General features: G+C 46.6%; 1 long non-coding RNA gene across 6 annotated transcripts; it reads right to left on the reverse strand.

Annotated features, from left to right (window-relative positions):
• Nucleotides 1-2,447: 2,447 nt before the first annotated feature.
• LOC146798769 (uncharacterized) lies at nt 2,448-95,830 on the reverse strand. 6 transcript variants are annotated; one of them, XR_014968760.1, is made up of 5 exons: nt 95,251-95,454; nt 60,830-60,943; nt 60,432-60,562; nt 59,328-59,377; nt 2,448-2,761 (listed from the first exon to the last, which is right to left on the reverse strand). It is a non-coding gene; the product is annotated as an uncharacterized LOC146798769 (long non-coding RNA). The 6 variants fall into 6 exon arrangements; XR_014968762.1 differs by lacking the exons at nt 2,448-2,761; nt 95,251-95,454 and adding exons at nt 3,812-8,569; nt 95,697-95,830; XR_014968758.1 differs by lacking the exon at nt 2,448-2,761 and adding an exon at nt 3,812-8,569.
• Nucleotides 95,831-144,179: the final 48,349 nt, after the last annotated feature.

Raw genomic sequence — 144,179 nt, forward strand, 5'->3', positions numbered from 1 at the left:
CCCTGCCCTGCTCACCGCCCACCACGCTTACCTGCAACGGCCGCTGCTGCACATACCACTAAGTGGTTATATCTTTACTTTTCTGACATTTATTTTTCGAATCAAGCTTTTTGGATTGGTTATATCTTATAAAGAGTCCAGGGATTCCCCCAGAAGTTACAGGGCTCAATGTAAACCCAAAGTGCTCTATTTTTGGTAGTGTGGGAAAGCAGCCGTAGGCCTAACACAGAGGAGTGTAAGACATTTGTTGTATACAGTGACTAATAAAAGGCACACAACTCAAAAACAGATCGACACCAATTTCATAAAAATACGCTTCTTTAAAGATTTATTTTAAGACCAAGATGTACGTAAAAGGTAGGTACATTTTTAAATAAAAATAATTTTCTTTCAGATGGTGGGCCCTGAAATATGTGCTTCACTTTGCCCCAGCACCTCAGGGGTGGAGTTGGCAAAGGAGGGCACACTTCCTTTTCACCAAAAGTTTTTCAGCCTACCGTGGGGAGTTGAACCAGGGGCTGCCATCTGCTGCTAGCAGCATAGGCTGGGGCTGCATTACAAAGATGGCAAGGCCTTTGAAGCTTCCCTTTCGAGCACTGCGCTCATCTGGGGGGAGGAGGTGTGACACCTCTGCCCAGGATGGGCTTTGTTTCTGGCCTCAGCGAGCAGGGGCTTTCGACTTAGTGGTTCACAAACATGTCTGGTAGTGGCAGGCCACCTAAAGCCAATAAGTGACCACATCAGGGTTGGTAGGTTTTCAGGGGGCTCCTCTGAGTAAATGTTTTACTAAATCCAACACTGGCATCACTGTGGGTTTATCAAGAGGAGTTGTTTGGTACCAAACACTCCTGGGTTTAGTGAAGCCATCATGGTGCTGGGGTAAGTTGGGATGCTAGGGGACGTAGAAACACTGTTGGTCAAGTTCACCAAGGCCCAGGTAATTTGGATGCAGTGGGGCCCTTTGGCATCGGGAGCAGCTTACCGGGCAGGTCGCGGTCAGGGCGAGTCTTTGGATTGAGGCTGCAGGCGTCGAGGTAGAGTCCACCAGGGGTCAGCCCACGGTGGACTCTGGTTCAGAATCACTGGGGAACCTTCGGAGGATCAGTGGGCCACTTGGACTCGGGCCATTGGCATCGGGTTTGGAGGTGGGGCCGGAGGCGGGTTTGCGGTTCCTCAGGGCAGAGGTCTTTGTTCTTTAACTGCTTCGGCGTTGCGCACATTTTCACCCTGTGCAGGCAATTTAAATAGTGGGCGGGATTCGGACGGCCCCTGGCCGTCCTCCGCAGACGCCCACCGTGATGCATGATGGCCAGGGGCCGTCATGTGCACCGAAGGGGTTAAAGTTGGTTTCTTCTGGACAGGTCCATTGTCCACAGGAATTAGTGATCTTTATTGAAGGCAGGCAGTCCTCCCAGGGCTTTGGTGATCACTGGGCCTGCAGGATGAATCATCTTTTGTAGCAAGGGCGACAGGCAGCAGACAGGCTGGCAGTTCTGGAGCAGAGTCAGTCACTTGTCCTTCTTTGTTCCTGTTGCAGCTCTTCGATGTCTGCGCTTTGTAGGTCATCAGGAATCTGATTTTAGGGTCTGGAGGTTCCACCTAAATACTAGATTTCAGGACGTTACAGAGGAGTGACAGGTAGGGACCAATGGGATCCTTACCTGGGGTGTCTACACCTTCCATTATGCCACTCTCCTGTGGGAGGTGGGCATAATCCTAGCCCAGCCCTGCCAAGTAACACGCATCAGGCATTAGACTAACGCATTTCAGTGCGATGGTCTGCATCACTGCACTGAAATGAAAAGTCACGCATTATTGCGCCTCTCACAGCTGTCAAGCGGATGACCTATGATGTATGCACCATGCTGAGATCAGAAAGAGCATGCACAATGCTCCTGGTATGCTTTAGGGCTGGCTGGGCTCATCTGCGCTTGTGTTGGTAACTGTGCTACAATGTAACACAACCCGACACTGCTGAGCGGCATGCTAACTGCGACCTAAGGAGTCACTGTCAGTGCGCCCAATGGCTACTGTGGAGAAAGCATGAGATTCTCTTACAGTTGTCAGACTCGTTTTAATAGGTGTGTTGTCCTGCTGCCACCCATGCAGAGCAGCCAGCATTTACAAGTTAATCAGCCTGCTGCAGCACTTTGCGATAGCTGCTCCTTGTCCAGAACATTTATCATTAGCCTTGCCTATGAAATAGCCTTTAAAAACCTACTTGCCGCGGCAAATTCCTCAGTTGCCCTCAGCAATAACTCTTTACACTCATGGGTCACTCACCTCAGTGTCTTGAGGTCCGCAAGGTAGAGAGGGAAAAGAGAATCTGCGTAGGCTGTGGCCTTGATAGGCCTTGCCTGTTGAGTGCGCCGGGCGGAAGAAGGTAGACATGCCCTGGCCAGGACTGCAAGCCCTTGCAGGTGCCCCAGAGACTCACTATGGTCTTCAACACTAAAAGAGAGGCGGGGGACTAGTGATCAGCTCCCGTCCTGAAGTAAGTAGGGTGTGCGCAGACAACAGCTGACACCACGCTGCGACTTATGCTTTGCGTAATGCAGCCCAGCTCAGCGGGTCACTCTCACCACCACTGCAGCTACGCCGGTATTTTATTGAGCTGGACTTGATCCCGGCCCCACCACCGCATGCTGACTCGCAGTCGTGATCCAGACCCACCCGGACCAGGCAGATGTCGTTGATTACCCCGCTGGAATCCAAGTTGATGCAGGCTGGCCATGCATTCTTCAACCAAAGAAGTAAGTGCCTGAAAGAGAATAAACATTTGCACGGTCACCCAGTAAATATAATAAAGAATCAAAGTAGCAGTTTGCATTTAAATTTCACAGAATGCTTGTTTCCTGGCTACCTATTTTTTGGGTGCTTTGCAGCCGTTACATTTATAGAGAGATACTCGTTACTTGAAAATAGGTGTAGTTTCTGATATATATATATATATTTCCCTCGTCTTCATTGCTTGATTTAGCTTGCGAGAAAGTGTCACTCATAGTCATTAAAATGTCACTCATTATTACTCTAAAATTATGAAAATATCACACTTAGCAATCTGAAACCTTTGCAGCTATGCTCGCCCTGATTGGATAAGTCCCACCATCTTTAAGATGGTGGGCCCTGAAATATGTTCTTCACTTCGCCCCAGCACCTGAGGGGTGGAGTTGGCAAAGGAGGGCACACCTCCTTTTCACCAAAAGTTTTCCAGCCTACCGTGGGGAGTTGAACCAGGGGCTGCCATCTGCTGCTAGCAGCATAGGCTGGGGCTGCATTACAAAGATGACAAGGCCTTTGAAGCTTCCCTTTCGAGCACTGTGCTCATCTGGGGGGAGGAGGTGTGACACCTCTGCCGAGGATGGGCTTTGTTTCTGGCCTCAGCGAGCAGGGGCTCTCGACTCAGTGGTCCACAAACATGTCTGGTAGTGGCAGGCCACCTAAAGCCAGTAAGTGACCACATCAGGGTTGGTAGGTTTTCAGGGGGCTCCTCTGAGGTGCCCTCTGAGTAAATGTTTTACTAAATCCAAACACTGGCATCATTGTGGGTTTATCAAGAGGAGTTGTTGGTACTAAACACTCCTGGGTTCAGTGAAGCCATCATGGTGCTGGGGAACTAGAGTTGTTGAATTTCCTGCTCATGCACTCTCTATGGCTTCACTGGCACTTACAATATTACAACTAGACTTAAATATTGTAGGGGCATATCTGCTCATGCAGAGATTCCCACACCTGAGATTTATTGCACAGGCCTTAAGGCTTGTAAGGTCTGCTTCAGGTGTAACTTTCCTATACCTTTGGCAGTGCTGCTTTGACTTGGCACACAGGCAGTGTGCCATGTCGACTTTGTTATTGTCTGCACCAAGGCATGCAGGCTGCAGTGACAATTAGCATGGCCTTGGTGAGGGGTCTCTAGGGGATCCTCTTCAGTCCCAACGCCCTAGGTACCAGGGGTACCATTTACTAGGGACTTACAGGGGGATCTGAAGTTGTGCTAATAGTGGTGCAGTTTTAGGGAAGAAGCTCTGGCACAGGGGACCTGGTTGGCAGGGACCCTGTGCACTTTCAATCGAAACCACATCATGTTATAGGCAAAACGTGGGGGGGCCAACCATGCCAAAAAAGGGATTTTCTCACACATGTGCTGGTCCATTTGGCTTGATTAAAATTATCCAATACTACAATTAGTATAGTGCATATTTTGATATGTAAAGTCAAAGTCTAAGAATGGAAAAGTTGTGTCCTGCTGAAATGGCACTTTCTGATTACTGTAACAGTGACCCTTAACCATAACTCCAGCCACTAGTGGTCCTTGTGGGGCAGCCCCTGCAGCCACTGCTGCACTTATTGTTTGAGGCTGGGTGCATCACAGTGTGTTATGGGCGTGCCAGCCAGGGGCCTAACAAACACCCCCAAAGCCTCTGCAGTCAGGGAGGGAGGGGTCTTCTCCACAGCAAGGGGACCCCCACAGCTTATCTGTGCATTGTGTCTCTCTCTGAAGCAGCTGTAGTGTGCTGCCTGCTTTGAGTTGATACAGCGCTAGGCCCAGACTGAAAAGAAGCAAAATAATTTATTTGTTTCTTTTCAGTCCCGCCTTGTACACACCTTACAGGAGTAAGTGGGCGTCCCTCAGAGAGAGCGTCCTCCACAGAGCACTGCAGGTTATTTTTGTTTGTATCTTAATTTTATATAGTTTATTTTAATATGAATCAGGATATAATCAACATATAAGTAAACACATTCTAAAGTGTATTCTTCCTACATTAGCTGTTTAAAGTATGTACTGATAAGGGGAAAAACATAAGGCCAGTAAAGTAAATGCTAGTCATTGCAGGGGATTTAAAAAAAAATGTTTAAATTAAATTTTCCAACTTACGTACAGCAAAGCATACAGTAATATGGCATATCAATGCACGGCACTGTAAATAAACATGTGTACATCTGGATGTCCTGCTAACAATTGATATCAACATCAGAGCGCAAGCACATATTTGCTTCTGAAATCAAGTGAGTACAGACTCCCAATAAATACAAGTACAGTATGAAGGATCCGGCCATATCTCCACCTTGCTCGTGAGGCAGTCTTTGTTAACAGATTGAGTGCATATATCGTTATTTCCTCTCTACCCCAGAGTCTCACAGTCCAAGTGTCCAGCCCGAACAACATGCAGGAGTTCAGTTCGAGTGTTCCCTCAAATATTCCACTAGGGGTTCCCAGATTTCTCTGGGAGCGAGACGAGGCAGGCAGGAGTTCCACATAGTTCCATAGCTGGTCCTTACAGTAGATGATATCTGAGATCCAGTCTTTGAATTTAGGGGCTCGCCCTCTGCCCCATCTGCATGCCACTCTGCGTTTGGCTAATAAAAGACCCAATGCTACAAGCTTTCTATGTGGTGTCTGTATTTCAGCTATGTAGCCAAAAGCGCAAGCACAGGGAACATGGGAAGAGGGAGCCAGCCATCTCGGACAATGCAGCAATTACTTCCTGCCAATGTCCATAAACCTCGCAACATTGCCATGCAAGATGTATAAATCCCGCTCCCTCCCCCCAGCACCTCTCGCAGCGGTCATCATTTCTCAGTTTATATTTGCATAGCCGCGCAAGTGTATAGCAAGTTCTATGTAAAAACTTAAAGTGTATGATCTGCAAGCGGCTACTCGCCGCGATGGCTTCTGTCTGTGTGCAGCAGTATGTCCATTGCTTGTCCGTCAATGGCACATCGAGAGCTTGGTCCCATGCCCCCTAGCCCCCTGTTTCAACAGTGGTTTTTCCAGTAGCGCAGTGCGGTAGATGCTGGATACTGCATGTGTAGGCCCTGCCATTTTCAACACAGTGTGGAGCGCATCCAGTGTGGTGGGTTCTTGTGGGAAACCCGGGATATTGGCCCTCACTTCATGCTTCAATCTTATATATAAGAAAACCTTCAGCGTAGTGGCATTGTCTCCAGTCAGGGGCTCCTGCTGGTCCTTGAATATGCCCTCATGGTAAAGTTCGCCCCAAACATGCAGGTTCCTTTTATTGAGCATTTCTCCGCAAACAACCTCATGAGTGACCGGTGCAAGCGGGAGGTACGGCAAAGGCACCAGCGGGGAGTATAGCACAGGTTTACGCACTATTTTAGCTATGCGCTCTCATGCCTGGTTGGCACAGGTAACCGTGTGGTGGGCGACTCCCTGCCCAGGGACGCGTGTTCCCAGGAAGGATGTTGGAATGCTTTGAATAACTTTGATTAATGTGCCAGGACAAAGTTAAAAGCAATATACAATACATATCGTTTAAAAATAACACAAATATATACAAATAAAAGCACAGCATTAAAAAACGAAAGTGACCAGCTTTACTGCAATATTTTCAAGTGCTTTGTGTATATTTTTTTAAACCAAAGTAATGCCTCTGCGTTACAGAAAAAAAAACAGTGAATTCAATATTTAAGTAACCACATTAAGTTGCAAGATTCTAAAGCAGTCATCTCAACCTCTCTCTTGTCAGATGTGTCTTGTTGTTTAAACCTGGTTCTTGTAATTTTGCTTTCCCCATTATAGACAGGACTACAAGTACCAGAATGCAATGCATGAACTACTCATAGCTGAAATTGAAAAATGCGAGGTCACTGTGTAAGGTCTAGTGGAAAATTTCTTGCACACATTTGGAGCATGAAAGCCTTTTTCTTCATTGTTTCCACAAAGTATGTTTGTCTTTCCATACTGATAGCTCCCATAGCAGGAATGTACAGCAGCACTGGTTATTTTAGTTTCCGAAATAAAATCTTTTCCTTGTGTATAACAAGGCAGTCAGTGATACCAAGGAAGTGTCTAAGAGGCTGCGGGGAAGGGGACCAAGCACATGATTTGTTTGGGCAGGTGAGGATAGTGGCAGGCGGTCGTAAGGTACTTATTGCTGAAACAGGAGGCATATTATTGTGAGAGGGTAAGTTACCTGCAAAAGGTCTTGGAACGTGCATCAGGTAAAAGTTATGTGACATGTGCTCAGAAATTATCTGCTTGGGTCAAAGACAACGTTTTCCCTAAGTTATCAGTCAGAGTGTCACACGTAAGGCCTGAAAATGTTATACATTAGCTGCTGTAACCAATGAAATGTCACACATAAGCTGACAAGCTTGGTAGCCCTGTTTGACATAGTTAAATGTGTCCCTGCATATGCTATACATTAAAGGAAGGAGTTCTGTAGGAACAAGTGATTTATTTCAATCCGAGGAGATGCGAGAAAAGGGGACCACATCACTTACACTGAACGTGAACTCCTCAACAAGTCATTTAATTTGTTTACCAGGGCCATTGGAATTATGCAGCATGGAAGGACCACATTATGTGTCAAGGTTGCTTAAATTATGCGGCAAGAAAATACAAATTACGTGACGTAATGTGTCACATTTTGTGATAGTATTGCATCATAATGTTGTCATTTTTTAACAAGTTAACACTACCTGGGCAAAAGGTTGACCTAATATGTACCAGTTTAACATACAAATGTAGTAGAAAGCAATTGAAAGGTGGCCGCTCAACTTTTGCATAGGGCCTCCTACAGAACGGCCACACGTCACTTAGATTTTAATAACTTTTGATCCGTTTAAGTTCGAAATATTTTATTTTTGCTAAAATGTGTAGCGGATGCAGCAGCTGATGAGTTATGTAGCTTAATGTTCCATACATCTATATTATGTTCTCTATGCGATTTATTAGATGCAATGTTTAAAATACCACTAGCCATACACCCAAAGATGTCCCTAGAAGTGGACTTCAGAGGGGGCACGCATTAAGTCACAGACAGAATGGTGCTACACCTGGGCACTCAGAATAAGGCATTAAATGGCAATGGGAACAAACAGTCTCATAGAATGGGAGCTCCTCACATTTATGCTAGATGAACTTGCTCTGCCAAAATAGAAATAACTTGCATAATCTTCAACGTTTGATGACTAGATTTAATTTGCAACTGCACGTCCCTTACTCACCTACTCCCCTATTTAGGCATCAGTGAGGGGAGCATTCATTCAGCCTATAGTTACATTTTGTTAATAATAATATTATAATTAAAAGTATGAACACAGCTCGGTTTTCAGCGTGCATGTATGTGTAGAGCATGCACATCCCACTAGGATAACCTAGTTCTCTTTGACGCTAAACAAAGTATGGAAACTCCTGCTGATGTCATGTGGATGCAGGTGGCGAAGGTGAAGCTTTTCTACAGGGTGGTTGGCGCCTGGTAGAGATTGGCATTGTAGGTGATCTCCCGCACCATTCCTTGCAGGAAGGCCTGCTAAGGGCTTGTTACGCCACTGGCCCCAGCTAAATCACACACACACCCACCCACTCCCCACCTCCGCACCCTCCCCCACCATGGGTTTGGGAAGATAGGGTGAAAGGTCATTATTTTCCTTTTCTCTGTGTCTAACTTGCTGATGCTCCATTCCTCTTCTAAATAGGTCCTTTTAGGGAGCTGCTTTTCCAAGGTGTGTTAATGTTAGCCCATTAGCAGGAGATGTTGACATTTGCATCTCAAAAGCTATGCTGTGCTTCCGCTCATTGGGCTGTTTAACCCATGATTGCCTACAAGAAAAAAAAAACAGGAAGTACATTTAATTTTGCAATTCTCCGCATTGGCACTACAACATACATAACGTCATCTATTTTAATTTCCCCTCCCAACAGCTTGCTGCATTGTGGGGTTCATAATTTTGATTTTAACAGTTTCATTATAAGATACAAAACCACCATGCAAAGTGCTGTTAGCTAAAATGTTAAATGTTGCAGGAGGTGGAATACATGACATGGAGCCACTTGTCAGCTATCTTTTTAAAATTTACCTAGTCCCCTACTGCATTTCAGAAATGATTGTTTAACACGTAAAACCAAAACGAAACTCTGCTCGCATATTTTGTGATGGTTCACAATTTCACTCACACTATGCATTAAAACAAGCACTGGCAATGTGGATCATTTATTTATTATGTGGAGTGGAAAGTTTTCAGTGGGCAGTCCAGGGTGCAGAGTAGGTCAATGAGAATCTGCACAGGCACTCAGATGGCGGTCCAAGATGGCGGATTGACACCGCCGGAGTGGTGAGCACTGAAACGGGTCCAGGCGGATACCAAACAAAATGATCTGAAAACCGTGATCTTGAAAACGGCAACGCGATTGGAAAACGGCAACGCAATACTGGAGTGACTGCTTTTCTGTTTTTCTGCTTTTTTGCTTTTTTTTCATATGCCAAAAGACTTACGTGAACTGCAGGAACAGAGGGGCGCGTTGAATGTTGCAGCTACGGCTGATCAGTGACCGCATCCTGAGTCAGCTACGGGCTGCTAGCGCTAAGAATACCGCGAAGAATACCGCAGCCTCAACAAGTCAGGAACCTTCACGCGGCTGGCCGAGTTGGCTGAGTCTGACGAGGTGGACGAGACTGACGGTACTCAATTGGTTTGGCCTGCGTTCCCCCGCAGCACCGGCAACAGCACAGCCAGAGGAGACGAGCGGCAGCGGGAGCAGCAGCACGATGGCTCCAAAACCTCCTACGCGCACGACCCGCACAACAGCTGCTAGCGGGAGAGCGACGACCCCCCTGCTACTCTCAATCGCAGCCACAAACGAACTTACAACAAGTAAGAAAATTTCATGTGTTAAGAACGCAACGGATGTAGCCTTAGATGCAGAACAATTGCATTTAGGTAAACTTGGGGAGAAATACCCGACTCAAAAGAAAAATTATGCAGCTGATTGTGCTGCTGCTGATAACACAGTTGATAACCTATTAGTAATTGAGGGCACTCAAGTGAGAACAGAGGAGTTTGAGAATTCTAGTGCCGCAGCACAGATCGATGATACCTTAAACAATGCAACTATGCTATTTACAACAGACACTACTGAGTTGGCTGGCGCAGAGGAAGAGTTAACTAGTCTGTCTAAAACTCTAACCAAAGAAGATAATGAACCGGTAGAACTGGTGAATAAATTGACTAGTTTTGATATTGATGCTGATACTAGTATGAGCACCCCTCACTTTGAAATAACTAATACAACCAGCATGCCTGCAGATAAAGGGAGCACTGAGGGCGTGGGAGAAAGTGAGGGCGCTGAAAATACTGACAATACCGACATCGCAGAGACAGATGAAGAATATGTGGATCTCAACGATGTAGGTAGTAGCACGATGTTAAAAGCGACCAAAGACAAAAATAAAACACTTACCACAAAGAAATTAAAGGGCAAAAATAAGAATAAAGCTACTAAAATTACAAGCAAATCCAAACCAAATGTTATGAAAATGATTGCGGAGAACAGCCCAATTAGACAATGGGTACAGGCTAAGGGCGGTGTTAAATCTATGGCAATGAGATTATCTGGTAACAGCCCCAACGATCAAAACATTATCTCCAAAGACCTAAACCAGATCACTGTACCACTCAGCCCTACCCAGACCAATATTCCTAATGTAGCAAAGGCGACAAAAGCAAAGACCGATAGTTTTGATAAATCTGGCCTGAATAAGGAATCGGCAGAGTCTTTGGGGTCTTTGGGGTCTTTGGGGGAAAGTCTATTGGATCAGCCACACCCTTCAGTACCTTCAGTACCCTCGGTGCCTAACACGATACTTACGGAAGACAACTCTGCTTCTTTGTCAGAGAGCTGCAACAGTAGCATTAACAAGAATAACAGTAGTGGTAGCAGTGGCAGTATAACCCAAGACCTAACTCATGACTTGCCTGACACTCTAATTGGGCCTACAGATGAGGCATTAATTACTCCAACAGAAGAGAACATACAAGAATTACACACGGAAAATGTCGCTTCTTCCTTATCTAACGGGCCAACAGAATGGGATCCACAAGGGGAGGTGTCTGCTTCTTTTCAGACAATCTTACAACTCCTACATGAACAAAAACAAGAAGCTAAAGAACATTATCAGCAAATGAGGGAGGATAATAACAGAACTCAAACCTCTTTGCAAGAGATGGCGAGCAAATTGGGGTCAGTATCTCAAGATATAGAGGAACTACAGCAAAGAGTGGTAGTGACAGAGGAGAAATCACAGCGCTCTGAAATAGAAGTGAATAAACATGCCTCTCAATTAATTCAGATGCAAAATAAACTGGAAGATTTAGAAAATAGACAGAGAAGACAGAATCTCCGTGTTTTTGGTATTGCTGAAGGAGCGGAGGGGGCGGACCCAAGAGCATATGTTACCCAACTATTTCAAAAGGCATTTCCCGACCTTTCAGATTGGGACTGGGACTCTCAGATACAACGGGCTCATCGCTTACCCCTATTTCAAAAAGATAAGAGTGGTAAATTTCCACGGCCGGTTTTGATTTATATAGGCAACTATCTGCTTCGACAAGCTATTTCTCTAAAAGCACGGCCTAACACTCCAGTCACCATTGACTCTACTATCTTTTTTGTGAGATCTGATTTAAGCAAACTCACGTTAGAAAGACGATGGAAACTGAAGCAATTCATTGATCCAATTAAAGAACTTGGATATCAAGCTTATTTGCAGGAACCTGCTAAGTTGAAAGTGATTAAAAACGGCCGACCTTATTTTTTTGGGGAAGTAAATGAGGTTGAAAATGCTATTGCCTCCTGGCGACAGGGGAAATGATTAAGCTAACAACTATGATAGTGTCTAAGGCTAATGCTAATGCTCAGTGCATACGCTTTTAGTTGATTTTTCAGTTATATCTTGGTTAGTTTTAAAAGTTTATATGGTAACTGAGCGATTGCTCCTATGAACATTGGGTAGCACATTGGGTAGCACAGGTTTCTTCCTCTTTCTTTTTGTGTTGCTGTTGTTTTCATATGATTCATATGATTAGTGTTGAAAGCCTGGACCCTAACAGTGTTTTATCCGCTCACCGACTGCCAAGGGAACGGCAGTCAACCGAAATGGGGGGACCAGAGGGGAGCTACTGGGTGGGAAACGGGGGAGGGGAAAAAATAAAAAAATGCATCATGAGTACAAATATATCTATGTTCTTTTGGCTAAGAGAAGCTTATATGGTTTGCAAGAATGCTATGGTTTTTTTTTGGGTAGAAGCTCTGTCAGAATTTATAATAACAATATCAATTAAATGTATCAACTAAAACTTCTAGTTTGGAATGTGGCTGGGCTTAACAATCGGAATAAGAGGAGACTAGTATATGAGGAACTTAGGATGCATAACCCACAGATGGTAGTTATAACTGAGACTCATATTGCATATAAGGATAGACAGTTATTGAATCAGTTAGGCTATGATCTTTTGGTCTGTACAGACTTCAATGCTTCAATTCGAGGGGTGGCCATACTGAAGCATAAACAGCTTAAAATAGAAGTCAACAAAAAAATGACGGATAAAGCGGGCAGGTGGGCCATGGTACAAGTGACTTTGGAAGGCCTCCAATATATAATTTGTGGGGTTTATGCTTCAAATCAGGATGAACCGAGAATAATTGATCAGGTCAATATGGAATTACTTACTTGGGAAGGGGAACGTATAGTGTTGGGTGATTTTAATTGTGTTATGGATTATAATATGGACACAACCAGAAAGGGTGCGTTGCAAAGGATGCGTAAGACGAGGGCTGCCATCTTAGATTTGGCTAATATACATGCAATCAAGGATGCCTGGAGATATCTTCACCCACACTTAGCAGGGTATACTTACTATTCATCCGCCCATAAGCTCTGCTCGCGTATCGATATGGTTTTTGCCTCTAACTCTATACTGTCAACTAGTAAAATGTCAATATGCCCTAGGGTGACATCGGATCATAACCCGATTTCATTCATAATAGAAATTGAAACGGACAGACATCCACCTAGACCCTTCTCTTTTCCCCGGTATCTTTTTTCTGATGCTAAGTTTGTGAGTTTGCTGAAAGGACATATAAAAGATTTTATCGATATCAATGGGTCCACTACATCTCCTCTGATGGTATGGGATGCTTGTAAGGCCAGTATCCGTGGGTTTACACAACAGTTCGTTTGGCAGCAAAATAAAATCAATAGGGTTCATAATAAAAAATTACTAGATGATATATCTAATATCGAAGAGAGGCTATCTAAGATGCTAGTTAATTCCGCCACTACAAGGACTAAAGAAATCGAAGATTTAAATGCAAAATTGATGGAATCAAGATTAGTTTTGAAAAATATTTTTAGGGAGAAAAGCATTTCTAAATTAGCTAAATATAGGCTAAATCAATATGAAAGTGGGGAGAGGATAGGAAAAATTTTGGCATATAAAGTGGCAGAGGATCGAGCCCAAGCGTTGATCAAGGAAATAAAAGGTGACGATGGACAATTATATCAAGATTCTAAATCAATTTTATATCAGTTTGCCACATACTATCAAGAGTTATATACGCCTGAAACAATTCCAATAGGAGATAATATAAAAGTATATCTGACAGAAAATGCTGTACAGAATATAAAGGATGAGCAAGCCGATCACTTGGAGGCAGATATAACAGCTGATGAAATACAGGCAGCTATCAATTCCCTAGCACTGGGAAAAGCTGCAGGCGAAGATTCAATCCCCATAGAACTTTATAAAAAATGCATGGAAGAATTAATTCCTCTTATGATTATGGTTATCAAAGCTATTGGTAAAGGTGAACAAGCTCCAAAGTCCTGGAATCGCACTCAAATTATATTTTTTCTTAAGAAGGGGAAACCCCCACAAGAGAGAGGGTCTTATAGACCTATATCATTAATCAATGCCGATGCAAAGATTTTTGCAAAGATACTAGCAACAAGGCTGGCGTCACTAATGCCACAGATGGTTTCACCATTTCAACACGGGTTTATCCCCAAACGGGATACTACCGCACACATTAATACTGCTATATCGGCATTTGATGTTGCTAGGACGTATCCCACCCCACTCGGAATGATCCTTTTAGATGCGGAGAAAGCTTTCGATCGCGTGGGGTGGGACTTCCTCTGGGCAGCCTTGGTTGCATTCGGCATAAAAGGTCAGTACTTAAAATGGGTTAAATCCCTATATGATCAACCAAGGGGTAAAGTATGCTATTCAGGACTGTGCTCACCTATCTTTCCAATTGAACGCGGCACTCGACAAGGGTGCCCTCTGTCTCCTCTGCTATTTGCTTTAGCAATAGAACCCTTTTTGATTGCATTGCACAAACAAGAGATGATTGTACCGTTCAAAAATGGCCTTAATGCATTAAAAATAACTGCTTACGCAGATGATGTAGCGGTTTTCTCTACAAATGTCCCTGAAGCTATATCAGGTATAGGTATTGAAGCAGATAAATATGGTATGGCATCAGGGTATAGGTTAAATATCAGCAAAACACAAATAATTACAAATTTTACTTCACTAACACCAATAGATGGAATATGTAATGTGGCAACATATCTCGGGGTAAAAATATCTTCTAGTATTGATTCAATAATTGCACTCAACTACGAACCTTTATTAAAAGAAACTTCTCTTCTTCTTAAGAAATGGCACAAACTTCCAATGGGGATTTTGGGGCGAATTAACTTAATTAAAATGAAGATCTTACCCAGATTTCTTTATCTTTTTCGGTCCATACCCTTAAGAGTATGTAACACTTACTTTAGCAGACTGGAGGGCATCATCAGCAGCTTCATATGGGGGTATAAGAAAGCACGGCGGGCGATATCTTTGCTCAAACTCCCCTATGACCAAGGTGGACTCGGGCTACCAGACTTTAAATTATATTATTGGGCTGCTTTTTTAACTCGTTTTCGTAGCCTACTTATTTCTGACAAATGTCTTTATTTTCACAAATTTACATTAGGGGATGACGCTACTATGTTTCTGTACAGACTTAATGACCCCAACTACTTTAAACGAGTACGGTTCAAGACGATTCGGGACACAGTGAGCATCTGGCGATCTATTCTTGTTAGGAATAACATCTCCCTATTTCACACCAAAACACCACTCTGGTATAACCCAGGGTTGCCAGGTGTTTTTCACGATCTAGCTACTTCTATGCTCTCGGATAATGGCATAAATAATTTGGGAGATTTGTATGACCATACTGGATTTTTTGATTTTGAAAAGTTAAAGATGATGAATAAAGTACCAGAAAGGGCGTGGTTTAAATATAATCAGATCAAGGATTATATTACCCATAGAATAGGCCTTGATAGTATATCTGAATCCGAAATCTGGAGCTGTATGTATAGGGATTCTGACAAGGCACTGATCAGGTGTGGTTATAAGACTTTCTCTATCTTAAATAAGGATGATATTAGTAAGGTGGCAGAAAAGTGGAGCACAAAGTTGGGTGTGAATGTAACATCAGACTTAATAACTTCCTCATTAAATAGCCTAAATAATGCAGTTCAATCATCTAGTCTGAAGTTACAGCTGTTTAAAACTGTGTTTCAATTGTATTACTCACCAGACAGGATACTAAAATGGGCTTTTAATAATGATCTGAACGATCCGAATGACCGTACAAAATGTCCTAAATGTGCACTTAAGGGGGCAAACATTGTTCACATGTTTTTTTCATGCCCCGAGCTATCCATTTTCTGGAAGGATGTAGTTGGTGTTATCTCGACTAAATTGGCTAGGCCCATTATACTTACGCCATTGGATATTTTGATCGGAGTTGTTGGGGTAAAAAATAGATCTCGTGATTTGATGAATATACTTTTCACATGTGCTAGATTAACTATTGCCAGGGCCTGGATACAAAGCCATCCCCCCACGGTCATGGAATGGTGGCTTCTGGTTAAAGACATTTACGATATGGAAAACACTTTAGCGATGACTAAGGGACTGAGGCAAAAACGAAAGATACAGGAAATTTGGGGAGTAATTATGTCTTAACAATTTAACGGAAATATTGCTTTTCAGTACTGTTTTTGATTGATGCTTTATCTTATATGAGTTAACTGACATTGTTTATATATGTAGCTGATGTTACTCATGATGCTAATAAAAAATTAAAAAAAAAAAAAAAAAAAAAAAAGGAGTGGAAAGTTTTATACCGAGCTTCACAAACAATAAATGTGAACATGGACTGTCTCGGAATCTTTTCTAACACAAATGATAAGTTGAGGATAGGGGTCAACAGCTGAAAGAACATCACACAATTCTCACATACAGGACAGGTTCAACCCAGGTAGATAACATACTAAAGAGTGAGCGGGAGGCGTTAAAGGACTGTTCTATAATGTTTGTAAACAGAGCTAAACATACAAGAAGAACAAAACTCCTTCTAGAAATAACCAAAACCTATTATAGAATTACCATACATTCATGTACTCATATAGGAGGATGAATACTCACCTACCTAATGAGGTATGCTTTATCAGTGGGTTCCACATCTTGCTTTGGGAAAGCATATAAGAGTATGAATGTTCACAGGTTGTACAATCTCTTAATTATGGGTTCCCTGCCATGGGTGCGGTTATGTCACTTATGTCAACGTTTGTGTAAGCCTTGGTCTGGAAAAGTATTGCAAGGGCATTTAAATTAAGCTTTGTTTTTATTTTATTTAATAAGATGGGGCTACAACAGTGGAAACATCCCTCTTCCCACAACTGCTACACCTTGAGCAGAAATGGTGCAGGGATTCCTGCTTCATAGGACAGGTACAGCTAGGTTAACGCACTATTTATAAAGAGGAGGGACATTAGGAGCAATTGGGAGGTCCAGTGACTCGTGCTCCCAAGTAAATACCTTTTATCAAATGGGAGTCACTGTTCCTATTAGGAAGGAGAGGTAGTAAATATTGAAGTCACTCAAGTCGGTCTACTACTCTGCGAGTGGGGGACAGTGTGTCCTTATCATGATGCCCTCACACACCCAAAGGATCTCAAGCGTCATCATTGGGCTGGTGGTCCTCGTCAGGCCGGCGCTGCAATGCCCTATGGGTCCCCCGAAGTGCCACTTTTTCAGAGATCTTTCGATAAAGCTGTGTGGGTGCGTGGGGGCAAGTGGCCGTGAAGTCCTAGTTTTGTGGTTTAAAAAATGACTGGAGGGAGTATGAGAGATTTGTATTAGAAAAGTGATCCCTCTGTCATTGTTAAAAATGTAAAGAAAGTGGTGCTGCTGTGAGGAATATTATGTCCCTCAGTAGCTAGTTGTGTGGTATACCCCTAATGGATACCCCTAATGGATATACTTCAGATCGACATTCCTGAGAGTAAGGTGGTGGGAACAGGTCGTATTAGTGTTTGCTGAGGGTGTACTGTAGGCTCCTAGTACCTCGATCCAAGGTATCTCATCATTGAGACCTTGTGTGTTAGTCTGAAGGTGGTGGACCCACCTCTGCTCTCTCTGGAATGGTGTCCTTTTATTCCGTTGTGGCTTGGACTCTATAATAGTCCATGTCACCTGTTCTGGTGTGTGTCCCTTCTCTATGTAGTGTGTGCTCATTTTTGTTGTTCCCCGGTTGCAACGGATGTTGCTTCTGTGTTAGTTGATTCTTATTCTCACAGGTCTCGTAGTCATTCCTACATAGAGAAGGTTACAGGGACATTTCACCATGTACACACAGTTTTTCGTATTACAGTTGGTGTATCTTCGTTGCGTTCACTCCAGGTCGTGGAATTGTAGGTTTTTTGCGTGAGTGGTGAGTCTGCATACATTGCAGGTGCCGCAGGGGTAATGCCTTTTGACTGTTGGTAAACCCCATAGTGTTGTTTGGTCCTCTGTCAGTATTGTCTGTGGTCTAGTGTGTACTGCAAGGTCTTTTAGATTTCGCATACGTTTAAAAGCAAGCCATGGGCGCTTTAGTCATGTCACCTGTATTGACAATGTGCCAGTGTTTTAGCAGAATGTTCTTGATTTGGTTGGATTGGGGTGTGAAAGTTGTTACGTATGTGATTACTTCATCCTTGTTTTTTGATGTGTCTTAGAAGGGCCTCACAATGGTTATTGCGTGCCCGTTTTCTTGCCGATTTGATGATTTTCTGTAGATAGTTCCTTCTCTCCAGGTTCATGCTCAGTTGTTCTGCTTGAATTTCATAATCCTGGGTGGTGCTACAATTCCTTCTAAGCCTCAGGAATTGGCCATGGGGGAGATCCTGTCTCAGGGCTTTTGGGTGATGACTGTTGTATGGTAATAAGTTGTTGTGGTCATTGGGTTTTCGGTAAGTTTTTGTAGCAAGTTTCCTATCTTTCAAAGTGATTAACAGATCCAAAAAAGGGCATTTCAGCAGCTGAGGTGGACAGGGTAAAGTGAAGGAATGGATCCCGTTGGTTAATCCATGAGTGAAATTCTTTGCAGCGTTCCTCCGTGCCAGTCCATAGAACCGGTATATCATCTATGTAGCGTTCCCATTCCTTTACCTCCTTTTGGAAGGGGTTTGTCCCAGTCAGGATGAGTAGAGCCTCAAAATGTGCCATATACAGACATGCTAGGCTCGGCGCAAATGTGCTGCCCATGTATGTTATGTGGATTTGGAGGAAGAATCGATTCTGGAACTTAAAGAAGTTGTTTTTCAAAGCTAGTTCTGTACATTCCATGATGAAATTAATTGGTAGGGATGTGGAAGAATCAGTAGTCCTCAGAGTCTCCTCAACCACTCTAATCGTTGCTTCTTGTGGGATGTTTGTATATAAAGCTTCGACATCTAGGGTAACCAGAAGGGTGTTCTCTTTTGGTTCTGGGATATTCTCGATGAGGCAAATGGTTTCCTTGGTGTCCTTAAAAAAAGAAGGTGATTTTTAGACCAGGGGTCCCAGGAAATAGTCACAGTATTGGCTCAAAGGTTCGAGGATTGAGTTAATCCCTGATACTATAGGCCTACCTGGTGATGGCATGATGTTCTTATGTATCTTGGGTAAGACGTAGAAGTAAGGGACAGTAGGATTTGTGTTCACTAGGTAGTCTGCTTCATTCTGTGTTACCCAACCATTTGATAATGCTTCATTCACCATAATGCTGATCCGTCTCGTGAGTGAGTCAGATGGATCTGTGTCCATCTTCTGGTAGTACCTGGTGTTGGCTAGTTGTCTGTTGCATTCATTGTTGTAATCTTCAGTAATAAGGACAACTATTGCTCCACCTTTATCCGCGGGTTTTATCGTGATCCCAGGGTCGTCACTGAGATCTTTCAAGGCTTTTCTTCCTCTTGCTGGGAGGTTATCGACCGTTTTCCTCAGTTGTAGGCGATTGACACTGTGCAGGACAGCTTTCTCGTATGTCAATATTTCACTGGGTGTCATCGCTGTGCTAGGTGTGAATTTTGACGGGTTTCGCAGACCTGTATCTGTTGTTGAGATGTCCACCCGGTTAGTATTTTCTGTTTGAAAGAACAATCTTAATCTCAATTTCCTGAAAAAGGCGTGTAATTCACCCGTGAGTTTGAATGAGTCTTCTTTGGGTGTGGGGAAGAAACCTAGACCTCTCTGTAAAACTGATTCTTCCGTGGCCGTCAGGGTCCTGTTAGACAAGTTGACCACTAATTTCTCTTCGTCTGACTCTGGGTTCTGTGTTGGTCCTCGTTGTCCAACCATTGTACCTGTTTTTGGTCGTTTATTCGCCTGCCTCTTCCTCTGCCCCTGCCTCTGTTCCAAAAAGGAGGGGGTTGTTGATGTCAGTAGAACGGAGGAGGAGGTGGTGGTCTGTGGTAACTGGGGGACCAGGGTGGGGGTACTGTCGGGTATCCTTGCATCGGGTAGTTGAATATTGGTTGCGTCGGTAAGAGTCCGGGTCCCCCCCTGGTTGCTCTTCCAGCTTCCGTTGCTAGAGTTGCTGTAAGTCTCTTCGATCGTGTTGATGTAGTGGAGTCATCATCAGAAGAGGTGCCATTGTTGGTGTTCGTGTAGTCATCCTTTATGTAGGGGTATACTTTTTCCCTCTCAAAGTTTTTAATATATTTTTGTAATTTGTTAATCTTCTTCTGTAATAGGTATTCTTTATGGTCGTTCATTTCAGCATTAAGTTCTGCTAGTCGTGTTTTCCAGGCGGAAATGCTGATAGTTGTTTTCAGAGCATTCTCGGCTACGGTTATTTTTATGATCAGTGCTTCAGACAGACGTTTGGCTGTGCTAATTATAAGCACAAGCCAGTCTTGTGAACACTTCCACGCTATTTGGCTCCATTCCTTCCTGAATACAGTGTCTTCCAGGAAAATGCGTGGAGCTACAGTCACTAAGAAGCCATTGGGTGTGATATTTGCCCGTAAATATTCTGTCATTTTTGCCCCATGCATTGCTATTTTTACCTGCTGTTTTTTTTAGGGTAGCTATGTTGTTCCAGTCACCTTGGGGTGAACTCATAGATGCGTTCCCATCTGCTCCTATTAGACTAGGTGTTCTCAAAATCTCTGACACTATGTCGTCGTCATAGCTCAATCCGGTTTGTTCTGTCATTGTCAACTGAGAAAGTGAAAATGGTAAGTTTGTAATAAGAAACTGACATAGGTCCCTCGGCTGAGCCGCCGTACTTGAATCGCACTATTTATAAAGAGAGGGGACACTAGGAGCAATTCAGAGGTCCAGTGACTCGTGCTCCCAAGTAAATATCTTTTATCAAACAAGAGTCACTGTTCCTATTAGGAAGGACAGTGTGTCCTTATCATGATGCCCTCACACACCCCAAAGGATGTCATGCTTCATCATTGGGCTGGTGCTCCTCATCGGGCCGGCACTGCAATTCTCTACTCGCAGAGTAGTAAAACAACACGAGTGACTTCTATTTTTCCTACCTCTCCTTCCTAATAGGAACAGTGACTCCCTACTTATCCTACCTCTCCTTCCTAATAGGAACAGTGACTCCTGTTTGATAAAATCAAACCAGCTAGGGTAACACCAGCACAAGCAGGTACCAATCGGGCAACAGCAGTGCAAGCTTTAATTCTTCACAGAATAGGGACAGCATGGCAATAGCAAAATACTCTTTAATCTCTCACAGGAAGCAATACGTGCAATTCTCCATTTCCTCAGAACAGATCCAGCATCACAGAGTTGTGAAAGCTTTCCTCGCTCACAGAACATGAATGGTTGAGGCATGAGAAACGTAGGTTCCCAGTAGATGTCTGGAACATGTGCTTAACTTACTGAGAAGAATCAATAGTTAGATGAGTGAATTAATATGCAAGTGCTGGCACGATTCTCGCTTACGTTACATTCAATGTCAGCACCCTGAAAATCCTCCTGCTTTTCCACTGAGACCTGTTCGCATTGATTCTTAGTTTTTTCACATATTGAGAAATTGTGGTAACCTAGTAGGTCCTTGTTTTTTGTAGGAAGGAGGAGTATTATGTGGTGATGCTGGTTAGGCTTTAGCATGTAATACCCTCACAATATCCCAAAGATGGTCCTTGGGTTCACAATAGTAAATCCATCCGTAGCTCAGTCCTGGTTGAGTGGCAAAGAGCCGTCATGTTGTACAAGAGAAACACGTGATAAGGATTTCAGAATACCAACATGGACGATACATAATTGACATGACTAAAAAGAAATCAGACACAAATTTATTAAAATAAAGCAGATTTTTAAATAAATTTAGACACCAAAACAAAGTCAATCGGATAAGTATAAATTGGAGCTAAGGATTTTAGAAGCAAAATTAAATCAATGCAAAACAGTACTGCAAAACATTATCATTGTGGACAATGGTAAATAGCACTAGTGAAAATTGGTCACTTGCAGGTCGAGTTGCGTGGAACCCAAGGAGGGTAAAGGTGATGCGGGTTCAAAGACCAAGCCACGACAGTCAGTTTAACTTTACATGGCTCGAGTAGCCAGGGGGCAGGGTTGCCCTGGATGGTCTTGGTGCTGAAGCAGCAGCAGTGGTGGTGCTGTTTTTACTGCTTACACAGGGCTGGTGGGGAAACGGGCGCCAAAAGTTGACAATGAGGTCAGTGTTGATGTTGGATAAAGGTTTTGCGTTGTTCCCTTGAGGTGCAGCGATAAGGCAAAGGTGGTGGTTGCCGTACTGGCGACCAACACGTCTTGGTAGTGGTAGGCTCAGCAGAAAGTTATTTTGACGTCTGGAGGAAAACAGTAGCTGCCTGAAACTTGCTGGGGGTCAGGACTATGCTTCTAACAATGAACTGGGCCAACTACTTTTGGGCGCTCCCTTGGAGGGTCTAATGGCCAGCAAATCTTTGATTGTGGCACATTGTTTTTACCTGTGGTGTGCAGGGGACTAGTGCCACTAGTCAGGGGGTCTGGAGTTGATTTTGGCTTTCAAAGGGGTCTCTCTGTCTGGGGGAACCAGTCTTTGGTCCAGGACGAGTCGCAGTTGTGCAGTTCCAGGAGGGTTGCCATAGGTGGAGAGTATTACGCCTTTGGTTTGTGCAGCTCCTGTTGTCTCAGACTCGGTCTTCTCTTGTATACTTTGTTACAAGGCAAATCAGAATTGAGGTTCTGAGGTCAGGGGTAGCCCTTAAATCCTAGATTTAGGGGTGTTAGGGGTGTGGTTGCCAGTGGCCAACGGGCTACTAGCTCAATCGGCTAAACCACCTCTAAGGTGACAACATCCAGGGGTGTATGTCAACTTTCCTACCCAGAACCCTCTATTCCACCACTTTTAAAAAATGGCAGACAGCCTTATTATCTGTACAGACCAGGCAGCCCACCTTGAGGTGTGGCTACTATTGTGGCAGTGTACAACTCCTGAATACCTAATTTTCTCACCTGCCTGGGTGCATATGTGCCTGGGGGCAGGGGAAAGGGTGTTTCCTCCTTTGAGAGGCAGCCTGATTGCATATCAGAGGAGGTGAATGCTTTGAAACTCACCAATTAGATGTGCCACTTCACTAGCCATCCTGTCAGGGTGGGAGGTGTGACCTCCTTCCAGTCTTAGCCACTTTGTTCGACTCCTGGGATTCACACCTGCTGGCAGGGATCAGATTCATGTCTTGGCGGAAGCAGCTGCAGACTGTCAGCCAGAGCACAGGAAAGGCTGGAGCAACCGGGCACAGGGTCAAGACTGATTTGCATATGGCTGGGTCCAAACTGGAATGGCATGGTGAGCAAAAAAACGATGGATTTAGGCCCAGATCTCTGTACTGGGGTGAATGTATGACATTGTTCTGCATTCTGTCCTTCAATAGTTCTTTTTTGCAGGAGCAACCAGATAGGCAACCTCTAAGGTAGCCACCTGGGTGCATGCCACATCGTCCTCGCCACAAGAATCATGTCAGGGGTGATGAGGCACGTTGTTTGATACCAAACGTGAGAAATTCTGGCGGTCCTTTTATGGAGCTGACAACCTCAGGTTTGCCCGGGTGCTAGCCCATGTTATCCTATAAACCACTTATCACTTATAGTAGCCTATAATAGAAAAGGCCACTCTAGGGACATCTAAGCTTGTACTTGCATGCCCTCACCTTTAATACAATGCACCCTGCCTCCTGGGCTCAGGAGGCCTTCCTAAGGGGTGACTGAAATATATTAAAAACAGTGCATTGACCTTGCCACACATGGTGAGGGCAACGCAGAGTTTGAGCAGTTTGCACTGCTCCTGCAGTCTGCAATGGCAGGCATGCTGTTATCAGTTTACTTGGGTCACTCAGGGTGGCACAAACAGTGCTTCAGGTCCTGGTGACCCCTTTAACACACATGCCCTGGATACCTCTGTTACCACAGACGAGGGACTTATAAGGAGGTGAAAGTTCTTGCCAATTGAGGTTGCCAATTCACATGTATCAGTTTTAGGGAGGGAGCACTGGCACTGTAGACTGGTTAGCAGGCTTCAGTGCACTGTCGAAAATCAACACCTAGTAGTCCAAATGGGGGCAAAAAGTAGGGGGCATCTGCAAAAAGGCCTGTTTTCTTACATCTTTGGAACAGCCTTACCACAGTTTGAGTAACTATGCTCTAGCCCAGGGCCAGCTTTAGGGCGGTGCGACCGCACTGGGCGCTGACTTTAGGTGGGGGCGTCGTGTTTGCAAGTTAATAATAGTTTTAAAAGCACCTTCTGCCAGCGTTCCGGCCACCAGCAGTTTTCAGCCATCAATAAAAATGTCAAGATAACTCTGTGATTAATTTTCTTTCCACAGAAAGATGGGAGGTTTGTCTAATGGAAGTTTTGAGGGTAGTGCAGATGGTTAATATGCCTACTGCAAAGAACCTGTAACAGCAGATCACAAAAGAACCTGTACCAGCAGATCACAAAGTGCATGTAATTTAAATAAATCAGTAGGTCATTGCTTTTGTCTGATAGATCCTTTTATTACTTGCAGTTAATAAGTTAAAATCCTAGCATAGAACAGTGAGCTATTAACTGTCATCAAAGAGCTGCATGCAACCTGCAAGGTATAGATGAGAGCGTTATGATTTTTCCCCCGTCTTTCATTATTCTTATGTTGGAAAAAGGATTAATTTGGATATAAATCAATTCTGATTATTAAAAAGAACCCTCAACTATGGTGTTATGTTTTGAATTCTGAGTTTGTGCTTCTCCAGACCAAGCGCTATTTAACCATACTGTCTACCAGTGTAGATGACATGACTCCTACACCTTATAATCCTCTGTCTTATGTAACATTTCCTATACACTGATTTGCACTCCTATGATTGATTGTCTCTGTGTTTTGTGCGTGCGATGTAAAGTGGTCTGACACCCTACACTGGTATAAGTGGCGCTATACAACTAATTGAATGCATCTGAGCGATGGAGTGGTTATGGAGACTTGACGGGCATTGTTAAAGGGTGGTAGTGAGGAAATGCATGGCAGAGGTGGTCACTGGGGGAGCGCTAACAACCATTGTCGCACTGGGCGCCACCAGCGCTAAACCCTGCTCTAGCCTATGCAATTATGCTCTAGACAGGCAGACAGGTGTCAACCTCTTTGAAAAGCTTTTAAATGTGCATGCATCAGGCCTGTGCAATCTCAGCCTTGTTGTTGCACCTGTTCAAAAAGTTGAGGGCAGACAGTGACCCCAGCAGTCTTGCCACACCGCCCTCTAGTGATACTATACAGCGAACAACCCAGAATTAACAGAGACCATACGTTTGTTAGTGGAAGATAATTGACAATTTTGTATTACATATTAAGATTAGCAGTTCACATTCAGAATCCAAATAAGTAAAAACGAATCGGGACAAGTATCATCCTTAATAGCATATTGAATAAAACCAATAGCGATAATTGATAACTAGTCAAGACACTCCCTCCCAAACCAGCTGTCAGCCACCTTCCAGTTGGGCTTTGGTCCCCACCTATGCCCTTCCCCGAAAAACTTGGCAACTCCTTCTGATGTCTAATTGCTGCTGTTTCCGAGAAGCTGAGAGGGAAGCCCTGAGTAAAGAGCCCATGGCGCGAGCTCTGTTGGCCGATGACGTCCTTGTCATTTGGGCTCCCTAAGACCCAGGGGAATGGGGCCACTCCTCTCCTCTCATGCTCTGCTGGCTCAGGGCCCTTTCCATCCCCCTAATCACTGGCATCCTCCACCCCATACCAAAGATTAACACCCATGAATCTGTCAGCACTCCCCGTTAGATCACTGGCTCCTGTAGTTTTCTGGAAGAATAAGTCTGTCCATTTCCCAAAGGTGCACTCTGTCCTACTTATACTTCCCGGACAACTCAGTCAACACAAACCATGCCACACTTGTGTAGTCAGGGTACAAGTCCTAAACAATATTGGTGTGGACTAAATACCATAGGAAATGCGCAATGATGACACTTTCAGTGACATGACAGGAAGTGATGTCACAGTCCTTTCAAATCCTTCTTTTTAAAGAGGATGGGCTATTTTTGTGTTCCTCCATCACCATGGCCACCTATGTCTGTTACAGGTATTATTCAACTATTGCCCTAATGATAGGCTGCACAAGATAAACAGTAATCCTTGTAAAGTTGTGGGCACATGGGGCCGGGGCACAACAATAACTACACAGGACACAGTTACTCAGTTACGGGGTAGTTGTGGACTGACTCCCGCCCAGAGCCCTGGGCACTTTATTAGCTTTATCACGTGACCTCATTTTCAGTCAAGACCACTCCTAATCACTCAGTCTACGGGGTCTTCCTTGTTCAACACTCCCCCTCAAGTGGCGCGAGGCGTGGGCTATCCCATCGCCTATCGCAATGCTACATTCCTCCCCCACCCAGTAATAACAAACACAACTGTTATGAAACATTATCAACATTCAATTCTAGTCCAGACCATTGGATTCCAGCCCCACCATAACATAATGAAACAGTCTTACTTGGGGCGTGGCTCCCACCGCTTGTTCCGGCTGCGACCCGACCTATGATCGCCGACTAGCCACTGGTTATGGAGTCCTTGTACCTCTGGGAGAGCTTGGGGCAAGGGCGGAGATGATATCTGCTCTGGCTGTCCCGCGGCTGCGAGCTCGGCAGCCGGTCGGATGATTCGTTGGCGGGTTCTCTCCGTGGTTCTCCCCTCGACTCTTGGGCTGATGGCAGTGGCAGTTGGGGCGACAGGCGGCCGGGGTCCGATGGTTCTTGGTCCGTCGTGCGGGTCTCTGGGCTTCCAGGCGGCCTGTAGGGTGTTCTCCTCTGGACAGGCGAGTTGGCTGGAGTGTCCCCTCCCGCGGGGGGAACCTTCTTGAACAGCGACACGTTCCGGGTGACGGTTTCAGAGCCCTTCTGGCTGGTGACCATTGTACCTTTGACCGCCGTGACAGTCCATGGGTCCTTCTCAAATGGTGTCCGGAACTTGCTGGCGGGGTGTCGGTCTTGCACCAGTACCTGGTCGCCAATAGCGATGGAAGACTCTCTGGCGCCTCTCCTCTGGGACGCTGCTTCATTCGTCCGGGTTCGCCTCAGGTCTGACAGATTCGGAGGGTTTTCCGTCCGTTCCCACGTGGAGTGGTGGGGAATGGTGTCTGTCACTGTCCGGCCGAAACACAGGCGGCTCGGTGATATTCTGGTGGTGCAGTGTGGGGTGAGCCGGTACTCCCGCAGGAATTGATATACCGCTCACTCTACGTTGAGGCCCTCCGACATTGCGATTTGTATGGTCTTGTTTAGTGTCCGCATTATGCGTTCTACCTCGCCGTTGGCTTGAGGCCACCGAGGTGTGATTTTGCGGTGCTTTATTCCGTGTGTTGCAAGGTATGCTGCCATTTCAGAACTGGTGAATGGTGGCCCATTGTCCGTCCGCAGTTCTCCGAACAGTCCGTGGGTGGCTATCACCTTTTCGAGCTTCGGGATGACTTCAGCTGCGGAGGTGGAAGGAACGAACTCTACCTCTGGGTACCTGGAGTAGTCGTCGACTACTACCAGCATATATCGTCCTCCTGGGAGACTCCCGAAGCCCGCGCTGACTCTTTCCCATGGTTTATGAGGGCCTTCTTCTGTAATCACTGGCGCTGGTCTGCTTGGGAGACTGGTAGCGAGGCATGCGGGGCACTGCTGTACGAACGTTTCAATCAGGTGGTCGAGACCTGGGAACCACACCTTGCTCCGAAGTCGATTTTTGGACTTAACTATTCCTTGATGTGCTCCATGGGCTAGGAGTGCTGCCCGTTTGGTGAGGCTAGCCAGTAGGACTAGACGCGGGCCTCGTAGGAGACATCCTTCCTCCGACACCGACAGTTCATGCCTGACTTGGTAAAGCGACTTGAGCGCGGCTTGAGCGGTAGTCGTCTGCATGGGTGACGGGTTCTGGAGGGGCTGCCAGTCACCCGACCTGACTGCCTGTATCGCCATCTGGAGGCAGTCGTCGTCTTGTGTGGCCGCAATCACCTCACGGAGTGACTTCGGGAGTGGTCGGGACCGCTCGACCACCATTCGGACATAGTCTTCCGTTGCCGCCGCTTCCGCAGCTTCTGGCGGTGTGACCGGTCTGGCATGCCGTGACAGGAAGTCTGCTGGGTTTCTCGTGCCGTGCCGATACTCCACCTTCAGTTGGAATTCTTGCAGTTGCAGTATCCATTTTTAGATCCGTGGAGGGGGGCGGGACGAGGATCCTTGAAAAAGCGGCACTAGTGGCTTGTGGTCCGTTATGACTGTAAACGGGTGGCCGTACAAGTAGATGTGAAAGTGGCAGCACCCCCACAGGATTGCTATAGCTTCCCGTTCGATTTGTGAATACCTCTGTTCGGTGGGCGTGAGAGTTCTGTTTGCGTAGGCTACTGGTGCCCAGTCTCCGCAGCTTTGACATTGCGCTAACACCGCTCCTAGGCCAGTGGGGCTGGCGTCCACAACCAGCTGGGACTCGTGGCGAGGATCAAAATACACCAGAGTGGTGTCTGCCGACAACGCAGCTTTGGTTTGCTGGAATGATTGTTCTTGTGTTAGGCCCCAGGTCCAATGGGCCGTCGTCTTGGTGAGCTCTCTCAGTGGGCCCGTCAGATCTGATAGGTTCTTGATAAACCGGCCACAATACGTGACCATCCCCAGAAAGCTTCGGACTCCGGTCACTGATGTGGGGGCTGGTGCTTCCTGAATGTCCTTGACCTTGGCGGGATCCGGTCCGATCCCTTTGTCCGAGAAACGGTACCCAAAGAAGCTTATGTCTCTCCGCAGGAACTCGCACTTTTCTCTGTGGAGCGTTAGTCCACGGTCTCTCAGGCGTGTGAAGACAGCGTTGAGGCGGGCAATGTGTTCGTCCAGAGAGGGGGCATGGACAAGGATGTCATCACTCACGTTGAGTACTCCCTCCAACCCTTGCAGCACCGTCTTGATGATGTTTTGGAACACTTCAGCTGCGCTGGAGATTCCGAAATTGAGGCGCTTATACCGCCATAGGCCGGCATGAGTGGAGAATGTGGTTATCGGGCGCGAGTCGGGATGGAGTGGGACTTGATGGTATCCTGAGCGGAGGTCCATTTTGGAGAACCATTTTGAATCGGCCAACTCGCCTATGATATCATCCACTGTGGGCGTCAAATGGCGCTCTCGTTTGATTGCCAGGTTCGGGATGCGCATATCGTTGCATATGCGAACGGCGTCAGGCTGCTTTGGTTTCTTCGCGACCACGATAGGGGACACCCATGGCGTGGGTCCTGCCACCCGCTCTATGATCCCTGCCGCTTCCAGCATGCAGAGTTCCACCTCTACTTTCGGCCTGAGGTGGAAAGCAATCCTCCTGTGCCTGAGGGCCACCGGGGCTACTGTCTTGTCAATGTGCAGTCGGACGGCTCGGCCTTTGAGGCATCCGATACCCTTGAAGATGGGCGCGAACTCCGCTACGAGTTGGTCTAGGCCATGTGGTTGTATTGCACAAGCGAACTGTATGAGGCGTAGCTCCAGAGCTGTGCGACAGCCAAGTAGGAATCCGGACCCTTCTTTGGACACATACACCTTGGCTGATTGGCAGGACTCATTGTGGGAGAGCTCCGCTTGAAACACTCCGCACATCCGGAGAGGGGTGTGTGTCCCAAATGCATATACCTGGACGTTGGTGTGATGGAGCGCCGGCGGGTTGGGCAGCTGCTTGTACGCACTGACAGCCATGAGGTTTATCTTGGCCCCAGTGTCGATGAGCGTCGTCACTGGGTGTCCTTGCACCTTCACCGTGCACATGGGTGCGGCTGGCGGGGACGCCGACAGGGCATTGAGCATGTGCACCACGTGCACCGTCGCCGCTTCGTCATCGTCCATGTCGCTGTTCGACGACTCCTCAGGTGCAGCCTCCAGTGTATGTACCGGTCGAGCTGGGCCATGCGATCGCCGGGCTGGTTTTCAGCGGCACACCTTGGAGAAGTGGTTGACCTTTCCGCAGGCGCTGCATGTCTTCCCGTGCGCTGGACATGCTCCGTCGTGTGGGAGTGGGACTCCGCACCACCCGCAGGGGCGAGGCTTGGGACTTTGTCCGGACCCTTGAGCTGCTGGCTTTCTGGGTTTCGGACGCGGGCCACGGGCATTGGGTTGGATGGCGCATGTCGGTTCTTCTTTGACGGTCACTGGAGCTTTCAGTTCCAGATGAGCTGCTCTCGCTTTGGAAAGTTCTTTGGAACGTCCCAGGGTCAGTATGTCCTTCATCGGCATGTTGTGTTCTTCTAGCACGCACTCGCGTAGTTTGGAGAATGCGCACCCCTGGATGAACTGCGCTCGTACTTCATCATCCTCGTCGGGCAGGGTGCATGTGCTTGCTAGTTCCTTAAGCCTGGCGTAGAACACGTCAACCGATTCTTCCGGGAGCTGCTTTGCTTGTCGGAGCAGAAATCGCTCGTAATCCGGGTTCGCATAAGGTTCAAAATTCGCTGTAATTGCATTCCGCAGCGAAGCAAAGGTCTGCGGGTGCCTGGCTTTGTGGACTGTCTTCGCGATCTTGTGGATATCCTTTCCTCCCAAGTGAAGGAGCATGGACCGCTGGCGTCGTTCTTTAATTTCTGCGGCTTCGAAGAAGGTTTCCAGACGTTCCACCCACTCCTTCCATCGCGCCGCTTGAGAGGACGGTGGGCCTCAGACCGTGAACGGCTCCAGGGGCGGGACGGTGGTCATGGCGGAGCCTGTGGTAGCGACCACAGAGACGTAGGTAGGTGCTGACACAGGGCCACTAGCGCACAAACGACGCAAAACAGCAGGAGCGAAGCCACGCAGCAGCACAGTTTCCCTGGGTCCAGAGGCACGTGGTGGTGGCTGGGGCCACAGCCGGGGGACGCTGCAGGTGTGGTGTCCACGAAGGTAAAGGAGAGGGGGCTCAAGGTGGACCAGAGCACAGCAGTGGAGGCAATGTCACATCCTGGCCTTGGAACTCCCCAAGATGGACTCTCGTCTGTGTCCACTGAACAGAGGCCTGCTGGGTGGGTTCAGGGAGCACGCTGAGGCTGGGACACGTGGAGCGCCAATGCCGCGCTTGCATCCGTGGTAGGGCTCCGCGTAGGCGAGGCGGGTTGACAGCCAATCTAGGCGCAGTACCGACAGCGGCCACACGGGGGCAGCAGGGAGCACGCGCGCACTCACCGTGCCTTCTGTACAGCGTGGGTTCCAGCCGGTGCAGACCCGATCCAGTCCGGGACGTCCTCTGAATGACGCGCCAGCTGGGGAGGACACAGCGGAGCCGCTGCGAGGCACCACGGCAGGCAGGCGTGCGGCGGGAGGCACCCGGTACCTGGGGCTCCGAGCCGGAGAGGGGAAACAAACGCAGCGGTAGAGGCAGCCCTCGTATCTGGGCTGCACGGCAGGTGAGGCAACTTCCACCTCGTCGCCAGTGTAAAGTTGTGGGCACGTGGGGCCGGGGCACAACAATAACTACGCAGGACACAGTTACTCAGTTATGGGGTAGTAGTGGACTGACTCCCGCCCAGAGCCCTGGGCACTTAATTAGCTTTATCACGTGACCTCATGTTCAGTCGAGACCACTCCTAATCACTCAGTCTACGGGGTCTTCCTTGTTCAACACTCCCCCTCTAGTGGCGCGAGGCGTGGGCTATCCCATCGCCTATCGCGATACTACAATCCTCAGCATGTTTATTTTTGTGATAGGAAGAGTTAGAGCGTATAAAGTCAGCAAGGTGATTAGCACTTTCATTTGCAAACTCATGGAGCGCCTGGCAAAGGGCTCCTTTACTTCTCCCTGATTTATTGCTTTTTAACTACGATCTTAGCAAACTGCATCACGGCAGCGGTCGAGCGCCTGGGAAAGGGCTCTTGCGTTAAAAACTCCTCGCCAGCACTTTTTTATTGATGTACCAGCATTTTGTATGTTTTGTAAAATACTTGCACTGTATAATTACATTAACCTCACCTGTTGCACTCAGTAACGGCGTCCCTCCCCGGTCCAGCGCAGATTCTTCTGTTTGTTTGGAGGGAGGCGATACCTACCGGAAGTGAGCCGCTACCACTTCCGCTTAGGACTAGACGGAAGGTTAGCAGTCTAGCTGCATACACCCCTACTTAAACAGATGCCTAAAGTGATGCGCCGCTGGCACGCCGATGACAAGCCCGTCTGTGCCCGTCCGCGCCAGGAGCCAAGACCCCTGCCAGTTTTCCACCTGATACTGTCAATCCCATAAACCATTGCTGCTCCTATACACGGGACGCATTACTAAAAACTAAGTATAACCCCTGTGAACACATAGCACACTCCCTCACTTTGCTAGAAGGACCTTTCTCTTGCAGATTCTGTAAATTTCAGAGCTTCGCTCCTCTACACATTCCACCTCACTGGGTGCTCCCCCATCAGGTAACAGGAGCGGGGCCTTGCAGGAGTAATCCTCAAAGTTGTGTCCAGCCCCAGTCCACAAACATTGGCTGGAACTGTTTTCTGGCCAATGTCAGATCCCTCCCTAAACACGCCGTTTCCATTTGGGATCTCCTGACAGAAAAAGACCCCCCACATCGGGTTTCTTACCGAAACTTGGATCAAACCCTCTTCCAACCCCACCATTGCGGTAGCTCTTCCGGACGTCTACTAAATCCAAAAACGCGATAGGCCAGAACGGGCGGGGGGAGGCATAGCCATTATACATAAGGAATCTGTGTCAATCACCATTCTAGATCAGTTGTGCAATTACTCTATTAAATGCCTAGTTTTTAGACCCTACCTGCACCCACAACACAGATGGAAAGGGGCTCTCGTATACAGACCCCCTGGCCCTCAGTCAGACTTTACTAACCATCTAATGGAGCTCATTTCCCCCCCATGTAATTTCTACCCAGAAATCTTTACTCTTAGGGGAATTTAACATCCACAGTGAAAATGCTTCCAATCCTGATGCCACAGCCTGCCTAACAGATCTTGCCACACTCGATCTCTTGAAGATCAACAACGCACCCACCCACTCTGCAGGCCACACTCTAGATCTTGTCTTAACCAATTCCCCTAACATCATCTGTGGGGAAACTCATCCTTTGAATTGGTCAAACCATTCTCTGTTGGATTTCCAACTCACATGTCCCAGAGCCCATCCCACCCCTAAATCTCACACCACATACTGGTACAGGCCATGGCATAAACTCAATCCCGACCAATTCAAGACCCCTTTAAATTCTTGGAACACCGATACTGCCACATATAGTGTAGAAGAACAGTTAACACATTTTAACACCATATTCCATCCACTGTAGATCACATAGCACCGAGGAAACCGCAGACCCACCCTCCCAAACTCTCCCCAACTAGTTGGTACTTCCCCAGCCTCCGGGAGGAAAAGAGCCAATGTAAAAAGTTGGAACGGAAATGGTGAGATTCAAAACCGCGATATCTTCTTATCATAAAAACATAAAGTCCGCACGGAAACTGCATATCGCAAACCAACTTGAACAAGCTGAAAACGACTCTAAGATCCTCTTTCAAATCCTGAAAACTCTTACTAACCCCAAGGCTTGCGATACCGCGGAGACTCCCTCACAGTCGCTATGTGATAATATAGCGTCCTTTCTAACCCAGAAAATTGACAGCATTTCCCACAAAATTATCACATCTAACGGAATTCCCATCAACTTTCCCATAGAGCGCCCCACAACCTCTATCGACACTGCGCAGATGCATGTCTTTCCTTCACTAACGCCGGAAGAGGTAGAATCTCTCCTTATCAAAGTTAAATCTGGGTCCTCCCTAGATGTTATTCCCGCAAAAATATCCTCCCGCCTACCGCAACAGCTAGCCACATCCATCTGCACTATCCTCAACAGCTCTATGAGAGCTGGCAGTCTCCCCCCAGAATGGAAAGCAGCACAAGTCGTCCCCATTCGTAAAAAAAACCCCAAATCCCCGCTTCTGAGCTATCAAACTACCGCCCCATTTCTCTGCTCCCCCTTCAGAGCAAACTCCTTGAAAAAAACATATAAACAGACACCTGTCTAACTTTGTGGAAACCTCACACTGCCTGGATGTCTCCCAGTCTGGTTTCCGGGCCAGGCTCAGTACCGAGTCCGCTCTGATAGAGGTAACTGATAACATCAGTATGGCCCTGGACCAGGGTCAGGCAGCACTTTTAGTGCTGCTTGACCTATCTGCAGCGTTTGACACCATCTCTCACCAGATCCTACTGGAGAGACTCCAGGACATCGGGGTTCAAGGAGTTGTTTTGAAATGGCTGACAGATTTTCTAACAGATAGAACCCAGACAGTCACTTTGGGTACCTTTAGATCTAAGACCAACAAAGTTACCAAGGGAGTATCCCAGGTCTCCTGTTTGAGCCCCACCCCTTTTAACATTTATGTTACACCCTTGGCAAAACTAATGAGGAATCTGGGGTTTAGTCCCATCTCTTATGCGGACGACACCAAGCTCCTACTCACCTTTGATAAGTCTAATCCTAACATTCAACTCACCTTCTCTGATGGTATGAAAACCATCGCTGCCTAGATGAGAGCTAACTTCCTGCAACTTAATGCCGAAAAGTCGGAGGTCATGTTGTTTGGAGGTGCAGCATTAAGCTGGTCTCCCAGCTGGTGGCCGGAGGAGTTTTGATCTGCTCCCACCCAGAAAACAGTAGTCAAGAACCTAGGAATCAGGATAGACCAGAATCTCACACTTGATGCACATGTCACTACCACTGCTGGTTCCTGCTATCACACACTCAGTCTTCTCAGAAGAGTGTTTCCCATGCTACCTTCCTCCACAAGAAAAACACTGATGCAAGCTCTAGTATTAAGCCGTCTGGACTACTGCAATGCACTGCTAGCCTCAGCCAGCGAGGCTTCTTTAAACAAGTTGCAGGTAGTCCAGAATACAGCAGCCCGACTAGTAGAAAATGCCCCCCCAGAACGGCCTCCACACCACTTCTCAACAAACTCCATTGGCTCCCTGTGAGAAAGCCGGTGAAATTCAAGATCTACTGCTTAGGCTTTAAAGCCCTTAATGGCCTGGGACCTACCTACCTATTGGACAAACTGTTAAAATACACCCCCTCCCAGCCCCTCCGATCAGGCTCCAAGCTACTTCTCTGTACTCCTAGAATCAAAAAGGCTCGGTCGGGTGGAAAGGCTTTTACTTACCTTGCCCATACCTTCTGGAATGAACTCCCCTGCCAATTATGCGATTGCCAGAGCCTTCTCCTCTTCAGAAAATTGTTAAAAACATATCTCTACTAAGGTCCACTTGTCCGACTTACCTGCTGTCCCAGCGCAGAGATACCCCTGACGGGGTGATTCTGGCGCTCTACAAATTAATAAATATCAAATATCAAATATTTGAAAAAGAAGGTTCGTGAAAGGGAGAAGGCAGGTGTGAAAGGTGATGGAGGTTAAGCCTTTGAGAGAGGAAGGTGTGATGACGTTATAAGTCTATTCAGGAATTGAATACTTTTGATTTGGCACTCTGTCTCTTTTTGATCTTTTGACTACTGGCTGTTCACTTTCACTATGATCAGAGTCTCTTTATTGTTCCTGCTCTGGCTCTTCTCTGAGACTTCATCGGGGCTCATTTTTATATTTAGGTTTCAAGTTTAAAACTCTGTACGGAAATGCAAACACGCTCGGTCTTGAGCACGCAGGAGAAATGTGGAATGCGTAAGGGATGATATTGATGAAGGCACAGGAGCCAATTATCGAACTACCCTGGATACTGGAGGGTACAGTACGAATGCGGAGCAACATACATACAGAATATCACAGCGTGTTTGCATTTCCGTACAGAGTTATAAACTTGAAACCTAAATCTAAAAATGAGCCCTGATGAAGTCCACTGAAGCTGGACGAAATGCGTTGGCTGCTTGGCTGTTTTTTATTACAAAAGAAGAATAAAGAAATTTAACATTAACAACATTGGATGGACCCGATTATTTGTGGAACCCGAGTTTGGTGGTGCAATCCACAGTTGTGATATATTTAACCTTGGTCGTGAAGACTGGTCTTCCGAGACAGTGGGAGTGGTGGAGGTGTGCATCATTGGAGCACAATACTCCAACTATCTGGACTCTTTGTGGGGTACGCGTGTGGGGAACTTCTGTTTCTTCCTTCTGGGGGAGGTGCGTCATATACACACAGTGGTGTGTATGTATGATCTTGCTGTTTCATTGTTGCTTCCATCAGACCAACCCTGGAGTAGGTAGTACCTGTATCAATCAAGGATTGAATAGGGTAGTTATTCACATAATCATCTATATTTGAGCCACACTGGTCTACCTCTGGGACTGCACCAAGTATGCAATCCTCCTTCCCCTTCAGGAACCACTATTGTGAATTAGTCACTTTTTCTGAAAACTTAGAAAAGTCATCATCAATCAACAAAGGATTCTGCCGAACAACATGCATTATATTTTGGGCATTTTGCTGCATGACTGGAACTAGACAGATTTGCATTGATACACCATTGATTCTGCATATTTTGCACAGGAGCAAATTTGGCTAGGACCGTTGACTGAGAATGTTGTGGTCCATATCGTGCTAATTGCTTTGTACTATGCTGCATTTGGGGATCAAAATCATTCTGAAATTTATCTAGGTTTGATCTGTATTTCCATTTCCAGGGACCTATATGCCAATAATAACGACTGGAGGTGGTCTTCTTCAACATATCAATGCATTTGTTCCATTTGAGCAATTCATAAAATCTCAACCCCTACTTTGAGGAACAGCATGTGCATTCTGAACATTATTTCCTTGTACTTTCACTCCCCTTATACCAATATTTACACCATAATATTGACAACCAACAGAATCAGAACAAAACTCACGTTCTGATTTTAAGCACCGCTTTGAAAATTCTTCGTCTGAACAATCATCAGTTTCTCTTTTAGTTTCCGCTGTTTCATGTTAAAGCAGACACTGCAGTACTTTTCGTACTTCAGTATTTTATCAATATTTTAAGACTGCCAACACATCAGGCTCTACTGAAGATGAGAACTAAGCTCCAGGGGCAAGCCCAAAATTTAAGCAAATATGAAAATACTGCTTTCTTCTGTAGGGGCTTTGTCTCTACTAAACCTTTAATAAATCTGCAAACTCCGTTCATAATATGCGTGCACTGACTATTTTGGCTCTTAACTAGCTCACATCGTTTTTTACCAATTCACTTCTCTCTCTGGAAAGTTTTGCTACAAATGTGCAATCGCTTGTTTGTACTTATCCATAACCAAAGCAGCCGCAGTATTTTGAGAAAGCACCCTCACAGGCTCCTCTGTTGGCTAATCTACATCTGGTTTGATTATTGTGATTTTCTGCTCATAAATCTTTCAGAATCACAATTTCAAATAGCATATTCAAATTACCCCAAAGCACTTTCAAGACAGTCACAAATCTGTCCACAACCGTATTCCTCTTTTCTCGTACCTCTATAAGCTTTGGAAACTTTGTTGTAAATGCAAATATATCAGATCCCGGCCAAGAAACACGCAAATAATCACCTCCAAGCACTTCTCGTCAAAGAGATCCGGCCAACATCAATACCATTTCAGGCTCAATCCTACTCACTTTTGCTTCTTTCTCTGCTTTAGCCTTCTTTTTCACTCTACCACCTCCTTTCTTGCTCCATTTTTCTCTGACGCTTTTTAAATTTGATCACATGTTAATACTTTTTATCAGTTCTCTAATATGTGTAAGTATAGCAACCAAACCTATTTTATTCATATAATTATCATCAAGATACATCCTATTGTTGTTGCGCCATTCTTTTGTTTTACATAAATTGATCTCATACTCCTCTGCCAATTCTTTAAATCTCACACATGCATCACACGCATATCCAGCTACTTTCTTTTTTTTTTATTTTTTTTTTATTTTTGGTAAACCTTTATTGGTACATAAAGCAGTTACAAACCCGGGCCTGAAACCATCACAGCCGGCCAGTAGTAAAGAGTCGGTCAAAGCAAATCAATCAAGCCATAAGAATACAACAACCCGCCTCCCAAATGCCCCGTCGTAACTCAGGATATTATCGGTACCATATCGGCACCAGGATGAAAGAGGTTTCTTTTAGAGTTTTAGGAAGGAACAGGATCTGATGCCACACTATCCAATAATACAAAAGCAAGGGGTTACCACAGCTCAGGATATTCACCGGCAGGACTACTGCAGGCAGGACGTTGGCGTTGACGCACCTTAAACAGGATAAACAATGAGCTATACAATTCGCCCACCAATACAGATTTATGCCCGCTGCCACATAAAAACGTTATAGAAACATCCACCCCTGTAATCCGTACCACCAGGACGTATAAAGAGGAACCTGTTAGACAGTTCCCAAAAGAAGTAAAAAATAGGAGAAATGAAAAGAAAACCAAGAGAGACAAAGAATAAGAAAGAGGCCCTAGGAACATAAAAGGAAAGAGCAATAGTACCCCTCCCCTAACCCCCCACCCTGCACCTCTGCCAATGGCTACGGCCTCCCCCTTAACAGCGTGCCTGTCGCCCGGTGTACGGAACCCGAAATATAGAAGAAAGGGGAAATATAAAAGAAGGAAATATGAAAGAGAAAGATATATTGGGGGGTTCCCCAGTACAGGCCCCCGGCCCCCCCGCGTAGCTTACAGGTATATCAGCGCTGTTGCAGGACATCCGAGGAACCCATCGAATCAGAACAGTAGTCGCCCCGCCAGCCCACCCAGTCACCCCCCTTTCAGCATCTGAAGGAAACAATCACCATTTTGTAACCCAGCCCCACCCGGCCATTATCAGAAACGTGTCCCAGTCCGCACAAAGCGTAGCCAACAAAGCACCAAGAGCACAATAGACAAGGATATCCAAAGAAGAGTAGGAGTTCTTCCAATACACCAGGACACGACACATTTCACAGCTGTTCACAGCCCACGACCGCCTCCCACGCAGCAAAACATAGTCCGGTTCAGGAAGAGTAGGCAGTTCAATTTATATGGGTTGCGCGACGATGTCAGCCACAAGGGAGAGGGCAATAAAGGAGTCCCCACAAGCCTCACATCCGATGGAATCCCCGAACACTCCATGTGTCCATGGACCAAGTTCCATTCCGACGATGCCCTTTGTAACGATCGAGTAGACCCCAGTCACCAACGTCCTGTGGTAAATAAAAATTCCTTTACCGGGACTGAATTTGATACAGAAACATTATAAAATAGCTCAGTAAAATGAGAGGCAGAATCCGTGATATTAGAGTTTCGGAATGGGCTTTATTCCAATAATCGATTATAATCGGATGCTTCAAGTTCCATCACCACGGGGGTTCAGGAAGTGAAGTACATACTTTATTGACAAGAAGTAACTTTTATAGTACATACATTATAATGAAGTGAATACAGTAGGCGTAACAATTGATAAGGACATTGACGTTTGGTCTGCGTAACCGAAAATGGGTGTAATAATGAGTAAAAAGGAACATGATTGGTTATGATGTAATACATAGGTGGATCTATAAGATAATACTTGGCATTGATGCGCGCGCAGCAGTATGACGTGTAATTGACGTGTAACTAGGGGGTGACGGGGACTTGACATTTAGCTCTATATGTGGAGACGAGAAGTCTGGGGGGTCAAGTCAACCTAATCCCAAATCATATCTAACATCCTATGTTTAAAGAACTATGTTATCCATAAAAGAGGGACTCTCGGACAGAATCTATTCTATACTGACTGTGCGTGCGTGTACAAGCGTCTAAGTGTCTACACTGAATGCGAGGGGGTAGGAATATTCCATGGTAACAGGGCTATGAATTACTTGCATGAGGACAGAGAAGATGGGCCTTTTTGCTTGGTAACTGGAAGAATGTTTACTTAAACTACTAGGCAGGAATGCATCGGCTGAGGGGGAGGCAGATAATTCGAAGGTGAAATACAGTTCTTGGCAGAGAGTAAGCTGATGTCAGGCTTCGTGAGCCGCGCAGAGAATGAGACAAAGTTCATGGTCACAGATGCAGGCTCGGGCTGGAGCTTTCAGAGGCAGAAGGCAAGAGGAGTTTTGATGACAGAATCAGGGCCTACTTGCCTGGACTGAAAAGTGGCATAAGTGAACCATATAAAGCCGATGGCCTTTCATATTTAGGAATGGGATATCCGGCCTATACATGGCGGATCTGTCAAAGGACATGTTGACGGTGGACGCACATGTATTTGCGTCTTCATAACTGGAACTGGAGGGAACATACATGTACTTGTGACATGCACATGGAACCGTTGGGGTCCAAGATAGGGGACATAACTGACCAGAAAAATCCATATTTCCACATTCCCTCCTTGTCCCCTACTTGCCCTTCAAGAGATATCAATCTTCATCAATCCATTGATCTGTTCATATAGCATCATTTGTTCTTCTTTCTTCTTCCGGGATCTTGAATGAAAATCTTGATGTGGAATGCACGATGTGGCACACAGACCACAAATTGCTGGTCCACATTGTAGACATAGACAGCAACTGAATAGTATGAGAAGGCCAATACCTAGGAAGGATAAAACTCTCCATCCCCAGGCTGATACCGCATTCCAAAACCAACTGGACCAAGTCCAAGTGCCTGGGTTCTGGTGTATCTGGCTTACAATCTTATGAAGGCGAGTGATGGCTTTATATACAGATGGCGAATTTTCTGGTATGAATACGCAGCAGCTTGATCCGATGACCCTACAAGCTCCGCCCCTATCAGCCAGGATGACGTCAAGGACAAGACGATTTTGAAGCACAACAATCCGCATAGCAGACTGCTCTTCCGTTAAATTGCCTAAGGCGGAAATAGTCTCATTCACTACTGCTTCAAGGGTTCTAGTTAATCTACGTATCAGCTTACTATTAGTAACAGTACCTATATAGGGAAAGATGCCTTTATTAAAATCTACATACTTGTCCCATGCCGTCTCAGTGTAATCGACAATGGGGAGATCTCTCCGTTCTCTGTTGTGTACTAAATGAATATTTCTGTAATAATCAGGAGGAGCTAGGAAAACAGGTGGCAAAAGGAATGCAATGTAGCAGGTACCATCCCAATCTAGAGGTAGACGCATATATGCAGTCTGACCACATATAAAGTAGGAGTGGCGAGAAGCTCTAAATGAAGATTTTCCTTGATCACTGAATTCTACCATAGTAGTGCATTTACTATGGCCCATATGTATGGAACCAACCTTTCTTACACATAATTCACCCCTCGCTGGGAATACTGACATGGTGGGTAAGACTAGTTCAATTTCAGATACGACATTTAGAATCATGAGATTAGGTGTAAAATTACCTAATCCATATACTTCATTTTCTAGATCAGTTCCTGTTCTTTTGGGGCGACCCTCCTTGTCAGGGTAACAGACCTTGAGTAAAGCTAGGTTCAGATTTCCCCATACCCAATGATCTTGGTAAACTGCTGTGTCTGAGTCTATGGAATTAATTAAGCTAAACCATGCTCCACAGGAGCCATTATGTGTAAATGGATGTGGAAAGAAAGGCAGGACTCCTTCATAATTCTGATAGGGAGGGAGTCGGCCACACACCCAACAATTGGTGGCATTACTAGTCTGATGGGAATGATGTAACATACTAATGAAAGTGTTATTGCGCAGCGCAAGTCTATAAGACAATTCATGCGGAGGTAAGTCACTAAAAGAATGTTCAGCAGCAACATTATAAACATGTCTAGAAATAGGGTAATATATGTGCAACAACATACTTGTAATAATTATTAAAAGACTCAATAAAAACAAAATTAATAATGTCACTATGCAGTGGCTACGCAGTGATTTACAATACGCCTGTCGTTTCAACATTTTTCGGGTATTTTCTCTACTCAGGTCCAAGGGATACATGTCAGAGACAATTCAACCGCTTCACCTTGGAGAGGACTTAAACAATCAAATTGCTCGACTGGTTGGGCCTAAGCTTTAGTTTGTAATTTTCAGATTTGTTAGGTTCAACAAAAGGGAGTTTTGTATCAGTCTGTGAGGGAGTGCAGGGCACAATGTCTATATCCGAAGATAGTCCATGAAATTTCTTGATGTGGCTTGAATGAATCCAGCCCTTGCGGCCCTCGATCTTCACGGCTGTTCTTGTGGTCAACAGGACCAACTTGGGTGCTTTCCACCTGGGCTCCAGCTGAGTCTTTCGGTCGAAATTCCTCACAAAGACAAGATTACCCGGAACAACGTCATGGGGTTTCACCTCAGTGTTGTCGGGAAAGGCTGCAGCTACCTGTGAACGAGAAGATTGTAGTGCAGACATCAAGGAAGCCAAGTAATCTGTCAGCATATTACAGTCAATATCAGTTATTTTGCGTGGTATAGGCGTCCCCCACATATTCGGTGGTCTACCGAAGATCACCTCATACGGGGATAGCCCTGTTCGAGAGTGTGCTACCATTCTCATGTAAAAGAGTGCAACTGGTAACGCTACTACCCAGTCGACACCTTTCTCTCTGCATATTTTGGACATTCTAATTTTCAGTATCTGGTTATGTCTTTCTACGAGACCTGCTGCCTCGGGGTGTCGGACACAGTGGAATTTCCACTGATATCCTAACAGAAGTGAAACGTGTTTCATTAATTCGGATGAGAACGGCTGGCCGTTATCTGAGTAAACAGCACGTGGTAAACCGTATCGTGGGAAGAATTCTCGAACCAACTGTTTGGCAGTAGTCGGGGCAGTGTAATCTGAAACCGGGTATGCCTCCGTCCAACGGGACAGAGCGCAGACAACTACGAGAACATATTTGAATCCTCTGCATCGTTCCATCTGGATATAATCCATCTGGAGTACTTCAAAAGGATGATTAGGGGTATGAAATCCACCCTGTTCTACGGGAACGCTTTTTCCTGGGTTGAACTGACAACAGATCATACAGGTACGGACCTTTTGTTTTGCTGCTGCTCGTAAATGTTTATTGAACCAAATGTGTTGAATGCTGTCTAGCATAGCTTTTTCTCCTAAATGTGCTGGACTATGTATAGTGTTAATTATGACTTGGACCATTGAATCAGGAAGGAACCATACAGACCTTTCCTTCATCATCCATCCTTGGTCCGTTTGGATCCCTCCTAATTCAGTCCATTTCTTTATTTCGTCTGGTGTAGCATGTGTCTGTATGTCAATTACGTCAAGAGTAGGATCTTTAACTGTCATACAATGTGTCGGTGTCGGGACTATTGTCTTTGTCATATCGGGGGTTTGAGTTTGAGCAATCAGTTTAGCTGTTCTGTCGGCTAGATCATTGCCTTGGGAAATGATATCAGTAACCTTCGTATGAGCCTTACATTTCATAATTGATATTTCAGTGGGTAGATGTATTGCATCTAATAATGCATGAATGAGGGGTCCGTGCTGAATGTGGGCACCGTGGGAAGTTAAATAACCTCTCTCTCGCCACAGCACGCCGAAGTCATGTACAACTCCGAATGCATAACGTGAGTCAGTGTATATGTTGACTTTTTTATTCATGGCTTGAATACAGGCTTGTGTCAGAGCGATAAGTTCTGCGGCTTGAGCTGACAAAGTAGTTATACGATTAGTTTCAATGACCTCAGTATCTGTTGTGACTGCGTAGGCGGCTACTAACTCTCCTGTACTTGTTCTCATGCATGAACCATCTACATACAAGGTCAGGTCTGGATCTGACAATGGGACATCGGTTAAGTCTTGTCTGGGTTTTGTTGTTATTGTAATAACTTCAATACAGTCATGGGCTAGTGGGTCTGTTCCGACTACTGGTAAAAGTGTGGCAGGATTCAATGTGTTACAGCGTCTGATTTCTATATGTGGCTGAAACAATGTAAGCTCGTATCCTGTAAGTCGCGCTACAGTCAAGTGTTGTGTTTGCGTTCTATTTACAAGAACCTCTACTGCATGTGGTACTTGAACTGTCAATGGATGTCCTAACACTATGGCATCGCTTTGTCTGATTGCTAAAGCTGTTGCTGCTACTGATTTTAGGCATGCAGGCAAAGCCTGAGCTACGGGATCTAATGTACTAGAAAAATAAGCACATGGTTTGTGTGCTCCTGCTTGTTCCTGTGTGAGTACTGACAAGGCCGTACCTTCGCGTTCTGTAACAAAGAGTGTAAACTGTTTTCTGTAACATGGCGTTGCTAAAACGGGTGCTTGACATAAAGCTTTCTTTAAGCTTTCAAAAGCTTGTGTGTGTTCCTGAGTCCAAGGGAGAACAGTCGGTGTGGCTGCCTCCTGTGTTGTCAATTGAATGAGTGGTTTTGCTAGAAATGCATACTGAGGGATCCACTGTCTACAATATGAAGTGAGGCCTATGAAAGCCCGCACCTCCTTCTGTGTCTTGGGTATTGACATGTTAGCAATTAACTGAATGCGGTCGGGTGTAAGCTGCCTTCCCTCCTTGGACAGCGAGTGACCAAGATAAATAACTCGCTGGACACAGAATTGCAGCTTAGAAGGGGACACCTTGTGCCCCTTTTCGGCTAGAAATTGTAAAACTGTCAGTGATGCTTTCTCACATTCGGGTTCGCTTCTAGCGGTGATCAGCAGATCATCGACATATTGAAGCAGGGCAGTGTTAACCGGCATGTGGATACTGTCAAGTTCTCGTTTCAGTGCTTGGCTATAGATGCTGGGGCTTTCTGTAAATCCTTGAGGTGCGCGGGTGAATTTAAAGCTACGCCCATTTAAACTAAATCCGAACAAATATTGGCTTTCCGGATCTATTGGGACGCTTAAAAAGGCATTTTTGAGATCAATTACAGTAAACAATGTTGCTTCGGAATCAATAGCTGTCAATAATGACGAGATATCTGGGACCACAGGAAATTGTGGCACAATACATTTGTTTAACTCGCGCAGATCAATAACCAATCGATATACTGGCGGAGCTGTAGGATCTGTTCGTTTAAGAATCGGAATTATCGGTGAATTACATACATTGGAGTCTGTTTCTACAACTACTCCTTGGGCAATAAGCTCGTCAATGATTTGTAGTAAAGCCGTTACAGCATCTGGTGGTAACTTGTATTGTCGCATTCGTGGTAGCACCACTCCTGCCTTTAGTGTGACTCGATATGGTGTAATATTCATGCAACCAACATCAGTAGGGCCTTGTGCCCATAGATGTGTAGGTAAAGTCTGCAGTCGGGGATCCATGTCTCTAGATACATAGTGACCTTTAAAATCACGTAAAAACAACCTTACTCCTTCCGGAGAACAACATATTATGGCTCCTAGGGCTTTCAACGTTTTTATTCCTAACAAGTTTTCTGGACATGATTTAGTAAGCAATAAATCTGTAGTTCGGGTCAGAGGTCCTATCGTAAGTGGAAGAGGCTGTGACACTTCATTAACAATAGGTTTTCCTGAAAAACCAAGGGAAATATTCTGTGAGCCTGAGAGGGGTGCCCCTGGGACTTCACTTCGTTTTATAGTTGTTCGACTTGCCCCTGTATCGAGTAAAAATTTTCTATCTTGACCTAATAATTCACTATGTACATAAGGTCCTTCTTGATCTACAGGAATCTCGATAAGGGGTAAGTCAACTTCCCTCTCTAGGCTAGTTCATGCGTAACGTTGATACTCCGGATATTCATACTGTGCAGTCTGATACATTTGTCGTGTTGTTGTCTGTGTGGCAGCAACAGGCAACGGTGGTGCAGCTGGCACAAACTGTATTGGCTGTTGTGCGGCTGGCATGGCCTGGGCATGCTGCGTAGCTCCTTGTTCATTCTGATCTTGTCTTAGTGGCCGTGATCTTTCTTGTGTTTTACCTATGGCGATATTATGTTTTAGCACTGGACAATCGTGTACGTAATGACCTGGCTTTTTACAATAATTGCATGTCCCTTTTACAGGTCCTGCTGAATCGGAATGTGTCATACCCTTTTTATGTCCTTCAGCTGGAACTGTCTGGGAAACTAGCATTTTCATTTTCGTGTCTTTCATGCGTCTGTGTTCATGTTCTTGTTCCTCTTTAATTCTATTGTGGTGGTACTGTAACATTTGTAACATTTGTGTTGGAGTGTTACCTTGCCAGGTACTCTCGAATTTTAATACTCTATTCTTTACTGGGGGCAGGGCATTTTCCACTAATTTTGTTACAAACAGATGCGGGTATGATTCGCTACTTGCTTTTATGCCACTATTTATACCAAAACATTTCTCGAATCGGGCATAGTAATCGCTAGTGTCTTCATCTTGCTTCTGTTTACAGGCTGAAATTGTACCCCAATCTTCCTTTTTCGTAGTTAATAAACGTGGCAGTACCTGTACTAGTAGACCTGGTAGTGCTTTAGTTTTGTCCCCAAGCCCCGAACCTGGACCTCGGGCCCTTTCTTCTGCTTCTAAGGCTGACCATTCTATCTTTTGATCACCTACCTCCCACTCTTTTTCCTTGAGTTTCTCATAAATGCCAGCAGGCATCAACACCTTTAATATTGTCATAATGTCGGGGTAGGTATACTCTCCCATGAGTAACATGTCTTTAATTTCTCGGTGAAAACCCGCTGGGTCCTTGTCATGACTGGGTACTACTTTCTTCATTTCTAACAATTCTATTTTCGATATAGGCGTATATACAAATACACGTTTAAACTGATTGTCCTCGCCTTTTATTGGGTGTACTTCTCGTAAGGGATTCTGTCTATCCAGGTGATACGTCGTTCTTTCCTTGACAGGCAATGAGACATGCTCTGAGCATACAAAAAGAATATACTGCTTTCTAGATACTAGAATTTCTTTAATTAATTTGGTACCTGGACCTCTCCATTTATTCATAAGCAATTCAGTCAATATGTCAGGTAAGGGACCAGGGTCCGAATGCTGACTCTGATATAGTATAATGAGTTGTTGAATCATATAAATCCCAGCTAACCTCTGCTCATCTGGGGTGAGATTCAAAAATGTGCGTACTACTGTCTCATCACTATATTTTCCGGGACTGTCCACCCAATGAACAGCTGCCCTCGCTAAATCTTGTTCATCCATAGAATCGAGAAAATGATAACCCCTTCGTTCTCGGAGTAGTTTGTCGGCGGTTTGGAACGAATGCTCGTTAGACCTTATGTTAATTATAGGTATTTGGAAATTCCTGTCATTATCTGGACATATTGGACGTATTGGGTCAGTATGACATCTAGTCTGATTCCTATTACAAGATCTTCCTCTACCTACATAGGCTATGGTGTCTGACTGTCCGGCGGGCAGTCCTGACCCTTCTTCCTCGCTTTGCTCGAACTCGTCTGTCTCTAATCTCTCTTCGTGTAGGCGTTCTATTTCTTTACGGATCTTTCGGCACATGGCTATTATACAATTTTGCTTATCGTGTCTCCCTTCTGATATATTCTGGCTCCATTTTGTAAGAATTTTCATTGCTTCCGGATCTACCCCCGGTCGGTCTTGATTTCTGATCACACAGTTTATGAGGAAACGCAACAGTTCCCCCTGTATCTCTACTTTCTGGTATTCCATAGCTCTGTTAATACATTCTGGATCTCGCCCTGTTTGAACAAAATGATATATTTTATCTAGATGCGCAGTCATTCCTGGTAGCTTCGCTAAATACCCTGCGGCTCGTCTGATACGTAATGATGCCAGGATCATTTCGTCCTCTTTACCGAGCACCGGGTCATATCTACAATCTATAAGAAGTTCCTTAAGCGTACGATCACTTACGAATTTGGGTGTACGTGAATGCGCTGACTTCTTTACCGAGCACCGGGTCATATCTACAATCTATAAGAAGTTCCTTAAGCGTACGATCACTTACGAATTTGGGTGTACGTGAATGCGCTGACTCTTGGAAAATAAGTTTATTTATTCTAGGTGGCGTAGAAAAAATATTGGTAGCACCTCCCGTGGCCCCGTCTGGGGCGTCGGGTGTGAAAGGATTCGTCGAACGTGACACAGCAACTATAGGTGTGGACTCAGCTATAGAAGTACTTGTAGGAACAGATGCAGAAACAGATGTGCTTGCCGGAACTTGTGACTCGATTTGTTGCTGCAGGGATACGGGTGCTGGATCTTGGCGTTGGACCTCCCTGGTATGCGGTCTACGTGGGGCGGAATTAGCATTCTCGGGAGCTGCGTCATCTAAATATGAGGAAAGAAAAACATCTTCTGCGGTTCTAGGATGCCCCTTAGGATGTACCTTGATTGGGAATAATGGGGGTGGCAAGTCTTTCGGTATCTCTGGAGTAGCCTTAGGTAATCCTTCGGCCAGAAGGGGATACATACCATTCATAAGGGCATTTCTTTGTCTGTCTACTTGTTCTGATTTCACTCGGATACCTTCCTCAATTAATAGATTCTCTCGAACTTTATTGGAATTCTCTTTACTCTTCTCTTCCTGTCTACGTGCTTTTTCTGTTCGTCTATGTGATTCTTTACGCCATAATTCAACGGCGTCTTTCTGTGACTGTCTGACTTTTCTTTTCCATAACTCTTCCTCGACTTTCATGATGCACTCTGCATCCCAGGTCCCCGCTGTGGGCCACCTCTGACTTTCTGGTAATCCCTTGGTATAGTCTACCCATAAATCAAGAAATAATATAGCGTCTAAGCCATGTTTGTGATACATAAAGTGCCCTGGAGTGTCCCTAGGAGGAATAGGGACGGCTTCTTCGAGAACCCCTTTTCTGGTAGTGATCTGTCTTAATTTCGAAAAGAGCGGCATATTGAGAACTGACCTTATACTTGATTTTGACCTGATACTTGAATTTGAACAGACTTAATACAATAAACACGATAATGAACAGTCATTCATACCACGATATACAGAACATACTTAAACACTTTAAACATTTAACATTAAACCTTTAACTGAAACAACAATGATGATCGTCTGCATAACTAATCACCAAGCTTAATTCTCGACAATAACTAGACAATAACTAGATACTTCGGAATACTTCGGAATACTTGATATACTGCTAACCAGTACAGATACACTGCTAAAACAGTGCAGACCGGATTTGTGTACCCAAACCCGTCTTGACCGGCACAACCTATGTGCACGTCAGAAATGCCTCCCCAGCAATGGTACTCACCGGGTAGCTTCGGAAACGGAAGGCCTCAGTAACTTGAACTTGAACCGGACTGGACTCGACTCGACTCGACTCGTCGGACACTGGGCTTGACTTCGGACTGGTGGGTCTCTGTATACCTCGGATCTTGCTCTCTCAGCTAGGCTCTGGTCGGGATACTTCGCACTTCTCACCGCCTCGTCTGGGTGTTGATCGCAGTCTCAGTCGCCCCCGCTTGACCGGAGGGAGATACAGGAAATCCTGCTGGTACGCGTTATTGTCCGTCCAGCTGTGGCAGGAGACCGGGCCTGCAACGCACCGCCGGCGCGTGAGATGAGAAAGTGTCCCTATTCGGGCGCCATCATGTGGTAAATAAAAATTCCTTTACCGGGACTGAATTTGATACAGAAACATTATAAAATAGCTCAGTAAAATGAGAGGCAGAATCCGTGATATTAGAGTTTCGGAATGGGCTTTATTCCAATAATCGATTATAATCGGATGCTTCAAGTTCCATCACCACGGGGGTTCAGGAAGTGAAGTACATACTTTATTGACAAGAAGTAACTTTTATAGTACATACATTATAATGAAGTGAATACAGTAGGCGTAACAATTGATAAGGACATTGACGTTTGGTCTGCGTAACCGAAAATGGGTGTAATAATGAGTAAAAAGGAACATGATTGGTTATGATGTAATACATAGGTGGATCTATAAGATAATACTTGGCATTGATGCGCGCGCAGCAGTATGACGTGTAATTGACGTGTAACTAGGGGGTGACGGGGACTTGACATTTAGCTCTATATGTGGAGACGAGAAGTCTGGGGGGTCAAGTCAACCTAATCCCAAATCATATCTAACATCCTATGTTTAAAGAACTATGTTATCCATAAAAGAGGGACTCTCGGACAGAATCTATTCTATACTGACTGTGCGTGCGTGTACAAGCGTCTAAGTGTCTACACTGAATGCGAGGGGGTAGGAATATTCCATGGTAACAGGGCTATGAATTACTTGCATGAGGACAGAGAAGATGGGCCTTTTTGCTTGGTAACTGGAAGAATGTTTACTTAAACTACTAGGCAGGAATGCATCGGCTGAGGGGGAGGCAGATAATTCGAAGGTGAAATACAGTTCTTGGCAGAGAGTAAGCTGATGTCAGGCTTCGTGAGCCGCGCAGAGAATGAGACAAAGTTCATGGTCACAGATGCAGGCTCGGGCTGGAGCTTTCAGAGGCAGAAGGCAAGAGGAGTTTTGATGACAGAATCAGGGCCTACTTGCCTGGACTGAAAAGTGGCATAAGTGAACCATATAAAGCCGATGGCCTTTCATATTTAGGAATGGGATATCCGGCCTATACATGGCGGATCTGTCAAAGGACATGTTGACGGTGGACGCACATGTATTTGCGTCTTCATAACTGGAACTGGAGGGAACATACATGTACTTGTGACATGCACATGGAACCGTTGGGGTCCAAGATAGGGGACATAACTGACCAGAAAAATCCATATTTCCACAGTCCACTCATCAGCAACGTGTAGGGTCCCGTAAAGACACCCATCCGGGCCATACCACAGATCGTAGAGGGAGTCACCGGACAAAGGCACACAGTGAAAATACCGCATCAGGCTCTCTCATACTTCCACTTATGCCGGGGTCTAATCGCCACGCGAACCAAACCCACTCGCTGTGCTTCCAAAACACGGGAAGGGGCTTCCGAACTCCGCACTCCTTTTGAAGTGCGCATCGCCATCGCCACGGGTGGGCAGGGTTCCATGAGGGTATCACTACCAAATGGGGCGCACAGCATAAATGCCACCGGAGTTCACACCAGAGCCGCCATCATTTGTGCCATCCGGACGTCTCCCCGGTGGCACACGTCGTGATAGCCATCTCAACTGCCCCCCGGAAGGTCTCATCTGCGCCACCCAGTGTGTCCGAACGACTCCAAATCGCCATGCAGCAATCGGCCCCGATCAGCCGAATCGCGGGATACAGACAGCAGCAAGCGGGTCGTACCAATCTCCAGCAGAGAGACAAAGAGCTGCGTCACACGTCCACATTTAGCAAGACAGCATTCGGGTGGGTGGGGGGGGGGGCCCGTCCGGCATGAGGGGACGGCACTCAGCAACGGACGCTAGGTTGTTGTTCAGGGTGGGTTCGAGCGCCCCCGCGGGTGACCGTTTTTTCCCGGCCGTTGTTGTTACACTCACCGCCGGCTACAGTATCACGTGCGGTCCCGGCTCCGGGACCCGCGTAGGCCACACCGACCGGGAAGCATATCTCCGTCCCTGAAGCTCGGAGGGCCTCCGGAGCAACTCTCGGTGGGATAGGTCCTTCTCCGACATCCAGGAAAGTGTCAGCAGAGCTGCCCCGACAGCTAGATCCAGCAGCAAGAGGAGAGAGTCGACGGAGCCGGGAGCCCGGGCGGCCATCTTGGCCGCCGGCCTGGCTCCGCCCCCCTCCAGCTGCTTTCTTACTCAGAAATCTCAAATCTCTGTTATATGTAGTTCATTTCTCTATACTGATTACACCCTGCAACATTTCTCCAAATTCAGTTTTCAATTTAAGAACATCAATTCTCTCCTTTCTAATTCAAGAAGTTGAACTACAGTCACCCTAGTAACTGTATCAATAGCAACTGTATCAACAGCAGAAACCGTTATTGTTCTACTAGGATCTGCTACATTGTTAGGTGGAGCAGTAGGCATTGGACATGTATTCGTACTTGGCTATCTTGCTTCCATATCTTGAGGTGCTATAGGTATTTGAAAATCATATGGGTGAGATCTGGAGTATAATAAATCATCCAAAAATGATCCTCCTCATCTGAGTTATTCTCTTTAGTTTTCTTAACTGTCATTTTTATTTTCATCATTTTTGTTATACATTTTTCCTTTTGTCTGACTCATTAACAATTTGCAGAAAACATACCCATAATCAACATTGTATCCTTTTTTCATGCTCTCTCTACATGCCCCATCTCGGTTCTAACCAATTGCTCACTACATTTTTTACTTAGATTTTCATTCTTTTTCGGTCTCTCTCCATTGCAACACAATCCATTTCATTTCATCTTGAAGCTTTTTCACACCAAAGGTACCCTCTAGAGCAGAGGTCTTCAAACTTTTGGATACCGAGACCCCCCTGTCAACATTTTGAGGTCGTAAGGACCCCCTCCTGACAAAAATGTCTAAACCGGTTGACTAAATTGCGTGGGATGAAAATGTAAATGAGGTTATGTGATGCCGCGTATTTTGGGATAGCATTGCTTCATTATTTTGATATTTGTTACACAAAGTAACGCTGAGGAAAGATTTCACCCAATCAGTACCCATTTATAACCAAAATACAGCAATTATCATCAGAAAGATTTCAAGTCAACCTTTGTGAAGGGCCTTCCACTCTGCAGCAATACGTGCTGCCACATTAGAAGCTCACCTGGCCCTGACCGGAAGAAGCAGGGGTCCCTTAAAACCCTGGCGGTTTTGTGTAGAGTTAAGCCGTTTACCCATGCAGCTTTCCTCTCACCCCCTCCCTTCCATCCCTCTCTCCTAACCCCGGATCCCTCTCTCACTTTGCAGGTCATTTTCTTTCACCCCTTTTTACAACTTCTGAACTCTCCCCATTCAACCTCTCACTTCACCTTTAATCACCTCTTGCCATTCTGTCCTTTCACTGCCCTCATCTCTAACAGTCTCCCACATTTATCTCATGGCCTCTCTGGCCCTGTCACCTCCCGTGCCCCTCAGCACTTCTCATTCACCTCGTCTCTTCATTCAAATTTTTGTCTATTTGTATCTTACACCTCTCCAGTCCCCCCATTCCTCTTTCACATCTCCCCTTTGTTCTAACAGAAGCCCTCACCTTTGGATCACACTCACTTCTTGCGTGTCCACACTTCTCTTCGGCAATTCACATTTCTCCTCATCCCTGACCTCTTCAATCAAATTCTCTCACTCCCTTGCTGTCCTCTCTCATTTTGGGTGCGGATGCAAGTTCAGAATGGTATGAATGAATGTATGATTACTGATGGGCTTGTTTGAGTGAGTTGCATATTGAGTAGTGACGGGGACAGGTGAGTGAAGTGTCACATGTGTGCAGGATGAGTAGTGTACTCGTGTGACTGCAGGTTGAGGTATAGTGTGAGCAGGACAAGTGCATTTTGAGTGCAGAGTGATCACTGTGAGTGCAAGGTGAGCGGGTGAATGGTGCAAGTGCATGGTGATCAGTGTGAGTGCATTGTGATCACTGTGAGTGCAAGGTGAGCGTGACAATAAAGGGCGAGAATGAGGAATGAGTTGTCTGAATGCAGGGTGCATTCCCAGACCCATGAAGTAACTCAGCATGTTATTGACGGGGCGTAGACTTTAAGATCTAAGTTAAACTATTGCGGCATTAATCGGGGATCGAGGGTGAAGGAAATAAATAATGTGCTGATCCTGCAACAAACTTCCAGTCCTATGGTTAGGGTTACCAGCAGATTATTTTGCTGGCCCAGTCGGTACAAAAAAAAGCAGTCACCTAAAGCGGTATTTTCAGCGCTTATCTGTGCATACTTCCCAGGGCCGGCTTTAGTGCTGGTGGTGCCCTGTGCGACAATGTTTGTTGGTGCCCCCCCAATGACCACCCCCACCACGGATTCTCTCACTAGCACCCTTTAACAGTGACCAAGTCTCCATAACCCCACACTCTCAGATGCATTGAATTAGTTATATAGTGCCACTCATACCAGTGTAGGGTGTCCGAGCACTTTGCATCACACACACATTACACAGAGACAATCATAAGTGTGTAAATCAGTGTATAGGAAATGTTACATAAGCCAAAGGACTAAAAGTATAGGAGTCACATGTCATCCATACTGGTAGGCAGTATAGTTCAAGAGTGCTTGGTGTGGAGAAGCACAAACTCAGAGTCGAAAAAGAAACAGCATAGTTGGGAGTTTCCTTTAATAATAAGAATTGATTTCTAGCCAAATTAACCCTTTTTGCAACATTAATCAATGGTCTAATAAGGTATTCTTTGTAGTGTGCATGCTGTTCTAGGATGAAAGTTAATAGCTCACTATTCTATATCAGGACTTTAAGTTATAAATTGCAAGTAACAAAAGGATGTCTCTTTTGAAAGCAGTAACCTGCTGATCTCTTCACATCATACGCACTCTGTAATCTACTTGGTACACGTTCTTTGCAGCAGGCATATTAACCCTCTGCACTAACTTCACCTAAGTCAAAACCTCAACTATACAAAACACTGATCTCTCTCCAGGAAGATAATTAATCACACGAGTTATCTTGACATTTATGTGAGGCCTGGTAATTGCCAGGGAAAGAAACGCTGCAGCAGGTGCTTCAAAAGCACAATAAACTTTCACACACGGCGCCCCCAGGAAGCCAACTTTGTATTCCTTTCCATGAAATGCATTCTCACACTACGGCAGTGAATGTAAAATCCAAATGTAAGGAATAGGCACCGTGGGGACCCAGGGGGTACTGGAACCAGCAAAAAAACCTAAGCCTCTGTAACCAGTTTACAAAGGCATGTTAAAATGCAAATGGTCTTTAAAGACCTGTGAAAAAACACGGGGGTGCCGGAGATAGGAATCCAGACACTGCCCAGCTGAGCCCCCAGCAGCTCAAGTTTCACTGCAGCAGCCGGGCTGAGACACAGGACGGGGGAAGTGGGGGGGGGGGGCTGAAGCCCTTGGGCCGGGCAGAAGTGTGACTGGGAAGGCGCGACCCCCTTTGAATCACTCCACGGCCCCCCTGGGGGTCGCGCCCCACAGTTTGAAGACCCCTGCTCTAGAGGAAGCTGCATGTTCTTGTAATCAGAAGTAATCTCATTCCATTCTTTTAACCACATGCATAAATGGAGACCTGAAGTTAAAATCATTTCATAGACTGGAAAATCTTCAGGCGGAACTTTCTTTCCACAATAGGAGCTGACTGTTTTTTCACTGTGGAGCCAATTTTCACTCACACCGATTCAAAACTAATCACGGAAAGAACACAGATATAATCCACCAACCACAGCATTGCTAGGGTAAAGGTCAACCAAGCACAACACAAACTACTACGGCAACCAGCCAATAACTGTGCAACTTCCTGTGACAATAATCCAATCCCGCGCAACGTCTTAGAAACAATCAACCAATAGTAGCGCTGTTCTCAGTGACCATGTCATCAAGCCAATTATAGCGCGATTCCGTAGTTCTTCACGCCATAAACACAAATACACAAACTACAAAATCACTTGTCTGCTTTTCCTAAACAGAGAGAAAGAAAATAAACCAATTTCATTCAGAGAAGGAATTATAACTTTCAGCACTATCACCACACCCAAACAAGTTTCTGACCAGCGGCAAATCACCTTTGATCAGTGCGTCTATTTCTGTACACAAAAAAGAAATTAACAAAGCATCAATCTGAATTGCAGCACAATCAACTAGTTCTTTAGTAATTCAGAAATGTCCCTATCTCTCTGTGTATATGGCATCTCACAAAGCCCACTACCGCTTTGCACCCAAGTTCCCAAAAATGAATATTGAGATATTGGATTTTGACTAATGTGTTTACCTAATTTCCATCAATAACCACAAAAATCCAACACAACACAATGACCAACTTTCAAACATTAAAAAATCATCTAAATCACAGTACTCAAACCACCGACAGACCCACAAATCAGAATCCCAAAGCTAAAGAGCTCACAGACTTTGTGACATCATACTAAACACAGTCAAATTACAAGTTCAACAATGCACTGGGACAAGGCCATAATCAACTACAATTCATGCATCCCTACTGATACATACTCTCCTTCACTTAGGAACAGCTCAGGATAACTGGAACACGGCAAATCATCCAATTTAGCAATAACTTGAACCAGCCGAGCAGACATAATTTTGGGGTATCCTATCTTTGGGGTGCCTGCATTCCTTACCAAAATTGATGGCGCTATCTGCTCCTCTACAGACAGGCTCCCCGAATCCCCTGCGGCCAATCCTGATGCTGCTTTCATGCAGCATAAGAGCAGAGTCAGGATTGGCCTGAGCGCCCTGGATTTGCACTCCCAGTGAGGCTTCGAGCCTGTGCCTGCTGTCCCAAACCAGCCAAGAAGAACACCAGATCTGAGAAATTGCGCTGCTTTGCATCACAGGAGGACACAGGCCTATAAGAAATTGGATTATTATTTGGGGAAGGGTGGGCAATTTCCACTTTTAGCAATAATAACAACCTTAGTTAGGGTGAACCCTCAAAGTCACTAATGTGACTAGAAGGCTCCTAGTCCTGGAGACTCTCGTTTTCCTTTCCAGGACTTTGCTTTTATGCATCATTATCACGTGTGTTGTTCCAGTGGGCTCAATTAAAAGGTATCAAGACTACAACTCCCTGAAGACGCTGCTATGTAAAAGCAAGTCAAGGAATGGAAAAGTGATGCCCCCAGTGACATGGAGCCATTTAGTCATTCAAGGAAGCCAATCATCCAAGTGCAGGAACCAGAAGGGGGCTGGGCTCATGGTGATTTCACGGCTAGATCATAGCAGCCAACTCAGCCCTGCAAAAAGCCCCCTAGCCTGCAGCCCACTGGGGAAATGCCAGAATGGCCGGTCCAGACCTGCTCCATAGGTCGTTGTAGTGCTACATGTATTCATTACATTGTGAGATTGTGGTGACCACTGACTCCATGTGTTTTACTTGACTGCATTTTGAATGTACAACATCATTTTGTGCTCTCGCGTGATTACATTTTGTGCATTCTTGCAACTTCAGAGAGGGATGTTTTTATTTCTTCACAGCACAGAGCAAAATAGCCTTGCTTGGAAAAGAACATGTGGGATGTGCGTTTGAAAGTGTGAAAAGGGGAATATACTTCTCTGTCTCGGAGGCAAAACACAGAGGTTTGGCCAGCTTCCGTCTTGACCTTGACACAGACCGGTACGGTCGGCCTTGGTTTTGCAATAGATGAAGGGAGGGGGAATTTCTAGAAGTCTCTCTCCATGTTAGTAAAAGTTATTAAAGGTGGGAAATCTTGGCGCTTACACAGGAGCTCGCTGTGAAACAGACGTGTTGCTGCAGGGAACTTTGAGGTTCCCAGTCGAGAATTCTGCCTGACTGTCAAGGACTCCTCCAGTCGAGCTGGCCAGAATGTTGGCAGATCTTTTGGTGATGTATTTGTTTTTCTTACTTCACATATTTAAGCTATAGGTTTCTGTGATGTTTCCATGTTGTGTATACATGCTCTTTATATTTGATTCTTGCATTTGACAGTGTTATTTCTTGCAGTGGATGTCCATTATTATTTGCATGTGTTTTACTATTATTATCTGCCTGTGTTTTATCTCATGCATTTGACAGTGGATTACTGGTGTGTGTTTTATTATTACTTGCTTGTGCACATATAGACATATATATTCATTTGCATGTTGTTTTATCTGTTTCATTTGAAATCTGAGAAATTCTTTCTGTTAAAGAGTGTTGCATTAATAAAACGCCATGCTTTAGTTTGAAACTGCCTTTTGAAGGTTATTTTGCCTTATTTTGTGAGTACTGAGTCTCCTTTCCAAGTGTTTCTTCCTGCCTCATCTTGTGAGGGTTGAATTTCTTTTATTTGGGAGTGTAAAGGAAGACAGTCGGTAAAAAGAGTACCTGTAGATTTAGCATTCCGTAATATGTATTAAGCACTAACAAACAATTCTGTTTGTGTACTGTGCTCTGTTATTTGTTTTACTTAGTAGAACAATATATCTAGACCCACTAAACTAATCACAAAATCAGAGTTTTCAATTTTCCCAGTTCCAAGTACATATTTGTTTTTTTATTTACATTCTGGGAATTGTAGTTCTTCGGATCCCCCATTGTAAAGTCAGGACTAGAAGTCCCAGAATACAAGTTAAAACTTGGCCTGGATGAATGTCTCAAGCTAAGACCTAGGAAACTATAGAGCTCTGGAAGATATGATTGAGATAGCATATGTTGCAAAGCATATGTTGCTAGTATTTCTGCAGTCTTTCCAGGAAAATCTCCAGACCGCCATGGTATCGGGAAAAGACCGCCCGCAAGGACCGCGGCAAAACCGCCGGTCCAATTAGGATGCTCCGCAGTCGAAATCTGACCGCGGATCGGATTCTGGCAATTAACATTCCGGCGGTCGCTGCTGCCAGTAGTACCGCCGCGAAGTCAAAAAGAGCATGTCCTGCATATCCTTGCACTGCATAGCAGGCACTGCACAGTGTCTGCCACCTGGTACAGGGACATGTAGGGAGGTACCATGGCTACCCCCCAGTGCACCCCTCCCCCAACACATTGGGGGCCCGCAATGGGCCCCCGAAACATGTCTCCGCATGTCTTTCCATGGTGGTTCCACCGCAGTGGAAAGGCTGGCTACCGCCGGCATCATAATCATGCCGGCGGTGCTTGGCCCTGATCCGCAACAATTGTAGCGGTCCAGCTCCGCCCGCCAGGCAAGCGGGCGGACTGCAACCGGTGGAAAATCACACCGCGGCGGTCACGACCGCAATGCTAATCGGACCGGCGGTTTTCCAGGTTACGATGGCAGGAAGATGGCCGCTGCCGGTCCTGCGGTTGCACCACTGGACCGGCGGCAGCCATCCGCCCGCCATCCTAATAGACCCCCAAGTTTTCATTTTTCTTTTGAAATATTTTTCAACAAGCTTGGGAGGGTTGATGCTCTGATTACTTACTGGTAATCTTCTTTATCCTTAGTATGTTACATGCTCGTCACAACCATTACTTGTGAGGTGAACCTACGTTTGACATGAGAAACAACAGGAAATATCAAAAAGCTCTACGGACCTAATCACCATATAAGAATTAAGCCACAAAATGAATTTCCTGTAAGTACCAAGCCTCTGACAGCCAGTAACAACAGCAAGGGTGGGCAGGTAGTAAAGACTGTGACAAGGATGTAACGGACTAAGGATAATGGAGATTACCACCACTTTATTCCTACATCCTACGTCCTTGTCTTAGTCATTCCTTGTGAGGTGAACTCACTTCTGACATAAGAAAGAACATGAAGTATCAAAAAGTTCTACTGACCTTATCGACATATAAGGATTAAGATACCAAGTGAACTTCCTAGTTTTTTTCATGTCTCATAATAGGGTCGAGAGTGGGAAGCAGGCACTCCTGCCAGGCTTGAGTTGCCAAAGCAAGTCACACTGGGATCCCTCTGTGCTGGGCACAGAGAGAAAGGGCTGTGCAACACATTTGAGGACTATCGGAAGCTGTGGTACCAAGTTTCCTATCTTCATTCACTTCATGTTGAGCCTTTGCCGCCAGCGGTGGTGAAACATATATGGCGGAAAACCTTTCAGGTTTGTTTATGTGTAAGGTATGGTTGCCCAACATTATAATCAATTTCCATATTTAAAAGCAGTGGTGAGCATACTTACGGCTGACAATCTCCCGGCAAGACATGGTACTGTGTGCTGTGTAATGTCAGTCCTGACCCATCTCTGTTATGGGATTACGTGCATGGGCGTTGGAGTTGTTCTCCATGCATGCACATTCGGCTGTTTTAGATGTGCACCTTTTACAACTATTTGAACTCTCTAGTGTTCTCCTGTAGTGGTTACTTTGTAGCTGCAGAAGATACTACTTGGAAACGGTCACAAAGCCGAATGTGAAATGGAGAAATATTCAAAGAGAAGACACTTACTTTGTGGGGTATGTCTCATCCTGGGGTTCCTGCTCCCCTCTCATAAGACCCTGTGAAGAGCAAGAAGAGAATTTTGAAGATAAAATCAGGAGGACTGTATTGCTAGTATACTTGCTTCTGTAAATCCACAGACCACAAATCTTTTATCATTTTTAGGATCCGAATCTGAGGAGATAGAAAAACCTGCTGTGGCACATAAAGGAAAATATATTGACAAATAATTATTAGCTGAAATTCTAGTAAGAATATGTCAAACATGGCTTTTCCAGAATGTCATCTACTTCTTCTGCTGCAGTTTTCAGATAGTATTTGACCTGGGCGACCAATCCATCAACATGTCCTGGATTTTTTAATGCATGAGTGGAAAGATCCTTGCGCAGTGTAATTTTGGCTCCGCCCTTATGCATCACAAACGTATTATGACAATGTGCAGTTAGCCCTCTGAATACACAGTGTGGGTTAATAATAATATTAATACAACGTGGAGTTGAATATATATTCCTGAATGTTCCATGGTAGAATAGTATAAACGTGTAGCGGGTACACATAACGGTTGTGATTTATTATCAAATCGTAGTTTTCGTTCATAGCTACATGAATGTTTCAAGATGTAACACACGGTTATATATGTAACCATGATTTTACTTTATGTAAAATTCTGTATATTTTACTAATTATGGATATGCTTGCACCTATATTCAAATGGCAAATGTACTTTAACTGCTGTGTTAATTTAGAATAACTAGAGGCTTTACGTTTCTGAGTTTTAATGTTTAACTTTCACGTGAGAATCGTATTGCTTGCATGTTCTTTCCTCTGCAGGTGCAGATACACGGCTACCGTAATTAGTGAACAGGCATTGTTTACTTTTTAAATGATAGTACGGTATGGGAGGAATTCTTGCAGTGACGTGTTAACGAGGTGGGAGACAAGCTCTCAAGCTGGAGAAGGGATGTTCAAAGACACTTGAATGTGCCTCATTGAAAGAGTGAGCGAAGAACTGGATGTTGCTAAATTCTACCTAAGACGATGGAAACGTACTAGAAACTGATGCTGCTGTGTAAAAGGTATTAGAGACAGAACAGTCAAAAGCAACAATATTACCTTTTTTTCTTCTTTTATTTCCTTTCAGATATAGTGTCCTGAGTCAATCGTAATATGGTTGCTAATTTGATCCTTTCTTCCTCTAGGTTCTTCTGGCATCCTGCAATACTGGAGTACCAACGCTGCTTCTCCTTAAAACAAAGAAACAGAAGTGGCACAGGTAAGAGTTTCATTTACACTTGACTCTGTTTAGGAAAGGGTGTGAGGGAGGATCACCACCTAAGACTCAAACGTCACGCAGGGAGTTTGTTCCGGTATATTTAAATCCGGTTCCACGTAAAGTCCCAGTGGGAACGCGTGTTTTGGTGCACTCCTCTATAATTAATAGTGCTTGCGCAGTGGGGGCGCGTCTGACGTCCCTCCCTCTTCCCCGTTATGGCCCATATAAAGGCATGTACCTGTGAAAGCCATGCACCTCCAGGAGCATGGAGGGAGTCTCCACTGGGTCGTTGGCCTCCTGGCGTCTTCCTGCTTGGCCTGGATCGCTATGGAGTCTTGGTTTGTGGCCAGTGCTTTAAATGGGAAAAAATAAGTGCAGGTACTCATCAATTTAAGTAGTGAATGGAGGAGGGGCAATTGTGGGCGGGGCTAGAGGCAGAGCTTGGAGGCAGGCATTTAATGGGAGCCACATTTTCTTAGTGTCAATTGTGTTTGATAATACAGAAATATTTCTGCTATCTGTAGAGTATTTGGTTTTTCCTCCCATGTGCAAAAGGCTACGTTTATTATTGTGGGAATGTCATACCAATGCAGATTGTCTCTGAGGCACAAATGAAACATAAAAGTAATTTGCCCGGAATCACAGGATGTTGAGCTGAAGCTGGGACTCAAACCTTTTTTCCATAGTACCTTATTAGGCAGCTCTGATCCTAACATTACATCCTCTCAATTTTTCTATCTGGGAAAGATGCCTCACAGTCTATGCAAACATAACCCCTCCACCAAGACTTGAAAGACACTGGAGCGAAGGTGCTAACAACAGGCACACAGCAAGGCCAATTCACTAACTCTCCCCCTTTCCCAGCAAACTATAGCTTCAGGGCGCTAGCCTGGACAGGGAGCAGGGAAGAAAAGCAGAGAGACCCTTAGGCACCGTACCATAGCCCAATGTCCGCCTTCCCAATTTGATGCTGGGTAGTGTGTGAAATCTCTCAGCCCCCCACCCAGACTTGTGCTAACAGTTTCATTAATCTCGGGTATCACGCTGCAATTAGATTTGTGGGGTAGGGGATAGGCTCAGAGTCCCACACCTACAGTGTGATTGACTGGGCAGGGTCTGATCGGACCCTTAACTTTTATTCACAGAGGGCTGCAGGGCATCCACAACCCTAAACGAGTGCTTAATTTGTAAAATATGAAGTCCAGGTGCTCAAATGTTTGTCGTAGGCCACACCTTCTTGCCCCTGGCTCCACCCGCTTACTCTATTGGCTCCACCCGCTTACTCTATTGGCTCCACCCACTTACTCAAACGGCACTGCTAAAAGTCAGATGTAATACCCCACCTGAATTTCAGCAAGTGAGCCTTCCTCATATTAAGGTTTTGATAGGAGATTCCCCTTCCCTGTGAAAATTTTGAAAAATATTAAATCAAAAGTGCATTTAAAGCACAATTTGGAATAAATTAGCCAAAATGACTAATGCATTGAAAAGGGACACTTGAAGTATTCCAGTGCTCTATGTGCCGATTTGGGGTGAATACTGAGGTAGGGTATGTCATTTTTAACAGAGTCTATGCTCACTCGAAAAACACACAAAATCTTCTAATGTTTGCCTCACTTTTAAGCTTTGTCTTCCGGTATTACTACAAAAGCAGGGTGAGGTGGTGGCAGTGTGCCGAGTTAGTTACACAGTGTGATTCACAAAAATGATTAATTAATCAACACTCAGGGCTGAACTGGGAACCAAAAGCAGCTCTGGCAAGTTTTGTTAGATCGGCCCCCATATGGTGTGTAGGAAGCGAGCGCAGCGAACTCAATGACTGCTAGAGATGTTTGGGGGAAATTCTCCCCTCATGAACATTTTGTAAAAAGTAAGACCAAAATAGTGCACAACACATTTTCCATTACATTAACTTTCAAAGCATAGTAAATTGTAAATTATGACAACCTGACATAAGCACCCTAGCCAGAAAGCATCAAAATGTCAAACAAGGCACCCAGGCCAGTGGCGCTGGAACAATTTTCAGAGTGTTGCCCTAAAAATTACAAACATCACTCAAAGGTGTTGAACAATCACGGACGTTTAATGCCCTGTTTGGGGCCATAATGTAGCAGATGCTTTAATAAAGCTCAAAACGTATGATTCAAACAATCTCGATGTACAAATTGGTGCAATGTCTGATATTTATATGTTTCTTTCTTCTTCATTGCTTGATTTTGCTGGCCAGAAAGTGTCATTCATAGTCGTTAAAAGTCACTCGTAACTACACTGAATTGACTAAAATTAAGGAAATGGCACTATAGGAATCTGAAACCTTGGCAGCTATGCAGTGGGTGTCAGTGTCACTGGGCACAGGGTGTACTGCAACGAGAGCAGAAGGACTTCACTACCTGGCAAATGAAACTCTCCACTGCAAGCCCTGCTGCCAAGAGAAGAGCACTTCCTTCCAGGCCTGGCTGTTCCCTATTTACTCATCCCCAGCCTCTGCTGCGAGGTAACCAAGCTGGTTCCTGCACCAGAGATTGTATATTACTGTGCCTATACTTGCTGTTAAAGGCCCCCTACCCGAGTTTAAGGCCCAACTCACAGGCCTATAATGGAGAGGGTGGCCCTTTAATAAGCGGTATTGACATACACAGAAGGTTAATAAAGCTGTTAGAGCATTCCGCACAATGGTAATATGATGTTCCAAAAAAAGACAAGGAGGAACAACAGGCAAGCACCATAATGGTGGAAACATTGGAATGTTGTAGATCTATACCAGTCACCAATGTTCCCTCTAATTTATTTCCTCTGTGTGCGGCAGTGGAGGATCTCTGTGCGCTGCAACCTTGGCCATGTGCGCCGGGAACCAGACCGCGCGCGTGTGCAGCGCCAAATGTCACTCCAAACGTTTACTTTAAAAAGTGAAAAGATGGTGCATTTTTACACATACAGCGCCACGTTAAGGGTCTTAAGGTCGGTTTGCAAATTGGATAAACACTCCATGACATGAATTGGTTACACAGGCAAGTACACTTCAGGTTTAGAAAAGCACAAGACTCCAAGGGGCATATTATCAAGAACGGCGTTAAAATTATCGCCGCTTTAGCGGCCGGAAACTGCAGCTAAAGCTTGATAATATGCCCTTGAGAATTCCAATAGAAGCCCATGTTCTGGTTACGGAATACCTGAGGATTATTATCGAGGACTTGAAGGATGCGGAATCGGGCATTCTAAAGATTCGGGATCCCACTTTATCATTGGTTTTTAACTTAAATGGACACTCGATCCTTAAAAAGACGGGACGCTCACTTGCTACCTATCGACATCAGACCACTATTCTATTCAACGTACTCATTATCCATTGACTCTGAATGACACTCCTGAATTCTCAAGAAAGAATCACATAAACAGATGTATTATCTCTTACGCCCTGAAGAAGTCCCAAGTGGACGAAACGCGTCGGCTGCTCTGGCTGTTCTTAAATGTCATTTTAATATATGAAAAATAAAGAAGATCATTTTGGAAAAGAAAAATTGGATGTACATGGACTAATTTTGACTTAATTTGAGGTTGTGGTGCGCCTTTTGCTGTTTATGTTCCTATCTTGCCCCAGTGGTTGGGGAGGTATTGTGTTAGCGGGTACCAGTCGAGAGCGCACACATAGGGTGAATCTGAACTTATCACCTATTAATACAAAGGGTAACTGATAATCCGGTGCTGTCCCAGAGGGTTACCGCTAGCTCCGTTCCTTCTGATGTGTGAACCTGGGCTTCTATTGGAACGCTCAAGGGCATAATATCAAGCCCATTATCGCCGCTTTAGCGGCAGTTTCCTGCTGCAAAGCGGCGATAATTTTAACGCCATACTTGATAATATGCCCCCAACGGTGGTACCATCATAAGATTTTACTAAAGATTCTTAACTGGAGCACTGTTCATTGGGTGGGGAAATGTTGCCCCTTTTGTTACTTGCAGTTTAAATTCTAATATAGAACAATAAGCTATTAACTATCAAAGAGCTGCATTTCCATTCATTGCAATGGCAGAAAACCTGCGACAGACCACCCGAGCGGAAGAGTAATATAGCTTTTGATTGTAAGAACGTAAGGGTGTTTTTGAACAGTAAATAGAAAAATTCAGCCTGAAATTTAAAAATCAGCATCATGAGGAATAACCTTCAATCATGTTTTACTTGCAGATAAGTTTAAACAAAACACAGAACAAGGCACAGTAGGGCAGCCGATTCAAGGGAGTTCCTCAAATACCAAAATAGATGCCTAAATAACAGCCAACCTCTATTCGTCTCAAACCACAAAGTGACTAGCTAGAATTCAAGCTCTGCATTTTTGACCCCATACCTCCTGCTATGCTGTAGGTACCACAAAGGAGAGGGGCTGCAGCTTACACCACACGCACTGCAGCCGCGCAGAGTAACTACATTTAATACAGTTAGTGAGAGTGCGTGTGCCAGTAAGTATGTTCCACAGTAGCCCTTATGACCCGACTGCTAATTAAATAAACAAAAACAGAAAGGCCATGACAGGGCCGGCTTCAGCGCTGATGCGAAAGTATTTTGTGGTGCCACACCAATAACCTCTTTCTCCGTAAATACCTTTACTACCACCTTCCAACAGTGCCCCTCATCCCTCCATGGCCCCCTTTATTGACCTCCTCCTCGGATTCCCTCACTGCCACCCTCCCCCAGTGCCCCTCATCTCTCTGTAGCCCCTCCCCCTCATGACCTCCTCCTCAGACTCCCTCACTACCACCCTCCACCAGTGCCCCTCATCTCTCCCTAGCCCCTCCCCATGACCTCTTCCTCAGATTCCCTCACTGCCACCCTCCAACAGTGCCCCTCATCTTTACTTAGCCCCTCTCTCATATGCATTTCATTTGTTGTATAGCGCTTCTCAGATCAGTGTAGTGTGTGTCAGTACTTTACACCACGCACACATTATACAGAGACAATGAATCATACAAGTATGTAAATCAGTCTACAGGGAATGTCACATAAGCCAATGAGGATTACAAGGTGTAGGAATCACATGTCATCCATACTGGTGGGCAGTATATTTTAAGAGGGTTTGCTCTGGGGAAACACAACCTTAGGATTTAAAGAGTATTCCATGGGGATCAGCTTTACTGATAAAAATGTATATCTGCCGAAACATACTCATTTTAGCAACATTTGAATAATGAAAGACTGGGGAAGTACTAACTATATCACAAAACAAAAAAATCCAAGTTCTAACTATACCATTCATGTTTGTCTGCAGCTCTTTGATGACAGTTCATTGGTCACTGTCCTATGTTAGGATTGTAACTTCTGAACTGCAAGTAACACAAGGATCTCTGTGACAAAGGCAGTAACCCACTGAGCTATCCACATAAAATACAGTTCATCTGACAGACAAATGATTGCTCTCCAGCAGGATCACCAGTATTATCTGGGCCTTTTGTACTGTCTTATTGTTGTCCTGCATCGGCCAAGATAATGATAAAAACTGTTTAAAGGAAGCACACACTGTGCAGATTTTAAAAAGAAAAAAAATGTAGTAACACATTCTCGTACCTACTCCATTAGTCAAACTTTGTGTCACAGCCTGATGTGATAAGCCGCTGCAGGGGTCAGGAAAGGTAAATAGGAATAAATAAACTTCTTCTCTCCTGCGCTGCATAGAAAAAGAAAAATCCACGCAGCAGAACAGTAGGCAATGGTTACCATTGTCAAAGAAAGGATGTCACCTTTCGCCATGTGGAGATGAAGGGGTGAAAAAATAAATAAAGCCAGGTTAACATGTAAATGGTGTTTTAAAGACCTGTGAAGTACTCAGGTGCGGCCACGATAATCTCTAAAACTGTCTGTGTGCGCCCGGGAAGCGGTCTCGTCCCGGGCTGACACACACGAGGGGGGGGTGGGGTTGCAGCACTTTGAGCCCAATGGTGTTGCGCGCCTGCCTTCAAGCCCTCACTGCGAGGGCCAAGGCTCCTGTTTGGCTAGAACCGGGCCTGGTGGGGAAGAGTGTGGGCTTTTGTTTAAGTATTTATGTTAATCACAGCTCGTGAAGGGGCTCTGATTAACATGAATACTTAAACAAAAGCCCACAATCTGCCCTGCAAGTGCCGAAAGGCGTAAGCCCCCAAGCTCCCAAGCACCAAAGCCCGCCTTACCTTGAGTCTCTCGGGATAGCAGCACTTGAAAAGTTAAAGGCAGCATTCCTGCGCCAGATCTCCAGAGATGAGTGGAGATAACCAGCAAAGTCCCACAAGAACGGAGCCGTGTGGCCATATAGGGAGGCCGGTCTCGAGACGCAGCAGCTCCAGGGAGCTGGGGCAGACATGGAAGCTGCAGACACAGGCTGGCCCCGGCCCAGGGTCGGATTGGTAACACAGGCACTCGGGAAATGGCTGAAGGGCCGGTAACCGAGTTCAACTGTGGGCTGCTTTTTGGGGCAGCCTGGGGGCTGACTGTGCTGTTAGGATGCCCCAGTGGGTGCCCGAGTGACCTTTCTAGAGGCAGATGGGCGAAGGTATCACTCCCTTTCTCTTGCTGGGCCAGCCCATAAACGTATGCTGATTGAGCGGGGGCAGGGGGCCTGAGCAGAAGGGGGTCTCACTTGCATTCATGTGTGGCTCAGCAGTGTGACCTAATCTGTGCATCTAAGTGAAGTTAACATGCCTCCACCCCCTTTCTTTTCATAAAAGTTCACGTGTTTTGCGGAAGGCAATACACGAATGTGGGCCACTTTTTTTTGGTGTGCCTGGGCCGATTTTTGATCCCAATCCAACCCTGCCTCGGACTGTAGATGGACGAGGAGGTGCCCTGGCACGCTGGTGCCACCAGAAGAACAGAAAGCCACGTGGGTTTGAGCAGCTGGCACAGTATAATGTTTTCATTCATTCACACACTGCAGCGCAGTGACCTTGCGCCAAGAAGTGTGGCCGTGTCACAGGATCATCACAAGGGATATATATGTTCTGCAGACAATTTACAATCCATCTGGATTGGGTACTTCAGTCCTTCCAGTGTATTGCAACCAGAGCACTTAAAAGGCAAGTTTACGTAGAATAAGCTGCAAACGGCACTGAACCTTCTTCACACATGGGCAAGACATTTTAAAATAAAGTTGTGCTCCTTCGCACTTGTGTTTTCTGCACCGGCTTCATTCCCTCAAACCTCTGAGCCTCGTGACTGCAAAAACGGGTATCAGTTAGCTCTATCAATTCTGTAAAAGACACCACCAAAACTTTGATTCCACGCCCTCTTGCTTTATAAGATCCCTCCATTACTAAAAGCCACTGACTACGACGACACGATTCCTTTCTCCAAAACGAAGCCCTTCTCTCCTTACACTCTCACCCTCACTCACCATCATCAGTGCTCCCACAGGCACCTTACCCTCCTCCTGAAAAATCAACCAGATCCTCTCTCTATAAATGAAAACAATCTTAATGCAGGTAAATAGCTGTCCATCTACATCTCCCACTGCAGAGATGGATGCCACCAGCTGCAAAACCCTGCTGGTGCTAAACAGACCAACATTGGTTCTGCCACAGGCGCAGCATCCAGGTAGCTACAATAGTCTAAGGGTCATTAGGGTTAACGCTAGCCACCACTGTTCCCGAGTGAGCAAATACAAATGTTAGCAGGGCCATTATCGCAGACATCCACCACAAAGACACGCAAAGAAATGCAAAGGTGATGGTGCCTAAACATGAAGAGGATTCTCAGGTGGGTGGAAGCTGTGCCGGGTTTAGGGTGGTGCGAGGGTGCACGGTTACCGACAAATGGCGTCCGTTAAAGAATCCTTCACGGACAACGGGCAGACGGCCGAAAATACGTACGGTTGGTCACCCTATGCTCCAAAACAATACAGCAAGTTTAAAACCACGGCGTGTGCTTTGTAGGGTAATCGGCCTGGTTTGCAGACTTGCTGTATTGTTTTGATAGTAAAGCGAGGCTGCGGGCAGATTGAATGCTTTTATTTAAGTATCCATGTTAATCGCAGCCCCTTCACTAGCTGCGATTAACATGGACACTTAAACAAAAGCATTCAAGCTGCCCGCAGCCTCTCTTTACTATCAAAACAATACAGGAAGTTTGAAAACAAGGCCGATTACCCTACAAAGCACACGCCGTCGTTTTAAACTTGCTGTATTGTTCTGATAGTAAAGCGAGGCTGCGGGGGAGATTGCGTTGATTTTATTTAAGTATTCATGTTAATCGCAGCTCGTGAAGGGGCTGCAATTAACATAAATACTTAAATAAGGGCACACAATCTCCCCCGCAGCCTCACTCTACTAAAGAATACAGCAATCAGGGCAATACAGAAGCCCCAACAAAAGGAATTGGCCGCATTAAGCTTACCTCCGCTCCCGAGTGTTGCACTGCAAAGTGGTCACTTCCGCCGCCGCCGTCCTCAGTCTGAAAATGCCCGTTTTTCGCGCCGCGCGCCTTTTAAAAGTGGCGGCGGTGCGAATTCTCTCGTGGGAAGTGCCATCTGTGCGCGCTGCACACACGGTACTGCGCGCTCGAAGGTAGAGAAGTGCGCGCGCGCGCACATTAGTGGGAACAGTGCCAGTCACTACTGGTCATCAGCATTCAATTGTCCTAAAAGGAGCTCCCGGCATTCCAGTACGTGGATTGTATTGTATTAAGTTTAAGATGGGTCAGGAAGAAAAACATTGCATCCCATATACAGAAAATGTAAAATGCCAAAGTGTAAAAAGAGGGCTCTATGGAAATTTGAGGCTGCAGAACCGCTGGGCTTCTGGGAATTAGATACAGGCTTACTAGCTTTACCACCTTATGCCCTCTTTCAACTCAGCTTCATAACAACCGAGCCAGACACAAACCAAAACACAGACAACATGCACGGACAACAAGCACAGCCACCTGTACACACCACTGTGTGGGGGAGGGAAACCTGCCCTTCTTTGTACACGTGTTCCACCCCTTTGCACCCTGCACCCCTCTCCCTCATATAGTTCATTGCTTTGGTTTCAGCAGCATATAACACAGGTATAGCTTTGACAACAAGATTGCAAACATCCCTAACGCAAAGAACAGTTAAACAACAGGAAGCAGTGACAGCAGCAGTGCAAGTTTCCCAAGTGTAAATCACAAGTTGTGGCCACCACTGCCATGTGCCTGCAGTGCCATCACCTTATGTGCATTACTTGCAATTGCAAACTTTTATAAGTTAAATGAATAATACACATGTCATACAAGTTTGTACATAAATACTGCTGCACTAAACACTGCAGTCTTCTCTTTACAGACTACAAACACACTCATGGCAGCAGTATTAATTACATCAACTCATCAACTGGGCTAGAGGGCATTTTGATTCTTTGAAGACAATATCACAACTTTGTATATGGGTAATTGGGATAGTTTGTCACCCAGAGATTCTTTAAGGCAAGGGCAAAATGGGCAATTAATCTGGGCCCCCACCTCCCAAGCCCCTCTCAGTATTCTTTCTCTCACTTACTTGCTTCTATTTTTCTGTCCAAATCTCTCCCCCCACCCTCCCGTCTACCTCTAACTCTGATAGTCTTTCTCTACCTATCCCTCCCTCAACACCTTGTCTTTCTATATATCTTTACTTCTCTCCTCGCCCATCTCTTGCTCCGTTATCTCTCTCTCGGTATCTGACCTCACCCCTCTTTACCTCTGTCTCTCTCTGCTTCCTTCCTACCCTTCCTCCCTACCCTCTTCTAAGTTATTCTTCACCTCACCTCCCATTTGCTACCATGCTTCTGCGGCACCCCAGGAGATCAATGTGCACCAAAAGAAAACATGGGTTACTGGATGACAATGATTTTCCCAACAGTACATCCAACATGTCAGCTGACTCACAGGGAACTTGCAGCCGCACCACAAGTTTCTGCATATTAATAATGAACCCAACAAAGTGTGTGAATCGGATATGCAGAGTCCAAATATTTGATAGAATCGAGCATAGCTTGTATTCAATGAGAAGTGTTAAAATTATCAAGCCACAGTACAGAGAAAAAATGAAAAAGATAAAAAGTTTATTTTCCTCAGGGAAATCTATTTTCCACATAGCTTCGCTGAAACATTTGAAGCTCACAGGTTAGTGACTTCTGCAAATGAAATCATTTTAGGTAATTGTCTGCCTAATATACATTGACTCCTGGTGACTGTGACACATTTTTACATCGATTACCTGGCTTGAATGCCACTGTGTTCGCATCATCATGCGTTTCTTTCAAATTGAGATGCCACTATTTAGATCTAAGTAACTGCTGCAGTAGAAGTAACGGTGCAACACAAAACATTGGGGTTTCCATCAAGATTTACCACGAAACCTCTAAAATTTAAATTCTGTTATTAGCCACCTCTCAGACATACCAACGCCTCGGGCTAAGAGGGAGCTTCAGGATGGATGGCACTCGCCCTAAACGCCAGGTCCTGAAGCAGCCCATCAGTGGCGTTGACTGTCCTTGCTCTATACATAAATATCATGGTTAGCAGTTAAAAGTCTACACTCCTACTTTTTGTGGTAGGTAGCCACGGTCTTTGATTTATATCAGAGCTGTTTGAAGTACAAGGATGACCAATTGCCTCTACAGGGCCTGTTTATCCACACACAGCACTAGACAAGGTTTATCAGTGTCACCCTCCATTTCAAAATCATATATCAGGTCTATAATATGGCCAGTCTGTATAGAGATGTGGGCTGTATTATGACACAGCTATCTCATAGGACTCAAGTTGCACCTCAATGATAAGCCCCAACAAGGCTTAAAACCGTCCAGGCCAGGTTCTATTTTGGACCATTAACACACTGGTATGACATTTTTTAACTATTATTAGTTTCCTTAACAGGGTGATGCAGAACTCAGACACACATTACTGTTGTGGCCATTCACAGCAGAGCCAGTCCTTGCACCAGTACAAGCAGTGAATAAGAAGCCAATAGGAAATGGACGATTTGCAACACATATGAAGTTAATTTTTTCGTAGCGTTCATTGCCACTTCAGTTATTTTTTGACCCCGTGTTTCCCTTCTTCAGTATTCATTTCAGACCTTCCTTCATGCTATTGTGCACGTCGATCTGTCCTATTAACTCTTAGGTCTTTCAGTGCCTTGGTCCAGAGTCCTAAACATAAAACTTCTTACTCCGAATGATAAAGGGTCTACTAAAAGACATGCATCATTAAAAACAGTCCAAATAAGATTTCATTATATCAAGCATTATTTAGACTAGGGTGCCCTTGGCATATTGATGTCCTATTGTCTTGTGAAAGAAGCCTTTGTCACCCAATGTGAGGATTTTAGATAAATAATAACACTTGTCCCTCTCTGCTCGGCGTACTTGAAGGATGCTTCAAAAACATTTCTGAAATGGCCTCATTTATATAAAAAACTGCCATAATTAAAAACAAATCAATGCCATTAAGGGCATGGTACTTGAACAAGGTGCCCGGCGCTGGAGGCTGCGAGGCATCCGTGGTTCACTTCAGTTCATACCTATATGAACAAAGTGAACAGTAAAGTAAATGGAGTGATGAGTCCAAGGCCTATCCTAAGCAATCCTGCCTCGCAGCCCCTGGTCCCGGGCAGGGCCGGCTTTAGTGCTGGTGGCGCCCAGTGCGACAATGTTTGTTGGTGCCCCCCCTCAGTTAATAGCTGACTGCTCTATCATAGAATTTTAACTTATAAAATGCAAGTAACAAAATTATCTCTCGAACCAAAGCACTAACCACTGACCTATTTATATTATATGCACTCTGTGATCTGCAGAGTACATTTTCCTCGCAGTAGGCATATTAACCCTCTCTGCTACCTACCTCACAATTAGTCAAAAATTCCACTACAAAAACTTCAATCTCGATCCAGGAAGAACGTTAATCACCTGGAGTTATCTTGACAATTTGATAGTTTCCTGAAACTTGCCCGAAGCTGGAACGCAGCAGCAGGTGCTTTTAAAGACTCTGCCATGCTTGTCAGCAGCGCCTATTCTACTGCACATGCCAGAGGCTGGGGCCCTGTGCAATCATCGATTCTCCATCTGCGGGAGCTGGAGTCACGTCACACACCACCCACCACCCACCACGGCCATGCGCATAAAAAACAACCAAGCATTGGTTCTACACTTACGGTTAGGTGATGGTGGGCAGTGGCTGTCTGCCTTTATTAATGGATAACTGCGATGGGCCTGCTGCTGCCTGCACTCGACGTCATCACTCGTTAACCACCAGTTACCACTCGCTCATGTTTTGTGACGGGGAACAGGTGTGCAGGGGCATGGCATTTAAAAGAAAATCTACGCCACGCTGCCTGCGGCACAGCCCTACGGGCGCGCTGAACTAAATCCAGCCCAAATTGAGCCCAATCAGTGTCCCGCCCACCGGAAACACTGAACTAAGGACGACGGCCACCGCCTAACTAAAGCAAATTCGCAAAGCCGCATCCTCACGACCAGTTGAATTTTAATGTGGATCATATGGGAGTTGGAAATGGAAAAATAAATTATGGTTAGAGTCGGACGGTCTGGACGCAGTAATGAATCATAGAATATCAGATGTGATCGATGTGAATATTTTTATTGCCTCTCACAGCCACTGCCACAACATACTGACTTCAGCGCAGACTCTGCAGTACTGCTTCACCGGAACTCGGTTTCGGGAGACGAACACTGCAAACACAACACTGTTTGAGCCGGGTCAGTGAGGTAATTTTATATGCTGCCTACGCGCATCACAGTGGCATATGACATGCAGAGTTGCAGCGTGGTAGACGCTGATCAGTAAGTGCCTGTGCTAAGCACCGGAAAGCACCGGCACAAATTAAGCACTGCCCTAAACAGCCCTTAAGTGATGCAAATGAGCTGCTGCGTGATTGCTCAGCAGCGGCTCCATTCAGAGATATAGAATGCCCCTCCCTCCATTCTGCCTTCTCTTTTTCGGCAGCGGCTGAGCAGAGCACTTTCTGCGCAGCAGCACAGCCCCCAATGCCATCAAGCCTGCACTGCCTGACTTTCCCCTAAGAGTACCGGTACTGTCCTTGGCGAAGGAAAAGTTCCAGTACTCAAAGGGAGAAAAATAAAAGTGGTGGTACTCCGTACCGGTGAGTACCGGCCCATTTAAAGCACTGTATTGTGGCCCTTCTTCTCTAGTTGGCTGTGAGGGAACGTCCTCTTCCTGTCGGCGTTCCGTCAAGGGTGGCCAGTTTGTCATTGGCTCGGATTGTTCCTCTTTCTCCTCTTCACTTCCCAGACAAACCCCCAACAGGCCTTCCTCCGTGCTTGCTGGAGTTCAGGGAATTCCTGTTGTTTCCCCAATAGAAGGGACCACGTTCTCCAAATGACATAGAGATCTCGGAAAATGAGGCTTGTCCCACATTTGTGGTCCTTCTCTAGGGGGCTGTAAACACAGAAGAGGGCGGCGCGGTGAGGTAGAGACCAGTATTCTTGTCCATGTCAAGCACCTCGGGGCTAGAGCTGCTGTCCTCCTGACAGACTGGTTACCTTGAATGATGTGTGTGCTAATTGATGTTGTGTCATAAGTTAGAGAGCAGAGCCCTTAAGAATTTCATGAAGAACAGACCTCTCATGCAATTCTTCTCATTCTGTAACTTAATGAGATACTCTTTAGGCTTGGAGTGCTTTTACATAAGACTCCTTCATACTGACACCTTTTTAGGTCTCGCCTGAGCCAGCGCTTTAGCGCTGCTCTCGCGAGAGCTTTTGTAAACGGGGGATTTGAAAGTGCAAACTAGTGCTTTCAGGCCGCCAACTACAGTGCATGTGCGCCGGGCGCGCGCACCATTTGGCAGCCTGCGTGATCATTTCGCGGCCGCTTTAATGTTCTCAGTGAGCCGCGCGGCCACTGAGAACATCAAAGCGGCCGCTAAAGTGCACACCCTCCCTTATCCCACTTCCTGCTTCCTCTACTGCGGTAGGCATAGTACATTTATTATTTTGTTTACCATTTACCAGTTTTATTTTCTTAACCCCTTCGGTGCTCATGACGGAATGGTTCCGTCATGACCCACGGTTGAGCTGTGCTCATGACGGAACCATTCCGTCATGACCACGCCCGCGCAAGATTCCGCCAGCACAGTGGCGGAATCTGCGCAGCATCGAAGGGGTTAACAAATGATTATCATTTATTTATATTGATTTTTTTTATTAATCACAGGGAGAAAGGGAGACTCAAACCGTCTCGTAGCCCGCATCAATGCTGTACGGACCCAAGATGATGCCGGTGAATGCTGACCTCTGCTTCAGCATTATGATTGTTGTTGGGGGTCTGCATAGCTTAGGTTACCAGTTTCTTGTGTTTAAGATGTTCCTAAGCTGTGCGCTGCAGTCGTGTGTATTCACTAGTAAGTGCATTACTCGGCTTGTTTAAAGGGGTTGTAGTCCCAGACTAAAACGTTCACTGAGGTGACAAAGCTGCTGACTTGCAGAAGTTGGACGGGGTTTGCCCTAAGAGACCTGTGTTAGAGCAGCGTCATACTGAAAGAGCTCTTCGAGCATCCATTGCTTACAGCCCGTAGTAAATTTCAGAACACTCGCAAACTTCGCTGTTTGTCTGAAGGTTTAAGACACTGGAATACCCTCGCCAACTTGTTGGACCCTACTTTCGTATCAAATTCTCGATGCAATCAGAAATTACATTTTGCTTCTTTCATCCAGTAGGTGGCAAAGTGTTGAGTTGAGTTTTTTCATTATTTTACCTTCCATAAGTGTAAATTTAATTATGTACACAAACATTTACGTTTTTGTTGTTGTTGATTTTTTTATCCTCTAAAATAATGGGACCTCCATTACCCCCCTTAAGCCACCCCTCTCCCCCTGCACCCACCATATCAGTGGTGGAATTAGATGTAAAATATATTTATACAAAAACGAAGTAGGCTGGAAATATAGTCCTAACATTTTCCAAGTGTTTTTTCACAGCTTCCTTGTTTTCAATGGTAAATTCAGGCGAGAATAGAAAACAATGAATCAGTGTATAAAGTAGTTTCTCTGGTTGTAGAGACTTTCTGCAGGTCTGAGCACTCCACTTATTCAGGGAAGGGGCTGGCACTCAAGATAAAGCACGTTATTTCTACCCATACAATGAATCTGCTGCACTGAAAAGTGCACGAAGAATAAACTGCAGCGCAGGAACCAAGCTGTACCATTGGTGTACATGTGCAATGCACATGTTTGCTAGCCACATTAATCAATTGTGTTAAGGCTACATATACAAGCATAATTTGCCAATATCATATATCCTTGTGCACAACCCTGTGTGCACAGCACTTTTTTCAGTTTTCTTCCAAGGCACCATGCTTTCAGAGCTCCCCAGCACAGAGTGGTTCCTTGGCTCCCCTGCACCGCACCATGCGTATTCAGCCTCCCCCTCACCTCCCCCATCAACAAGCATTGGCATAGCCAATAGGTCTCGCTTTTGGGACCTTATAAGTATTTAGTTATGCAGCACAATATCCATGGTGCAATAACATCAACTATTGCATAGCTAAAAACTTATAAGGTCCCAAATGCGAGACCTATTGGCTATGCCAATGCTTGTTCTTAGATTACTAGGGTTTCCCAAAAGTTAGTAAAGGGCTGAATAAGTTAGACTTTAATTGAAATACTAATGACTAGGCAGAAAGATTGAATTCTGCAAATAAACCTTCAGATTCTATTTCGCATCTTTTGTATTGTAGCCACCGAATTTTTGGTTTGCTTCCTATTGTTTAGACTGAATTTCATTAGGAGATTTAGATTAATTCTCGTGATTCTATATTTCAGTATCATGCCTTTGAGACTCACCTATATCAGTTTGTTTCTGAGTTTGTAATAAAATCCTTTAACCTTCTTCAGTAGTTTCATCCTTTTTTTTCCAACATTTGTTTTTGTTGAAATTTCTTTATTAGTGTGTTCCTCCAAATCTGCATACCATGTACAGAAACAATAATACATCTCAACCACCTCAGCCGAGGCGGTGGACATTTCAAGAATAATACATGCAGGCAATTAGAGCTAAGTACACGTCTGTGGAGGATTCCCAATCTACGTTGTTCGCTTCGTTTTTATCCGTTCCAACATAACTCAACTGTAATGAAACTCCCCCCCACCTCCCTTCCAACCCCCTCCCGAGCCCACCCCTACGACAGTAGTTTCATCCTTATCGTGTGTCTAAACTGTTACATTATTATTGTGAACTGCAATTTACGTTTACTCCCTCTTACCTCTCATGCAGTAAAAGAGATTCTTCAACCAAGGAGAGTAAATCTACAAGGTTATAGCGTTCTCAATCCAGATAAAATTTGGTGCTCGAATTCATGTTCATACTTTATTTACTAGAGAACATGGATGATAAAAAGATCCCCTAGATTGTGGTGGTGGATTCTATGATGGCTAGCTTAGTGGGGTGCACTACTATTACAGAGGAAAGTATCCTTATAGACGAAACAGACAAAAAGATTGATTCAGCAATTAAAAAGAGTTATTCTGGAGCACACCTAGCCATGAGAGCAGAGATATATGGTGCTTATATCAGGGGCGTAACACAGGCCCCTGCATCCCCCGCAGTGTGGGGGGGCCCCCAAGCTCGAGGGGGCCCCCTCAGCCCTGCACTTCGGCTGAAAAGCTCCTGATAGAGTCCGGAGGGAGCCCCTCCACATACCTTGCAGGGGGCCCCCCTCAATTATCGTTACGCCACTGGCTTATATAAGCCAGTCTCTCACTGCTGATATTAAGGGGTTGTGTAGAGTGATACAAGAAGGATATGAATGTTCTAACTTAGTTAAGGTAATCAAGAATGAACTCGAATTGTTGTTGGCTATCTCCTTTGATGTGGTGTATACTTCAGCATTAACCGAAGAAGCAAATGTGCTAGCAAAGAGAAACCTTTTTCTTAAGGAGTAGTGTACTGACTCGTTGCAGATGTCTGCACCTCTACATGTGCCTTTCCTGAGAGTGTACATGTTTGGACCAGGGTTGGAACACAAGCTCCATAATTTATTTAAGAAGAGGAAACATTCCTCCCCCCTCGAATAATACAATGCTACCTTCAAAAACTTTATGGAAATGTTCTTTTGTCAAAACTCTAGGAAATCGCACAACCATTCTCTAGATTTTCCAAAAGAGAAGGGAATAGGAATTTCAAAAATATCCAGGATCGAAAGTTAAAGACTTTTTCTCCAAATAAATACAAGCTGTTCTGACTATGCAGACGAAAGGTCTCTGCCAGTTGGGGGTTGATTAAAGCAGTTCAGGATGGCATGGGAAAGATCCACTCCCAACACTTTTGTCCTGGGCATTATCAGATTAATTTCGCCTCCATGCCTTCAGACACTGGGAGGGCAGATTTACAAGCCCCTTGCACCACTTTTGCGTCACTTTTATCATTGGAAAAGTGACGCAAAAGTGGCACAAGGGGCTTGTAAATCTTCCCCTGGGTCTTTAACTACTCCTTGTCCATCAGCCTCTATCAAAAAGGAAGCCATATTAGAGGCTGTAGAGATTCTCTTGTTAAAGGAAGCAATGTTATCTGTGCACGGAAAGAAAAAAGTGAAAGACTGCTATTAAACTGTCATCCTAGTACCAAAGCCATTAGGAAAGTTCAGACTAATCATCAACCCCAGGAAGGTCAACAAGTCAATCATCAGAATACCCTTGATAGGGGTGATCACTTTTGTATGTTTTTTTCTCATCCACCTAGTGATATGTTAGGCTGTATTCAGAGTGTTTTAAGTGTGAGTGGAGTATATATTCTGACTACTTTCCAGTTGAGAAAACTCAAATATTTCATGCTGTCTCCCGGGGTCTAGAGGAGTGCAGGCAAATTGTAAGCCTTCAAGAAAACCCAGTGCTAAGGCCAGATCCACTTGTGGTGTCCTCCTACAGATCGCCAATAAAAAGTATGTTTTCACAGTTTTTGTTTCTTTAGCTTTTCTTTGGAAGTTTTTTTTCTTTACTATAAATTGCTGTATTTTTCTGGGATGCCCTATATGCATTGTAAGATGCCATATTGAAGCAACACAATAATGAATTGGACTAAAAATGTGCTAACTCTTTGTATGTCTATGAAATAAACTGGAACTGAAGAGCGGCTCAACGTGATAAACCAAATATGCCACATCTGAAAACAATCATCATTGGCCTAGACACAATGAACCTTTATCAGATCGTCCACATATCCACACACATTGCTGGACAAATCCTAGATGTAATTTATGCAAATCCAGAAATAGTTACCTTTCAAACGATTACTCCAGTCACAAGTTCAGATGACCAGTTGCTTGCTTTCCACCATAAAACACCACAGAGCAACACACCTAAAACCACCATACATGCATCAACCTGGCAACCGTGGAACAAACTAAATTTTAAACACTTGGAAACACAACGAACATCCAATATAGATCTAGACACAATAAATTCTGTTAAAAATATTTGAGTGTATACGCGAAGCTTTTGATATTCTAATACCAATAACAATAAAACAACAGAACAAAAGAAAGCAGGCGCCTTGGAGAAATACAGAGCTAAAAGGGATAAAACAACAAATCATACAGCTGCAACGCACCTGGTTCAAAACAAACATCAATCAAGACAAACTTCACCTACAGAAACTTAACAGATTATACAAGTCAGCAATCAAAAAAGCTAAGAAAAGAAAAATACGTCTCAGACAGGATTCCAAATGCTAAATGTGCAAATAAAGAATTTGATAACATTTCCACCAAATTTCGTAAACCAAATTGCCTAGAAGGAATTCATCTCATTACTCAAGAATTCCCAGACAAACTCGCAAATCATCACACAACCAAAGCAGACACGTTGGACTCCTATTTAAAACAAAGAAAAAACACCAGCACTGACCCTTTTCCAAAACAAAACTCAAAGAGTAGGCTAACCCAGCCTCTGCATTCCTTCCCAAAAAATATTACACAATTAATTCATGGACCTGGTCAAAACAAACAGGCCTGCCGTCAGCTCTTCTGACACATGTCCACCAAAAACCTTCCAGAAAATACTTCTATCTACCTCTGCTGCCACACCAGTATCATCAACAATTCTTTTACTATGGGAATATTTACAGAAGACCTAAAAAGGGCATACATACACCCATTACTAAAGAAAAACAAACCTGGGTCCGCTTAACCCCGACAACTACAGACCAATCACAAATGGACCTTTCCTGCGCAAGCTGATAGAAAGTGCAGCATTCATCCAGATGTCACAATTAATTGAAGATAATTCCATACTTCTAAACAGTATTCCGTCCAGCAAGAGCCACAGAATCTGCCCTCATTTCCATCAGGGATGACTTTAAGAACACAGTTGACTGGAACTACTGCTGCACTACTTCTCTTGGACCTCTCAGCTGCCGTTGACACAGTTGACCATGACACTCACTGCTGACTGCTCTCAACTGGATCACATCATACCTTCAAAACAAAACAAATATCATCCATACCCCCCCTTTCTCATACCTTACTAAAGCAGGGGGCCCTCAAGGCTCATCGTCTCACCTACGCTTTTCAACATCTACATGAAATCATTAACAGCACTGATCAATATATTTCACCTCACATGGTATAACTATGCAGATAACACACAAATATTCTTTGAACTTGAAAGCCCCAAAGACATTGGAAAATCACAAATGTTCAGTTGTCTCAGATCTGTTGATCAGTGGATGACATGGAGCCATCTCAAATTGAATGCTTCCAAAAACGGAAATACTCACATGTGTGGAAAATGTATGCCCCCCCCTCGCCAGCAGGCCTGACGATTAGGGAACACCGCCTAAAGTATCTAAGGAAGTAAGAAATCTAAGAATTACCATGGACTCGAAGCTATGAATGCATGCCCAATTGGACTAGCAAGATCCAGCTTCATTACTATAAAAACTCTGCGACGCATCTTCCCCTACCTGGGATTTCCACACACGATCCAGGCTACTATCTCTCTTGTTCTGTCTAAAGTCGATTACGCCAATAGCCTCTACCACGGCTCATCTTTAGCAACTATGAAAAGACTACAACGGATTCAAAACTCTGCTGCCAGACTACTCTTACATATAAAGCCACAAGCCCACATTTCTCCTGCCTTGAAGGCCCCTACATTGGTTACCATTTGCCAGAAGATCCACGTTCAAGCTGCTTTGTACACCCACAAAGCAAAACATGGAACAGGGCTGCTATTCATCAGGAATAAAATCACTGAATACATTTAACAAAGGAACCTCTGCTCTAGATTGGCACCTTGTCTCAAAATCCCACCATACAAGAAAAAACAAAGGGGGGCACATCCTTCTCTGTTTAAGAGATGGAACTCTTTACCCCCTAACATAATATTCACAGATAACTAACTTATCTTCAGAAGACTACTCAAGAGTTGGCTCTTCCCCACATAACCACCATACTCAAACATAAATGTAAAGCGTGTGTGTGTGTGTGTTGTGCAGTTATATGGATTATTTATGTGTACCTAGATATGTGTATTCCTTTGTATAAATGTGTATAATGTCATGTTTATAAATATACAGCTATTTGTTAGTTCTGCTTCCTTTTCCCTCTTCTATCCCTCCACTATCCTTTTCAATCCAATAACTGACTTACATATCCACCACTCAAATTACTTTCAGATTTCACTATATTAATTCACCACTAATACTTTATGGGTTCTGGAGTAGAGTGCTACTTGCCGAAAAAAAAGCACTTCAACACCTCATCAGGGGTAGACAGCACTATATAAATGCAAACCTTTTTCCCTCTATCCCTCCACTATCCTTCTCAATCCAAATAACCAACTAACATATCCACCACTCAAATTACTTTCATATTTCACTATACTAATTCACCACTAATCCATTATGCGATCTGGAGTAGTGTGCTACTCGCCAAAAAAGGGCTTTAATACCTCATCAGGAGTAGCAAGTGCTATATAAATGCTGGTGCTGACATCACACACCGTGTCTCCTGAGTTCTGCGAGGCAGGCAGGCCGGTGAGGACTCAGCAGGCTCTGTAGGTTCCACAGCTCTTCTCTACTCTGCCGCTACCTTGCTGCCGACAGTGCGGCCCACAGTGGTTTGACTTTGGTCCATCTGGCTGATTGGTGACGGATTGGCGTCTGATCGGTGTCTGGCCCGGTCCCTTCTTCGGTTCGGGCATCAGTGCCGGGCCGTTCGCCTCTTCAGACGCTGCGGACACAGCTCGCCACGTCACAGACAACACTGCCGGGCCCTCCTAAGGTGAGGCAGTAGGCTGCAACAGGCCACAGGGTTTTTGGGGCTCTGGTGTTTGGTCTGCCTGCCTCCTCAGCTTGGGTGCTCTCGGGCATGGGTCACCTGCCTTCATAGGCACTATCGGCGCTGCTGTGATCTGGTGCCTGGAGCGAGTGAGCACGCAGACTACCGCGCTGCTGCTTAGAGGAGCAGCTGACTGACTGAGTCTGCGAGAGATGCTGCTGTCCATTACCACGCAGCTGCAGGAGGGAGCAAGGAGACGAGGGCACTGCTACTTTCTTTTATAACCACCCAGTGTGAAAGGGGAACAAGGGGCACGGCAGAGGCACGACAGGGTAGGTCCCGCCTAAAAAGGCCCGGTCTTATCCCACCACGCTTCCCCCCTCACTGTCACCATTTACCTGCCACCATTACTGGAGATTCGGCACTGAGGTGAGAGGAGGGATAGGGGCATGGAAAGACATTGTGGGGGAGCATACCACCTGAGAGCCTGTTGAGCGCTGTTGCCATTCATCGAATTTGGAGCAAGCCCAGAGCCCGAGGGTGAGTGAAGTGGGAGTTTTTTTCTTTGTGGCTCTCCCGTGTGCACCACACCTGGTGTTCCCGTGCACTTCAGAGCGCAGCAGCCTTAGTGGTCTGCTGCTGAGTGTGAGCCCAGGTCCCTGTGGATGCGGCCCAGTTAGTTTTGGGTGTGACTTGCACGGGGTCTGGTGAGCTCCTACTCGGATATCTCCTTAACAGCTCCTTACAGCTCGTCTATGGCTCACCTATAGCTCCTCGGCTTCTTCTTATTGCCTTAGTGATAACTTGTGATAATCTACTAGCCGAAAGAGCGCTTCAACACCCCACCTGGGGTAGTAAGCACCATATAAATGCAAACCTTTTCCCCTCTTCTATCCCTCCACTATCCTTCTCAATCCAAATAACTGTCTAACATATCGACCACTCAAATTAATTTCATATTTCACTATACTAATTCACCACTATTCCTTTATGGGTTCCAGAGTAGCGGCCTACTCACCGAAAAAGCACTTCGACGCCTAACCAGGGGTAGTAAGCGCTATATAAATGGAATTACAATACAATACAATATTACTTTTTGTTAGATTATTCTACATTAAACATGTATATAGGTCACTGCATAAATAAGTACATTTTTATCATAACTATTCATCTACAATTGCTTCACTATTGAATAATACATTTATAAAAACAAATAAATTAGCTTAAAGTACAAGAACACTTGAAAGTCTGAGTTATTAAATACAACTTAAATCTAGATATATTACCTTGCTTACACATAAATACCTTCCATGTACTTATGTATCTTTATATTTAGCCCTTTACTCCTAATTCAGCATCTCCAATGTACTACCCTATATCTCACCCTATAACTCTCTCGATATATCTTCTACCTCCACTCTCTCACTCATCCCAAACCTCAATCTACTACTCTCTCCAATGCACTACCTAGTTCTCACCCTCTACCTCTCTCAATACATCATCTAGCTCCACTCTCTGCCTCCTCCCAAACCCCATTCTACTGGTGTGATCCCAAAATAACCCTTTTTAGACTCTACCCCTCCTTGCATCATTTCAAACCTCTTTTACTATTAAGATCTCCCAAACAAGCCTTTCTAAACCCTTCCCTCTGACTCTTCCCCCTCTATTCATCCTAAACCTCCTCCTGCTGCTATGATCTCAAAATAAACACTTTCTAGACCCTTCCCTCTTCTATCCCTCCACCATCCTTTTCCATCCAACTAACAGACTCACATGTCCACCGCTCAAATTAATTTAATATTTTCCCTATACAAATTCACTACTAATCCTTTTTGGGTTCCGGAGTAGCGTGCTATGCGCCAAAAAGTGATTAGACACCTTGTCTCGGGTAGTAAGCGCTATAAAAATGCAATTACAATTACATACGTCAGCAGAGCGCTCTGTTTTTCCAGGTCTGGGCTTTTCCTTGCATTTTTGTTTATTTATAGTTCTGGGGTTAGACAAGTCGTTTTGATTTCTTTTATATATTCTTAACGGAACTTTCAGCTAGCCCTCTCTATACATCAGTCTGTTGTTCTGTCATTCATATTTTTCTTCTACCCTCTAAAGTATACAGCATGGTGCAATGGGTCAGCCCACTTCAGGGACAGGCTAACTTCAATGTGAGTGATGAGATTCTGCTTTTACAAACAGAGGATATTCACACACAACATAATTCCCTTCTGTGCATTGCACTAGTATGGCAATGTGTGCTTTTTGAGAACCATGACAAGACAAATCAAGCTTTGAAAAAAAGCTAAAAAGGCAGCAAATGCTAGACTTTTGGCTTTGCCCATGCTTGTTGTACCTGTGTTGCTGATTTTATGATGTTCTAGGACTACAAGTCCCAGCATGCACGAATTCAACTGGGAAACTTCAGTTTTGCACAATTTGTGTACAAATTGTGCTTAATTACGAATATAAGTGGGGGCGTGGGCTGGCCGCGCGGCAATATGGCCGCTTGTTGAGCGCACTCTGCCGGCAGAGAAAGTAATCCTGCCAAAATCCTGACATATGGATGGTCATCGCCAGACAAAATTACCTCTGGGAGTCGCCTGCGGTGGTGGAATAAGTTGAGACCCGCCGCATTGGCCGCTGACTGCAGCCGCTGCATTAGAATGTGACCCGCACCTGTTGGGGCCTGCCCGAAATCACCCGAACCCCCGGCGAGTGCGGCATGAAGGGTGTGGATCTGCGCGCTGAGCCTGACTGCGTGGGGCCAAACGACTCACCGTTGGAGCCATAAGTCGGCTCTCCTGTTACCGGTGCGGCTGCTCCGGGACGCGGAGTTGCACACGCGTGAGACCGCCGTGGCTATCCTGTTGGGAGCTCAGCGAGGTGCGAGGGTCGAGTGCGTCTGACTGAGGCCCCGAGGAGCTAAGTGATCCCCCCGCAGCATCAGGTGAGTGCAGAGCAGCAGTCCCAAATTGTGGGGGTCAGCCAGCCCGCATTCAGGGCCTGGAGACCTGCCTGGAGAACGGGCGGCCGCCATTTTAAAGTCAGGTGGATCGGGCCTTTGCGCCTGGGGCGCCGGGCTGAAGTGCTGAAAGGCTGGTGTTGACTCCCCGAGAGATGGACAGTGTGCTAATACCTCTCCACACTACTGCAAACGTTGGCCCCCGTGGTCGGGGCTAGAGACAATCAGGCTGTGAAATTACAAAGCGTGGCCTATATCAGCTACCAGAGACCCCACAGTGTTCCACCAAGTTAGGAACTATGACAAATTTGCAGTGCAGATACAAGCGCGGGTGTGGGCAATTATAGGCAGGCGCTGAGGTGACAGGGGCAGTGGGACGCACACGCCCAGGCCTCAGAGGACATAGCTTCTTCCAAGCCAGAGAGGCATCCTGCCCTTACAATACGCAGGTTGAGTCCGCAGTGTCATTGTCCACCAGGAGTGGTGGTTTAAGCCCCGGCAGGGATCAGATTGGAGATTGTGTGGGGGGCGTTGCACTGGTGCTACTGGATTGTGTCATTCCAGCCACATTGGGGTCGCATAGCCCTGCAAACATGGGGAAACAGGACGCAAAACAACCTAAGTTTACGTTTGAACACCGACGGACCACCAGAACTACGTCTCAGGAACTGGAGGGGAGCAGTGAACGCCATGCTGAATCGGAGGTCGGAGATCACGAGAGAACCTACGCAAGCTGATGTTGGAAATGCGCTCCAGCCTCCGCACTATAGACAACTAAGTTGGACATGCTCACGACTCAGCTAGATGCAGTCAAAAAGCAGGTGGGGGTGCATGAGACAAGGCTGGATGTGCTCGAGAATCGCACTTCAGACTTCCATGAGTTCCAGGTCGAAACTAAAGAACAACTTCTGCACATGGACAAAGTACTGGGGTTGATCTGATCAAAAAACGAGGATTTGGAGGCCCGTTCCCGTCGGAACAACTTAAGGATCACGGGAATTCGTGAGACGATGGCCATATCTAAAAGGGAGAGCTTTGTCTCCAAATTGCTTCACAAACTGTTTGCTCCTGATCTGTCTAAGGTGTTTGCAGTAGAGCGGGTCCACCGCACCCTGGTTCCCAAGCCTCCGGTCGGTGCCACACCCTGGCCAATACTGGTTTGAACTCTTAACTATCAGGACCAAGACCTTATTTTAAGGTTGCCAAGGGAGAGAGGGTCCATAACCCATCAAGGAAAATCAATCTCGTTCTACCCGGACTTCACACCGGCGGAGCAGGCGGCACACCGGGAATTTTTGCCTGCAAAAAGACTTCTGCTACAGGCCCAGATCCCTTACTCGCTATTGTTTCTCAGGAGAGTTGCGGCAGATGCGGTGAATGACGAGGAAGGGAAAGGGGGGGTTTGCTAAAAGGGGAACAGCACACCTGAGCCCGGAGTGAAAACCCTCACTATCAGTAACACACCCATGAGAGAATGGGACCGGGTGTTTGTTTCTCAGGGGCGTAACACAGGCCCCCGCAGCCCCCACGGTGCGGGGGGCCCCAAGCTCCAGGGGGCCCCGTCAGCACAGCACTCTGGCTGCAGGGCTCCTGATTGAGCCCGGAGGGGGCCCCCGCAGGTGCCTTGCAGGGAGGTCCCCTCAAGGTTTGTTACGCCAGTGTTGTTTCTTTTGTATTTATTGACATCTTATTGAAAAGAGATATTATTCATGCATTGCCGCCCTTAACGGTGGTGTAACCGAATTCACGGCTCCTGGGCGAAAAAGACCTTTCAGTCCCCACACCTCTTTAATGAATTATTTTTTTTGGTTTCTTCTTTTTGTTCTCTTTGTTCTCTTTTTCGCCGGCCTGTAACTTTATGGTCTGACCATTATGTCGAATAGGGGAGGAGATATCCCTGACCTACCGTGATTTAGGTTAAAACAGAAAACCCTTGGCATCCTGGCAAAGACTCACAGTAATGGTCTAGGAGCAGAATTTATAGTATTTTCCTTTCCTTATTAAATCCTTCACTTTGGGTGTGGTGACGGTTAACCACATAAGATATAGGCCAGTCCACTTACCGCTCTTTTCTTCTTTTGGAGAGACTCCGGGGACACACCATCTGAGACCTGGTATGAGAAGAACCCCAGGAGAGGAAGAGAAGCCTGAAACAGCAGCAAGTAGCACCAACAGGAACATCCTCACCATCCCAGACCTAACTACCACCACTACTTCTTTGACTACCACCACTACTCCTTGAATAAGTCAATAAAGATTTAAAAATTCAACCACCAATCAGGCCTCCAAAGTTCTATTTCCGCCCATCCCTCCGACAAGTGGTGTCAGAAGTGGGATCAGTGGAAATGGAGGCTGCACTTCAGAAAATGGCAGACAACCAAGAGAAATTAGGACGCCTAATGGGGAAATTCCTGGCCGTGGCAGAGGAAGATAGGTGAAAACTCCATCAAACCTTGACTGATCAAAGCCACAATCAAGAGACCGTGATAGGCGCCCATGGACGATTTGACGATGAGAAGAACTAGGCTCGGAGAACCCCCCCCCAACTTCTAATAGCTGTACTAATGCTTGTCGACATACTGTATTACTTGAATGTAATGCCCCATTGTAATAATGCAGTTATGATTCTGTGCTTTTTTTTCCCAATAAAAAAATTATAACAAAAAAAAAGAGACCGTGATAGGAAAATTGGCGGACACCCTTAGTCAACAAAGGGGACATACCACCCTCCCGTCTGTGGTGTTACAAAAATATGCAAGTGAAGAAGATCCCGATTTCTTCTTTTCCAACTTCGAGCGAATGGCTAGAGCAGCAGGATGGCCCTTGGATAAATGGGGTCATTACCTGGGTCCCTTCCTTTCATGAGATCTGCAAGCAGTGTACCAAGCCGCTAATCCCTTTGGCGTCACTCCATACGACGAAATAAAGAAAAATATCTTAGAAAGGTTAGGAATAGATGAGGAAACGTACTGTATACGACTCTGATAAATTAAGGAGGGTCCTCAAGAGACACCCAGAGCTCTGTCCTACAGAGAAAAAGACATGGCAGATCGGTAGTTTAAACCGTTGGGATCCAACAGGGAAGAAATAATGGAGAGGATTTATTTGGAGCAATTTTCATATATCTTTATATCTTTACATCCACCGATACAAAAGTGGGTTCGACTACATACCCAGCTAAACATGGAAAGAGCGGTTGAAATAGTCAGTGCCTTTAGCAGGGCTCAGGAGTTTCAAAGAGGCAAAGAAGAAAGAAGAATCACATTGGAAATCGTCTGGGGGTGCCTCCACAAAAGTCAACCGACCCTCTACCCCGAGAAAGCTAGACACTGTTACTCTAATGCCTGGTCCATTACCTACTCCTTATCGCCCTCCCACCCCCTCAGGACCCCAGTGTTTTAACTGTGGAGGGTTTGGACACATAGCCCAGGTGTGCCCTCAAAAGGAGGAACCGATGGAAGTAGGACTTACCCGAAACCTCTATTGTACTAAACGGGGGCAAACCCTCCCCTACCATAAAACAGTAAGGGTAAACGGAGAGGATCAATCTGCCCTGGTCGACACAGGATGTTTACACAGTGTTATGAGGCCCCAAAGTGTGCCCGGGGGTAATCCTCGACCTATGGGTACAGTGAACATTCAATGTGTCCACGGAAATAGTAGGCAGTACCCCACCACTGAGGTACAGGTACAGCACAAACCCTCAATTGAATCCGTCCCTCTACGCGTAGGACTTATCCCTAAGCTGCCAGAGTCTTTTATCTTAGGGAGGGATTATTTATATATGGAACAGTTACTGAACGATGAAGCAAAGGAATGGAGAAAAACCGCCCGTTCTCTCAAGAGCAGGACCTTAGTTTTCCACCAGGAAAGCCTAAGAAAAGTAAAAATCAGAAGAGAAAAGAAAAAAGAAACTGGACACAAGTAGCCTTGACTCAACCACAGGAAGAAGTCATGTGGCGATATGACCAAGGTTTCCACACAGGGCAAAGGGTAGATCCAACACTAAGGAAAGCTTGGAATAAAGCCACAGAAGTAGAAGATCCCAAGCAAGTAGGTTCCCAATTCTTATGTTATTTCTAGCACATAGTCATCTGCTGGGGGGTCACTTTGGTAGTGAAAAAACAGAGAAAGACATTCTAGAAAAAGTTTACTGGCCAGGAATCTACCAACAGATTTGCTGGTTTTGTAAAGAATGTTCCATATACCAGAAGAACAGCCGCAGCTTTCCCCCTAGAGCTCCTCTTCGACCCCTGCCCATAATAGAGGAACCCTTCACCAGGGTAGGGATGGACATCATAGGCCCCCTTCTTCCCTCTCATAGCGGATGCAGATATGTGCTTGTCTTAGTGGACTATGCCACTCGATTTCCAGGGGCAGTGGCTTTAAGACAGCCCAATGCTTTACAGATAGCCAAAGCAATGGTTTCTATTTTTTCCTGAGTAGGGATTCCCCAAATAATAACTGATCAGGGTACACCTTTTATTTCCAAACTGATGAAACAGGTAAGTCAACAGTTAAACATTAAACAACTGAGAACATCACCTTACCAACCCCAGACTGACGGGTTAGTGGAGAGATATAATGCCACACTTAAAACTACCTTAAAGAAACTCCTTGACCTCAAGACTAAAAAGTGGGAGGATATGCTACCCTTAGCCCTTTTCGCCATCCGCTGCAAACAACAGAGGAGTACGGGAGACAACCGCGTACCCTGCTTGACATGGGAAAAGAAGAATGGGAAGAAGAACAAAGAGGTAAACCGCTGCCCGAATATGTACTTAATCTAAAAACCCACTTACAACAAATATGCAGTATTGTCAAATCTAATTTAGAACAGGCCCAGATCTCACAGAAGACACAATACGATAAAAGCACTAAAACCCGTACCTTTAAAAAAGGTGATTTTGTCTTATTAATGCTATCCACCTCAGACCATAAAATGTTAGGTCAGTGGCAAGGCCCTTTCAGGATAATAGAGAAAGTGACACCAGTAACCTACCGTTTGGAATTGGATAAAAAAAAAAACCTTACACACCCAGATTCATCATGTAAATCTATTTAAAAAATGGGAAGGACCCATCCCAACTTTGGTGGGTTTGACTGAAAAGAACGAACCTTTGTACCTCCCAAGCATAGACCCCAAACTTCTGGTTAGTCAGAGAGGCGAGCTGTGTGCACATCTACCAACCCCTGCAGAAAGTGTTTTCCCTACTGCCTGGTAAAACAGACATAATGGAACATGAGATCCATACCATTCCAGGAAAGATAGTAAAATTACGGCCCTATCGTATCCCAGAAGCAAGGAGAGACGCAGTGAGAAAGGAAGTACAACAGATGCTCCAGATGGGGATAATAGAACCCTCCACCAGTGAGTGGAACTCCCCTTTTGTTTTAGTGACGAAACCGGATGGGTCTATCCGGTTCTGCATAGACTTCAGAGAAGTGAACAAAATGTCTCAGTTTGATTCATACCGTTTACCGAGAGTTGATGAGATGAAAGAGAGAATAGGAAAATCTTGCTACATAAGCACTATCGACCTCTGTAAAGGGTATTGGCAAGTCCCCTTGGATAAACGAGATAGAGAGAAGACAGCTTTCTCCACTCCTGACGGGCTATTCCATTTTACGGTCCTTCCCTTTGGGCTACATGGGGCACCCGCCACTTTTCAAAGAATAATGAACACTGTTCTAAGACCCTGCGCTGCATTTTCAGCAGCATACATAGATGACATAGTTATTCATAGTGAGACATGGCAGCAACATCTTCAACACCTAACAGCTGTGATTCAAGCCCTAAAGAGGAGAGGGTTAACCATTAACCCATCCAAAAGTAAATTGGCAGCAAAATCCGTTAAATATCTTGGGTATCTGTTAGGAGAAGGACTGATAAAACCCCAAGAGGAAAAAGTGGCAGCTATCACCAACATTCCATTTCCCTGAACAAAAAAAGATCTGAGGGCCTTCTTAGGCTGTTTGGGTTATTACCGACGCTTTATCCCTGAATTCTCCCAGATAGGTAATCCTTTGACGGACCTCTTGAAGAAGGATGCTAAGACTGAAAAATAATTGAAATATCCTTCCTCTGAGGCACTACATGCCCTCCACCAGTTAAAACAGGCCATAACTTCAAAACCTGTCCTTCTCAGTCCGGATTACACCAAGCCCTTGGTATTGCAAACTGACACCTCCGAACATGGGCTACTCAGACCGACTCACAAGGGCAGGAAACACCAGTTCTGTATATCAGTAGAAAAACGTTTCCCCGAGAGAAAAGATATGCAGTAATAGAAAATTAAGCCCTAGCCATAAAATGGTTTACGTAGTGGGTCGCGACACTGCTCGTCATACTAGCAAATAGCCCCAAAGAATTCTGGATAATGTAGTGGCAGCGGTGAGTACGCCTATGCCACGAGTATGTGAAATAATGCCATCCCTGGACACGTGTTTCGAGGTAATTGCCTCTCGTCAGCAGGGAGCAGGTAGGTATGCGGGGTGCCAAGTAGACTGCCAAAATATATAGGTAAAGTACCTTTCAAGGCGCGCAGGTGCAGACACCAGGCTCTTCAGCCCAAAGTCGCTCGAAAGAGCTTTAAATAGTTTACGTAGTGGGTCGCGACCATAGAAACACTTCGGTATTATCTAGAAGATCGAGAGTTTGTTTTATTCACAGACCATGCCCCACTTGAATGGGTGGCTAAAAATAAGGCACATAACGATAGAGTCCTAAGATGGTTCATGGCCTTACAGCCCTATCGTTTTACCACCTTGCACAGAAAAGGAAGGAGCAAACCAATGCAGACTTTCTTTCTAGATATCCCCTTGGCTCATTTCTTGCAGGCAAGAAAGTTAGGGAAGGGGATGTGAGGGGGTGGACAGAGCCTCACCTCATTCCGTGAACGCCGGTCCAGGTATAAGCGTGGGGCGGAAGAGGTTAAACATCGTACCTCCCTCATCCCTGCAGGAAGAAGGAGTTGGCCGTGGAGAGGACAGCGAATGGGCCGCCCGTGATGACATAGAAGAGGCGGGGCAACCAGCCTTAAGGAGGATGACGTGGGAGGAAGAGGCGGTATGGAAGCGGAACCCGGAAGACGTGGAACCCGGAAGACGCCGAGCCCAGCGAAGAAGCCACGGATCGGAGCGTGAAGAAGGGATTGCCAGAAGACCGGGAGATTGCGAAGACAGCAGCGGAGGACATCGGGGAGGACGTGGAGAGCTGGTCTGAAGACTGGTGGATGCCCCCGGAGGTTGCTGAGAAGCCGCCGCAACTCAGGAGAGTTGCGCCAGACACGGTGAGTGATGAGGAAGGGAAAGGGGGGGTTTGCTAAAAGGGGAACAGCACACCTGAGCCCGGAGTGAAAACCCTCACTATCAGTAACACACCCATGAGAAAATGGGACCGGGTGTTTGTTTCTTTTTGTTCCGAAGTTCTATTTCCGCCCATCCCTCCGACACTGTTGTAATGACAACCCAAGTTTTTTAACATGGAACATTCGAGGCTTAAACGATCATAGACACACGCTTGGTCCATCCACTCCTACTTAGTTAGGCATCACATTGATGTGTGCCTGCTGCAAAAGACGCACCTGAACACCACACCATCTACTAGGCTGCAACACAGACGATGGGGACATGTCTACTCCTCCATTTACTCTAATTACTCTCTGGGGTGGCGGGGCTGGTTAGGCGGGGACTAGACTGGAAAGAGAGCGAATACCATGCAGACCCAGAGGGCAGGTACATCATACTACTGGGCACTATGGGCGGGACCCGGGTGGCCATAGTGGCAGTTTATGGACAACCTGGCTCTTTTTCAGGGTATATGGGCCATAGTGTGGACAACAGAGTATGATGATTATTTGGGGGTGGGGGGGATTTTAATGCGATCTTAGATGACACATTGGACAGGAAAGGGCAGTTCCGAACCCTACACCCCAACACAAGCGCCGCACTAAAGACCATCATATCTGTTGGCAATCTAGTGGACATATGGTGTCAGGATCACCACCAAGTTAGGGAAGGCACATGCATATCACAATTCCATAAGGCCTGGTCTAGGTTGGACTATTGGTTGGTGTTCAGAGATGTGGTGACATGGAAATGTGCAGTATCAAAACTCCCGAGGTCCCTGTCAGACCATGCCCCCAGTCTGCTGCGTCTGGTAATACCAGGCTCCCCAGCCAAAATGTTCAGCTGGCGGCTTCCCCCTAATGCACTCTTGAATGAGGCCTTTAAGGAGGAGATTAGAGGGGACATAGTAGATTACTGCGCTATGAATTCTGGCTCGGTATCAACTCAGGCTTCCCTGTGGAAGGCGTTTAAGGTGGTAATCAGGGGGCAATGCATAGCTCGGCAAGCGGGGGTGCTGAAAGTCATTAGGGGCACTCTGCAGTCCCTAGAGAAGCAGATTAAGGAGATCGAATCACAATTCTATACCACCAATGATTCCACTCTTCTGGCCACATTAAAAGAGAAGCTGTTAGAGTTTGAAGAGGAGGCCCAGCGCAAAGTAAAATTCCTCGGCAAATATACACAAGCCAGGAGGTATGGGGACGGTGACAGGCCTGGGAGAACCCTAGCAACAATGCTTCGCGCCCCATGTTTGACTGCTTACGTTACGGAACTTAATGGTGAATCTTCCCAAGTGCACAAATACAGTTTTTACATTATTGGGCCCACCCAACCCCTTTTCAACTGCACACGGCTGTGAAGATGGATGTCGCAGCTCCAGTCCCCCTTCAGGTGGCCCTATATCAGACCTATAAAAGGCCTCGGGGAGACATCAATACGGTGGAAACATTGAGGTGGACGTGGGATAAACTATGGGAAAGAGCGCATTTAAAAATCTTATATGCTCTGTCCATTCCCCTAGCACACAACCCCATGTTACCTACTATGGGAGAGGGAGCGAGCAGAGCACTAGCACAGAAGATGGGAATACGTACCTTCACAGACCTCTACCTGGGAGAGGTGTTCAAAGCCCCCTCCCCCCGGAACCAGTGGAGGAGCACACAATCTCTTTTTCTGAATTATTTTTCTACCACAAAATTAGGGCCACGTGTAGGGCACTACATGACACATTCCCCAACCCTCTGTCCACATTGCTTGCCCTTGAAAATGTGCTCAAGACTGACTCCCCTCATAGACTCATCACAAGGATCTACAACAACATGCAGAATTCCGCCCCCTTGCTAACGCCACGAGCCTTCCAGGCGTGGAATACAGAACTGCAAATGGCGCTCACTGAGGAGCAGTAGGCATTTTGTTGCAATCAAATAACAGCCTTGCCCCCCAATTATAAGCTGCCTGATTCATTTTAAATGTCTCCATAGATTCTATAGGACCCCTTCTCAACTTCACCGCATGGGGATCAGGGCAGATGATGGCTGCTAGAGATGTGGCCATGCTCCAGCTACATTCCTACACATGGCATGGAGTTGTCCTAGGTTAGCCCCATTTTGGTCTGAAACTTTTACCACTATACACGAGATCATTGGCACTCCTAGCGATCCCGATCCCATACTGGGACTCTTGGGATACGTAAAAAGACACACCAGCTGGGACCCGTAAGCTACAGGCCATGTTACTGTTGCTTGCCAAGCGGAGGGTAGCTATGCTCTGGGGAGAAGGGGGCCCCTTCCATGAAGGAATGGGTCCGGGATGTAGCATTTAGCCACACACAACTATCCACGTTTTGTGAGTTGATGCCATTGGCAACCAGGCCAAAAGACATATGGGAACCCTTTCCGGTGTGGGCACGTACACAGGAGGATGCAGACCCCTCTGGGGTTTCTGTTGACAAGTAGCTGTTCCTATGCATGCCTACAAGCTTATAATTAGCGTATGCCCGCCCTCTATCAAACCAAGGTTTTAGAGGGCGAGGACTGGTCAATGATGAAGCATGACACCAGGTGGTGTGTGAGACCAGTCCGTTACTTTTTGTGAGATGCCCTCACTCACAATAAAACCCAAACCTTATAGTGGTCACCACTTTAGGAGCAGCTCTTTTGTGGTTAACGTATAATTAGCGGACCCAGGAGCTTTGCAGAAGAATAACGATTCAGGTTTACTCTGGTGAACACATGCTGGACCCACCTAGGGAGCATGACAGGTGTAATGAAGTTGAATTTATATAACTAATGCCGAATGTAACTGGATGTACAATATATACTATGCTTTGTTTTTAACACTAGAGGGGTACGGGATTGGGCTTGCACGATCATTTTGTCATAATACACAAGTAACTGGATTGTGCTGATACCGGAAGCAACTGGCTACTCAGTTCGTGTTTTTTGTTTTAATGTTCAAAACGCCAAAAAAGAAATGCATTTTTAAAAAATTACTAATATAAGTAGAATTTAATTCTGTCACGTTTTTATGGCAGAGTGAACGACTTTTATTTAGGAGAAAAACTCTGCGTGCAATTAACTACCACTTCAGACTAGGCTCCTTCTGAACTCTCTCTGGCCCCAAAATAAGTTCCTACCTTTTTAGTGATCCGACCCCCAATACCAAGGTTTTGTCAGCCTTCACTGTAACCTCCTCCCCAAAAAACTCCTGCGGGTTGAATTCGTGGGGTTTAGGAAGGCCAAAGTCCATGCCTTTGCATGTGTTCACGGTTGCACAAGTGACATGTTATCACAAGTCAACTGCACCAGATCAGACCAAACTGGACTGAAGCAGCACCTTCTCCTGGGCCCGTCTAAGCTCTCCCTATCCAACCCATACTGAAGCGCCCCCTCCCCCTTTCTTTCAAAATGACCCATCCCCTTCGTGGCCAATTGGGGCTTGACAGCTCACGCACACCCTTTTCCCAATCCTAGACAAACATTTCCCCCACCCCCTCCTTCACACACCTCTTCTCTCACCACCCTGCCAGCGCCGGTCTCACCAAGGCTAGACAAGATCTCTCAAGTCCCTCCCCCGTCTCACCGTGACCCCATCTCCCCTCAACACAGGTCGCTCTCTCAAACCCTTTCTCCTCGGCTTCAGCGCCATCAACTGCTACGGCGGGCAATCCAAGATTCTTTTTAGTTTAAAAAAGCAGGCGCTAGTCTGCAGAGAACAATCACAGAAACGCTAACAGACCCAGTCACAGACAGACTGGTACATTTAAAATGCACGCACAAACTGAGGTGTCGCTGGTAAGCATTGTTTTTTATGCACATTTTTTTTGTTGCAGTTTTATATAGCGCGAGCTCGACCCGAGGTTTCAGACCGCTATTAAAAGTGCGCAGTCCAGCTGAGAATATTTTTAATAATCGCAGTGCACAGCAGCGAGAAGGACATTTATTTAGCCATCCATCATCCCCTTGTTTGGTAGCGCCTGCTGCTCAGTTAATAGCCACGCCTCTCTGTACATCATGAAATCTGCAGAGAACTACAAAGTAACGATTTAACTGCAAAACACCGGTAACATCGAACTTGGTTCTGGAAACCCCGGAGGAGGGAAGAAGGTGGGTGTAATACCATCCCAAAACAAAAGGGGTAGGTAGAGTAAACACTTGTCTGTCAGTATATAGTGGGGGTTAAAGAAAGAGTCAGCAGTAAATGAGATAAGCACAATGAGGACTGTGTTTGCTTTCCCTGGGGTGAAAGGGCGCGAAGAGCAACCAAGGCCGAATTAAAAGAGCCTGCGTTTTAAACATTTCTTAAATACTGAAAATCGTAGAAGCCCCGACTTCAGTATAGTGCACGCACACAAAGGGGCAGATTTAAAAGCCCCTTGCGCCACTTTTGCGTCACTTTTTCCATGTTAAGAGTGACACAAAAGTGGCGCAAGGGGCTTGTAAATCTGCCCTAAAGAGTGAGTGCTTAATTTGAGTCAGTGGTTTCCCGTGCTCTGCACCGTCACTTAATCATCGACGCCGGCGCTTTAGCACCAGTTAAGGACATATAGATTTTTGGTAGGCATAGGGAGATTACATGATTCGCCCAGAATCACAGGATGTTGAATCGACTCCGAGGCTTGAACTTGGACCCCCGAACTCCTACGTCAGTAGCTCAGGCCATTATGCCGCATCCTCTTCCTACTTGTGGGGTTTCTTGGTTAGTAGTTGGTTCTGTTTTAGGGGGCACTAACAGGATAAATGGGCTGGTGGAAGCTGCCTCCTGACGAGAGCCCAGGCACATATTTTTTTCACAAAGTAACCTCTGTAAAGACCTAACATACATGTGCACGCATAGATCACACATTTAGGCAGGCTTTTAGGTTTCTATGCGAATGCAAATAAAATATAGGTGTGAGAAAGTGCCATCTTTCTTGCATTGTATGCCCCCATTTTTTGCTGAATTGCTGAATGTACTTTGACTGAGTGTGCCCTGGACTCCTGCCAATCAGGTGCCCAGGGCGTTCCTTCCCTAAAAAACCTCAAACCCAAATTGGAAAACCCTGGCCACATGTCAGCCCCTGGTAAATAGTACCCTAGGTACCCAGGGCCTTGTGACCAGGGAAGACCTCTAAGGGCTGCAGCACTCATTGTGCCACCCTTAGAGGCCCTGTACCCTAACACACACACACTGCCCTTGCAGGCTGAGTGTCTGAGTACAAGACAAAACAAAGAGTCGATATGGCACACATCCTTGTGTTCCATGCCCACCACCTACACTTCCCTGGCATACATCAGCCACCCCTCTAGCTGGGTGCCCTATGCCAGTGGTGTGGGCACAGGAGCATGAGCCCTGTGCCCCTACAGTACCTAGGTCAATTCCTGGGCACTGTAAGTGCAGTGCTGCCATTTAAGAGTACATGGTGCTGAGAGCTCGTCAAACACGAACCCCCCAGCATCATAATGGCAACACTGAAGACTTGGTATCAAACTTCTCAGCACATTAAACCCGCACTGATGCCAGTGTGGGATTTAATGTACCAAGCACCACAGAGGGCATCTTAGAGATGCCCCCTGACTCTTAACCTACAATCCACGTCTGGTCTGGGAGGCTGCCTAGGCTGCCACCCAGCAGACGTTGCTGGACCCCTGGGTAGGAGAGCCCCGCTCTCCTGGGCCTGCAACAATGCACATCCTGGGCGAGGTGCTAGGTCTCCTCCCCCAGGATGGACAGGGAGAAGCTTCAAAGGCATGCCGCCTCTGTGAGCTTCCCCATGCCACTTGCTGCCCCCCCTCTAGCGGGAAGCCTGCCCGGAAACCCCAAATAAGGACAGGGGATGTGCCAGCCTGCCAACCCCACCCCTCAGGTGGGGGAGGCGAGGTGAAGCACATCTCCGGGCGCTCGCCATCTTGAAGATGGGAGGCCCTGCCCAATCAGGACTAGGCTACTGCCCCCCTCCCACAGGAGAGTGGCAGGATAGGGGGTGTACCCACCCCAGGGCAGGGACCCCTTGGTCCCTGCCCTTTACCTACCTGTAACACCCCTAAATCTAGTATTTAGGGGCACCCTGAACATTCCTTCCTTAGATTCCAGATTCTGAAAAACTAAGAAGAGCAAGAAGAAAGAAGACCTGCTGTGCAGCTGCTAAGAAGAGGAAGACACCAACTGCTTTGGCCCCAGCCCTACCGGCCTGTCGACCCTCGAACCTGCTACATCCCGGCACCTCTTGTGGCCAGCAACCTCACAAACCCCGGAGGACCTGGCTACCTTTTGGCTCTAAGCACCTGGGACTCCCATAAGTAGAGGCTCTACTCAAAACCAGTTTCTAACCCCTGGCATCAACCCGGAACCGCAAACCCTGCACACTCTGCACCCGCCAAGCCTGGCCAAAGACCCCGAGGACATCCCCCCGGCGACTGTGACCCCAAATCCGGCACCCAAGGACTCACCTCGATGCTCCTGACGACGCCTGCAGCCTCAGAACCAGGTACCCCCCCAACCCCGATCAACAGAGGGTAAGGTTTCCCAACACCAAAAGGCACCCCTGCACCCAGCGCCCTGCGACCCCCTGTGCCCAACTCCTGGGTACATACCTATCCTCCAACTACCCAATTTACCTCTCAAAGTGGTGGTGGCACCTGAAGAATCTTCGTCCCCGAGCTTGCAGCCTTTGTTCAACCAGGAGCTTTCCCACTGAAACCCATTGAGCGCCCGAAGGCTCAAAAGCACCCTGCACCCAGCCGCCGGAGTGGCCCTGGCAGTGTAACCTCTACATCTATCTACTTCCCCATTTGCCCTGAGCAAGTGACCAGGAGCCCAGCTCCCACATCCGCGTGGCCTGCTAGTCAGCAGCCACCAAACAAGGGCCCCCTGCCTACCATAGGATATCATTGGGCCTAACTCACTGCACCCGGCTGCCCCTGTGCCGCTGAGGGTGTAACAACTGTACCTACCTGACCCTGGGAGACCCCTGAGTCTGTGCCCAGATCCTTAACTCTGCCAGTCGAGTACTTACCCAAAAGCCGATAACCCAATTTTCCTCCATAGGGTAACATTGACTGGTTTCTTCTGAAATTTCTTCTAAGTGTGGAGTTTCTAAAACTTAAAATATTCACCAAAAATCAACCGATTAACAAAAACGAAAATACTCACCTGCTATTAGGAGAGATCCCAGTGCTGGTTCTTGGTGCCCAGCACTGACCCTGAAAAATATTCACAACCGTACTTACCAGTAACCCAATTTTCTTCCATAGGAAATCATTGACTGTTTTTCTGTGAAATTTCTTCTAAGTGTCGATTTTTGCAAACTTCAAATATTCTTTAAAAATCGTACCAACTGAAAACGTAATAACTTACCTGTTTTAGATAGAGGTCCCAGTACTGAGTCTAGGAAACCAGTACTGGATTACAAAAGTAACAAGAACATACTTACCTGCAACTTGAATTTTCTCTCATAGGGAATCATTGACTGTTTTTCTATGAAATTTCTTCTGTCAACTTTTAAAGTAGCAAAATATTGCCTAAAAATCACAACAGTAACTAAGTTGACTTTTATCATTTGTTTCTAAGAACTGTCCCAGGACTGAATCTAGGATCCAGTCCTGGAGTTACAAAATTAATCCTGAAAGTAATCTATTGCAAATAACTTAAAACTTCCTTGGAGCTCAATGCATTATTGTGTTTGAAATTGTGTTGCCTATTGCAACAACCTGTAACCAGTATTTACAAAAGTCAATTGCATATTGCAAAAGTATTTACCTAAAGCATCTCATTCTGAGAAAGTATATTTTAATACCTATTGTTGGTTCTAAAATAAAACAAGCATATATTTTGTATATAAACCATTGGCCTAGAGTTCAGCTATTGAGTGTGTGAGCCCATTTGCTGACTGAGTGTGTACAACACATGCTTTACACTGTCCTCTGATACTGCCTTACTGCTCGACCAAGCTACCACTTTAGAGAGTAAGGTTATATCTAACTTTAGCCTCTGCCAAACCGCTGGGGACTGTGGACTCTGTACACACTGTACCTATTTGGGAACAGTATATACAGAGCCACTTTCTCACATTGGTGGATCAGCGGTGGGATACAACAGAACTCTCAAAATTGCCTTTAGAATTCTGATTGGTCTTTTCCAAAACACTAAAAGTCTTGTCAGGGCCTTGCTTGAGTCCCATTAGAATTAAAAAAACATAAAAGTCACTATAGTCAGGGTAGAGGATTAGAACTGTCAGGTTAGAATGACTCAAACAAACCCAGCTATTAGTGAAAATAATAACATGGACCTGGTGGAGGAGCTCGACCTCACACCTTATTTACACTTGTCTTTCAAGGAATTGAGGTCCCTATGGAAACTTAAAAATATACCAATGGGCCTGCATCCAACCAAACTAGGGCTCCAGGAGCTCTTGGCTGAGTATGCTAAGGACCACCCATCTGAACATGGTGATGGCCAGTCAGACGAGGAAAGGGAAGAAGAGGAGGTGGATAATGACCCCCCACACTATTCCCCAGGGAGGAGAGGGCCCCCATACCCTTCAATCCAAGAATTAGCATCTGGGAACCTAGAGGTCACACAGGTGACCCTGGTACCAGAGAGATCACTGGGGGACCCACCAGTGAAGAGGACAGCCTTTTAGCAAGGCTGGCCAAAAGATTGGAGCTAGTGTCCAGGTTCCTGGCTCTAGAAAAAGAAAGGAGAGAGATGGGTTTAGCACCCATCAATGGTGGCAGCAAAAATAAAAACAAGGATAGGGAGGAAACTTCTGATCCTACAATCCCCAAAGGGATTGTCCCTAAATTTGAGGAAGGTGATGACATCACCAAATGGTTCACAGCCTTTGAGAGGGCTTGTAAAATAAGAAGAGTAAAGAAACCTCTCTGTGGGGCACTCCTGTGAGAACTGTTCTCTGGTAACTGCAGAGACAGGCTTCTGACCCTCTCTGGGCCAGAGGCAGGATCCTATGACCTCATGAGGAAGACTCTGATTGAGGGATTTGGATTCACTACTGAGGAGTATAGAATTAGATTCTTTTTTTTTTTAAAATATTTTTATTTAAGCAGCTTGGAAAAAGGGAGAACAGAAAAAGATATATTTGACAACATTACAGATATTCTTTCACTTCACATACTTAACAATCAAAAAGAAGGTCAGAGCGGCGAGAAAAATAGACATTTTACAATAATTTGTTTTTCTCCCTCTCACGGTCTCGCCGCGATCCAATCAGAGATGGGGGACCATATAGATTTACCAAAATCCCCGGTTTTCTTCCCCTTCTGAGCATACAGAGATAACTCAATATTATGTATGCCCAATAATCTGGACATCCATATTTGAAAGGAGGGAGCATTTGTATCCTTCCAACCTGAGGAGATTAAAACCCGAAGTACGGCTACAGAAATGAAAACCAGGGCTTCCTCAGCTTTTCCAAGATTTAACCTGTTATCTATTCCCAATACCATCAGGGAAGGAGATAGATAGATCTTCTGACCTAGTAATTCCTCCCAGAATTTGACCATCTCTCCCTGAATAGCTGCTAACGAGCCACAGTTAAAAAACATATGCAATAGGTCTGCATGCCCCATATTACATCTGGGACATCTATCATCTTCCCTAACCCCCCATGCAAAAAGCTTGGCAGGAGTATAATAAAGGTCAAACAAAGTCTTGTCATGCTGAGCCCTCAGATTCGTAGAGCGAAACACTTTTTTATTCATAAAGAGAGCCTTATCCAAATCGGCATCAGGGTTCCCTAATTTTAATGCAAGAGAATGTTCCGTTTTCTCCATATCATCTTGTATTTCGCCCAATAAGGATATATAGATAGTTTTGATTTTCAGACCCCCTTTTACCAGCATATCTAACAAGGGGAATTCTACCATGAGTGGCAACCTCTGTCTTAAAGCCTTTATTGTGCTTACTAATTGGACATAAGAGAGCCAATGACTTAAAGGGATACCAGCTCTACACTGGAGGACATCGAACCCCCTTATCCCATCTTCCCCCACTATATCCCCTTGCGTCCTAATTCCCAAATCCTTCCAAACCAGGAGATTTCTATCTAAACCAATCCTCCGAAATAGACTAGAGTTGCAGAGATAGAGATACATGTTTATCTTAGGGATTTTGCAGAGTCTAGATGTAGCCCTCCAAACCCCCCATACCCCTTCCAAGATCTTAAAACGGGCCCTTCTGTAATATCTGCGATCGATTTCACACAACAGAAGACCTAATGCTTTTCTCCCAACTAGTAACTCAAAGATTGAGGGTGGCGACTGGGTATCCCTATCTCCTGAGTTATAACCTGGCTGTGGCTGAAAAAGGATGGACATTTGAGTTAACAAAGAGGCCCAATGATAAAGCCTCAGATTTGGTAGGGTCAGCCCACCCCTTTCCCTCGGAAGTGAAAGTAGATTCGTAGAACGCCTAATTTTCCCATACTGCCATATAAACCTTATGAAAATCGATTCCAAGTTTTTAATTACTTTCTCCACGATTAAAAGGGGTATAGCACGAAACATATATAAGATCTTAGGAAACATCGTCATCTTGAGAACATTGACCCTCTCAATCAATGATAGATGTAAAACATCAATTCTCCTCAGATCAGCCTCTATAGATTTGCCTAATGGGACAAAATTCTTCGCTACTATCTTATCAATTGACGCATTAATTCTGACCCCCAGATAGCTTGCAGAGTCCACAAATCTAGAGTCTGATTTAACAATATTTTGTGTACATATGATTTGCGTTTTGGATTCATTTAACAGATACCCAGATTGACAACCATACATTTTAGCGCACTGAGTCTAAGGAGGGGAGCAGCTAAAGGTAATTTGAATACCCACGACTGATCACTGGAGAAGCAAGATGGCGGCTAGGTAAACGGCCGTTGCAGAGATGCAGTGAGAGCTCGGATGTGCGAGGCTGAGAATAGGTCACGTCGATTCGTTTCCCTCGCAAGAACAAAGCCTGAATACAGCTACACTGTCTGGAATGCCTAGGGTGATTTTATTGACTTGCCTGACCTGCCGTGGCTCCGCGAAGCAAATCGCTCGGGCTGTGTCGGCGTTTGTTGTTTACGCGTCTGGCCATAGACACCACGGGTGCTTGGGAGGGCGGAGTCCAGGCTCAAGGCTGCAGAGTGTTGCGGGATCCAGGTGGAGCGGAACAGACTATCGTTCCGGGCTGCAAGCAGAGAGCGCCCAGTGTGACGATCAGGCTCCACTGAATTGGTTTGCCAGGAGGCAGAGGAAAGTTATGGCTCCTAAAGCTATAGCTGGGGTGAAAGCTTCAACTCAAAGGAAAAAAGCCCTACGGGAGGATACCTCTGCAGACAATGATGACTCCCATGCAGTGACTCGCCCTACTGGTTCTTCAAAACAACGGCAGCTGAATACTGGGAGAACTCGACAGGCTACCTCCCCGATCGCCTCAATTGCTGATATCTTCCCCAGAATGGGTAAGGAAAAGGAGAATGAGAATGAGGGTGCAAAGGTGATGGAGGTGGTTAAAGAGGTGGGGGGGTAGCATATCCCTGGTTGTGACAGAAAGCTCTCAAAAGGATCAGACTAAGGCCGGTAAAACCATGGGTGGGTCCCCCCTGTGAGAAGTTGGCCTGATGTATGATGTCACTAGTTCTAGTGTACACCTTATATCAGTCCAAACAACCCTTATGGTGATTGGTTGTAAAGTCAACCTTATAGACCAGCTATCCTAGTGGTAGCATGGACAAGAGCAGTCTTAGGCTAAACTCTGAATGGCATGTGAAGCCAGCTGTGATACCATATATAATCCCTTGAATACCAAATGAAAGGACACCACAACAGATATATATATAAAATAAAGTGTATTTATTCTAGTCAAACCCTCAGCACTCTTTATGAGATTAGAGGTAAGTACAACACAGTCTTATTTATGCATACATTAAGTCACACAGGTAAGTAATACAGTTAGGCCCTAGGGGCCATGCAAACCATATACTAAGTAAGTGGTATAAGGACCACTGTCACGGAAATAGGATAGGCCTAGGCCTAGGGAATCGCTGGGGCTACACTATACTACCAAAGGTTAGGAAGTAGGAGGCCCACGGGATTCAGGTGCAGAGTGGAAACACTCACGCGTAATGCGTATAATCGATAGAAATAGTACAGTTTTGAATTAAATAGATTTAGGGCACTTCCGGAGTAGCTAGGAAGTCGAGACTGGAAAACTAGACACTAGGATAGTCACTATCCTGATGAGCACCGGAGTACCCAAATTACCTAGCCCACAGGCTACGGGTGCATAGGGGTGAAGTTGCGTCGGGTTTCGTCGTCGACTCCTATGGATGCCTGAAGAAAGATGCTGACAGGCAGTCAGTGAAGAGTGTCCGGTGGATCCCAAGGCTGGGATCAGGAAGAAAGGATACCTGCAAGCAGAGGGGACAGAGTCAAGGTCACTAGCCAGTGACCACGTGGAACCAGGAAGGAACCAGGCGATGTCGTGAAGATTGCAGGTGAAGGTGAAGCTTGTCGCTGCAGCCACGAGGACCAGGGAACGTCGAGGAAGACCAGGACCAGGAGGCAAGCTGTCCCACGAAGGCTCTTGCTGTCGGCGGCGTCGAAGTTGGACTAGGACTCACCAAGCCTTGGCAAGCGGAACCCACGAAGAACGGAGGACTTGCTTCTGGTGCAGACCAGGAAGGTCTGGGGTGCTTCTTCTTTGCAGAGAAGCGGGAGCCAGTCTGGAGGAGCCAAACCAGCGCTGAAGATTTCAGGGTGCGTCGTCACAGAGGCCACTAGCCAGCGGGCAAGCAACCGGACAGACGCGGCAAGCAGGAAAATGCAGAAGGGCCCCACGCAGGACTCGTGGAGTGTGGGGGGCTGATCTTCGGTGCAGATGGTGCTTGGGGTTGGGGTTTCTCAATCCCCGGTGCACAACTTCGAGGGTGCCTCAGAAGCTGCGCTTGAAGATACTAGCCACTTTTCCCAGGTAGCCGGTCCCACGTCTCTCGTCGCCTCCACGGATCTCAGCACGGCTGTGGATGTGGATCAGGGTCGGAGAAGTCTGGAAGTCAAGGCTCTGGTCGGGCTCTGCAGTCGGTCCCTCGTAGAACTGGAGCAAAGCAAAGGGTAGTCTCTTGATGGTGCCTGTTTGCACAGGGTAGCCACTCCTTGGCCACAAGGGAGATTCTTCAGTCTTCTTCTTTCGTCGAATGTCGAAGGTCCAGAGTTTCTGTTCAAGTTGCAGGTTCAGGATAATCTAAAGTCTTGAGGCCCAACTCCCACTCTTATACTAATCTGGGGGGCTGGGTTACCTGCTAGGTCACGCCTTATGGGTGGGACCTGGGAGGGGGGTGGTTACACCCCCTTCCCTTTGTCCAGTTTCGCGCCAGGACTGGGGCTGGTGTGCCCCAGCACCGGTTTGAACTGGACTATGCATGGGACACCTTGTGTGCCCCAGGCATGTCTCCTTCCTTTCAGCCCTCCCTGCCCCAATACACTAAAGTCTGTCTGGGGAGGTGCTAGCACCTCCCCAAGCAGGAAACCTATTGTCCAAGCCTCCCTGGCCGGGATCACTCCCAGCAGCAGGAGTTCAGACTTGTGTCTGTGGCAGCAGCATCCATTTTGTGATGCTGAGGCTTTGGTTAGAGTTAAACAGCAAAGTAGGATTTTAACATGTCTCTCCCTCTAGAAGGGAGGAATAATATCCTCATCACCAGAAATGGTATGGGGGTATTATTCCAAAGTGTTAGACACCTTACACGACATGTTTTGATACAGCCAAACCATAGTTACCATAACCGTTTAAGATTATAAGGCACTTTAAGAGTATATGGTAGGCTATATCATAGAACAGCTATAAGGACATGGTTCCGAAAGCTGCAGACAGGCTCAGCTCATGCTAGAGCACCATCTCACATGTTACCAAGCACTCTGCCTCCAGGATTGTTAAGGCCTGCCATAGGAGTGACTGATAGGTACACATGTGTCTATATATAAGGGTAGATATAGGCATACTATATCTAAGCAAGGGGTGATTACACGACCTTGCCCCAGCTGAGTGATCAGCCAGTTGTGTCTGATTGGAAGGCCAGACCAGGGGTGGCATAAAACATGCTGCAGCCCCTGGGAGGCCTAGGGTACACCTATGCCCTGGGTACCTAGGGTACACTGTACAGGGTCCAATAAGGTGATCCTTACCAATTGGTTATGTACCTAGGGTACATGGAGTCCATTTTAAAGAGAGCAGACAGCCTGAGACCCTGAATGGCAGGATCTCAGGCCAACTAAGTCGAAAAACCAGCTAGACACTAGGCAAAAAGTTGGGGGTAACCATAGTCAGATATCCACCTTCCTACACAACCCCCCCCCCCCAAACGAAAGGAGATAAGGCTGGCCTTGACAAGGTAAGCCTCTATTGCCTAAGTGGCCATATAAGGAAGAACCAGCACTGGCATGGTTACCCCCTGTCTCATGGTCCACTAAGCAATCCCTCACCCTAAAGGTATCATAGGGTCTCCACCATAGGGAATCTCTACCTTTGGTGTGTCTTTGCAAAGTAAAAGGCTGGTGTTGAGATGGAGTACTGAAGTGAGTGTCCTCAAAGTGAGGCCTCAGCTTCCTCCAATCATCCTCCACCATGGATGCCTTTCTTTCTTTAACTGAGTTGCACTGTGCTCTCAGGGTCAGCCTCTGGCTACCTAAAGCTGGAGGCTGGGTCCCTTTTGTGGGTTTACTGGAGGGACAGGTCAGGTTTGGGGCCCTAAGGTCCCATGTTTGCCTGTGCCCAACAGAATCCCTCTGGGGGAGGTCCCTAACTACCTGTAAAGGAGATCCCTCAGGAATGTTTTTAACTATCACCTGGCTAGGGCTACTAGCCAGGCAATCCTCATTCTTTTGATGGGGGGGTTCTTGTGGACAGGGGCCCTCTTGGGGTCCACTGGCCTCCCTGACCTCTGCAGCCCTGGGCTGACTGAGGCAGGGTAGAGAGAGGCAGGCTACCTGCACCAGACTGGGTCCCACCTTGGAAGGGGCCACTGACATCAGAGGCTCTGCCAGGCCAGGCCTGGCTACCTCTGGGGCAGTTCCTTCACAAGGGGTGAGGTCAGATCCCTGAGGAGGCTGACCTTTTCCTAATGTCTGGGGAGAGGGAGACTTTTCTTCCTCCCCACTACTCTCTGTTTGTGTGGAGTGATCCATAGTTTCAGGCTTCACTACACCTATGTCAGTCTGAGTATGGACTGAGACCATTACAGCCCTGCCCACCTTTTCAGGGAGGCACTCAGTTTGTGTTTGAGCTGTGACTGTCACAGCTCTGCCAGTCTCTACAGGGAAGTCTGTCTTTGCCTGGGCTGTGGCTACCACTGCCCTTCCAACCTTTTCAGGGAGGAAATCTACTTGGACAGGGGTTGTGGCTGGCAAACCCCACTACCCTTTTTTGAAAGGCCTACCATTTTGGAATGGGTGTCTTGTTCAACTCCAGCCCAAGCTGATAGTTCTAAGTCATTCCCCAGTAAGCCGTCCACAGGCAAGGTTGGAGACACTGCCACCCTTTTAGGGCCAGTGACACCTCCCCAGCTGAGACATACTTCTGCCATGGGATGACTGTTCTGTTTGCCATCAATGTTAATCACCTGGTATGAGAAACCAGGCAAAAGCTGCTCAGAGGGAACTAGCCTATGGGCCACCATAGTGATGCTAGCTCCAGTGTCTCTGTAGGCCTCAGCTTTTCTACCATTGATGTAGGGTTCCTGTCTGTACCTACCCAAAGTGTTGGGACAGGCAGTGAAGTTGGCAAACCCCATGCCACCATCACAGACAAGAGTAGCTGCTGTAGGGGAATTGGCTAAGCCAGGGTCCCCCTGTGTTCCCCAAGAAAACCCAACCAAATTTTTGGGGGCACTGCCACCACCTGGGGAATTACTGCTGACAGTAATAGGTGGTGTGACAGGAGTAGTTGGAGGAACAGTTTTGTTTTTAGCCTTTGGGCAACTGCTGTCAGTTTTCCAATGCCCTGGAGTTTTACACTCATGGCAAGGCTTTTTAACTGTGGTAGAGGAGGGAGCTTGGGACCCACCACCCTGTGTGGAGTTTTGGGGCCCTGAGGAAGATTTCTCTTTTGTTTTATCCCCACCCTTCTCTTGAGGCTTGGTGGTATCTTTCTTTTGGTCACCACCCTGATTTTTAGGCCTAATCCTGGTCCTGACCCATTTATCTGCCCTCTTTCCCAATTCTTGGGGAGAGGTCAAATCTGAGTCTACCAGGTGTTGATGGAGAAGCTGGTTCTGACAATTACTAAGGATCTGCTCCCTCATAATCAAGTTGTACAATCCTGTATAGCCCTGCACCTTGCTGCCAGTTAACCAACCTTCCAAAGCCTTAGTGGCACAATCCACAAAATCAGACCAGTCCTGTGTCTGTGTCTTCTGGGTGTCTCTGAACAACAACCTACATTGCTCAGTGGTTAAGCCAAACCCATCTATCAGAGCACTCTTCAGGACTTTGTAATTGTTAGCATCCTCATCACTGACTGTGAGGAGCTTGTCTCTACCTTTGTCAGAAAAGGAGAGCCACAAGATAGCTGCCCACTGACTCTGGGGTACCTGCTGTACTTTGCAGGCCCTCTCCAAAGCAGTCATCCACTTGTGGATGTCATCCCCATTCTGATATGGGGGGACTATCTTGCTTAGGTTTCTATGGTCATAAGACCTATCCCTATCTCTAGGAATGTTGCTGCCACCAGTGGGTTCTGACCCACACAATTTTTGCTCTCTAGCCAGAGCAAGCTTCTCCTTGGCAAGGGCAAGTTCTTCCCTCTGAATCCTCAGATTAGCTTCCCTCATTCTGGCTTCATGCTCCTTTCTCTCAGGGGAAGTCATTCCCCTGTGAGAGGAAGCATTAGAGATGCTAGAGACATGGGAGTGGATGGATTCCCTTGAAGGGGATCTGTCCCTCCTGTTTCTCTGGTTAAGCCCACTTGGGGGTCTGTATGGGGGGATCCCATGCAAAAACTCCCATGTAAACTTAGGTTAGCCTGGCTAAGTCTTCCTACTTGGCCCCGGCTGTCTACCTCTTCATCTGAAGCCCCATCTGACTCCTCTGTGGTGGGTAGACCCTTATCTATAGCTACGGCCCCGTCCTGGGCAGCTCTTTCAGCATCATAGGCCTCCAGAAGCTCCACTAGCTGTCTAAGGGTAGGGTTGGAACCCTGTTTTAATCTCCTGGAGGTACACAGTTGTCTCATCTCCTGGAAAGTGAATGCATCATACCTAGAGGGAACCTGTCTAGGATTCTCCTCTCCTGAGGGAGCACCAGTGTGATCTCCATCCAGGGGCATGATTCTAGTGAGGGTGTGGTGTGTGCACCTACCTACACTAGTTGTATCTACAAAACCTCTCTAGTAGTTGTAGTCAGGGTGTGTTACTCCCTTCAACCTACAACCACTAAGTCCAGTAGGACTTAAGTATTATAATCTATGTTATATGTACCTAAACAATATCTGTGTGATCTTTCAATTTAGTATCTCGAGATTACAATGGTATTACAACAGCAAGCTCAGATCCCAACCGCTGCTAACCAATGTGAGAAGTTGGCCTGATGTATGATGTCACTAGTTCTAGTGTACACCTTATATCAGTCCAAACAACCCTTATGGTGATTGGTTGTAAAGTCAACCTTATAGACCAGCTATCCTAGTGGTAGCATGGACAAGAGCAGTCTTAGGCTAAACTCTGAATGGCATGTGAAGCCAGCTGTGATACCATATATAATCCCTTGAATATCAAATGAAAGGACACCACAACAGATATATATATAAAATAAAGTGTATTTATTCTAGTCAAACCCTCAGCACTCTTTATGAGATTAGAGGTAAGTACAACACAGTCTTATTTATGCATACATTAAGTCACACAGGTAAGTAATACAGTTAGGCCCTAGGGGCCACGCAAACCATATACTAAGTAAGTGGTATAAGGACCACTGTCACGGAAATAGGATAGGCCTAGGCCTAGGGAATCGCTGGGGCTACACTATACTACCAAAGGTTAGGAAGTGGGAGGCCCACGGGATTCAGGTGCAGAGTGGAAACACTCACGCGTAATGCGTATAATCGATAGAAATAGTACAGTTTTGAATTAAATAGATTTAGGACACTTCCGGAGTAGCTAGGAAGTCGAGACTGGAAAACTAGACACTAGGATAGTCACTATCCTGATGAGCACCGGAGTACCCAAATTACCTAGCCCACAGGCTGCGGGTGCATAGGGGTGAAGTTGCGTCGGGTTTCGTCATCGACTCCTATGGATGCCTGAAGAAAGATGCTGACAGGCAGTCAGTGAAGAGTGTCCGGTGGATCCCAAGGCTGGGATCAGGAAGAAAGGATACCTGCAAGCAGAGGGGACAGAGTCAAGGTCACTAGCCAGTGACCACGTGGAACCAGGAAGGAACCAGGCGATGTCGTGAAGATTGCAGGTGAAGGTGAAGCTTGTCGCTGCAGCCACAAGGACCAGGGAACGTCGAGGACAACCAGGACCAGGAGGCGAGCTGTCCCACAAAGGCTCTTGCTGTCGGCGGCGTCGAAGTTGGACTAGGACTCACCAAGCCTTGGCAAGCGGAACCCACGAAGAACGGAGGACTTGCTTCTGGTGCAGACCAGGAAGGTCTGGGGTGCTTCTTCTTTGCAGAGAAGCGGGAGCCAGTCTGGAGGAGCCAAACCAGCGCTGAAGATTTCAGGGTGCGTCGTCACAGAGGCCACTAGCCAGCGGGCAAGCAACCGGACAGACGCGGCAAGCAGGAAAATGCAGAAGGGCCCCACGCAGGACTCGTGGAGTGTGGGGGGCTGATCTTCGGTGCAGATGGTGCTTGGGGTTGGGGCTTCTCAATCCCCGGTGCACAACTTCGAGGGTGCCTCAGAAGCTGCGCTTGAAGATACTAGCTGCTTTTCCCAGGTAGCCGGTCCCACGTCTCTCGTCGCCTCCACGGATCTCAGCACGGCTGTGGATGTGGATCAGGGTCGGAGAAGTCTGGAAGTCAAGGCTCTGGTCGGGCTCTGCAGTCGGTCCCTCGTAGAACTGGAGCAAAGCAAAGGGTAGTCTCTTGATGGTGCCTGTTTGCACAGGGTAGCCACTCCTTGGCCACAAGGGAGATTCTTCAGTCTTCTTCTTTCGTCGAATGTCGAAGGTCCAGAGTTTCTGTTCAAGTTGCAGGTTCAGGATAATCTAAAGTCTTGAGGCCCAACTCCCACTCTTATACTAATCTGGGGGGCTGGGTTACCTGCTAGGTCACGCCTTATGGGTGGGACCTGGGAGGGGGGTGGTTACACCCCCTTCCCTTTGTCCAGTTTCGCGCCAGGACTGGGGCTGGTGTGCCCCAGCACCGGTTTGAACTGGACTATGCATGGGACACCTTGTGTGCCCCAGGCATGTCTCCTTCCTTTCAGCCCTCCCTGCCCCAATACACTAAAGTCTGTCTGGGGAGGTGCTAGCACCTCCCCAAGCAGGAAACCTATTGTCCAAGCCTCCCTGGCCGGGATCACTCCCAGCAGCAGGAGGTCAGACTTGTGTCTGTGGCAGCAGCATCCATTTTGTGATGCTGAGGCTTTGGTTAGAGTTAAACAGCAAAGTAGGATTTTAACATGTCTCTCCCTCTAGAAGGGAGGAATAATATCCTCATCACCAGAAATGGTATGGGGGTATTATTCCAAAGTGTTAGACACCTTACACGACATGTTGTGATACAGCCAAACCATAGTTACCATAACCGTTTAAGATTATAAGGCACTTTAAGAGTATATGGTAGGCTATATCATAGAACAGCTATAAGGACATGGTTCCGAAAGCTGCAGACAGGCGCAGCTCATGCTAGAGCACCATCTCACATGTTACCAAGCACTCTGCCTCCAGGATTGTTAAGGCCTGCCATAGGAGTGACTGATAGGTACACATGTGTCTATATATAAGGGTAGATATAGGCATACTATATCTAAGCAAGGGGTGATTACACGACCTTGCCCCAGCTGAGTGATCAGCCAGTTGTGTCTGATTGGAAGGCCAGACCAGGGAGGCATAAAACATGCTGCAGCCCCTGGGAGGCCTAGGGTACACCTATGCCCTGGGTACCTAGGGTACACTGTACAGGGTCCAATAAGGTGATCCTTACCAATTGGTTATGTACCTAGGGTACATGGAGTCCATTTTAAAGAGAGCAGACAGCCTGAGACCCTGAATGGCAGGATCTCAGGCCAACTAAGTCGAAAAACCAGCTAGACACTAGGCAAAAAGTTGGGGGTAACCATAGTCAGATATCCACCTTCCTACACAACCCCCCCCCCCCAAACGAAAGGAGATAAGGCTGGCCTTGACAAGGTAAGCCTCTATTGCCTAAGTGGCCATATAAGGAAGAACCAGCACTGGCATGGTTACCCCCTGTCTCATGGTCCACTAAGCAATCCCTCACCCTAAAGGTATCATAGGGTCTCCACCATAGGGAATCTCTACCTTTGGTGTGTCTTTGCAAAGTAAAAGGCTGGTGTTGAGATGGAGTACTGAAGTGAGTGTCCTCAAAGTGAGGCCTCAGCTTCCTCCAATCATCCTCCACCATGGATGCCTTTCTTTCTTTAACTGAGTTGCACTGTGCTCTCAGGGTCAGCCTCTGGCTACCTAAAGCTGGAGGCTGGGTCCCTTTTGTGGGTTTACTGGAGGGACAGGTCAGGTTTGGGGCCCTAAGGTCCCATGTTTGCCTGTGCCCAACAGAATCCCTCTGGGGGAGGTCCCTAACTACCTGTAAAGGAGATCCCTCAGGAATGTTATTAACCATCACCAGGCTAGGGCTACTAGCCAGGCAATCCTCATTCTTTTGATGGGGGGTTCTTGTGGACAGGGGCCCTCTTGGGGTCCACTGGCCTCCCTGACCTCTGCAGCCCTGGGCTGACTGAGGCAGGGTAGAGAGAGGCAGGCTACCTGCACCAGACTGGGTCCCACCTTGGAAGGGGCCACTGACATCAGAGGCTCTGCCAGGCCAGGCCTGGCTACCTCTGGGGCAGTTCCTTCACAAGGGGTGAGGTCAGATCCCTGAGGAGGCTGACCTTTTCCTAATGTCTGGGGAGAGGGAGACTTTTCTTCCTCCCCACTACTCTCTGTTTGTGTGGAGTGATCCATAGTTTCAGGCTTCACTACACCTATGTCAGTCTGAGTATGGACTGAGACCATTACAGCCCTGCCCACCTTTTCAGGGAGGCACTCAGTTTGTGTTTGAGCTGTGACTGTTTTTTTTTTTTTTACGACACAAGACTGCATATAGTTTAAGTGAATTGTGGCAACCCATCGTGATTGGTTCAATTCAGCTCAGAAAGAGAGGTTAAATTACAAACGCAGGTGAAGAACATTTAACTGCTAGCCGTCTTGGCAGAGAGAGAGATGAGCGAGTTGCGAGCAGTCACGATCAGTTTCAACAGATTAACTGGTAAATGGGTTTAACTCGGGGTGGAGGGCAGCGTCATGATAGAATTATTTTTCAACTCTTATTTTCTTATAGTTAAGAGCACCGGAAAGAAAAAAAAAAAGGGTTCACTCAGGGAACATTAGGCAGGGTGAATGTTTGCTTAACCACGCGGTTAATATGGCAGGTTTTACAATCGAGGTCGGAGTGGGGGAGGTTTCTGTGTGGTGCAAACTTCATAACTACGCAGACATGGCAATTTTTTACGTTGATGAAGGGCATTTGCTAGGCATTATAAATTGATATAAATAGAATACATGTAATTATAATCCACTCATTCATTGAAGTTTGTTAGACTAACAGGGGTTCTTTCTGATTTCTAGACTTATACAGCTTTCCCTGACGAAGGGCATCTTCAAGGCCCGAAATGCATTGGATTTAAGTTCTCAAGCTGTTTTTTGTGAAGTACATGGCCCTACGTGGAGCAATAAGAGGCCTGGATGGGCACAATTGCCTCATGAGAAGCAAACGGGGTCCTTTGAATAGCATTGTTGTTAAAAAACTGTGTTAAGCTACAAAGATGGATTATGAAGAAAACAAGGAATAAAAATGCTGAATTTACAAAGGTTGGAATTTCTCCTTTTTATGCAGTGCGTTTGGAATGCAACAGATCTCTGCTGCTATTTTGTCTGAGCTGTGACTGTCACAGCTCTGCCAGTCTCTACAGGGAAGTCTGTCTTTGCCTGGGCTGTGGCTACCACTGCCCTTCCAACCTTTTCAGGGAGGAAATCTACTTGGACAGGGGTTGTGGCTGGCAAACCCCACTACCCTTTTTTGAAAGGCCTACCATTTTGGAATGGGTGTCTTGTTCAACTCCAGCCCAAGCTGATAGTTCTAAGTCATTCCCCAGCAAGCCGTCCACAGGCAAGGTTGGAGACACTGCCACCCTTTTAGGGCCAGTGACACCTCCCCAGCTGAGACATACTTCTGCCATGGGATGACTGTTCTGTTTGCCATCAATGTTAATCACCTGGTATGAGAAACCAGGCAAAAGCTGCTCAGAGGGAACTAGCCTATGGGCCACCATGGTGATGCTAGCTCCAGTGTCTCTGTAGGCCTCAGCTTTTCTACCATTGATGTAGGGTTCCTGTCTGTACCTACCCAAAGTGTTGGGACAGGCAGTGAAGTTGGCAAACCCCATGCCACCATCACAGACAAGAGTAGCTGCTGTAGGGGAATTGGCTAAGCCAGGGTCCCCCTGTGTTCCCCAAGAAAACCCAACCAAATTTTTGGGGGCACTCCCACCACCTGGGGAATTACTGCTGACAGTAATAGGTGGTGTGACAGGAGTAGTTGGAGGAACAGTTTTGTTTTTAGCCTTTGGGCAACTGCTGTCAGTTTTCCAATGCCCAGGAGTTTTACACTCATGGCAAGGCTTTTTAACTGTGGTAGAGGAGGGAGCTTGGGACCCACCACCCTGTGTGGAGTTTTGGGGCCCTGAGGAAGATTTCTCTTTTGTTTTATCCCCACCCTTCTCTTGAGGCTTGGTGGTATCTTTCTTTTGGTCACCACCCTGATTTTTAGGCCTAATCCTGGTCCTGACCCATTTATCTGCCCTCTTTCCCAATTCTTGGGGAGAGGTCAAATCTGAGTCTACCAGGTGTTGATGGAGAAGCTGGTTCTGACAATTACTAAGGATCTGCTCCCTCATAATCAAGTTGTACAATCCTGTATAGCCCTGCACCTTGCTGCCAGTTAACCAACCTTCCAAAGCCTTAGTGGCACAATCCACAAAATCAGACCAGTCCTGTGTCTGTGTCTTCTGGGTGTCTCTGAACAACAACCTACATTGCTCAGTGGTTAAGCCAAACCCATCTATCAGAGCACTCTTCAGGACTTTGTAATTGTTAGCATCCTCATCACTGACTGTGAGGAGCTTGTCTCTACCTTTGTCAGAAAAGGAGAGCCACAAGATAGCTGCCCACTGACTCTGGGGTACCTGCTGTACTTTGCAGGCCCTCTCCAAAGCAGTCATCCACTTGTGGATGTCATCCCCATTCTGATATGGGGGGACTATCTTGCTTAGGTTTCTATGGTCATAAGACCTATCCCTATCTCTAGGAATGTTGCTGCCACCAGTGGGTTCTGACCCACACAATTTTTGCTCTCTAGCCAGAGCAAGCTTCTCCTTGGCAAGGGCAAGTTCTTCCCTCTGAATCCTCAGATTAGCTTCCCTCATTCTGGCTTCATGCTCCTTTCTCTCAGGGGAAGTCATTCCCCTGTGAGAGGAAGCATTAGAGATGCTAGAGACATGGGAGTGGATGGATTCCCTTGAAGGGGATCTGTCCCTCCTGTTTCTCTGGTTAAGCCCACTTGGGGGTCTGTATGGGGGGATCCCATGCAAAAACTCCCATGTAAACTTAGGTTAGCCTGGCTAAGTCTTTCCACTTGGCCCCGGCTGTCTACCTCTTCATCTGAAGCCCCATCTGACTCCTCTGTGGTGGGTAGACCCTTATCTATAGCTACGGCCCCGTCCTGGGCAGCTCTTTCAGCATCATAGGCCTCCAGAAGCTCCACTAGCTGTCTAAGGGTAGGGTTGGAACCCTGTTTTAATCTCCTGGAGGTACACAGTTGTCTCATCTCCTGGAAAGTGAATGCATCATACCTAGAGGGAACCTGTCTAGGATTCTCCTCTCCTGAGGGAGCACCAGTGTGATCTCCATCCAGGGGCATGATTCTAGTGAGGGTGTGGTGTGTGCACCTACCTACACTAGTTGTATCTACAAAACCTCTCTAGTAGTTGTAGTCAGGGTGTGTTACTCCCTTCAACCTACAACCACTAAGTCCAGTAGGACTTAAGTATTATAATCTATGTTATATGTACCTAAACAATATCTGTGTGATCTTTCAATTTAGTATCTCGAGATTACAATGGTATTACAACAGCAAGCTCAGATCCCAACCGCTGCTAACCAATGTGAGAAGTTGGCCTGATGTATGATGTCACTAGTTCTAGTGTACACCTTATATCAGTCCAAACAACCCTTATGGTGATTGGTTGTAAAGTCAACCTTATAGACCAGCTATCCTAGTGGTAGCATGGACAAGAGCAGTCTTAGGCTAAACTCTGAATGGCATGTGAAGCCAGCTGTGATACCATATATAATCCCTTGAATATCAAATGAAAGGACACCACAACAGATATATATATAAAATAAAGTGTATTTATTCTAGTCAAACCCTCAGCACTCTTTATGAGATTAGAGGTAAGTACAACACAGTCTTATTTATGCATACATTAAGTCACACAGGTAAGTAATACAGTTAGGCCCTAGGGGCCACGCAAACCATATACTAAGTAAGTGGTATAAGGACCACTGTCACGGAAATAGGATAGGCCTAGGCCTAGGGAATCGCTGGGGCTACACTATACTACCAAAGGTTAGGAAGTGGGAGGCCCACGGGATTCAGGTGCAGAGTGGAAACACTCACGCGTAATGCGTATAATCGATAGAAATAGTACAGTTTTGAATTAAATAGATTTAGGACACTTCCGGAGTAGCTAGGAAGTCGAGACTGGAAAACTAGACACTAGGATAGTCACTATCCTGATGAGCACCGGAGTACCCAAATTACCTAGCCCACAGGCTGCGGGTGCATAGGGGTGAAGTTGCGTCGGGTTTCGTCATCGACTCCTATGGATGCCTGAAGAAAGATGCTGACAGGCAGTCAGTGAAGAGTGTCCGGTGGATCCCAAGGCTGGGATCAGGAAGAAAGGATACCTGCAAGCAGAGGGGACAGAGTCAAGGTCACTAGCCAGTGACCACGTGGAACCAGGAAGGAACCAGGCGATGTCGTGAAGATTGCAGGTGAAGGTGAAGCTTGTCGCTGCAGCCACAAGGACCAGGGAACGTCGAGGACAACCAGGACCAGGAGGCGAGCTGTCCCACGAAGGCTCTTGCTGTCGGCGGCGTCGTAATTGGACTAGGACTCACCAAGCCTTGGCAAGCGGAACCCACGAAGAACGGAGGACTTGCTTCTGGTGCAGACCAGGAAGGTCTGGGGTGCTTCTTCTTTGCAGAGAAGCGGGAGCCAGTCTGGAGGAGCCAAACCAGCGCTGAAGATTTCAGGGTGCGTCGTCACAGAGGCCACTAGCCAGCGGGCAAGCAACCGGACAGACGCGGCAAGCAGGAAAATGCAGAAGGGCCCCACGCAGGACTCGTGGAGTGTGGGGGGCTGATCTTCGGTGCAGATGGTGCTTGGGGTTGGGGCTTCTCAATCCCCGGTGCACAACTTCGAGGGTGCCTCAGAAGCTGCGCTTGAAGATACTAGCTGCTTTTCCCAGGTAGCCGGTCCCACGTCTCTCGTCGCCTCCACGGATCTCAGCACGGCTGTGGATGTGGATCAGGGTCGGAGAAGTCTGGAAGTCAAGGCTCTGGTCGGGCTCTGCAGTCGGTCCCTCGTAGAACTGGAGCAAAGCAAAGGGTAGTCTCTTGATGGTGCCTGTTTGCACAGGGTAGCCACTCCTTGGCCACAAGGGAGATTCTTCAGTCTTCTTCTTTCGTCGAATGTCGAAGGTCCAGAGTTTCTGTTCAAGTTGCAGGTTCAGGATAATCTAAAGTCTTGAGGCCCAACTCCCACTCTTATACTAATCTGGGGGGCTGGGTTACCTGCTAGGTCACGCCTTATGGGTGGGACCTGGGAGGGGGGTGGTTACACCCCCTTCCCTTTGTCCAGTTTCGCGCCAGGACTGGGGCTGGTGTGCCCCAGCACCGGTTTGAACTGGACTATGCATGGGACACCTTGTGTGCCCCAGGCATGTCTCCTTCCTTTCAGCCCTCCCTGTCCCAATACACTAAAGTCTGTCTGGGGAGGTGCTAGCACCTCCCCAAGCAGGAAACCTATTGTCCAAGCCTCCCTGGCCGGGATCAATCCCAGCAGCAGGAGGTCAGACTTGTGTCTGTGGCAGCAGCATCCATTTTGTGATGCTGAGGCTTTGGTTAGAGTTAAACAGCAAAGTAGGATTTTAACATGTCTCTCCCTCTAGAAGGGAGGAATAATATCCTCATCACCAGAAATGGTATGGGGGTATTATTCCAAAGTGTTAGACACCTTACACGACATGTTTTGATACAGCCAAACCATAGTTACCATAACCGTTTAAGATTATAAGGCACTTTAAGAGTATATGGTAGGCTATATCATAGAACAGCTATAAGGACATGGTTCCGAAAGCTGCAGACAGGCTCAGCTCATGCTAGAGCACCATCTCACATGTTACCAAGCACTCTGCCTCCAGGATTGTTAAGGCCTGCCATAGGAGTGACTGATAGGTACACATGTGTCTATATATAAGGGTAGATATAGGCATACTATATCTAAGCAAGGGGTGATTACACGACCTTGCCCCAGCTGAGTGATCAGCCAGTTGTGTCTGATTGGAAGGCCAGACCAGGGGTGGCATAAAAGATGCTGCAGCCCCTGGGAGGCCTAGGGTACACCTATGCCCTGGGTACCTAGGGTACACTGTACAGGGTCCAATAAGGTGATCCTTACGAATTGGTTATGTACCTAGGGTACATGGAGTCCATTTTAAAGAGAGCAGACAGCCTGAGACCCTGAATGGCAGGATCTCAGGCCAACTAAGTCGAAAAACCAGCTAGACACTAGGCAAAAAGTTGGGGGGTAACCATAGTCAGATATCCACCTTCCTACACAACCCCCCCCCCCCCAAACGAAAGGAGATAAGGCTGGCCTTGACAAGGTAAGCCTCTATTGCCTAAGTGGCCATATAAGGAAGAACCAGCACTGGCATGGTTACCCCCTGTCTCATGGTCCACTAAGCAATCCCTCACCCTAAAGGTATCATAGGGTCTCCACCATAGGGAATCTCTACCTTTGGTGTGTCTTTGCAAAGTAAAAGGCTGGTGTTGAGATGGAGTACTGAAGTGAGTGTCCTCAAAGTGAGGCCTCAGCTTCCTCCAATCATCCTCCACCATGGATGCCTTTCTTTCTTTAACTGAGTTGCACTGTGCTCTCAGGGTCAGCCTCTGGCTACCTAAAGCTGGAGGCTGGGTCCCTTTTGTGGGTTTACTGGAGGGACAGGTCAGGTTTGGGGCCCTAAGGTCCCATGTTTGCCTGTGCCCAACAGAATCCCTCTGGGGGAGGTCCCTAACTACCTGTAAAGGAGATCCCTCAGGAATGTTTTTAACCATCACCTGGCTAGGGCTACTAGCCAGGCAATCCTCATTCTTTTGATGGGGGGGGTTCTTGTGGACAGGGGCCCTCTTGGGGTCCACTGGCCTCCCTGACCTCTGCAGCCCTGGGCTGACTGAGGCAGGGTAGAGAGAGGCAGGCTACCTGCACCAGACTGGGTCCCACCTTGGAAGGGGCCACTGACATCAGAGGCTCTGCCAGGCCAGGCCTGGCTACTTCTGGGGCAGTTCCTTCACAAGGGGTGAGGTCAGATCCCTGAGGAGGCTGACCTTTTCCTAATGTCTGGGGAGAGGGAGACTTTTCTTCCTCCCCACTACTCTCTGTTTGTGTGGAGTGATCCATAGTTTCAGGCTTCACTACACCTATGTCAGTCTGAGTATGCACTGAGACCATTACAGCCCTGCCCACCTTTTCAGGGAGGCACTCAGTTTGTGTTTGAGCTGTGACTGTCACAGCTCTGCCAGTCTCTACAGGGAAGTCTGTCTTTACCTGGGCTGTGGCTACCACTGCCCTTCCAACCTTTTCAGGGAGGAAATCTACTTGGACAGGGGTTGTGGCTGGCAAACCCCACTACCCTTTTTTGAAAGGCCTACCATTTTGGAATGGGTGTCTTGTTCAACTCCAGCCCAAGCTGATAGTTCTAAGTCATTCCCCAGTAAGCCGTCCACAGGCAAGGTTGGAGACACTGCCACCCTTTTAGGGCCAGTGACACCTCCCCAGCTGAGACATACTTCTGCCATGGGATGACTGTTCTGTTTGCCATCAATGTTAATCACCTGGTATGAGAAACCAGGCAAAAGCTGCTCAGAGGGAACTAGCCTATGGGCCACCATAGTGATGCTAGCTCCAGTGTCTCTGTAGGCCTCAGCTTTTCTACCATTGATGTAGGGTTCCTGTCTGTACCTACCCAAAGTGTTGGGACAGGCAGTGAAGTTGGCAAACCCCATGCCACCATCACAGACAAGAGTAGCTGCTGTAGGGGAATTGGCTAAGCCAGGGTCCCCCTGTGTTCCCCAAGAAAACCCAACCAAATTTTTGTTTGGGGGCACTCCCACCACCTGGGGAATTACTGCTGACAGTAATAGGTGGTGTGACAGGAGTAGTTGGAGGAACAGTTTTGTTTTTAGCCTTTGGGCAACTGCTGTCAGTTTTCCAATGCCCAGGAGTTTTACACTCATGGCAAGGCTTTTTAACTGTGGTAGAGGAGGGAGCTTGGGACCCACCACCCTGAGTGGAGTTTTGGGGCCCTGAGGAAGATTTCTCTTTTGTTTTATCCCCACCCTTCTCTTGAGGCTTGGTGGTATCTTTCTTTTGGTCACCACCCTGATTTTTAGGCCTAATCCTGGTCCTGACCCATTTATCTGCCCTCTTTCCCAATTCTTGGGGAGAGGTCAAATCTGAGTCTACCAGGTGTTGATGGAGAAGCTGGTTCTGACAATTACTAAGGATCTGCTCCCTCATAATCAAGTTGTACAATCCTGTATAGCCCTGCACCTTGCTGCCAGTTAACCAACCTTCCAAAGCCTTAGTGGCACAATCCACAAAATCAGACCAGTCCTGTGTCTGTGTCTTCTGGGTGTCTCTGAACAACAACCTACATTGCTCAGTGGTTAAGCCAAACCCATCTATCAGAGCACTCTTCAGGACTTTGTAATTGTTAGCATCCTCATCACTGACTGTGAGGAGCTTGTCTCTACCTTTGTCAGAAAAGGAGAGCCACAAGATAGCTGCCCACTGACTCTGGGGTACCTGCTGTACTTTGCAGGCCCTCTCCAAAGCAGTCATCCACTTGTGGATGTCATCCCCATTCTGATATGGGGGGACTATCTTGCTTAGGTTTCTATGGTCATAAGACCTATCCCTATCTCTAGGAATGTTGCTGCCACCAGTGGGTTCTGACCCACACAATTTTTGCTCTCTAGCCAGAGCAAGCTTCTCCTTGGCAAGGGCAAGTTCTTCCCTCTGAATCCTCAGATTAGCTTCCCTCATTCTGGCTTCATGCTCCTTTCTCTCAGGGGAAGTCATTCCCCTGTGAGAGGAAGCATTAGAGATGCTAGAGACATGGGAGTGGATGGATTCCCTTGAAGGGGATCTGTCTCTCCTGTTTCTCTGGTTAAGCCCACTTGGGGGTCTGTATGGGGGGATCCCATGCAAACTCCCATGTAAACTTAGGTTAGCCTGGCTAAGTCTTCCTACTTGGCCCTGGCTGTCTACCTCTTCATCTGAAGCCCCATCTGACTCCTCTGTGGTGGGTAGACCCTTATCTATAGCTACGGCCCCGTCCTGGGCAGCTCTTTCAGCATCATAGGCCTCCAGAAGCTCCACTAGCTGTCTAAGGGTAGGGTTGGAACCCTGTTTTAATCTCCTGGAGGTACACAGTTGTCTCATCTCCTGGAAAGTGAATGCATCATACCTAGAGGGAACCTGTCTAGGATTCTCCTCTCCTGAGGGAGCACCAGTGTGATCTCCATCCAGGGGCATGATTCTAGTGAGGGTGTGGTGTGTGCACCTACCTACACTAGTTGTATCTACAAAACCTCTCTAGTAGTTGTAGTCAGGGTGTGTTACTCCCTTCAACCTACAACCACTAAGTCCAGTAGGACTTAAGTATTATAATCTATGTTATATGTACCTAAACAATATCTGTGTGATCTTTCAATTTAGTATCTCGAGATTACAATGGTATTACAACAGCAAGCTCAGATCCCAACCGCTGCTAACCAATGTGAGAAGTTGGCCTGATGTATGATGTCACTAGTTCTAGTGTACACCTTATATCAGTCCAAACAACCCTTATGGTGATTGGTTGTAAAGTCAACCTTATAGACCAGCTATCCTAGTGGTAGCATGGACAAGAGCAGTCTTAGGCTAAACTCTGAATGGCATGTGAAGCCAGCTGTGATACCATATATAATCCCTTGAATATCAAATGAAAGGACACCACAACAGATATATATATAAAATAAAGTGTATTTATTCTAGTCAAACCCTCAGCACTCTTTATGAGATTAGAGGTAAGTACAACACAGTCTTATTTATGCATACATTAAGTCACACAGGTAAGTAATACAGTTAGGCCCTAGGGGCCACGCAAACCATATACTAAGTAAGTGGTATAAGGACCACTGTCACGGAAATAGGATAGGCCTAGGCCTAGGGAATCGCTGGGGCTACACTATACTACCAAAGGTTAGGAAGTGGGAGGCCCACGGGATTCAGGTGCAGAGTGGAAACACTCACGCGTAATGCGTATAATCGATAGAAATAGTACAGTTTTGAATTAAATAGATTTAGGACACTTCCGGAGTAGCTAGGAAGTCGAGACTGGAAAACTAGACACTAGGATAGTCACTATCCTGATGAGCACCGGAGTACCCAAATTACCTAGCCCACAGGCTGCGGGTGCATAGGGGTGAAGTTGCGTCGGGTTTCGTCATCGACTCCTATGGATGCCTGAAGAAAGATGCTGACAGGCAGTCAGTGAAGAGTGTCCGGTGGATCCCAAGGCTGGGATCAGGAAGAAAGGATACCTGCAAGCAGAGGGGACAGAGTCAAGGTCACTAGCCAGTGACCACGTGGAACCAGGAAGGAACCAGGCGATGTCGTGAAGATTGCAGGTGAAGGTGAAGCTTGTCGCTGCAGCCACAAGGACCAGGGAACGTCGAGGACAACCAGGACCAGGAGGCGAGCTGTCCCACGAAGGCTCTTGCTGTCGGCGGCGTCGAAGTTGGACTAGGACTCACCAAGCCTTGGCAAGCGGAACCCACGAAGAACGGAGGACTTGCTTCTGGTGCAGACCAGGAAGGTCTGGGGTGCTTCTTCTTTGCAGAGAAGCGGGAGCCAGTCTGGAGGAGCCAAACCAGCGCTGAAGATTTCAGGGTGCGTCGTCACAGAGGCCACTAGCCAGCGGGCAAGCAACCGGACAGACGCGGCAAGCAGGAAAATGCAGAAGGGCCCCACGCAGGACTCGTGGAGTGTGGGGGGCTGATCTTCGGTGCAGATGGTGCTTGGGGTTGGGGCTTCTCAATCCCCGGTGCACAACTTCGAGGGTGCCTCAGAAGCTGCGCTTGAAGATACTAGCTGCTTTTCCCAGGTAGCTGGTCCCACGTCTCTCGTCGCCTCCACGGATCTCAGCACGGCTGTGGATGTGGATCAGGGTCGGAGAAGTCTGGAAGTCAAGGCTCTGGTCGGGCTCTGCAGTCGGTCCCTCGTAGAACTGGAGCAAAGCAAAGGGTAGTCTCTTGATGGTGCCTGTTTGCACAGGGTAGCCACTCCTTGGCCACAAGGGAGATTCTTCAGTCTTCTTCTTTCGTCGAATGTCGAAGGTCCAGAGTTTCTGTTCAAGTTGCAGGTTCAGGATAATCTAAAGTCTTGAGGCCCAACTCCCACTCTTATACTAATCTGGGGGGCTGGGTTACCTGCTAGGTCACGCCTTATGGGTGGGACCTGGGAGGGGGGTGGTTACACCCCCTTCCCTTTGTCCAGTTTCGTGCCAGGACTGGGGCTGGTGTGCCCCAGCACCGGTTTGAACTGGACTATGCATGGGACACCTTGTGTGCCCCAGGCATGTCTCCTTCCTTTCAGCCCTCCCTGCCCCAATACACTAAAGTCTGTCTGGGGAGGTGCTAGCACCTCCCCAAGCAGGAAACCTATTGTCCAAGCCTCCCTGGCCGGGATCACTCCCAGTAGCAGGAGGTCAGACTTGTGTCTGTGGCAGCAGCATCCATTTTGTGATGCTGAGGCTTTGGTTAGAGTTAAACAGCAAAGTAGGATTTTAACATGTCTCTCCCTCTAGAAGGGAGGAATAATATCCTCATCACCAGAAATGGTATGGGGGTATTATTCCAAAGTGTTAGACACCTTACACGACATGTTTTGATACAGCCAAACCATAGTTACCATAACCGTTTAAGATTATAAGGCACTTTAAGAGTATATGGTAGGCTATATCATAGAACAGCTATAAGGACATGGTTCCGAAAGCTGCAGACAGGCTCAGCTCATGCTAGAGCACCATCTCACATGTTACCAAGCACTCTGCCTCCAGGATTGTTAAGGCCTGCCATAGGAGTGACTGATAGGTACACATGTGTCTATATATAAGGGTAGATATAGGCATACTATATCTAAGCAAGGGGTGATTACACGACCTTGCCCCAGCTGAGTGATCAGCCAGTTGTGTCTGATTGGAAGGCCAGACCAGGGGTGGCATAATACATGCTGCAGCCCCTGGGAGGCCTAGGGTACACCTATGCCCTGGGTACCTAGGGTACACTGTACAGGGTCCAATAAGGTGATCCTTACCAATTGGTTATGTACCTAGGGTACATGGAGTCCATTTTAAAGAGAGCAGACAGCCTGAGACCCTGAATGGCAGGATCTCAGGCCAACTAAGTCGAAAAACCAGCTAGACACTAGGCAAAAAGTTGGGGGTAACCATAGTCAGATATCCACCTTCCTACACCCCCTTAATCTTGTGGAACTTTCAGAGCGGATATCGCCTACAGCATTAAGCTTGGCTATGGAGAAAAGTTCTGATGGTCCTATTGCTGGGGGTTAGTCGATTAAGGTGATATCTTTGGCTGAGAATTTGCTACCTTTGGATGAAGTAATGATGGGCAAAGTAGGTGCACCTGCACAGGGTTCTAATACGGCAGATGGCCGGCTTCAGCCACAGGAACTTTTACAGGTACAGCCAGATCGCTCGAATATGGGTTCGGGATCCGGAGCCCCTTTCAATGATAAGGAAAAGGATTCAAGTGAATGGTTTTTTTCTGTATCTGAAGGGGCGGAATGGTCTGAGGGCGATGAGCATAGCTTTTATTCAGATTCAGAGAGTGACTCAGAAACAGACTCACCGGCTATTACATCTAGGCCCCCGGCAGGCCCGGCTATGAGAAAACAGACCCAGGTTAGCCCCCAACACGAACTCAGTTGGGATCACTCTCCTGCTTTGGCTTTGCAGGGATCCCCTAATATGGATACTACCCACCTCTCAATTTTGGAAACAATTCATAAGGAGATAATTTCCCATAGAGAGGAAACCCGCCAGGACAATCGTAAGGCTCAGGCCGCCATGAGGAAGATTCAGGGCGTGGTCAGGAAACTCTCAAATGCTTGTACCGATATAGGGGATCGAGTATCAAATTTGGAGGAGAGAATTGTGTCAACGGAGACTGAGGTAGCTGCAGCCACTAGTCAGGTGAACTTTCATTGTGCACAGGTGGTAGACATGCAGTGGAAAATGGAGGAGATGGAGAACAGGCTGCGCCGGAACAACTTGAGGGTTTTTTGGAATCCCAGAGGGAGTCGAGGGCTCTGATATCAGATCCTATATAATAAAACTTTTTGAGAAAGCATTCCCAGAACTCTCTAACTGGAACTGGTCTACCGAGATACAACGGGTTCACCGTACTCCCTTCAAACTTCGCAGAAATACCAAGGAGGTTGACAAACCCAGGGCTGTGTTGATCTTTTTTGGCAACTTTATTCTGAGGCAAGCTATCGCAGAAAAAGCGAGACCGGATGCTAAGAGAAGCATTGAAGGGGTCTCTTTCTTTGTGCGCCCGGACTTTTGCCATGCGACTGTGGAGCGTAGGTGGCGACTGAGGGAGATGATCAAACCCTTTCACGATAAGAAGATTCAAGCATTTTTGATAAATCCTGCCCAGCTAAAAATTATCAATGAAGGCAGAACTGTATTCTTTGCCTCAGAAATTAAGGCAAAGGAGTACTTGGATTCCTTAGGCAAATAGATTTATCTGTCAAATAGTTTTGGGGCAGTATCCATTTTTTTTCTGTTTCTAAGGCTGTATTAGATTATTAGAATCTCTAGAAGGGGATCGGGCCATATACGTTACATTGGTTAGAATGTTGGCTTTAGCCTCGATAATTGATTTGGATTATTTTGTTTGGTAATAACAGTCTGTCCTCACTGTAATCTCTGCATCCCATCATACGCACAGACTAGGTCTGAGCGCTTCTCAGAAGGGGGTGTGGCGGGGGGGTGGGGGGGGTTAGGGTTTCGGGATCAAAAGGGTGGTGGGGTGGTGGTATCAGAAAATAAAAGGAAAAATGGCAGCTTGGAGTATGCGGAGGATCTCGTATATTTTTTTCTTTTTTGTCGGATTATGATTACAGTAATGGATAATTTGTTGAAGGTTCAGGCGATGTTTGTTGTGCAAGTAGATTTCTGGGATGGCGCGCATTAAAGTATGTTCGGTTAATATAGGCGGGATGAATGATTGGAGGAAACGTAATAAATTGGCACAGTATGTGAAATGCAATAACTTTGATATCCCCTGCCTACAAGAAACCCATCTCCCTTGGGCTAGAAGGAGTCTGATGTTTTTGAGTGGCTTTGAGTTGATAGCATGTACAACGCAATCATCGACAATTAGAGGGGTCTCTGTTTTAGCTAGAACATCCCTGGGTGGAGCTAGGCGGATAAAAGTAGATAGCGGTGGGAGATGGCTTGTAGCAGAGATGGGAAAGGGTTTTACGCTGTGTGTTGTTTATGGGTCTAACTGTGATGATCCTGAGATTTTTGATATCCTCGAAATAGAATTGGTGAATTGGCTAACTCCCATAATATTCTGTGGGGATTTAAACATTTCGGCCGACTGGTGTCGTCAGTCAGCATATTTGGGACGGAAGCCGAGAGTCTTTAGGGCCATTAAGGCTCTTATAAGTTCACATGGGATGGTAGATGTGTGGGGAGTCAAGGAACCGTTAAAATCAGGCTCTACATATTTTTCAAACCCTTCTCAAAAATATTAAAAACTGGATTATTTCTTTGTATCATCCTCGGAAATAAACAGGGTAGAAATCACCAAACTTCCGAAAATTCTATCGGATCATAACCCTCTGGTGTTATCATATGAAATGGAAGGGCAAGAAAGGGCTCGGACAAGATGGACTTTCGAAAGGAGGTTATTGTCGGATAACCGATTTGTTGAACATATAAGGAAATGGGTGGTGGAATTCTTTGATGCCAACAGATATAGTACGTCACGAAATGGGGTCTGGGAGACATTTAAGGCGGCCTTTAGGGGCGAATCAATAATCTTCGCAGCAAGACTTAGAAGGGAAGATAGGAGTAAGGTCGAAAGACTTACAAGGGAATTATCAGTTGCGGAGGAACAACATACTCTTGATATAGCGCAAGGTCGGGACAGTAACGAGAGTTATAGGATAATGTTGGTAGCTAGGGCGGAACTACAAAAGCTGGTAACGCAGAGGGCGATGTCTGAATATCAAACATCTAGGGCTAAACGCTACAAAACAAGTGAACAGGCAGGTAGAATTCTTGCTTTACAAATCAAGCAGGGGAAAGCAAAGAATATTATCGCTAAGATAGAAGAAAATGGGATAGAATATTCAGATGCCAAAGAAATCCTACAGGTCTTCAAGAATTTTTATCAAAATCTATATACCGAGGAGAAATTAGATGACCCCCAGAGCGAAATGGTTGTTGATAATGGCCCTTGTGTAGGAGACTCAGTAATGGAAGAATTGGAGAGGGATATTAATAGGAGTGAGATCTCGGCTGCCTTGCATGAGTTAGCTATGGGTAAGGCAGCGGGCCCTGATGGGATCCCTTTGGAGGTTTATAAATGTATGGAAAATGAGATCACCCCGCTTCTTATTGATCTTTTTAATGGTATAATTGGTACAGGAGTGGTCCCAGAGTCATGGAGGGAAACCAATATAGTTGTCTTCCATAAAAAAGGGAAGCCTAGTGAGAAACCGGGATCTTATCGTCCCATCTCGCTAATTAATGCGGACACGAAACTATATTCTACAATATGGGCTAAAAGGTTGGGCAGGATCATTGGCGATCTTGTCTCCCCATGGCAGCATGGGTTTATACCTGGGCGAGGTACTACGGACCATATTAGGAGGGCAATAGCTTTGTTCGATGCTCAGGCGGCAGTGGGGGGAGGGATGGCTATGATCCTGCTCGACGCGGAGAAAGCTTTCGATCGAGTGGCTTGGAACTTTCTCTGGCGGATCTTAATTGGGAGAGGATTTGGTGAGAAATGTATTAAAGCGCTTAGAGCGATGTATGTCGATCCAGTGGCGCGGATCGTGGTTATGGGGGAGAGATCGGATAAAATCTATATAAATAGAGGTACGCGTCAAGGGTGCCCATGCTCCCCAATCCTCTTTGCCCTCTACATTGACCCACTCATTCGGAAGATATTAGAGAGCCCAATGATAAGTCCCGTAGTGTGTAATGGTTACGAAAGCAAGATCATGGCTGTAGGAGAGTAGGGTCTGCTATCCTATGGTCACCCCAAATTGTTGCTTTTTGCTTCACTGGTTTTCGACGTATTGAGGCTGTGGGCCTGCTAATCAGACCCCCAGCCTGCTGTTCTCTCTGCTAAATTGACACTATGCGCTTTAGGTGCATGACCCATTGGAACTGGATCACCCTGTGTGCCCCTGTACCAGTGTACACTAGGTACCCAGGGCATTGGTGTATCTAAGGCCTACCAGGGGCTGAAGCATGTATTGTGCCACCCCTGGCCTGGCCTAGCAATTTGACACAACTGGCTGATCACTCAGCTGGGGTAAGTTAGTGTATCCACCTCTTACTTAGGTGTAGTATGCCTATACCTAACCTCAAATGGGACACATGTTAACCTATAAGTCACTCCTATGGCAGGCCTTAACAATCCTGAAGGCAGAGTGCTTGGTTTCATGTGAGATGGTGCTCTGGCATGAGCTGAGCCTGTCTGCAGTAGTCGGAACAACTTCCTTCTACCGTTTCCAGATATCGCCATACCATATACTCTTAAGTGCATTATGAACCTCGCGGTTAAATGCTATCTTTGGTTTGGCTTTATCAAAACATGTCGAGTAAGGTGTCATACGAATTGGAATACTAACCCCTCACCAATTCTGGCGACGGGGTTAGCATTCCACCCTCCTAGAGGGACACGACATGTACAGAACCTGAAACCCGGGTAAAATCAGACATAGCCTCAGCTCCACAAATTGGACGCTGCCACCACCGACACAAGTCTGCCCTCCTGCTGCTGGGAGTCCTTCCAGCTTGGGAGATGTGGACAAAGGATTTCCTGCCAGGGGAGGTGCGAGCACCACCCCAGACAGGATTTTGTGTATTGGTCAGATAGGGCTTGAAAAGAAACAGACATGCCTGAGGCTCACAAGGAGCCTCGGTGCATATGCCAGTTCAAACCGGTCCTGGGGCACTCCAGCCCCAGACCTGGGGCGAGCTGGACAAAGGATTGGGGGTGTAACCACCCCCCTTCCTGGTCCCACCCTTAGGGAGGGACCTAGCAGGTAGTCCGGCCCCTAGAATCCGCTTAAAGGTAGGAGTTGTGTCCAAAGACTTTAGACATCCTGGAATCAACTTGTAACTAAGAAGAAGACGGGAACTTCGACGTTCTGCTGCACAGAAGACTGAAGGAAATCTACCCTATGGTCATTGCGTGACCATCTTGCTAACGCAAGCACCATCCAGCGAATCGACATCTGCTTTGCCGCCGCCTCCCTCCGGAGCCCGAGCCCAGAGACCGACAAGGACTGGACCTCCAGACCTCTCACCGCCCGATCCACAGTTCCTGAAAAGAAGGAACCCATGGAGGCACCGAGACACGTGGAGACAGCCACCTTGGAAGACACTCGACTAGCTGAAAGCGCAACAACAGAGGCTCCCTCCGAGTTGTGCTTTGGGTCCTGAGAAGCCCAACATCCGAGCAGCATCTGCACCAAAGGTGAGCCCTCCAGCATCTCCATGATCTGCGTGGGGCCCCTCTGCACTTCGCGACTCGATGCGCCTAACCGGTTACTGGCCCGTTGACTAGTGGCCATCTTGGCAACCACCTTGAAAAACTACGATGCTGGTCTGGTTGCTCCAGACTGGCCCCTGCTTCCCTCCAAAGGAGCAGCCCCTCTGACCTTGCTGGTCAGAGCTAACAGCTTTCTTCGATTCCTGCGACTCCTACTTTTGCCAAGGCTTGTTTGCTTCTTCTGAGTCGCCGACACCGCCGACAGCGAGAGCCTGCGTGGGACAGCTCGTGAACCGACTCCTGGACGTCGTCGACCTTCAGGGACCACGTGGCTGCAGAGACAAGCTACATCTCTTTGCCTGTTTGCACCCGACATCGCCTGGTACCTACCTGGTGCCACGCCGGTCACTGGCTAGTGACTGTGAACACTGTCCCCTCTGCTTACAGGTCTTCTACACTTCCGATCCATCCTTGGATCCACCGCATCTCTTCTGGACCGACCGCCTGCAGCATCTTTGTCATCAGGCTCCATTGAACAGATAGACGAAACCCGACGCACTTCGAGCCCTATGCACCCGCTTCCTGTGGGTGAGGTAAAGCTGGCACTCCGGTGCACAAGTGTAGAGTAACATCTCTAATGTCTAGGTTTGAAGTCTTGAATTCGTAGTCCAACCAGAAGACCCTTCTAGCAGTAACTTTTGAACATTTACGCACCCATTGAAAACCTATGGGCGCCCGCGTGTAACTTTCCTCACTGCACACGCGACCCGTGGACCTCCTGGTCACTAACTAAAGTTAGCTCCTTGTAGGTCCAGCGATTCTAGAGGCCCTAGGCCTTCTCCCTTTCCTGTTCGTGGTACTTATACCACTATTTTAGTATATGGTTTGAGCGGCCACCAGGGCCTATCCATATAAAGTGCCACTTTCGTATATTGTGATACTTGTTTAACGATTTGTGCTCCTGTGCTCATAAAGAGTCTAGGGGATACTTTGAGTAATAAATACATATATATTTTGAATATATATCTGTGTGGTGTCCTTTCATTGGTACAAAGGGGGGTTACATATGGTAAAGCAGCTTGCTTAACATGCCTCAACGAGTCTAGCCTAAAAGACTGCTTAGCCTACGCTACCACTAGGGCAGCTGGTCCGAAAAGGTTGACTTACAACCACACCATAAGGGTTGCTTGGCATGGTACAAGGTGGTCACTTTAATTAGTGAACATCATATACCAGGCCAACTTCTCACATTGGTGAGCAGCGGTTGGGATTTGAGCTTGCTGTTGTTTTACCTCTGTAATCTCTTTGTTACCAATTGAAAGATCATACAGGTACCTTTAGGTACATATAAAACAAACAAGTTAGTTATATACTTAAGTTCTACTGAACTTAGTTGTTGTAGAGCAAAGGGAGTAGCACACCCTGACTACAACTACTGGATAGGTTTAGTAGGAAAACCCAAGTGTAGGTAGTTGCAACACTTCCACCCACACTTAAGAGCAATGGCTGGGGCAGAGGGGTCCAAGGTACCTATCTCTGTCGAGAGTGACCGCCAGAGGGCACCATCCATCTTTGCTACCCTAAACCAGAATGAGCTCAGGCAGTTGGCTAATTCCAGGGGCCTTAAACAGCCCAGGAACCCTACCTCTGCTGAACTCAGAGAACTCTTGCAAACTGATGAAGATCAGAGAGCTCTCAAGTAAGCCTCCCAGTTAGGTCCCTCAGGGACTGGAACAGGAGGCCCTCCTTCTGAAGATGCTACTGAAGCACCCCTTCCTAACAGTCGCCCCTTAGGTGAGAATCAGACTACAGATGATGAGGATCAGCATAGGGACAAGGATGACAAGGGGGATGAGTCTGATAATGGTAGTGATTCTGATGGGAGAAATAGCCCAGTGCCAAGTGTTATACTTGGCACAGCTAACTTAAGACTATTTGGGAATGACAATGGGTTCCCCCCATCGAGTTTCCCCAGTGGACTTAACCAGGGGTTTGGGAGACAGAGGAATCACTCAGGTGACTCTAATGCCTCTCATGCCTCTAGAGGCTCTCAGGGTCAGTCCAGAAGAAGGATGACCAGCCCTCAGAGGAGGGAGCATGAGGCCAGAATGCAGGAAGCTCAGCTGAGGATCAGGAAACAAGAGCTAGAAGTAGCTCTGATGGAAGAGAAACTGAACAAGGCTAGGCAACCTAGAGAGAGTGGGTCTATACCCACTGGTGGCAGCATTGTCCCGAGGGACAAAGATAGGGTCTTTGATAATAGGAACCTGTCCAAGGTTGTGCCCCCCTACAAAAGTGGGGATGATATCCACAAGTGGATGACTGCTCTTGAGAGAGCCTGCAAAGTACAGCAGGTTCCTGAGGACCAGTGGGCAGCAATCTTATGGCTCTCCTTTGAAGGTAGAGGCAGAGATAGACTCCTCACTGTTAGAGAGGAGGATGTCAGAAACTACAGAGCCCTGAAGAGTGTCCTGGTTGATGGGTTAGGCTTAACCACTGAGCAGTACAGGTTAATGTTCAGAGATACCCAGAAGGCACAGACTCAGGACTGGTCTGAATATGTTGAATGTGCCACTAAGGCTTTGGAGGGTTGGTTGCTGGGAAGTAAGGTTTCAGATTATACAGGATTGTACAATTTGATGATGAGAGAACAGATTTTAAATAACTGTCAAAACCAGCAACTGCATCAACACTTGGTTGACTCGGATCTGACCTCTCCCCAAGAATTGGGAAAGAAGGCAGACAAATGGGTCAGAACCAGGGTTAAGCAAAAGAACCAGAACCAGGGCCAAGGGGGTGATCAGAAGAAAACAGACCAAAAGGGTAATGACCAGAAATCCAAAGACCAGAAGTCTTCAACAGGGCCCCAAACTAGTACTAATGAGGGTGGGTCCCAGCAATCTAAAGGAAAGAAGAAAGAAGGTCCAAAGAAACCCTGGTGCAAGTCTTGCAAGAATACAACTCACTGGACTAGTGATTGTAAGAAGGGTGGAGCCCCCAACACTGTTGCCCCTAAGGCACCTGCTCCCAGTAGTACTGTTAGCAGTGTTGGTCCCCAGACAAAGGGTGTAGTGGGAATCACTATGGGAACTGAAGGAGATTCTGACCTAGACAGAACCCTTACACAGGCAGTCTTGATCTGTGATGGGGACATGGATTTGTCCCTGACTGTGAGCCCCAGTAACCTGGGCAAGTACAGACAGACTCCATTGATAAATACAAAAGTGGCTCAAGCCTCCAGGGACACATGTGCCAGTGTCACTATGGTGACACCAGGTTTTGTGGATCCTGGACAGTACATACCAGGTGAGAATTACCTGGTGACCAATGCCAGCAATACCACTACTTCCCATAGTGTGGCTATTGTTAACTTCTCGTGGGGAGGGGTAACTGGCCTCAAAAGGGTTGTGGTTAGTGCAGACCTCCCAGTAGAATGTTTGTTGGGCAATGACCTAGAGAGTTCTCTATGGTCAGAAGTGGAGTACAGGACACATGCAGAGATGTTAGGTATATCACCACATGTCCTTGCTGTGACCAGGTCACAGGCCAAAAAGTGCCTTACTGAACCTCAGGTCTTGGATCCTGGAACAATGGACCAAGCACCTTCCAAGAAGAAGAACAGGAGGGTTAAGGCTGTGCCTTCCCCCCTGCCTCCAAGTGATGATCAGTCTTCCCAGGAGGATGATCTCGAGAACCTTGAAGGAACTGTCCCTGAAGAGCTTGAACCTGACCAGGTTGAGTTTCTGGGGACAGGGGGACCTTCTAGGGCTGACTTGGGGCAGGCTCAGTTAATCTGTCCATCTCTTGAACCCCTCAGACAGCTGGCTGCTGCTGAGGCTGCTGGGAATGCTCAAGGTACCCATAAAGTGTATTGGGATGATGAGCTCCTTTATTCAGAGACTAGAGACCCAAAACCTGGTGCAACCAGGAGGTTGGTTATACCTCTGCAATTTAGGGGCTTCCTTCTTACCTTGGCCCATGATATTCCTCTAGCAGGACAGAACAAGACTTGGGACAGGCTTGTCCCTCACTTTCACTGGCCTCACATGAATGAAGATACCAAGGAGTTTTGTCGCTCCTGTGTGACCTGCCAAGCCAGTGGCAAATCAGGTGGCACAACAAAGCCCCCCCTAATACCACTACATGTGGTGGGGGTTCCCTTTGAAAGAGTGGGGATAGATATAGTGGGTCCCATGGATCCCCCCACTGCATCTGGGCACAGATTTATACTGGTGGTAGTGGATCATGCCACCAGGTATCCAGAGGCAATTCCCCTTAGGACCACAACAGCTCCTGTTGTGGCCAGGGCCTTACTGGGAGTCTTCTCCAGAGTGGGGTTTCCTAAGGAGGTAGTTTCTGACAGAGGTACCAACTTCATGTCAGGATACTTGACAGCTATGTGGAAGGAATGTGGTGTCAACTACAAGTTCACCACTCCTTATCACCCACAATGCAATGGGCTTGTTGAGAGATTCAACAAGACCCTAAAGGGTATGATCAAAGGATTACCTGAAAAGCTCAGGCGAAGATGGGACATCCTTTTACCCTGCCTTCTGTTTGCTTACAGAGAGGTCCCACAAAAAGGAGTTGGCTACAGCCCCTTTGAATTGTTATTTGTGCACCCTGTAAGAGGCCCCCTATGTCTGGTGAGGGAAGGATGGGAGTTACCTATCAAAAAGCCTAAGCAAGACATAGTGGACTATGTACTTGGTCTCCGCTCCCGGATGGCTGAGTACATGGAGAAGGCATCTAAAAACCTTGAGGCAAGCCAGGCCTTACAGAAAGCTTAGCATGACCAAAAGGCTGTCTTGGTTGAGTTTCAGCCAGGACAGAAGGTATGGGTGTTGGAGCCAGTGGCCCCAGCAGCACTCCAAGACAAATGGTCCGGACCCCATACAATCCTGGAAAAGAAGGGAGAGGTTACCTACTTGGTGGACCTAGGCACTCCCAGGAGTCCCCACAGGGTACTCCATGTTAACAGGTTAAAAGCATATGTTGACAGGGCAGACATGGGCTTGCTCATGGCTACAGACGAGGGACAGGAGGAAGAGAGTGACCCTCTCCCAGACCTGTTGTCTCAGAACCCTGAAGATGGTTCAGTTGAAGGAGTGACCCTTGGAGGCAACCTCACTGAGCATCAGGAAATTGAATTTAGACAAGTTCTACAATCATTTCAGCATATGTTCTCACTGATACATAGTCAAACTGAATGGTGTACCCATGTGGTGGACACCGGTGACAGTCTTCCTGTGAAGAACAAACTTTACAGACAACCTGACCATGTCAGGGACTGTATAAAGACTGAGGTACAAAAGATGCTGGAATTGGGTGTCATTGAGCCCTCAGAGAGCCCCTGGGCTAGCCCAGTGGTTCTGGTCCCCAAACCTCACACCAAAGATGGCAAGAGAGAGATGAGGTTCTGTGTGGATTACAGAGGACTCAATGCTGTCACTAGGACAGACGCACATCCTATTCCAAGGGCAGATGAGCTCATAGATTAACTGGCTTCTGCTAAGTTTTTGAGCACATTTGATTTGACAGCTGACTATTGGCAAATCAGGTTAGCTGAGGAGTCTAAGGCCAAAACAGCATTTTCAACCCCAGCAGGGCACTACCAAATTTTGGTGATGCCCTTTGGTCTGAAGAATGCACCTGCCACCTTCCAAAGGTTGGTGAATCAAGTCCTTACTGGGTTGGATGACTTTTGTGCAGCATATCTTGATGACATTGCTGTCTTTAGCTCCACCTGGGAGGATCACCTGATCCACCTGAAGAAGGTACTTGAGGCTCTGCAAAAGGCAGGCCTCACTATCAAGGCTACTAAGTGCCAGATAGGGCAGAGTAAGGTTGTGTACCTGAGCCACCTTGTAGGTGGAGGCCAAGTTCAACCACTGGAGAGCAAGATACAATCCATCAAGGACTGGTCTCCTCCCACCACCCAGACTCAAGTCCGAGCTTTCTTGGGCTTGACTGGGTACTACAGGAAGTTTGTTAAGAACTATGGGTCCATTGTGACTCCTCTTAATGATCTGATATCCAAAAAGATGCCCAAAAAGGTTCAGTGGACAGTAAGCTGTCAAAAGGCATTTGATGACCTGAAGAAGGCCATGTGCTCTGCACCTATCCTGAAAAGTCCTGACTACTCCAAAGAGTTTATTGTCCAAACAGATGCTTCTGAGTTGGGTGTGGGAGCTGTGCTGTCACAACTTAATGTAGATGGTCAAGACCAACCCATTGCTTTTATTAGCAGAAGGTTGACCCCCAGAGAGAAGAATTGGTCAGCTATTGAGAGGGAGGCCTTTGCTGTGGTGTGGGCCCTGAAGAAGCTGAGGCCATACTTGTTGGCACTCACTTCAAGATTCAGACCGACCATAAGCCCCTCTTGTGGCTAAATCAGATGAAGGGTGAAAACCCCAAACTGCTTAGGTGGTCCATTTCCCTACAGGGGATGGACTTTACAGTGGAGCACCGGCCAGGTACAGACCATGGGAATGCAGATGGTCTCTCCAGGTACTTCCACTTAGGACATGAAGACACGACTGGTCAAGGCTAGCTTAATCTCCCTGCGTTTGGGGGGGGGGGTTATGTAGGAGAGTAGGGTCTGCTATCCTATGGTCACCCCAAATTTTTGCTTTTTGCTTCACTGGTTTTCGACGTATTGAGGCTGTGGGCCTGCTAATCAGACCCCCAGCCTGCTGTTCTCTCTGCTAAATTGACACTATGCGCTTTAGGTGCATGACCCATTGGAACTGGATCACCCTGTGAGCCCCTGTACCAGTGTACACTAGGTACCCAGGGCATTGGTGTATCTAAGGCCTACCAGGGGCTGAAGCATGTATTGTGCCACCCCTGGCCTGGCCTAGCAATTTGACACAACTGGCTGATCACTCAGAATCCGCTTAAAGGTAGGAGCTGTGTCCAAAGACTTTAGACATCCTGGAATCAACTTGTAACTAAGAAGAAGACGGGAACTTCGACGTTCTGCTGCACAGAAGACTGAAGGAAATCTCCCCTATGGTCAGGGAGTGACCATCTTGCTAACGCAAGCACCATCCAGCGAATCGACATCTGCTTTGCCGCCGCCTCCCGCCGGAGCCCGAGCCCAGAGACCGACAAGGACTGGACCTCCAGACCTCTCACCGCCCGATCCACAGTCCCTGAAAAGAAGGAACCCGTGGAGGCACCGAGACACGTGGAGCCAGCCACCTTGGAAGACACTCGACTAGCTGAAAGCACGACAACAGAGGCTCCCTCCGAGTTGTGCTTTGGGTCCTGAGAAGCCCAACATCCGAGCAGCATCTGCACCAAAGGTGAGCCCTCCAGCATCTCCACGATCTGCGTGGGGCCCCTCTGCACTTCGCGACTCGATGCGCCTAACCGGTTACTGGCCCGTTGACTAGTGGCCATCTTGGCGACCACCTTGAAAAACTACGATGCTGGTCTGGTTGCTCCAGACTGGCCCCTGCTTCCCTCCAAAGGAGCAGCCCCTCTGACCTTGCTGGTCAGAGCTAACAGCTTTCTTCGATTCCTGCGACTCCTACTTTTGCCAAGGCTTGTTTGCTTCTTCTGAGTCGCCGACACCGCCGACAGCGAGAGCCTGCGTGGGACAGCTCGTGAACCGACTTCTGGACGTCGTCGACCTTCAGGGACCACGTGGCTGCAGAGACAAGCTACATCTCTTTGCCTGTTTGCACCCAACATCGCCTGGTACCTACCTGGTGCCACACCGGTCACTGGCTAGTGACTGTGAACACTGTCCCCTCTGCTTACAGGTCTTCTACACTTCCGATCCATCCTTGGATCCACCGCATCTCTTCTGGACCGACCGCCTGCAGCATCTTTGTCATCAGGCTCCATTGAACGGATAGACGAAACCCGACGCACTTCGAGCCCTATGCACCCGCTTCCTGTGGGTGAGGTAAAGCTGGCACTCCGGTGCACAAGTGTAGAGTAACATCTCTAATGTCTAGGTTTGAAGTCTTGAATTCGTAGTCCAACCAGAAGGCCCTTCTAGCAGTAACTTTTGAACATTTACGCACCCATTGAAAACCTATGGGCGCCCGCGTGTAACTTTCCTCACTGCACACGCGACCCGTGGACCTCCTGGTCACTAACTAAAGTTAGCTCCTTGTAGGCCCAGCGATTCTGGAGGCCCTAGGCCTTCTCCCTTTCCTGTTCGTGGTACTTATACCACTATTTTAGTATATGGTTTGAGCGGCCACCAGGGCCTATCCATATAAAGTGCAACTTTCGTATATTGTGATACTTTCTTGTTTAACGATTTGTGCTCCTGTGCTCATAAAGAGTCTAGGGGATACTTTGAGTAATACATACATATATATTTTGAATATATATCTGTGTGGTGTCCTTTCATTGGTATAAAGGGGGGTTACATATGGTAAAGCAGCTTGCTTAACATGCCTAAACGAGTCTAGCCTAAAAGACTGCTTAGGCCACCATGAATAAAACTTACAAAGATATACATTATAATTATTTTTGTAAAAAATATAAAAGGTTGACATGTAAGCAGAACTTTCGAATGGTTTCAAAACCAGATGTTCTAATACTGCATGAGTTGGTTAACAAGTTCTGCATTGGCCAGGTCTCTTGCCGCATTTTAAAAAAAGTTTATGGCTCTGCAGGACGATGGAATAGATGAGCCCGTAAGGCAGTGAATCACTGCTGCTCTACAAGTTCTTATTTGTTACTTCCTAAAGAGCTCCCGAAGGCCCTTTTTGCGCATTTCTGCCAAAGCAGGGCAGATGCATAGTAGGTGCAGTAAGGACTCATCCCAGGCTCCACACAAGCGGAATTCCTTTGATTGCCATACGTATTTCCATTTTTGGGTCAAGTCTTTTGATGGATATGACCCAAGCCTTAATAAAGTGAAAAAATGTTTTTTCTGGTACGAAAAGTGATCTAGCAGGTAGGATTGGGGTTGCAGCCTCTGGTATGACTGGATCACAGCCCAGGCGTTTTTGTTTTTTGCGAAGGCGGTTTTGTCTAGTAATATGGAATGCCGTTTTATGGCTTTGTTGACCAATAATTTAAAAGCGAAGTAGGTGGGAGCTGTAAGCCATGCCTCCTCTAACTTCAGAGCTGAGAGGGAGGCCTTCAAAGCTTCGAAGATTGAATTTTTGAAGCTGGCTTGCTTTTCGATATCTGCCCAACAATGATGTGCGAGTGTGTTTTCCTCTGCATCCCGTATCCTCCAATAATACTTGACTAATGTGCCTTGTTTGTCAGGGATTTGGTTTTTTAGACCATACTCAAGTCGAATTTGGGCTTGCGGAATGTGGCGGGGGATTGCAAACAGCTTCTTAAAAAGGATTGATTGTTCCAGGTTCAGGCCTATAGCATCCTTACCGTTCAGGATTTCTGTACCGTATGAGATAGAAGGCAGGAATTTTGCTGCTATAACCTTTAATAGGTGCCCAATGGAGCCACCTGCAAGTTTGTTTTTTAAAATTTTGAAGGCAAACTGTAGCTGTTTGGATTTCGTATGACCTTGGGACAGGTGAATCTTGAAGGTGAGTTTGCGATCAATTTGGAAGCCAAGGTATTTGTATGAATCCACCTCGGTCAAAGGTCGCTTGTCCAAAGTCCAAGTAAATTCGCGGTCGGCTTTATGATGTTTATTAAAGCGCATCACCATCGTTTTTTTGTGGTTGATGGTCAATTGGACCGAGGTGGTATAGGCTCCGAGTTCTGTGATTAATCGTTGCAAGCCAATTGGCGTTTGCGCCAATAAGACGATGTCGTCCACGTATTGAAGGCTGGGTGTGGGTGTTGTGCCAAGTTTCGGAGGGTCACATTGGATTGACCGAAGGTGCTCATCCAGGTCAGCGGTGTAAATGTTAAAAAGGCATGGTGCCAACACACACCCTTGTTTTAGTCCGTTGAGTGTGTGGATCTTCTTAGTAATGCTGAGTCCATCTCCTTTCCTAATCTGGACCCACGTCTGGGAGTACAGATTAATTATGGCCTCCAGCAACTTAGCTGGGACACCCCAGTTGCGCATTTTTGCCCATAGCTTGGCTCTTGAAACCTTGTCAAAGGCCGCTTTGAGGTCGATGAAACATATATAGAGTGGCCTTGATTTTCTAAGAGCTTGATTGGCCATGAGTGTTACTGCGGAAATGATCGTCAGGGTGCCCATCCCAGTCCTAAATGCGGTTTGCGTTGGGGGAATAAGGTTTTTTCGCGCCACCCAGTCCTCTAAATCTACCAGCAAGTTTGAAGCGTAGATTTTAGCCGCCACATCAATTAACGCAATCAATCTGTAATTTGCAGGATCGGAACGAGAACACGATTTATATATTGGGCTTAGAATACTTCTCCTGCAAGAATCAAGGATCATGTTGAAAGTTAGAATGTTCGAGATAAGAGGAGACAAATGATCTGCCCAGAATAGTGGGTTGTGCCGAAACAAGGCATTTGGGAGGCCGTTAGGCCCAGGGGCACCCTCAGATCTTAATTTTTTTTTATTTTCAGTACTTGTTCTTTGAGGATCCGTGGGGGAAAGTCTGAATCAGAGGAAGAGTCGTTTTTCGTTAAATCTCTAACGGTAGCCCCGTTGCTAAATTGGAAACCTCAATCAGTAATGCCTGGGGGAAAGATTTCGTTATATAGTAATTCGATGTGGGCTCTCCATGTATCCTCCATGATGTCCGAGTTGTAGTGTCGGTTCCTTCCATTTGTTAAGTGGTTGATGATTTCCCAGAAAAGCTTGGAGTCTCTATGTTTGCAAGAGTGATGGAGTTTCGCCCAGAGATGTTCCTGGAATACTTTCTTGGCCACCATAATGTCTCTTTTGAGGTCTTTTCTGGCTTTGGAAATTAAAAGCAATTGGTCTTTAGTAGAAGGTGAACCCTGTGTTCTTAGTTTTCGTAGGTTTTTGTTCAGTTGTTGTTTTTGGATTCTGAGGCTTTTGGTGAACCATGCTGCCCCCAACGGTTTACCTACTTTTTTGCCAGTAGCCGGTTTAGACCATTTTTGATTTAATTCAATGGTGAATGACTCCCAGGCCCAAATGCTGGATGGTTCGAATTTGAATTTCTCCAGGATGCTGATGCATGTTTCCATAAAGTCACTTATATTATCCTTTTTCCAAATGAGGCGTTTGAGATTATAACAATGGAGTTCTTGAGGCTTTGCGTTAGTAAGAATTGGATTTGTGTTATTTCTTAGGCGTGTGAAGGATTGCGGTTGATGGTCACTCTCTGCTCTGTCCAGGATTTGAAAGTTTGTAATCTGGGGAGCGAGATTATGATCTATGAAAGAATAGTCAATGATAGAGGCTGACTTTTGAGTGACCCATGTGTAAGCCGCTGGGGTGTCAGTCGGACTGTGTCCATTAAGCATTCGCAGTGAAAGTTCGTACAGATGAACTGCGCATTGCTTGCCAAGAGTGTCATGTCGGGTTTTAGCCTGAGTATGCCGCCTGGTACCATTTGTTTCTTGCAATAAAGACATGTTAAAGTCCCCTGACAAAATGATGTTAGCGTCGGGGTTAGCAGGTTTTAGGGTGGCAAGTGAGGCTAATAAGTGGTCAATGCTTGCCCGTTTTTGTTTGGACGCAGGATGAATGTAAATATTAATGATCAATGGACTGTTGGAAGACGGATTGTCAAGTTTGACGCATAACAGCCAGGGGGAATCGAGGTCTATGGCGACGGCGAGGCCAGAAATATCAGTTGAGATGAAGATGGAGAGGCCCCCTTTTGCTCTCCCTTGATTAGTCCCCTTTATGGCCAGATTCTGAAATTGCTTATAACCTACTAGAGAAGTAGATTTTATTAGCCAGGTTTCTTGGAAGAGGAGTATTTTATACTGTATAATAAACTCCATGAAATCAGGATCTTCTAATTTCATCCCGAGGCCAAACACGTTCCAGGAGCAAATTTGGTAGCCATATAATAAGTAATTGCATAAATGAAAAGTTGCATCAGCATTTGGTAGACCTAGGTCTAATTTCTCCCCAAGAATTGGGAAAGAAGGCAGACCACTGGGTCAAGACTAGGGTGACAAGGACAGCCACTGGGGGGTGACCAGAAGAAGGTGGTCACAAAACCTCCCCAGGGGAAAGGTGGTGAGAATCCCCAAGATAAAAAGTCTGAGTCTTCCAAAGGGCCCCAAAAACCTGTTCAGGGGTTGGGACCCAAACTACTCCCTATGTGCCTCAACCCTATAGGGGGAAGAACTTTGATCCCTTAAAGGCCTGGTGTAATAACTGTAAGAGGTCAGGACACCTAACTGTAGGTAAATCTTGCCCCCACAACAAAGCCCCTAAGGCACCCAGTACAGCTACTCATGTGGCAGCAAGTATACAGATGGGATCAGAAGTGTACCCTGAGCAAATCTGGGAACACACTGAAGCAAGTCTAGTCTCACTGGGGGAAGTGGAGTTTGCCACTGTAGCTGTGTGGCCACCCAACTTGAAGAAATATTTGCAGTACCCCTGGGTGAATGGAACTAGTGTAGAAGCTCTGAGGGATACAGGTGCCAGTGTCACTATGGTGAAAGACACACTGGCTTCCATTGAGCAATATTTGATTGGGAAGTCTTACCCAGTCACCAATGCTGACAGTGTCACCACTAGTCACCCCATGGCCATGGTGACATTAGGCTGGGGTGGGGGTTTACTGGCCTGAAACAGATAGTGGTCTCTCCAAAGTTGCCAGCTGCATGTCTGCTAGGAAATGATCTGGAAACCTCAGCCTGGGCTGAGGTTGAGCTAAAGGCCCATGCAGCCATGCTGGGCATCTCTGAATTGGTGTGTGTGCAAACCAGAGCACAGAGCAAGAGGAAGGGTGGAAAAGTAGGTCTGGAGCCTGAAATAATGGCCCAACCAACCAAGAGAAAAGGTAAGAAGACTGGGGAACTAGCTTCTGTACAGCAAAACATTCAGGACCCCTCTAAACAGGGAGTGGATTTGGATACCCCTGAGGGAACTGAGCCCATGGAGCTTGACCCATACCAGGTTGAACTCTTGGGCCCAGGGGGACCCTCTAGGGAAGAGCTGTGCCAGGGTCAGCTAGACTGTCCCACTCCTGAAAGCCTGAGGCAGCAAGCTGTTTCAGAAGCCAAGGGAGATTTCAGTGGTACCCATAGAGCTTATTGGGAAGAGGGATTACTGTATGCTGAGGCAAGAAACCCCACTCCTGGAACCACCAGGAGGGTGGTAGTGCCACAGAAGTACAGGGAGTTCCTCCTAACGTGGCTCATGACATCCCCCTAGCTGGACATTTGGGGCAATCCAAAACTTGGGAAAGGCTAGTTAGTCACTTTTACTGGCCCCAGATGCACCAAAAGGTGAAGGAGTTTGTGAGCTCCTGTGTTACCTGTCAAGCCAGTGGCAAGACAAGTGGCCACCCAAAGGCCCCCCTCATCCCACTACCAGTGGTGGGGGAGCCCTTTGAAAGGGTAGGAGTGGACATTGTGGGTCCACTTGAACCTCCCACAACCTCAGGAAACAAATGTATACTAGTAGTAGTGGATCATGCTAATAGGTACCCTGAAGCAATTCCACTTAGGACTACTACAGCCCCTGCAGTAGCCAAGGCCCTCCTGGGTGTCTTCACCCGGGTAGGGATTCCTAAGGAGGTGGTTTCAGACAGAGGTTCCAACTTTATGTCTGCTTACCTGACACACATGTGGAAGGAGTGTGGGGTGCAGTACAAGTTTAC

Source organism: Triturus cristatus, chromosome 9 (genome assembly GCF_964204655.1).
Source record: "Triturus cristatus chromosome 9, aTriCri1.1, whole genome shotgun sequence".
In the NCBI taxonomy this organism is placed as follows: domain Eukaryota; kingdom Metazoa; phylum Chordata; class Amphibia; order Caudata; family Salamandridae; genus Triturus; species Triturus cristatus.